Source organism: Rhinoderma darwinii, unplaced genomic scaffold (genome assembly GCF_050947455.1).
Source record: "Rhinoderma darwinii isolate aRhiDar2 unplaced genomic scaffold, aRhiDar2.hap1 Scaffold_35, whole genome shotgun sequence".
Lineage (NCBI taxonomy): Eukaryota > Metazoa > Chordata > Amphibia > Anura > Rhinodermatidae > Rhinoderma > Rhinoderma darwinii.
In genome coordinates, this window is record NW_027463454.1 from 56,991 (window position 1) to 201,169 (window position 144,179).

Genomic DNA, 144,179 nt, shown 5'->3' on the forward strand with positions numbered 1-144,179 from the left:
GGCAGCATTATGGAGCACGGTGGAGGCAGCATTATGGAGCACGGTGGAGGCGGCATTATGGAGCACGGGGGCGGCATTATGGAGCACGGTGGAGGCAGCATTATGGAGCACAGTTAAAGTGGCCACTTCTATATATGACCGTATAATATGACTGTATCCTGGGCCACGTCTATATATGACCGTATAATATGACTGTATCCTGGGCCACTTCTATATATGACCGTATAATATGACTGTATCCTGGACCACTTCTATATATGACCGTATAATATGACTGTATCCTGGGCCACTTCTATATATGACTGTATAATATGACTGTATCCTGGGCCACTTCTATATATGACCGTATAATATGACTGTATCCTGGGCCACTTCTATATATGACTGTATAATATGACTGTATCCTGGGCCACTTCTATATATGACCGTATAATATGACTGTATCCTGGGCCACTTCTATATATGACCGTATAATATGACTGTATCCTGGGCCACTTCTATATATGCCCGTATAATATGACTGTATCCTGGGCCACTTCTATATATGACGTTATAATATGACTGTATCCTGGGCCACTTCTATATATGACGTTATAATATGACTGTATCCTGGGCCACTTCTATATATGACCGTATAATATGACTGTATCCTGGACCACTTCTATATATGACTGTATAATATGACTGTATCCTGGACCACTTCTATATATGACTGTATAATATGACTGTATCCTGGACCACTTCTATATATGACCGTATATGACTGTATCCTAGACCACTTCTATATATGACGTTATAATATGACTGTATCCTGGGCCACTTCTATATATGACCGTATAATATGACTGTATCCTGGGCCACTTCTATATATGACGTTATAATATGACTGTATCCTGGGCCACTTCTATATATGACCGTATAATATGACTGTATCCTGGACCACTTCTATATATGACCGTATAATATGACTGTATCCTGGGCCACTTCTATATATGACCGTATAATATGACTGTATCCTGGGCCACTTCTATATATGACCGTATAATATGACTGTATCCTGGACCACTTCTATATATGACCGTATAATATGACTGTATCCTGGACCACTTCTATATATGACCGTATAATATGACTGTATCCTGGACCACTTCTATATATGACCGTATAATATGACTGTATCCTGGGCCACTTCTATATATGACCGTATAATATGACTGTATCCTGGACCACGTCTATATATGACCGTATAATATGACTGTATCCTGGACCACTCCTATATATGACCGTATAATATGACTGTATCCTGGACCACTTCTATATATGACCGTATAATATGACTGTATCCTGGGCCACTTCTATATATGACCGTATAATATGACTGTATCCTGGACCACGTCTATATATGACCGTATAATATGACTGTATCCTGGGCCACTTCTATATATGACCGTATAATATGACTGTATCCTGGGCCACTTCTATATATGACCGTATAATATGACTGTATCCTGGGCCACTTCTATATATGACCGTATAATATGACTGTATCCTGGACCACGTCTATATATGACCGTATAATATGACTGTATCCTGGACCACTTCTATATATGACCGTATAATATGACTGTATCCTGGGCCACTTCTATATATGACCGTATAATATGACTGTATCCTGGACCACGTCTATATATGACCGTATAATATGACCGTATCCTGGACCACTTCTATATATGACCGTATAATATGACTGTATGCTGGACCACTTCTATATATGACCGTATAATATGACCGTATCCTGGGCCACTCCTATATATGACCGTATAATATGACTGTATCCTGGACCACTTCTATATATGACCGTATAATATGACTGTATCCTGGACCACTTCTATATATGACCGTATAATATGACTGTATCCTGGACCACTTCTATATATGACCGTATAATATGACTGTAGCCTGGACCTCTTCTATATATGACCGTATAATATGACAGTATCCTGGGCCACTTCTATATATGACCGTATAATATGACTGTATCCTGGGCCACTTCTATATATGACCGTATAATATGACTGTATCCTGGACCACTTCTATATATGACCGTATAATAGGACTGTATCCTGGGCCACTTCTATATATGACTGTATAATATGACTGTATCCTGGACCACTTCTATATATGACCGTATAATATGACTGTATCCTGGGCCACTTCTATATATGACAGTATAATATGACTGTATCCTGGGCCACTTCTATATATGACCGTATAATATGACTGTATCCTGGGCCACTTCTATATATGACCGTATAATATGACTGTATCCTGGACCACGTCTATATATGACTGTATAATATGACTGTATCCTGGGCCACTTCTATATATGACCGTATAATATGACTGTATCCTGGACCACTTCTATATATGACTGTATAATATGACTGTATCCTGGACCACTTTTATATATGACCGTATAATATGACTGTAGCCTGGACCACTTCTATATATGACCGTATAATATGACTGTATCCTGGACCACTTCTATATATGACCGTATAATATGACTGTATCCTGGACCACTTCTATATATGACCGTATAATATGACTGTATCCTGGGCCACTTCTATATATGACCGTATAATATGACTGTATCCTGGGCCACTTCTATATATGACCGTATAATATGACTGTATCCTGGACCACTTCTATATATGACCGTATAATATGACTGTATCCTGGGCCACTTCTATATATGACCGTATAATATGACTGTATCCTGGACCACTTCTATATATGACCGTATAATATGACTGTATCCTGGGCCACTTCTATATATGACCGTATAATATGACTGTATCCTGGACCACATCTACATATGACTGTATAATATGACTGTATCCTGGACCACTTCTATATATGACCGTATAATATGACTGTATCCTGGGCCACTTCTATATATAACCGTATAATAGGACTGTATCCTGGACCACTTCTATATATGACCGTATAATATGACTGTATCCTGGGCCACTTCTATATATGACCGTATAATATGACTGTATCCTGGGCCACTTCTATATATGACCGTATAATATGACTGTATCCTGGGCCACTTCTATATATGACCGTATAATATGACTGTATCCTGGGCCACTTCTATATATAACCGTATAATATGACTGTATCCTGGACCACTTCTATATATGACCGTATAATATGACTGTATCCTGGACCACTTCTATATATGACCGTATAATATGACTGTATCCTGGGCCACTTCTATATATGACCGTATAATATGACTGTATCCTGGGCCACTTCTATATATGACCGTATAATATGACTGTATCCTGGACCACGTCTATATATGACCGTATAATATGACTGTATCCTGGACCACTCCTATATATGACCGTATAATATGACTGTATCCTGGACCACTTCTATATATGACCGTATAATAGGACTGTATCCTGGACCACTTCTATATATGACTGTATAATATGACTGTATCCTGGGCCACTTCTATATATGACCGTATAATATGACTGTATCCTGGACCACTTCTATATATGACCGTATAATATGACTGTATCCTGGACCACTTCTATATATGACCGTATAATATGACAGTATCCTGGGCCACTTCTATATATGACCGTATAATATGACTGTATCCTGGACCACGTCTATATATGACTGTATAATATGACTGTATCCTGGACCACTTGTATATATGACCGTATAATATGACTGTATCCTGGACCACTTCTATATATGACTGTATAATATGACCGTATCCTGGACCACGTCTATATATGACTGTATAATATGACTGTATCCTGGACCACGTCTATATATGACTGTATAATATGACTGTATCCTGGGCCACTTCTATATATGACTGTATAATATGACTGTAGCCTGGACCACTTCTACATATGACTGTATAATATGACTGTATCCTGGACCACGTCTATATATGACTGTATAATATGACTGTATCCTGGACCACTTGTATATATGACCGTATAATATGACTGTATCCTGGACCACGTCTATATATGACTGTATAATATGACCGTATCCTGGACCACTTCTATATATGACCGTATAATATGACTGTATCCTGGGCCACTTCTATATATGACCGTATAATAGGACTGTATCCTGGGCCACTTCTATATATGACCGTATAATATGACTGTATCCTGGACCACTTCTATATATGACCGTATAATAGGACTGTATCCTGGACCACTTCTATATATGACTGTATAATATGACTGTATCCTGGGCCACTTCTATATATGACCGTATAATATGACTGTATCCTGGACCACTTCTATATATGACCGTATAATAGGACTGTATCCTGGACCACTTCTATATATGACTGTATAATATGACTGTATCCTGGGCCACTTCTATATATGACCGTATAATATGACTGTATCCTGGACCACTTCTATATATGACCGTATAATAGGACTGTATGCTGGACCACTTCTATATATGACCGTATAATATGACTGTATCCTGGGCCACTTCTATATATGACCGTATAATAGGACTGTATCCTGGACCACTTCTATATATGACCGTATAATATGACTGTATCCTGGGCCACTTCTATATATGACCGTATAATATGACTGTATCCTGGACCACTTCTATATATGACCGTATAATATGACTGTATCCTGGGCCACTTCTATATATGACCGTATAATATGACTGTATCCTGTGCCACTTCTATATATGACCGTATAATATGACTGTATCCTGGGCCACTTCTATATATGACCGTATAATATGACTGTATCCTGGACCACTTCTATATATGACCGTATAATATGACTGTATCCTGGGCCACTTCTATATATGACCGTATAATAGGACTGTATCCTGGACCACTTCTATATATGACCGTATAATATGACTGTATCCTGGACCACTTCTATATATGACCGTATAATATGACTGTATCCTGGACCACTTCTTTATATGACCGTATAATATGACTGTATCCTGGACCACTTCTATATATGACCGTATAATATGACTGTATCCTGGACCACTTCTATATATGACCGTATAATATGACCGTATCCTGGGCCACTTCTATATATGACCGTATAATAGGACTGTATCCTGGACCACTTCTATATATGACTGTATAATATGACCGTATCCTGGGCCACTTCTATATATGACCGTATAATATGACTGTATCCTGGACCACTTCTATATATGACCGTATAATATGACAGTATCCTGGGCCACTTCTATATATGTCCGTATAATATGACTGTATGCTGGACCACTTCTATATATGACTGTATAATATGACTGTATCCTGGGCCACTTCTATATATGACCGTATAATATGACTGTATCCTGGGCCACTTCTATATATGACCGTATAATATGACCGTATCCTGGACCACTTCTATATATGACCGTATAATAGGACTGTATCCTGGGCCACTTCTATATATGACTGTATAATATGACCGTATCCTGGACCACTTCTATATATGACCGTATAATATGACTGTATCCTGGGCCACGTCTATATATGACTGTATAATATGACTGTATCCTGGGCCACTTCTATATATGACCGTATAATATGACTGTATCCTGGGCCACGTCTATATATGACCGTATAATATGACTGTATCCTGGACCACTTCTATATATGACCGTATATGATTGTATCCTGGGCCACTTCTATATATGACCGTATAATAGGACTGTATCCTGGGCCACTTCTATATATGACCGTATAATAGGACTGTATCCTGGGCCACTTCTATATATGACCGTATAATATGACTGTATCCTGGGCCACTTCTATATATGACCGTATAATATGACCGTATCCTGGACCACTTCTATATATGACCGTATAATAGGACTGTATCCTGGGCCACTTCTATATATGACTGTATAATATGACCGTATCCTGGACCACTTCTATATATGACCGTATAATATGACTGTATCCTGGGCCACGTCTATATATGACTGTATAATATGACTGTATCCTGGGCCACTTCTATATATGACCGTATAATATGACTGTATCCTGGGCCACTTCTATATATGACCGTATAATATGACTGTATCCTGGACCACTTCTATATATGACTGTATAATATGACTGTATCCTGGGCCACTTCTATATATGACCGTATAATATGACTGTATCCTGGGCCACTTCTATATATGACCGTATAATACGACTGTATCCTGGACCACTTCTATATATGACCGTATAATATGACTGTATCCTGGACCACTTCTATATATGACCGTATAATATGACTGTATCCTGGGCCACTTCTATATATGACCGTATAATATGACTGTAGCCTGGGCCACTTCTATATATGACCGTATAATATGACTGTATCCTGGACCACTTCTATATATGACCGTATAATATGACTGTATCCTGGACCACTTCTATATATGACCGTATAATATGACTGTATCCTGGGCCACTTCTATATATGACCGTATAATATGACTGTATCCTGGGCCACTTCTATATATGACCGTATAATATGACTGTATCCTGGGCCACTTCTATATATGACCGTATAATAGGACTGTATCCTGGACCACTTCTATATATGACCGTATAATATGACTGTATCCTGGACCACTTCTATATATGACTGTATAATATGACTGTAGCCTGGACCACGTCTACATATGACTGTATAATATGACTGTATCCTGGACCACAGCCATATATGACTGTATAATATGACTGTATCCTGGACCACTTCTATATATGACCGTATAATATGATTGTATCCTGGGCCACTTCTATATATGACCGTATAATATGACTGTATCCTGGACCACTTCTATATATGACCGTATAATATGACTGTATCCTGGACCACTTCTATATATGACTGTATAATAGGACTGTATCCTGGGCCACTTCTATATATGACTGTATAATATGACTGTATCCTGGACCACTTCTATATATGACCGTATAATATGACTGTATCCTGGGCCACTTCTATATATGACCGTATAATATGACTGTATCCTGGGCCACTTCTATATATGACCGTATAATATGACTGTATCCTGGGCCACTTCTATATATAACCGTATAATATGACTGTATCCTGGACCACTTCTATATATGACCGTATAATATGACTGTATCCTGGACCACTTCTATATATGACCGTATAATATGACTGTATCCTGGGCCACTTCTATATATGACCGTATAATATGACTGTATCCTGGGCCACTTCTATATATGACCGTATAATAGGACTGTATCCTGGACCACTTCTATATATGACTGTATAATATGACTGTATCCTGGGCCACTTCTATATATGACCGTATAATATGACTGTATCCTGGACCACTTCTATATATGACCGTATAATATGACTGTATCCTGGACCACTTCTATATATGACCGTATAATATGACAGTATCCTGGGCCACTTCTATATATGACCGTATAATATGACTGTATCCTGGACCACGTCTATATATGACTGTATAATATGACTGTATCCTGGACCACTTGTATATATGACCGTATAATATGACTGTATCCTGGACCACTTCTATATATGACTGTATAATATGACCGTATCCTGGACCACGTCTATATATGACTGTATAATATGACTGTATCCTGGACCACGTCTATATATGACTGTATAATATGACTGTATCCTGGGCCACTTCTATATATGACTGTATAATAGGACTGTATCCTGGGCCACTTCTATATATGACCGTATAATATGACTGTAGCCTGGACCACTTCTACATATGACTGTATAATATGACTGCATCCTGGACCACGTCTATATATGACTGTATAATATGACTGTATCCTGGACCACTTCTATATATGACCGTATAATATGACTGTATCCTGGGCCACTTCTATATATGACCGTATAATATGACTGTATCCTGGGCCACTTCTATATATGACCGTATAATAGGACTGTATCCTGGACCACTTCTATATATGACTGTATAATATGACTGTATCCTGGACCACTTCTATATATGACTGTATAATATGACTGTAGCCTGGACCACGTCTACATATGACTGTATAATATGACTGTATCCTGGACCACAGCCATATATGACTGTATAATATGACTGTATCCTGGACCACTTCTATATATGACCGTATAATATGATTGTATCCTGGGCCACTTCTATATATGACCGTATAATATGACTGTATCCTGGGCCACTTCTATATATGACCGTATAATATGACTGTATCCTGGGCCACTTCTATATATGACCGTATAATATGACTGTATCCTGGACCACTTCTATATATGACCGTATAATATGACTGTATCCTGGACCACTTCTATATATGACCGTATAATATGACAGTATCCTGGGCCACTTCTATATATGACCGTATAATATGACTGTATCCTGGACCACGTCTATATATGACCGTATAATATGACTGTATCCTGGACCACTTCTATATATGACCGTATAATATGACTGTATCCTGGACCACTTCTATATATGACTGTATAATATGACCGTATCCTGGACCACGTCTATATATGACCGTATAATATGACTGTATCCTGGACCACTTGTATATATGACCGTATAATATGACTGTATCCTGGACCACTTGTATATATGACCGTATAATATGACTGTATCCTGGACCACTTCTATATATGACTGTATAATATGACTGTATCCTGGACCACTTGTATATATGACCGTATAATATGACTGTATCCTGGACCACTTCTATATATGACTGTATAATATGACCGTATCCTGGACCACGTCTATATATGACTGTATAATATGACTGTATCCTGGACCACGTCTATATATGACTGTATAATATGACTGTATCCTGGGCCACTTCTATATATGACTGTATAATATGACTGTAGCCTGGACCACTTCTACATATGACTGTATAATATGACTGCATCCTGGACCACGTCTATATATGACTGTATAATATGACTGTATCCTGGACCACTTGTATATATGACCGTATAATATGACTGTATCCTGGACCACTTCTATATATGACTGTATAATATGACCGTATCCTGGACCACTTCTATATATGACCGTATAATATGACTGTATCCTGGGCCACTTCTATATATGACCGTATAATAGGACTGTATCCTGGACCACTTCTATATATGACCGTATAATATGACTGTATCCTGGGCCACTTCTATATATGACCGTATAATATGACTGTATCCTGGACCACTTCTATATATGACCGTATAATATGACTGTATCCTGGACCACTTCTATATATGACCGTATAATATGACTGTATCCTGGACCACTTCAATATATGACTGTATAATATGACTGTATCCTGGACCACTTCTATATATGACTGTATAATATGACTGTATCCTGGACCACTTCTATATATGACTGTATAATATGACTGTATCCTGGACCACTTCTATATATGACCGTATAATATGACTGTATCCTGGGCCACTTCTATATATGACCGTATAATATGACTGTATCCTGGGCCACTTCTATATATGACCGTATAATATGACTGTATCCTGGGCCACTTCTATATATGACCGTATAATATGACTGTATCCTGGGCCACTTCTATATATGACCGTATAATATGACTGTATCCTGGACCACTTCTATATATGACCGTATAATATGACTGTATCCTGGGCCACTTCTATATATGACCGTATAATATGACTGTATCCTGGACCACTTCAATATATGACTGTATAATATGACTGTATCCTGGACCACTTCTATATATGACTGTATAATATGACTGTATCCTGGACCACTTCTATATATGACCGTATAATATGACTGTATCCTGGGCCACTTCTATATATGACCGTATAATATGACTGTATCCTGGGCCACTTCTATATATGACCGTATAATATGACTGTATCCTGGACCACTTCTATATATGACCGTATAATATGACTGTATCCTGGGCCACTTCTATATATGCCCGTATAATAGGACTGTATCCTGGACCACTTCTATATATGACCGTATAATATGACTGTATCCTGGACCACTTCTATATATGACCGTATAATATGACTGTATCCTGGACCACTTCTATATATGACCGTATAATATGACTGTATCCTGGGCCACTTCTATATATGACCGTATAATATGACTGTATCCTGGGCCACTTCTATATATGACCGTATAATAGGACTGTATCCTGGACCACTTCTATATATGACTGTATAATATGACTGTATTCTGGGCCACTTCTATATATGACCGTATAATATGACTGTATCCTGGGCCACTTCTATATATGACCGTATAATATGACTGTATCCTGGACCTCTTCTATATATGACCGTATAATATGACTGTATCCTGGGCCACTTCTATATATGACCGTATAATATGACTGCATCCTGGACCACTTCTATATATGACCGTATAATATGACAGTATCCTGGACCACTTCTATATATGACCGTATATGATTGTATCCTGGGCCACTTCTATATATGACCGTATAATATGACTGTATCCTGGGCCACTTCTATATATGACCGTATAATATGACTGTATCCTGGACCACTTCTATATATGACCGTATAATATGACTGTATCCTGGACCACTTCTATATATGACCGTATATGATTGTATCCTGGGCCACTTCTATATATGACCGTATAATAGGACTGTATCCTGGGCCACTTCTATATATGACCGTATAATATGACTGTATCCTGGGCCACTTCTATATATGACCGTATAATATGACCGTATCCTGGACCACTTCTTTATATGACCGTATATGATTGTATCCTGGGCCACTTCTATATATGACCGTATAATAGGATTGTATCCTGGGCCACTTCTATATATGACCGTATAATATGACTGTATCCTGGGCCACTTCTATATATGACCGTATAATATGACTGTATCCTGGGCCACTTCTATATATGACCGTATAATATGACTGTATCCTGGACCACTTCTATATATGACCGTATAATATGACAGTATCCTGGACCACTTCTATATATGACCGTATATGATTGTATCCTGGGCCACTTCTATATATGACCGTATAATATGACTGTATCCTGGGCCACTTCTATATATGACCGTATAATATGACTGTATCCTGGACCACTTCTATATATGACCGTATATGATTGTATCCTGGGCCACTTCTATATATGACCGTATAATAGGACTGTATCCTGGGCCACTTCTATATATGACCGTATAATATGCCTGTATCCTGGGCCACTTCTATATATGACCGTATAATATGACCGTATCCTGGACCACTTCTATATATGACCGTATATGATTGTATCCTGGGCCACTTCTATATATGACCGTATAATAGGACTGTATCCTGGGCCACTTCTATATATGACCGTATAATATGACTGTATCCTGGGCCACTTCTATATATGACCGTATAATATGACCGTATCCTGGACCACTTCTATATATGACCGTATAATAGGACTGTATCCTGGGCCACTTCTATATATGACCGTATAATATGACCGTATCCTGGACCACTTCTATATATGACCGTATAATATGACTGTATCCTGGGCCACTTCTATATATGACCGTATAATATGACTGTATCCTGGACCACTTCTATATATGACTGTATAATATGACTGTATCCTGGGCCACTTCTATATATGACCGTATAATATGACTGTATCCTGGACCACTTCTATATATGACTGTATAATATGACTGTATCCTGGACCACTTCTATATATGACCGTATAATATGACTGTATCCTGGGCCACTTCTATATATGACCGTATAATATGACTGTATCCTGGGCCACTTCTATATATGACCGTATAATATGACTGTATCCTGGGCCACTTCTATATATGACCGTATAATATGACTGTATCCTGGACCACTTCTATATATGACTATATAATAGGACTGTATCCTGGACCACTTCTATATATGACTGTATAATATGACTGTATCCTGGGCCACTTCTATATATGACCGTATAATATGACTGTATCCTGGACCACTTCTATATATGACTGTATAATAGGACTGTATCCTGGACCACTTCTATATATGACCGTATAATATGACTGTATCCTGGACCACTTCTATATATGACTGTATAATATGACTGTATCCTGGGCCACTTCTATATATGACCGTATAATATGACTGTATCCTGGACCACTTCTATATATGACTGTATAATAGGACTGTATCCTGGACCACTTCTATATATGACCGTATAATAGGACTGTATCCTGGACCACTTCTATATATGACCGTATAATATGACAGTATCCTGGGCCACTTCTATATATGACCGTATAATATGACTGTATCCTGGACCACGTCTATATATGACCGTATAATATGACTGTATCCTGGACCACTTCTATATATGACCGTATAATATGACTGTATCCTGGACCACTTCTATATATGACTGTATAATATGACCGTATCCTGGACCACGTCTATATATGACCGTATAATATGACTGTATCCTGGACCACTTGTATATATGACCGTATAATATGACTGTATCCTGGACCACTTGTATATATGACCGTATAATATGACTGTATCCTGGACCACTTCTATATATGACTGTATAATATGACTGTATCCTGGACCACTTGTATATATGACCGTATAATATGACTGTATCCTGGACCACTTCTATATATGACTGTATAATATGACCGTATCCTGGACCACGTCTATATATGACTGTATAATATGACTGTATCCTGGACCACGTCTATATATGACTGTATAATATGACTGTATCCTGGGCCACTTCTATATATGACTGTATAATATGACTGTAGCCTGGACCACTTCTACATATGACTGTATAATATGACTGCATCCTGGACCACGTCTATATATGACTGTATAATATGACTGTATCCTGGACCACTTGTATATATGACCGTATAATATGACTGTATCCTGGACCACTTCTATATATGACTGTATAATATGACCGTATCCTGGACCACTTCTATATATGACCGTATAATATGACTGTATCCTGGGCCACTTCTATATATGACCGTATAATAGGACTGTATCCTGGACCACTTCTATATATGACCGTATAATATGACTGTATCCTGGGCCACTTCTATATATGACCGTATAATATGACTGTATCCTGGACCACTTCTATATATGACCGTACAATATGACTGTATCCTGGACCACTTCTATATATGACCGTATAATATGACTGTATCCTGGACCACTTCTATATATGACTGTATAATATGACTGTATCCTGGACCACTTCTATATATGACTGTATAATATGACTGTATCCTGGACCACTTCTATATATGACTGTATAATATGACTGTATCCTGGACCACTTCTATATATGACCGTATAATATGACTGTATCCTGGGCCACTTCTATATATGACCGTATAATATGACTGTATCCTGGGCCACTTCTATATATGACCGTATAATATGACTGTATCCTGGGCCACTTCTATATATGACCGTATAATATGACTGTATCCTGGAGCACTTCTATATATGACCGTATAATATGACTGTATCCTGGGCCACTTCTATATATGCCCGTATAATAGGACTGTATCCTGGACCACTTCTATATATGACCGTATAATATGACTGTATCCTGGACCACTTCTATATATGACCGTATAATATGACTGTATCCTGGACCACTTCTATATATGACCGTATAATATGACTGTATCCTGGGCCACTTCTATATATGACCGTATAATATGACTGTATCCTGGGCCACTTCTATATATGACCGTATAATAGGACTGTATCCTGGACCACTTCTATATATGACTGTATAATATGACTGTATTCTGGGCCACTTCTATATATGACCGTATAATATGACTGTATCCTGGGCCACTTCTATATATGACCGTATAATATGACTGTATCCTGGACCTCTTCTATATATGACCGTATAATATGACTGTATCCTGGGCCACTTCTATATATGACCGTATAATATGACTGTATCCTGGACCACTTCTATATATGACCGTATAATATGACAGTATCCTGGACCACTTCTATATATGACCGTATATGATTGTATCCTGGGCCACTTCTATATATGACCGTATAATATGACTGTATCCTGGGCCACTTCTATATATGACCGTATAATATGACTGTATCCTGGACCACTTCTATATATGACCGTATAATATGACTGTATCCTGGACCACTTCTATATATGACCGTATATGATTGTATCCTGGGCCACTTCTATATATGACCGTATAATAGGACTGTATCCTGGGCCACTTCTATATATGACCGTATAATATGACTGTATCCTGGGCCACTTCTATATATGACCGTATAATATGACCGTATCCTGGACCACTTCTTTATATGACCGTATATGATTGTATCCTGGGCCACTTCTATATATGACCGTATAATAGGACTGTATCCTGGGCCACTTCTATATATGACCGTATAATATGACTGTATCCTGGGCCACTTCTATATATGACCGTATAATATGACTGTATCCTGGGCCACTTCTATATATGACCGTATAATATGACTGTATCCTGGACCACTTCTATATATGACCGTATAATATGACAGTATCCTGGACCACTTCTATATATGACCGTATATGATTGTATCCTGGGCCACTTCTATATATGACCGTATAATATGACTGTATCCTGGGCCACTTCTATATATGACCGTATAATATGACTGTATCCTGGACCACTTCTATATATGACCGTATATGATTGTATCCTGGGCCACTTCTATATATGACCGTATAATAGGACTGTATCCTGGGCCACTTCTATATATGACCGTATAATATGACTGTATCCTGGGCCACTTCTATATATGACCGTATAATATGACCGTATCCTGGACCACTTCTATATATGACCGTATATGATTGTATCCTGGGCCACTTCTATATATGACCGTATAATAGGACTGTATCCTGGGCCACTTCTATATATGACCGTATAATATGACTGTATCCTGGGCCACTTCTATATATGACCGTATAATATGACCGTATCCTGGACCACTTCTATATATGACCGTATAATAGGACTGTATCCTGGGCCACTTCTATATATGACCGTATAATATGACCGTATCCTGGACCACTTCTATATATGACCGTATAATATGACTGTATCCTGGGCCACTTCTATATATGACCGTATAATATGACTGTATCCTGGACCACTTCTATATATGACTGTATAATATGACTGTATCCTGGGCCACTTCTATATATGACCGTATAATATGACTGTATCCTGGACCACTTCTATATATGACTGTATAATATGACTGTATCCTGGGCCACTTCTATATATGACCGTATAATATGACTGTATCCTGGGCCACTTCTATATATGACCGTATAATATGACTGTATCCTGGGCCACTTCTATATATGACCGTATAATATGACTGTATCCTGGACCACTTCTATATATGACTATATAATAGGACTGTATCCTGGACCACTTCTATATATGACTGTATAATATGACTGTATCCTGGGCCACTTCTATATATGACCGTATAATATGACTGTATCCTGGACCACTTCTATATATGACTGTATAATAGGACTGTATCCTGGACCACTTCTATATATGACCGTATAATATGACTGTATCCTGGACCACTTCTATATATGACTGTATAATATGACTGTATCCTGGGCCACTTCTATATATGACCGTATAATATGACTGTATCCTGGACCACTTCTATATATGACTGTATAATAGGACTGTATCCTGGACCACTTCTATATATGACCGTATAATAGGACTGTATCCTGGACCACTTCTATATATGACCGTATAATATGACTGTATCCTGGGCCACTTCTATATATGACCGTATAATATGACTGTATCCTGGACCACTTCTATATATGACTGTATAACAGGACTGTATCCTGGACCACTTCTATATATGACCGTATAATATGACTGTATCCTGGACCACTTCTATATATGACTGTATAACAGGACTGTATCCTGGGCCACTTCTATATATGACCGTATAATATGACTGTATCCTGGGCCACTTCTATATATGACCGTATAATATGACTGTATCCTGGACCACTTCTATATATGACTGTATAATAGGACTGTATCCTGGACCACTTCTATATATGACCGTATAATAGGACTGTATCCTGGACCACTTCTATATATGACCGTATAATATGACTGTATCCTGGGCCACTTCTATATATGACCGTATAATATGACTGTTTCCTGGACCACTTCTATATATGACCGTATAATATGACTGTATCCTGGGCCACTTCTATATATGACTGTATAATAGGACTGTATCCTGGATCACTTCTATATATGACCGTATAATATGACTGTATCCTGGGCCACTTCTATATATGACTGTATAATATGACAGTATCCTGGACCACTTCTATATATGACTGTATAATATGACTGTATCCTGGACCACTTCTATATATGACCGTATAATATGACTGTATCCTGGACCACTTCTATATATGACCGTATAATATGACTGTATCCTGGGCCACTTCTATATATGACCGTATAATATGACTGTATCCTGGACCACGTCTACATATGACTGTATAATATGACTGTATCCTGGACCACTTCTATATATGACCGTATAATATGACTGTATCCTGGACCACTTCTATATATGACCGTATAATATGACTGTATCCTGGGCCACTTCTATATATGACCGTATAATATGACTGTATCCTGGACCACTTCTATATATGACTGTATAATATGACTGTAACCTGGGCCACTTCTATATATGACCGTATAATATGACTGTATCCTGGACCACGTCTACATATGACTGTATAATATGACTGTATCCTGGACCACTTCTATATATGACCGTATAATATGACTGTATCCTGGACCACTTCTATATATGACCGTATAATATGACTGTATCCTGGGCCACTTCTATATATGACCGTATAATATGACTGTATCCTGGACCACGTCTATATATGACTGTATAATATGACTGTATCCTGGACCACTTCTATATATGACCGTATAATATGACTGTAGCCTGGGCCACTTCTATATATGACCGTATAATATGACCGTGTCCTGGACCACGTCTATATATGACCGTATAATATGACTGTATCCTGGGCCACTTCTATATATGACCGTATAATATGACCGTGTCCTGGACCACGTCTATATATGACCGTATAATATGACTGTATCCTGGGCCACTTCTATATATGACCGTATAATATGACCGTATCCTGGGCCACTTCTATATATGACCGTATAATATGACTGTATCCTGGACCACGTCTATATATGACCGTATAATATGACTGTAGCCTGGGCCACTTCTATATATGACCGTATAATATGACTGTAGCCTGGGCCACTTCTATATATGACCGTATAATATGACTGTATCCTGGACCACTTCTATATATGACTGTATAATATGACTGTATCCTGGACCACTTCTATATATGACCGTATAATATGACTGTATCCTGGACCACTTCTATATATGACTGTATAATATGACTGTATCCTGGACCACTTCTATATATGACCGTATAATATGACTGTAGCCTGGGCCACTTCTATATATGACCGTATAATATGACTGTATCCTGGACCACTTCTATATATGACCGTATAATATGACTGTAGCCTGGGCCACTTCTATATATGACCGTATAATATGACTGTAGTCTGGGCCACTTCTATATATGACCGTATAATATGACTGTATCCTGGACCACTTCTATATATGACCGTATAATATGACTTTATCCTGGGCCACTTCTATATATGACCGTATAATATGACTGTATCCTGGGCCACTTCTATATATGACCGTATAATAGGACTGTATCCTGGACCACTTCTATATATGACCGTATAATATGACTGTAGCCTGGGCCACTTCTATATATGACCGTATAATATGACTGTAGTCTGGGCCACTTCTATATATGACCGTATAATATGACTGTATCCTGGACCACTTCTATATATGACCGTATAATATGACTTTATCCTGGGCCACTTCTATATATGACCGTATAATATGACTGTATCCTGGGCCACTTCTATATATGACCGTATAATATGACTGTATCCTGGACCACTTCTATATATGACCGTATAATATGACTGTAGCCTGGGCCACTTCTATATATGACCGTATAATATGACTGTATCCTGGGCCACTTCTATATATGACCGTATAATATGACTTTATCCTGGGCCACTTCTATATATGACCGTATAATATGACTGTATCCTGGACCACTTCTATATATGACTGTATAATATGACTGTATCCTGGGCCACTTCTATATATGACCGTATAATATGACTGTATCCTGGGCCACTTCTATATATGACCGTATAATATGACTGTATCCTGGACCACGTCTATATATGACCGTATAATACGACTGTATCCTGGACCACGTCTATATATGACCGTATAATATGACTGTATCCTGGACCACGTCTATATATGACCGTATAATATGACTGTATCCTGGACCACGTCTATATATGACCGTATAATATGACTGTATCCTGGACCACTTCTATATATGACCGTATAATATGACTGTATCCTGGGCCACTTCTATATATGACCGTATAATATGACTGTATCCTGGGCCACTTCTATATATGACCGTATAATATGACTGTATCCTGGACCACTTCTATATATGACCGTATAATATGACTGTATCCTGGACCACGTCTATATATGACTGTATAATATGATTATTAGTCACAGATTTGGTGTCCGCTGTGAACATTTTATCATGAATGAGACGGTGATGCAGCAACATTTGAGGGGATTATCTCTCCTCTTCGGACTGTAGATTTTGTATGGATGAAAACTCCTAGAATAGTTAGGATTAATTAACTATTTAATGAGCACAGGAGCCTGTGCGGTGTTTTATACGGATGAAGGGTGAGAATGTGAAGCCGGTGTCTGGTCTGTCCCGGGAGCGGCGGGGGGTCACACGTTACATTCGCTTCACATGTTGTAGGGTCTTAGATTTCGATGACGAGTCTCTTACACTCCGCTGGATCCAACTTTGGTAAAATACTCATTTTAGGTGGAGAACTTCTTTCCCGTCAGTTGTCTGTAGATTGAATGCGGTTCCTGGGCAGAGGTTGTGGGGCGCTTCTCTTGGAGGGATCTGTATCTCCTCCCTCTGATTTCACATTAGGACCCGGGGCTAGCTGGGGAGGAATAGGTGGGGGCATGGTTGGTACTTTAAGGCTGCCCCCAACATTCCTCCTAGGTCGGGAGCTCTGGAGTTCATCGGAGGTGTCATTAGTTGTGGATCCTCGAGGTTGCACAGGTGGAGGGACACTGGGACGCTGGGGTGCTGGTCGCTTCACTGAAAAAGAAGAAAGAAAACCAAAATGGATTTGGTCATCTAATAGAAAAACGTGACTTAGAAGTAAATGTGGATACGCAGTGCGAGAGTTCCAGATACGGAGCACAAGGTCCCCACATAATGAGGAGGAGAACAGGGAATATCCTCTCTTACCTTTCCGAGCTGTGGTGGGGCTGAATTCTGGATGATTGGATGTATTACTGCCCCCCTCAATAACAGACGATCCCTTCACAGGAACCAACTTGATAGAAGGTTCTGGAGAAACACTAAGGACTTCAGCATCTCTGGAATGAAGAACAGTGTGAATAGCGGGCACAAGAGCCTGCACCATCAGTATGGCAGAGGGGGAGGGGTGGACCATGCCCAGGTATACAGCTCTGTGCCTATCCAGGACTGGTAAGGCAGGTTATGTCCTCTGACGCCTTGGTATCTATGGGTTGGTCCTCTGAAAAGCTCCTGCCCAATTCTAGCTGGATGAGATGAGAGCAGTAGTGGTCCTGCGAGGACTGTTCTATCACAGAGACACATGTAGGGCGGCTGATGCCGTGTCATCTAATATTTTAATATTTACAGATACATGGGGGGGGGGGGGGTCATTTTGTAATGAATCTATAAATCTGGTCAGTCGTGAGTTACTGTTCAGGGTCATATTTGGACCCAAGCAGTGCAGACAATTGGGAAGATGTTGAAGCTTAACACATCTACGGTCTCACCTGTCTGATATGGCCGGAGGTGAGGAGTTTGCTGCAGAAACATTTTCAGTTCTTGGAGCTGCTGGTGCCGTCACAGAGTCTTCTGGAACCCCAAAATCTTCATCTACAAAATAAAAAGGAAACGTGATGAATGACAACAGAAAGACTTCTCCACTCCTATAAATCCCGCGCCAGTGTCTGCATTCAGAAGGAAATTTAGGAGATGCTGATATTCTCGGTGGAGTATTTTTGGTTCTGCTTGTACCCTACCCCGGAAGAAACGGTGCAATGTGGCGTCTGATCCATTGTTTCTCCAAAGATCCTCCTGTCTAGATCACAAGCCGCCCACAGACATTAGATACAGGCTCATGACAACATCCGATGCAATGCCTATGGGGCTGCGGGAGCATTGCCTGTGATCCGACGTCAGAGAAAATCAGATGGGTCAGGTTGGATTTCTCGTGACTCATTCTGCGGTCCGGCAGCGGCTGTTATGTGCGCGCTAATGGGGAAAGGAACATCTTAATAGTGAAGCTAGCCATGCACATTAGGTAAAGGTCAGCCAAACTCGCGATTATGGTCGACGATCCGATGTGTAAGGGACCTCCTTACCGAACCGATTGCGGATATCAGGGAAAAGAAGGATCGGTCTGGTTAGATTCCACGATGTCCCGTCCTTTGTTTCCTCGAGAGATAAGAGGGGTCTGGCAGTAACTTTCTCCGAGCGTGAATGTTTAGGGGGGACTCGACTTGAGCAATTGACTGACGGCTATTCTGTCTGTGCCCAGATGGGGAGATTTTGTATGCTTCTTAGGCTATATTCACATGAACGTGTGTCGAATCGGCTGTGAAAAACTGATCCCTCATAGACTTGAGCCTATTGAGGGACCCGTGAAAACTGTTTAAAATAGGACATGTTCTATTCTTCATGGGCCGTTCACACAGTCCGTTAAAACAGCAGCCGTATGATTAGTCCCATAGAAGAACATCATTTTTACTCAGCCGTGTGACGGACGTTAAAAACACCGCTGATTTTCCACGTTTGTGTGAATAAGTCCTAACAGAAAGATGTCTGGTTTTAGCTCTGGATTTCGGAGCCCTGATATAACCACCATTGAGGGGCCTGGAATACTTTAAAGGGGTTAAGCAACTTAATAAAAAATGTGGCCAAGGAGGAGGGATACAATAAAAACAATAAAAAGCCATTACTCACCCACAGATCCCCTGACATTGCAGCGTAGACAGTCTCTCCCCGCCGCGGTTTATTAATATGGTTGACGCATTGACGTTCCCGTGTACCCAGGTGATCACTGCAGCCAATTCCTGGCCTCAGCCGTCCTGTAATGTATACCAACGGACGCCAGCGGCTGGGAGGACTGGAAGAGCTCTGCTGGAGCCCCGGGAGGTCTGTCCAGTGAGTAATGCCGCTTTCCTTGTTTAATGGCACCCCCCTTCCTATGGCCACTACTTTATATTAAGTCGGAAAACCCCTTTAAGCTGGCCTTACACATTAGATAAGGCTCAGGATCTGCCAACCCTAATATGTAAGCTGGGAACCCAAGACGGATCAGGCAAGTTACATTACATATCTGGCGGCTGCTTCTCTTCCTTTCCCTAGGGCAGTAAACACACACGCTTGGCCAAGTCACGAAAGACAGCGGATGAGCAACTGCGCTATTTTATGTATGCGACCAGTTATAGACTCAAAGTATTAAATCCACTTTACCCCCAGGAAAAACTTCTGCAGCGCAACTTATCAATCCTTCAACCACATTCACTACCAGGATGGGGGAAGCAGAAGCCATGTCGACTATGGACGGATCCCTGGAAAGAAGGAAGAGGCAGATGAGGAAAATAGGGGTAGTTATAGGATTTCCAGGCAGATCCAGTTATTGTTCTTACCCCTCACTGCGAGCCCATAGTAGGTTTGGACCGAGCACAATGGCTATGTTACTCGGTGTCATCTTATTCACTTCATGCTGTTCAGCCAACCTTGCCAGAAACTTGATTAAATATCTGAAACGAAGATAATGTAATAAAGTCATCTTCAGAGGATCGCCGAGAATAACATCACTGACGAGAGGAGTCCACAGGGTGAATGGTAGGGAATGGGGTGCGTAGCTCACAGGTCCTGGCCTGCTAAAGGACGATATGGTTATCAACTGTGTGAACATGGCGCCCCCACTCCAAAGACTCCCAAATCCCAGGGATAATGAGACCCGAGCACTGCAAACCCACCAATTTTATCGGGGTCGGACAACTATAAAACGTTTATGGAATATTAAACTATTAAATATTTTTTGGGTTTTTTTTATTTCAAAAAAGATACTCACAAATTTATTGTGGTATAAACCATGAACATCATGTAAAGAAATAACACTTTTAATGCCAACAAACCCCCCATGCCAACGAACCCACGCACACACAACGATGGGGATTACTCCGCCCTGCGGGTGATGGGACAGATGGAGTTTTGACATGTGATAGACTATATGAAGTAGCCCCTAAGCTTCACATCTTTGTGAATATATTTTATTTGCAGAATGTCTAAGGATTGGGAAGGACTAAGGGAAAACAGATGTACATTCTGAATCCTAAAGCTTCCCTTACAGCAGCACAATGAATCTCCTAGGGAAGGACCTAATGCACAGATCTTAGGACAGACCTTCCAAAGGAAGTCTTCTCCCAGGGTCTCTCACCAAGTCTGTAGTGAGTAACACAGGTCTCCGGTGTAGACAATGAGGCAGAACTACAAATCTGTCCTACAGAAACCAAGGAGCGTTCAACCGCAGAGGTAAAACCAGCTGTCAGAAATGATGGAGGATCCAGCTCTTATTGAGGGTCGATTCTCTGATCCAGCTCAAATTGAGGGTCGATTCCCTGATCCAGCTCTTATTGACGGTCGATTCCCTGATCCAGCTCTTATTGAGGGTCGATTCCCTGATCCAGCTCTTATTGAGGGTCGATTCCCTGATCCAGCTCAAATTGAGGGTCGATTCCCTGATCCAGCTCTTATTGAGGGTCGATTCTCTGATCCAGCTCAAATTGAGGGTCGATTCCCTGATCCAGCTCTTATTGAAGGTCGATTCTCTGATCCAGCTCTTATTGAGGGTCGATTCCCTGGTCCAGCTCTTATTGAGGGTCGATTCCCTGATCCAGCTCTTATTGAAGGTCGATTCTCTGATCCAGCTCTTATTGAGGGTCGATTCCCTGATCCAGCTCTTATTGAGGGTTGATTCCCTGGTCCAGCTCTTATTGAGGGTCGATTCCCTGATCCAGCTCTTATTGAGGGTCGATTCTCTGATTCAGCTCTTATTGAGGGTCGATTCCCTGATCCAGCTCTTATTGAGGGTCGATTCCCTGATCCAGCTCTTATTGAGGGTCGATTCTCTGATCCAGCTCTTATTGAGGGTCGATTCCCTGATCCAGCTCTTATTGAGGGTCGATTCCCTGATCCAGCTCTTATTGAGGGTCGATTCCCTGATCCAGCTCTTATTGAGGGTCGATTCTCTGATCCAGCTCTTATTGAGGGTTGATTCCCTGATCCAGCTCTTATTGAGGGTCGATTCCCTGATCCAGCTCTTATTGAGGGTCGATTCTCTGATCCAGCTATTATTGAAGGTTGATTCCCTGGTCCAGCTCTTATTGAGCGTCGATTCCCTGATCCAGCTATTATTGAAGGTCGATTCTCTGATCCAGTTCTTATTGAGGGTCGATTCTCTGATCCAGCTCTTATTGAGCGTCGATTCCCTGGTCCAGCTCTTATTGAGGGTTGATTCCCTGATCCAGCTCTTATTGAAGGTCAATTCTCTGATCCAGCTCTTATTGAGGGTCGATTCCCTGGTCAAGCTCTTATTGAGGATCGATTACCTGATCCAGCTCTTATTGTGGGTTGATTCTCTGATCCAGCTCTTATTGAGGGTCGATTCCCTGGTCCAGCTCTTATTGAGGGTCGATTCTCTGATCCAGCTCTTATTGAGGGTCGATTCCCTGGTCAAGCTCTTATTGAGGATCGATTACCTGATCCAGCTCTTATTGAGGATCGATTCTCTGATCCAGCTCTTATTGTGGGTTGATTCTCTGATCCAGCGAGAGATGGATGCCTTGGAAGCTTTGCAGCCCTTCTTAGGACCTAAAATACAGATATGATTTTCTTACTTTATGAATGAGACTGTAATGTCCAGGTATTCACAGAGACAGTGGGCCAAGTCCAAGGAGTCCCAGTAGACATCTTCTTGTGCCGAGTTGTCCTCTGACAGTACTGGAAGTGAGACTACTTGATTGATGTTAGTAAATATGGGAATCTCAGGTGTAAAAGACGTCAGGAACCTTAACACTTTATCAGGTAAGAAAGCTACATATGTAACTGAAGAACCAAAGGCCTGGAGATCACTCACCATCTGTAGACGTAATTACGAATGGGAAGGTTACCGGTCAAGAGAGAAGGGCGAAAGTACAATCCTCCAGAGGCTCAAAGGGGGGTGCACTTAACTTCCTGAGGGGAGAGGTAGATCCCAGACTGAGCTGTAAAACTCAGTGCCTAACCATAGAGACCGCCTTAGAAAATCCTCTAATGAGAGGGTCCTGTGAATATCAGAAACCGACAGAGACATAATGCCGCAACCTGGACCCTGAGGGTTGATGGACTGAGATCGTTTTCAAACCCCCACTGGAGTAATTCTAGCACAGTAGCAGCAGGAGAGGTGGTGGGTAGACTTCGGGCTGTACACAAACTTACAAAGATGGATCTAATTCTAGCATAGATCCTGTTGGCAGCAGTTCCTCTGGTGTGGCTGAGTGTAGGTCCTCAAACCATGGGCCCTCAACCACCATGCTATCAGCTTCATGCTGTGGAGGGTGAGGCATTTTTTGGCTGTCCCGTGACACCAGGTCGTGTCTGAAAGAGAGTTCCTAAACGGACCCTGATTCATGCCACCATCTGATAGAACTACGCTCTATTAGAGCTACGACGATGAGAGAGGCCTGAACCTGCTAGGCCTTGGACGGCACTCTCTGAATCCTCTCTACTGGAGGGAATATGTGCGCCAGAGGAAAGTCTCATGCAACTGCCATGGCATTTAATGCCACAGGGTGGTCCTCCTTGTAGAGAGAACATAAGATCTGAAGATCCACGATCGGTACTCCCCACTTCATTGATCGGAAACATTTCTGAATGAAGGGATCATTCCCCTGGAACGTTTAAGGCTCTTAAAGGGGTATTCCCAACTCGCAATCATATTTAAGATGTTAGATAATGTCAATATCTGTCTTTTAGTAAATACATTCATTTTTCAAATCTGTACATAGTCGAATGGGAGAGAGGACAGCTCCTGTCCAGTCCTCTAGGACAATTGTTCCACTGGGACAGGAATTACCACTGTAGAGTTCTGATGTGAAAATTAGACCAATGGATCCCTTCTATGGCAGCACTCATCAACACAAGAATAGAGACCTCAGAGATGCTCTCCTGGACGAGTGGAGGAAGGGAATCCCCTGCAGGATCCTCTGTATCCAAGGAAGAGGGTGAGATATGATAGAATTCTCAGAATCGAATATAAAGCCCAGAAATGGCATGAATGTTGAGGGGACTATCAAGGACTTTTTCCCAATTTATAATCCAGCCGAGATCTTTCAAATGGGTCAGAGAAGTGAATTGTCCAGATAAGGAACTATAGATCCTCCTTATCTCCGGACCGCCAGCACTGATGTCAAGATCTTCGTAAACAAGGGGCTTATTAGATTCCAAAAGGAAGGGCAGCAAATTGGTAGTATTTCACCACCTCATGGATAAATACGGTAATCCTCAGGTACATTTGGTGACTAGCAGACATCGGAACATGAAAGTAAGCATCCTTGTGGTGTAAAGAGACCACCACCTCCTACGTGAAGTAGTGAAAGGACGGAAAGAACGGATTCCATCCAGAGCGCTTCTTTGCTAGAAAGTGGTTTAGGTACCTTATATCGAGGACCATACACCAGTCTCCAGATGGTTTTGGAACAAAAAACACCTTTGAATAGACCCCCAATCCTCTCTTTGGGGATGGGGAGATGGGGGGCAACTTCTATGAGAACATTTTTCTGAGCTGAATGATGGAGGACTCTAGGACAGACTGATTGGCTGTGGATAACTTTGCAATTACTATGTAGTGGGCTAAAGGAAGATGCAGAAACAGAATAGAGTAACCGTCTTTTATTATTTTTAACACCCACACATCCAATATATTTCTTTCCCAAGCTAGGAAAAAAATTAAGCAGACGTCTTCCCACTGGAACACTTCAGAAGTCTGGTTTCTTACCCCTATCGGAGCTGCAAGATCTTTTGGTTCCCTTTTGGGGCTACTGTCCAAAGTCACCTCTAGCTAACGATATATGTTTTTTCCCCCTGTTCGTCTGTGTCGCCCCCCTCTAAACCGCCTCTTGTACCAATAGATGATGTGACCTAAAATATTCCAAACTAAGCCGAAGATCAGTGTCTGGAAGTCCTGCTGACTGCGAAACCTGACAGAAGCCCACCTCTAGATAGCCGTGAGTGTACACCTACACCCTCATCATTAACTACTCACCCTCCCTACAGAACCATGGTTACATTTATTACACTTAATGTAAAAGGCCTCAAACCAAATGTGAAACGTCGTCTAGTCCTTAGAGAACTGAAATCCCTTAGAGCAGATGTTGCTTTCTTATAAGAGACGCTCCAGACTCCACGGGCTCCTTACGTTTCGCACAAGGGACATCTCCTGTTGTGTCCGCTGTCTCCCGGGTCATAGAAGGGCAGGGGTTGCCATCTTAATATCCCGCACGTGCCCTCTCCAGTTTTATGCTTCACAACAGGACCCACACGGCAGATATATATTTATATCGTTCCCTCTAATGTTTACTCTCCTAACATCCCAAATTGCCTTTCTAGGCAAGGTCCTCTCCAAAATATGTAACCTCGCTCGAGAAACATGGCTAATAGGAGATTTTAATACCCCGTTCTCAAGGTCAATGGACAGGGTCTCTCTCTCACACAGCGCCCACCCCCCCCCCCATCCTCACTGGACTCTCTACTCGCTTTAAGCAATTAATTAGAGAGCGTCACCTTTATGACCTGTGGCGAGTCGACCATCCGGGCCAAAAATCCCACAACTTTTCACACACTCACAGCACCCATACTCGTCTGGATTAGATCCCTGCCCTCCGCCTCCTCCGCTCAGCAACCATCGACCCTATATCCTGGTCAGACCACGCTCCCGTTTCAGTACACTTAACAGTCTGTGGGCCCCCACAACAAGAGCATGTCACTGGCGACTGAACGAATCATTAGTTAAAACCCCCACCCTCAGGGATGAACTACGCACACACTTACGGGACTTCTACGAACATAATGAAGGCTCGGTCTCATCTATCTCCACCCTATGGGAAGCCCATAAGGCAGTACTGAGGGGACATTGCATGGCTATGGGCTCCAGGTTAAAATAAGAATCTAAGGCAAAACGTGACGCGCTTCTTCAAAAAATATTCAAACTAGCAAAGGCGATGGGGACAACACGGCTGTTTCGACCCTGCACAGACTAATTGAGGCCCGAGCTCAGCTCAAAGATATAGCCATGAAGGGGGTTGAAAAATCACTCCTCTACACCAAACAACGTTATTACAAAAGGGAAACAAAGCCCCCACCTTCTAGCACGACTTTTGAGGAATCAAAAAACTGACCGTACTCCGCAGGCTGTGAGGGACAGTACGGGTCTCCTCCAACACCACCCGGATACTATCGCCACACTTTTTCAGCATTACTAGAGAGCTCTATACAACTTGCTCTCCACACTACCTATAGATCCAGGCTGTCGCCAGGAAACTTTGAAAGCCCATCTATCCTCCTGCAATCTTCCAAAACTCACTTCTGAGTAACTCTCCTCTTTGAAATCCCCCGATCTCGCCGGAGGAGCTTTTGGAAATCTTGAAGAACCTACCGGGTGGTAAAGCTCCCGGGCCGGATGGCTTCACATATATTTATTATAAGACCTTTGATGAGATCCCGGTTCAATAGATGATCTCTTTGTTTAACACCTTCCTACAGGGCACCCCCATCCTTCGAACCTTCTTACACTCACACATCAGCTTAATCCCCAAACCGGGGAAAGACCACGCAGACTGCGCTAATTATAGACCCATCTATCTCCTGAACGCCGACCTAAAAATCTTCACCCGCCTCCTAGCTAATAGACTCAATGTTTGGCTTCCCTCTTTGATCCATAAGGACCAAGTGGGCTTTATCCCCCTTAGACAGGGAGGAGATAACACAAGAAGGACCCTCGACCTCATTGATGCTCTGAACAAGCAGGAAGAATTAGCGGTACTCCTCAGCCTTGATGCTGAGAAGGCGTTTGATCGCCTAGGGTGGCCATTTCTGTTTGAAACCATGAGCGCCTATGAAATCTCAGGTCCTTTTCTGGCGGCTCTGCATGGTCTTTCCTCTACTCCGACAGCAGCTATTAAACTCTCACACTACACCTCCCCTCCGTTCCCTATATGGAATGGCACGCGACAAGGGTGCCCACTGTCACCACTCTCTATTGAGCCACTAGCGGCCCAGACACGCCAATCCCTAGACATTAGGGGAGTTTCGATACGTGATAGAGAGTGTTAAGGTCTCACTATTTGCAGATGACGTCCTACTCACTATTACAAACCTTCACTAACATCCTCCACACATATGGGAGACTATCGGGCTATAAAACAAATGTAGCCAAGACGGAAGCGCTCCCTATTAACGTCCCACCATATACCCTCCAACTAATCAAACAAAACTACAAATATAATTGGAAAGACGTATCCATGAACTACCTAGGGGTCCAACTCACTTACTCACTTACTCATACACCTCAGCTTACAGAGCCAACTTTCCCCCTCTTTTCGCTGAGTTACATAGACATATGGTCAGGTGGAACTCTCTCCTGATGTCCTTTTTTGTACGCATCGCGCCAATCAAAACGACCCTGCTTTCCAAATTGCTATATTTTTTAGAAACGCTGCCAGTGGTGATGCCCATAAGGGAATGGAGAGCAATGCAGTCATCCATGCTGAGATTCATAAGGTACTCCGGTAGACACAGAATCCCTAAATCTGTTCTATTATCTAGTAAATCTGCTGGAGGTCCATCTGCTCCCGACATTGTGAAATATTATTAGGCGGCTCATCTCCGTCACATCCCATTTTGGGCGTACCTTAGGGCATACAATAGTGGGCTGAAATTGAGAAACTATAGATGGCTCCGATTCATCCCAACAGCTTGCTATGGGATGACCCCCTTGTCTTGCCCTCATCTACCCTTCTGGGTCCCATGCAATTTCAGAGAGCAGTCTGGAAGGTGTGAAAGAAACACTTTTATGTGGCATCAGAACACCCCCCCCCCCTTAACTTCCATGTTATACACCCCCACTATACCAGGGGGAACCACCTCACAAATGGCCCGACTTTGGACTGGGCAGATGTTTTTCACCTGGCCGATATGGTTAATCTCAAAATTCTTATGTTCCGGTACCACACCCCTGCCCTTTTACATAGTTTCAACCCGAACATGCCATCTGTATGTTGGCGATGCCGGAGTCAGGTGGGTAACCTGTCCCATATTTTTTTGGTAATGTCCCCTTGTGAAACAATTCTGGTTGGAGGTTAAAGATCTGACAAATGCAGTAATACAACAGGATATTCCCTTAGATCCCCTACATTATCTGCTAAATATCCTCCTCGGTAAATAGGGAAACATCTAGCTCGCCTATTTCAACACTTCCCCACGGCAGCTAAAAGCCTGGAAGTGGAAACAAACCCTACCCCCCAGCAACACAGATTTGTTGACTAGAATTAGAGAAATTTGTACTATGGAATATGTGACTGCTTCATTATCAAACTCCTTGGACCAATTTAAATTAATTTGGGACCCATGGGACATATATTGGCTCCCTTGATAGACGGTTCTGCCCTCGATCAGCCTTTGGACCCTCCCTCCTCTCCTACTGTCCTTCCCCCTGGTCTTGTCTAGTCCGGTCTCCCGGAAGGGACACAATTCTATACCGTTTTTTAGGCACTTTTATACACATGTAGTATGTGTATTTTTGTATCATTGATATAACTTGATTTTACGATCTGATGCTTTTGTAATTCTGAACAGTTTGTACAATCTGATCAGATGACTTATTGTTCGGAATGTATTTTGAAAACCTGTCAATAAAAGCAGTTGAAACCAAAGTCACCTCTAAACTGGCAAAGAGGCCTTCTGAATGAGGAGCCCCTACAAGAAGCCCCGTGGCCTCCCTCTGCTAGTTTGTGGTAGAGACTTATCCTCTTACGAGACACGTCCTCCATTCGCTCATCTAGCTCTGGTCCTAGCAGGCTTATACTCGAGGTTACACAGGCTATTTTTAAAGCAAGATCAGCTTGCCAGGGCTTGATCCAGATGGCTCCTCTGCCAGCCATTGAAAGTGCCATACATCTAGCCATCAGCTGGGACTGAGTTACAGACAAATCAGGGAGGGTCCACCGCCAGATTGACTAACTTGAAAGATGTTAGAACATCATCTTTAGAGCATCCCAAGTCTATATCTTCTTGTACACTCTGGAGTCACTTGCAAAATGCGCTGACAGTGTCATACTGGCCAATACAAAGCTTCGCTTGAGCAGCGGCTGCCTGGTGACCTTGCCTGGGGTCACAATCTACTCTTATTTCCATATGTTCCTTTAAGTTAGAACCATCTTCAGATGGAACAATGGTTCTCTTGGACATCTAGGCTATAGCCACATCCACCGTGGAGGTTGGGAGCCATTCTCGTTCCTGCTCCTGTTCAAGAAGGAACATCAATATAAACCGTCTATTTATGAGACAAAACTGGTACAATGCCCTTTTCTCCGAGGACATCAATGCTGAGAGGGAGCTGTCCACTTTGAAAGCCCTAGACTCCTAGAGGTGGATGCAATATTCTCTTCCCCGGCGGTCTCCTGGTCCTCTGACCGGATTGCCCGAATGAGTTTAGGCACTTTGTCAATATTCAAAAGAGCCGTCTTATGAGCATCTTCATCCTTCAGAAAAGAGGTGTCAACCTCACCAATGAGCCTCAGGACCAATATTTGGTATCAAACTGGCCGAAGCTCCCCTTGTATAGCGATGACTTCTGAAGAGAAGATCTATATTTATCCCTTATTAGAATAATAGCTGAACGCACAAAGTCCTTGACCCAAATTACTACGTCCCTTGTAGCAGAAGGCACAATGGTGACAATAGGGTGCTCATATCCACCAGGTAAAGAAGGAGTTTTGCATTCCCCAAAGAGAGGAAATCATCCTCCAAGAGATGTCATCTGATCTCCGGAGTCCGAACGAGATGAATAAATTACTCAGAAAGTATATAGCAGTAAAAGTGAGAGCCGAAAACTCCATAGAGATTGCTTACAATTGTACTACAGTAAATGAACCACCAGATGTAGAGAGCAGCGTAAATCAGAAAAAGGAGGAAAATACATGCAAACTCTTCCCAAAGGGGAGGAGAAAGGACTGAAGGAGACCCCTTAATGCAGGAAGTGGCGCCAAAGGGGAGAACCGCCCAAGAAACGCCTAGAGGAAGATCCCTGGAAACCATACTACAGTAATGGTCAAGTTTATTACTTTCTTTAGTTTTTTCCTTTTTTTCCCCACACAGACAAAAAGTTTAGTCCATGTACACATTCTAAAAAACCACAAAATTGGCAGCTAAAAACGGCAAAAAGTGACGCATTTGAAAAAGGAAATGAACACCGAGAAGGAAAACTGCTCGAAGACAAAATAGAATGAACGGAGCTCCGGAATAGCAGCCCCTGAATAAAATGTTCCATAAAGAAGGCGCAACAAAAGGAAACCGGAGAAAAAAGAAAAAGAACGGTTCTCTTAACACCGGAGTCTGTAATCCACCTGATCTACGCCATTGGGATAAAAACAAACAAACACAAGAGGTAGAGTTAAGGGGTTAATTTATACACAATCACTAATCAAAAATGACACCAGTCCCATCCGCCGGCACAAATCTCCGTCACTTCGCTGCTGTAAGGGACGTCAAACTACTCGGCAAGAGTGCGGGAGGCCAAAGTTTCCACAAGTTGTAGAATATTTGCCATTTGACATTTTTGGAATAAAACCTTATTCATACAGTGACATTTTTTCCATTCATTTATTGTGGGGGGGGGGGGGGGGGCTTTGACATTCAGTGTCGTGCAAAACAAAGAATCTTCTGCATAGATAAAGAATAGGTAGGAGTTCAAAAATCTCAGAGGTTCACGACAAACATGAAGTGCAGCAAGTATTGTGGCCACATTCACGGATGTGACGCTTTCTGTAGGACATCTGTAGCTTGCGCCCCCTATGATCTACGCACATAGCTTGGGGTCAGCTCGCTCCTGGGTGTCATTGGTGTTGTCACTGGAGCTTTATTAGGACCTCCTGTTAAGGATCTGCCAGGCACAGCGTCTGTATCTACGCCCATAGGTAATCAGTCTGCACCTGCTTCTATGTCTGTGAGACTGACTCCATCTTCCACCACTCAGGATGGCAGGCTTAGGAGTGGGAGAGCCTATCACAGCCTGGCCAGACGGAGCTAGCTCCCGCCCTCTGTCTATTTATACCTGCCTTTCCTGTTCCTCCTTGCTTGTGATTCTTCTCGTGTGGTTTCCTGGCCCTGCTGCAGCTTCTGTACTATTGTCCTTGCTTCATATGACCCCGGCTTACTGACTACTCTCCTGCTCTGCGTTTGGTACCTCGTACACTCCTGGTTTGACTCGGCTCGTTCACTTCTCTTGTTGCTCACAGTGTTGCCGTGGGCAACTGCCCCATTTCCCTTGCTTCTGTGTACCCTCGTCTGTTTGTCTGTCGGGCACTTATTGAGCGTAGGGACCGTCGCCCAGTTGTACCCCGTCGCCTAGGGCGGGTCGTTGCAAGTAGGCAGGGACTGAGTGGCGGGTAGATTAGGGCTCACTTGTCTGTTTCCTTACCCCGTCATTACACCTCCCCTGTAAGTTTTTTTTTTTTTTTTTACCAATTCATCTTTATTACTTTTTTACTTATTTTTTTCCCTTTAATCCATAGGAGTATAAAAAAAAAAAAGTTGACCAACAAGTACCGGCATCAGTTACATAGATCAACGCCAGTAATCCCCACACTACAAGCCTCACCCGCACATGGGAAACGAGTATAGTGATAGCATGTGAAAAATCATCATCATTTCTTTACCCTTATATTGCCTCCAATTCCGTCACCCAGATGTTCCGCTTCTTTGTCCTTATATTTGCAGGATCCTGTCCACGTTTCTCCCACTCTTCCTCAGTGGGGGGGGGGGGTTAGTACCGATCCACTTTTGTAATACAGAGTCGGGATGTATATAACAATCGATCGGGAGATGAGGTTCCTTTCCAGTGGGCCAGCCCCAGTCTCTCATATTCCACATTTCCCAGGATAAGCAGGACTGGATTTTTCTCCAGATTTGTAATATGCCGTTATTACTTCTCTCCCTTCCCCCGCAGATGGACAGGAGTAGCGTCGCGAGGATCACACGCCTGTTTAATGCTTGTGGAGTGCGATCCACGATGGTTCAGAAATGGAGAGATATTGGATCTGGAATACCCCGGAGATCTCTGCCCATCGCTTTACACATGGGACGACCATTCATCTGGACTCCTGAATTTGGTTCCGTTTTCCTCTTTTCTTTTGTAACCTTCTGTTTATCCCTGAAATTCCTCCCTTCTTAGTGTCTTTATCAGTAACTTGTACACCAACTAATCATTGGTATTACACCTATATGTATCCACGGTGCTTCGCACGGCGCGATCCATCTGGATCTACCCAAATATCTCTCGTCCCGGTGGATCAAATTCCCACTGTTGGGTTTCAAAACGTTTCATTTACCCACTAGAAAGAAGCGCTCTGCTCTCCATACCCCAAAATCTCCAGTCTACTATCCTATGGACGTGCTCGACATAAGATGATGCTACTTGTACCTTAGGTTGTTGTAGTTTTCAGCAGGAAGTTTCTGGAGAACCTCCCTGTAACTCTCCTGACGGGGTTCAGTCTCTTTGATGCTGGAAGACAATGCAGAGATGATGAAATGATGTTCTCCCAGCGGACGTCTCGCTCAGGACGGCTTGTGTTACGGTGTCCGGTACCTGGCGGCTGCCATCCAGTCATTGAAGAGTCCTGACGACATCAAGGGCTCCGGAAGCTCCCGGAGATAAGACTTTAATGCACCTACAAGGAGGTTTACAACAGAGGATTATGGGAGAGAATGCACCTCCAGACTCCAGATAGATAGAACTGGGTGGTAGAAGGTAGGACATGTGGCCAACAGAGGAATCGGGGACTGGCCACAATGTAGTCAGGTAATAAGCCCTTTGAAGTGGCAAGGAATTTTATTGCATGTTTGGGGCAATGCATCAGGGACAGCCACCCCCCACCCCCCCCCCCCCGATCACCTCACTGTCCAATCATAATAGAATTTGCATTACAGACTGGCGGGTGGCTTGGGAATCCAGACCTAGAGACTGAAAACATTGTGGGGGTCAGATCTAACGGAGTGCGTATCCACTGACGGAAGCGTCGACACATTGTAAGTGTCTTCTGTTGTTTATGTCATCTTATTGTACCTTTTTATACTTTTTTTAAGCACTGTACCTTTTCTATTGAAGCTTAAAACTGGAATAAGTTTGGCCCTGGTGTGTTAACCAGTGGTGTAGCTATGGGGGTTGCAGCATTTTTAAATGTGACCGGCCACTGAAGCCACGGGGGCCCATGTCCCCCCACACGACGTCTATACAGTTACTGTAGTAACTGGGGCCTATGGAGTAAACTACACTGGTCCCCGTTATTACTGCAGTAACAATATAACTTCCCCCCTCGTTCCTAATTCAGACCAGGGTGCAGTTCAGCGATGAGGAGGAGCTGATTCAGGAGTGCGGAGGGGAAGTAGAAGAATACTGATCAGGGGCAATAATAATACATTAGACCTTAGTAATGCCCCTGGCTGCTTGGACGGGTCACTTACAGGACCCATCGATACAGCTGGAAGCCGCAGGGCGTTGGCCATGAAGAGAGGTGGGGGGGGGGCAAAAAGGAGTTTTGCACTGGGACCCAAAGAGCCTTTAACTAGGCCCCTGGTGTTAACCCTCTGACTGCTGGAGAGCGATGTGAACGTTTCTGTTGGGTACCCATCAGCCCTGAAGCTCGGTAGGTGTGGACTTTGTTGGGGTGCGTTTTATGCTCAATTTGCAGCCTAACTAGGTGGTGAGTGGAGATAGATAAACCCCTGACCGTCGCACCCACGTCCCGCGCCGGAAAGGTTACGCTGAAAACACAAGAGAGGAAGAGGAATTTGCACAACTCTCTCTCTTTTTATAAGGTATAGTCTCCATTTGAAGTACAGGACTGAGACTAGAAACTTTCTAACTAAAACGATGTCAATTAAGAAACTATAGGAAAAATATGGAGCCACTCATCATTGGGACGAAGCTCTTTGTGTGCCCCATGCTACAAGAAAAGACCCAGCTCGTGAGGAGTAGGAATTTACTGACCTGCAACTGCATGAGGTTCAGACATGAATTCACCCAGATCACTGGCGCCGGAACCAAGACGAGCCTTGAGCTTCTTCAGGATGGACGCTCCTGCAGCCAATCGGAATAGACCCTGATGTACAAAAGTCACTTGTAAAACGGAGAACTTGCATCTGCTAATACCATTGAATCTAAACATCTCTATGTGGATGACGCTTTTAGAGAGAACCGAAGGGCAGCAATATCGGGGCAAACCGCAGCCAGAAGCTCTAGGTTAATTTGTACAAAATCTGGAAGATGTAATACTGACAACTTTTCTCAATCCAGTCGCTTCCCTATTGATTCTCCCTTTCTGCTGCATTTATCCATCGCCTCTTAGTCACCCTGCTCCTCCCCTATTTCCCCCTGCTCCTCCCCTCCTCCCGCATTCCCCCTGCTCTTCCCCCGTTCCCCCTGGTCCTCTCCTCCTCCCGCATTCACCCTGCTCCTCCATTCACCCTGCTCCTCCCCTCCTCCCGCATTCCCCCTTCTCCTCCCGCATTCCCCCTGCTCCTCCCCTCCTACCGCATTCCTCCTGCTCCTCCTATATTACCCCTGCTCCTCCTCCATTCCCCCTGCTGCTCCCCTATTCACCCTGCTCCTCCCATCCTCCTGCATACCTCCTGCTCCGCCTATATTCCCCCTGCTCCTCCCCCATTCCCCCTGCTCCTCCTATATTCCTCCTGCTCCTACCCTCCTCCCCCATTCCCCCTGCTCCGCCTATATTCCCCCTGCTCCTCCCCCATTCCCCCTGCTCCTCCTATATTCCTCCTGCTCCTACCCTCCTCCCCCATTCCCCCTGCTCCGCCTATATTCCCCCTGCTCCTCCCCCATTCACCCTGCTCCTCCTATATTTCTCCTGCTCCTCCCCTCCTCCCACATTCCCCCTGCTCTTCCCCTCCTCTCGCATTCCTCCTGCTCCTCCTATATTGCCCCTGCTCCTCCTATATTCCTCCTGCTCCTCCCCTCCTCCCGCATTCCCCCTGCTCCTCCTCCATTCACCCTGTCCCTCCCCTCCTACCGCATTTCTCCTGCTCCTCCTATATTCCACCTGCTCCTCCTCCATTCACCCTTCTCCTCCCCTATTCACCCTGCATTCCTCCTGCTCCGCCTATATTCCCCCTGCTCCTCCCCCATTCCCCCTGCTCCGCCTATATTCCTCCTGCTCCTCCCCTCCTCCCGCATTCCTCCTGCTCCGCCTATATTCCCCCTGCTGCTCCTATATTCCTCCTGCTCCTCCCCTCCTCCCGCATTCCTCCTGCTCCTCCTATATTCCCCCTGCTCCTCCTATATTCCTCCTGCTCCTCCTATATTCCCCCTGCTCCTCCTATATTCCTCCTGCTCCTCCTATATTCCTCCTGCTCCTCCCGCATTCCTCCTGCTCCTCCCGCATTCCTCCTGCTCCTCCTATATTCCCCCTGCTCCTCCTATATTCCTCCTGCTCCTCCCCTCCTCCCGCATTCCTCCTGCTCCTCCTATATTCCCCCTGCTCCTCCTATATTCCTCCTGCTCCTCCCCTCCTCCCGCATTCCTCCTGCTCCGCCTATATTCCCCCTGCTCCTCCTATATTCCTCCTCCTCCCGCTCCGCCTATATTCCTCCTGCTCCGCCTATATTCCTCCTGCTCCTCCCCTCCTCCCGCATTCCTCCTGCTCCGCCTATATTCCCCCTGCTCCTCCTATATTCCTCCTGCTCCTCCCGCTCCGCCTATATTCCTCCTGCTCCTCCCGCATTCCTCCTATATTCCCCCTGCTCCTCCTATATTCCTCCTGCTCCTCCCACATTTCCCCTTGCTCCTCCCCTCCACCTGCATCTCCTATATTCCTCCTGCTCCTCCCCTCCTCCCGCTCCGCCTATATTCCCCCTGCTGCTCCCCCATATATTCCCCCTGCTCCTCCTACATTCCCCCTGCTCCTCCCCTCCTATATTCCTCCTGCTCCTCCTCCTCCTCCACTCCTCCTACATTCCCCCTGCTCCTCCCCTCCTATATTCTCCCTGCTCCTCCTCCTGCTCCTCTACTCCTCCACTTCCTCCTATATTCCCCCTCCTCCTCTCCTCCTACTCCTCCTCCTCCTCCTCCTGCTCCTCCTATATTCCTCCTCCCCTCCTGCTCCTCTACTCCTCCTCCTCCTCCTATATTCCCCCTGCTCCTCTACTCCTCCTCCCCTCCTATATTCCTCCTCCCCTCCACTCCTCCTCCTCCTATATTCCCCCTCCTCCTCCCCTTCTCCTTCTCCCCTCCTCCTCCTCCTGCTTCTTACCTCCTCCTCCATTCCATACATGAGCAGTATTTTTACGCAGGAAGATATGGGCACAGCAATTTCACAGCCAAACCGAGAAAGGTGTGTTGCCAGAGGAACTCCATAGACATCTGCAGATATTTGCTTTATTGGCAATTGACCTGGAGGTAAACCATACAATAGACTCTGGTGAGGAGGGGCCACAGTATAAGGATCACATACAATAGACTCTGGTGAGGAGGGGCCACAGTATAAGGATCACATACAATAGACTCTGGTGAGGAGGGGCCACAGTATAAGGATCACATACAATAGACTCTGGTGAGGAGGGGCCACAGTATAAGGATCACATACAATAGACTCTGGTGAGGAGGGGCCACAGTATAAGGATCACATACAATAGACTCTGGTGAGGAGGGGCCACAGTATAAGGATCACATACAATAGACTCTGGTGAGGAGGGGCCACAGTATAAGGATCACATACAATAGACTCTGGTGAGGAGGGGCCACAGTATAAGGATCACATACAATGCAGCCTGGTGGTTGCTACATCAGAATATTTATTGCTCCGGTGGTTTCAACTTCTTAAAAAAAAAAAGCTCCACTCCTGGTGCATCACATGGTCACAGCCGCCCCCGTGCTTCAGATTGTGGACTCCACCGAATATTTCTTACCACAATGGCTGTAGTTAAAGGGGTTTTCCATTTTGATATAAATGAAGCTTCATCATTATGTAACGAACAGTTGGGAGACTTTATTACACGTTCTACGCCGGTTTTCTGGTGTAGAAAAGTTGCAAATGTGGCAAAAGTCACAATTTGCACACAAAAAAAATTGACTGGAGGCATTTGTGAAATCGCTTTTACATAACTAAAAGGTGGGGGAGGCAGGAGGGGCACGGGCCCATAAAGTGACGATTGGGATTCATAGTTGACATATTATTTACACTCGTAGCTGAATTAGATTTGACTTTCCGGAACGCGGACGGCAGGAGATTGGATTTATTTCGAGGTGCGCTCTTTAGAGTAACATTGGAGTCCACAACGACCGGCTTATTAAATGAACTCATGTGAATTTATATTTTTCACCATTTTCAGATTTCTACTTGCTGTCAGTGAATCTTGACCTAGTCCTGCTCACACAGCTGGTGGGTTAAAATTGTATCCAGCCTAGACAATGCTCGGAGAGCTAAACAGGATGGACTCCAAACGGATACATTTTGATTGTACTGATACATTGTAACAAACTATCAGGGCATGAAAGAGGTGTGCTGCTGTGATTGGATCAGAGGATTGTCTAGACTGGATACAATGGTTAACCTGTAGCAAACACCCAGATGTGAGAAGTGGAGTTTTCAGTCTTTGGATGCAAACATGAATTTTCACATTCCTTGACAACAAGCAGATGTCTTTTAAATAGAGGAATCGAAACATGAAACCTCTTTTTCATGAAAAGTTTTTTTTATTAAAACATGACAAACCCTATAGATATTTGGCCTCCTGGTGATCGTAACGACGCCGAGAATAAAGTTGCCATGTAAGGCTGCGTTCACATGTCGTTTTTGGCCCGGACATATACATTAAACATCGGCTGCCTCCATCGCCCATGAACTATAATGGCATCTGTTTATCGGATACGTCACGGACTCATGATCCTTTTTACTAAATAGAGTGAATAAAGGACCACCGGCGCGGCTACGGTGAACAATGTAAAGGCTGAGACCGGCATGAAAAGAAAGGATTTGATTGTAAATATCTGAGGCTACGCGTTTCAACACCAGACCGGCGTCTTCATCAGGCCGATACAGACTGTGCGCTTCACACACGCTTCTATACAAGGAGGTCCAGCATTGTACGCCCTTTCATGCCGGTCTCAGCCTTTACACTCTTCACATAGCAGCGCCGGAGGTCCTTTTTTCACTCTATTTAGTTACCGTTGACAACAAGCTCTTGTGCACGGACCTGGCAGCGGCTTCCTTACTTCTGTGACGCCCACCGGTGTCCACAATCCAAGGTGAGCACTTTTTTATCATCGAGTTGCTCCCGTATAACCTCGCTGTTATCTGCACTATGCGGCGCCGGGTCTCCTTTATTCTATTTTAGTTCATGATCCTTTTTAGGACTTCACCGTTAGCCGGACACCGTTATAGTCTGTGGGTGACGGCAGCCAATAACGGAGACGTCAGGAAAAGCTATGGAAGAACTCGTGTCCGTTTATTGGCCGCCTGGGACCGAATCCACACAGAGACTTTCATCGCCCACATCTTAAAAAAGCTGACGTTTAATGTCTTGTGAAGGCGGCGTCACCTGCTCCACTATTGCGGGCCCTTGTCTATTGTCATGTACGCCGGCCAGGGCGCTCTTTTAGCCTCAATGGAGCCCAATCAGCGCGTTGTGTGTAGATCAGGAGCTTTACCGACGCGCAAACAATAACGCAGTACTCGTACGGATACATACAAATAAAGTTATGGCTTTCGGAGCGCGAGGAATCAGAAACGACTCTCACCACTGTCCTTCAAGGTGTCTCGCAGCTCCCCAAGCGCCTCCGTCAGATGAGCCAGGGACTTCCTGTGATATTCCGCCTGCAGATCCAGGAGCTGGAGACAGAGGAAGAGAACTGACAAGAGATGTCCGCGCGCACGGCTCTGCTATACTCCGCACCTTCACACATAGTCTAACCCGAACCATCAGTCTTTCATATCTATTTACTGTGTGGTATTGCTTCCTGTTATCAGCCATTTCAGGTTGGCTGTAGTGCAGAAACCTCCCCTCCCCCATGACCACTACTTTATGTGATATCTCCAGTGCAGAGAACCAGACACCTTTCCATCCAAGTAAAGGTGGATCTTAGAGGGTGGACAAGAAGGGTGTAACGGACGTGGGCGCGGACCGCCGCCTCCCCCAAACCTGCCGATAGCCACAACCGCAGACCCCTCTCATCCTGCCGACGACTCCCTCCACGGAGACGCCAGCACATGCGGCCGTCCTGCCCTGCAGTGACCACTAGGGTGCACGCGAGCTCGTTCCCGGCTTTAAAGAGCCAGCGCGCGCACATGTAAAGAAATAACTAGTTCTCCACAGATCACCCTGGACTATAAGAAGGCCCCTGCCCTGTCACTCCTTGCCTGAGCGTGGTTTGTCTTCCTCTGTTAGTCTTGCTAATGGTCCCTTAGTCATATCCTGTTCCATGTGTTCCCGTGCCCTGCTACCTGTATCCCGTGCTGTATTTGTTCCTGGCCCTCTCTAGTGTTGGAGTCGAGTTGTGCCCTCTACCACGTCTGCTGTGTTACTCCACGTCTGCTGTGTTACTCCACGTCTGCTGTGTTACTCCACGTCTGCTGTGTTACTCCACCTCTGCTGTGTTACTCCACGTCTGCTGTTATCTGACACGTTTTGCATCACCTGCCGTCAAGATCCCACCTGAGCCTAAGCCGCTGCCACTGTCCTGACTATTACAGGTACCCTGGTGCTGGGACTTTATATTGACTTGGCACACTGTTCTTTGGCCAGCTGCTACTCTGCTACAGTGGGTTAGTCCACACACCCACAGATCGTGACAGTGGGTTAGGTTTAATATTTATGGATCCACTCCAGGTTTTGGCAATAAGGGTCAGGGGTAACCACCGTACGATCACCGTTCTGCACGGCACTTGACTGGCCCTTTATTTCTAGTTTTTCCTCGCACACCCCAGTTATTTACGCACGGTTTGTTTCCAGTATTTATACATTGTTCCTCGCACCCCATATTCTCCACTAGGAGTCCAAACAGAAATTGTAGTTCTCAGCCATTTCATTTTTCCACTACAGGTTATTAAATGGAAGTGATTTTGGAGGTGTGGCCTAATTATGGGGGTGTGGTTAACAAGAGCGTCCATGGAAACAGCGTGGGAGAAGATTAAATATGGAGACGAACAGGAACGTCACGTACCCGAATGAAGTAATTTTCATACTCGGACTCCTTGGAACTGAACTGATAAAGATCAGATAAATAATCATCCTGCACCAGAAAGAGAGAATTACGGTGAAGAGCAATAATACGCTGCCAACTAGTGGTCATAGATAACAAGTCATGTCACAGATAGACGGAGCAGAGGAACAGGGGGTGGGGCGGGGGGTGAACGGACGAGAAGCGAAACATACAGAAGCTCCTCAATGACTTTCTTGTCCTGATCTTATAATGACCTTGGTCTGGTCCAGTCGCCGCCTCAGATCCTCCTCTTCCTCCTTCAGACTCTCCAGCTTCGGGGCAGAAGAAACGCTGCCGATCCCCGGACTGGCCGACATGTTCTTCTGCGCTTGAATCAGCCTAAAATAATTGATCAAAACAAACCATTTCTGCAGCTTCTGAGTATATATATATCCTCCTCGCCCGCGACGTACGTAGAGCACAGAACACCCATCATACCGACCATTAACGTGAACGAGAACATCAGGAAAAGTTCTATATTATTCACAACATCAACACGGAGGAGACGGTCAGACCAAAGCCCAAATATCTGCAAACCCTAAACATTACAGTGTATATATATACCAGCCACACTCACCTATAGAAACACCGCACTCACCTGTATATATATATATACCAGCCACACTCACCTATAGAAACACCGCACTCACCTGTATATATATATATACCAGCCACACTCACCTGTATGTATATATATATATATATATATATATACACCAGCCACACTCACCTATAGAAACACCGCACTCACCTGTATATATATATATACCAGCCACACTCACCTATAGAAACACCGCACTCACCTGTATATATATATATACCAGCCACACTCACCTGTATGTATATATATATATATATATATATATACACCATCCACACTCACCTATAGAAACACAGCACTCACCTGTATGTATATATATATATATATATATATACACCAGCCACACTCACCTATAGAAACACTGCACTCACCTGTATATATATATACCATCCACACTCACCTATAGAAACACCGCACTCACCTGTACATATATATATATACACACCATCCACACTCACCTATAGAAACACCGCACTCACCTGTACATATATATATATATATACACACCATCCACACTCACCTATAGAAACACCGCACTCACCTGTATATAATACACAACCACCGCACACATCATCTCCACTCACCTATAGAAACACCGCACTCACCTGTATATATATATATATATATACCATCCACACTCACCTATAGAAACACCGCACTCACATGTATATAATACACAACCACACACACATCATCTCCACTCACCTGTATATAATACACAACCACCACACACATCATCTCCACTCACCTGTATATAATACACAACCACCACACACATCACCACCACTCACCTGTATATAATACACAACCACCGCACACACCATCACCACTCACCTGTATATAATACACAACCACCGCACACATCATCTCCACTCACCTGTATATAATACACAACCACCACACACATCATCACCACTCACCTGTATATAATACACAACCACCGCACACATCATCTCCACTCACCTGTATATAATACACAACCACCACACACATCATCTCCACTCACCTGTATATAATACACAACCACCACACACATCATCTCCACTCACCTGTATATAATACACAACCACCGCACACATCATCACCACTCACCTGTATATAATACACAACCACCGCACACATCATCTCCACTCACCTGTATATAATACACAACCACCGCACACATCATCTCCACTCACCTGTATATAATACACAACCACCGCACACATCATCACCACTCACCTGTATATAATACACAACCACCGCACACACCATCACCACTCACCTGTATATAATACACAACCACCACACACATCATCTCCACTCACCTGTATATAATACACAACCACCACACACATCATCTCCACTCACCTGTATATAATACACAACCACCACACACATCATCACCACTCACCTGTATATAATACACAACCACCGCACACATCATCACCACTCACCTGTATATAACACACAACCACCACACACATCATCTCCACTCACCTGTATATAATACAAAACCACCACACACATCATCACCACTCACCTGTATATAACACACAACCACCACACACATCATCACCACTCACCTGTATATAACACACAACCACCACACACATCATCACCACTCACCTGTATATAATACACAACCACCAGACACACATCATCTCCACTCACCTGTATATAATACACAACCACCGCACACATCATCACCACTCACCTGTATATAATACACAACCACCGCACACACCATCACCACTCACCTGTATATAATACACAACCACCGCACACATCATCACCACTCACCTGTATATAATACACAACCACCGCACACATCACCTCCACTCACCTGTATATAATACACAACCACCGCACACATCATCTCCACTCACCTGTATATAATACACAACCACCGCACACATCATCTCCACTCACCTGTATATAATACACAACCACCGCACACATCATCTCCACTCACCTGTATATAATACACAACCACCACACACATCATCTCCACTCACCTGTATATAATACACAACCACCGCACACATCATCTCCACTCACCTGTATATAATACACAACCACCACACACATCATCTCCACTCACCTGTATATAATACACAACCACCACACACATCATCTCCACTCACCTGTATATAATACACAACCACCACACACATCATCACCACTCACCTGTATATAATACACAACCACCACACACATCATCACCACTCACCTGTATATAATACACAACCACCACACACACACCATCACCACTCACCTGTATATAATACACAACCACCACACACATCATCACCACTCACCTGTATATAACACACAACCACCACACACATCATCTCCACTCACCTGTATATAATACACAACCACCGCACACATCATCACCACTCACCTGTATATAATACACAACCACCACACACATCATCACCACTCACCTGTATATAATACACAACCACCACACACACACCATCACCACTCACCTGTATATAATACACAACCACCACACACATCATCACCACTCACCTGTATATAACACACAACCACCACACACATCATCTCCACTCACCTGTATATAATACACAACCACCGCACACATCATCACCACTCACCTGTATATAATACACAACCACCGCACACATCATCACCACTCACCTGTATATAATACACAACCACCGCACACATCATCTCCACTCACCTGTATATAATACACAACCACCGCACACATCATCTCCACTCACCTGTATATAATACACAACCACCACACACATCATCACTCACCTGTATATAACACACAACCACCACACACACCATCACCACTCACCTGTATATAATACACAACCACCGCACACATCATCTCCACTCACCTGTATATAATACACAACCACCACACACATCATCACTCACCTGTATATAACACACAACCACCACACACACCATCACCACTCACCTGTATATAATACACAACCACCGCACACATCATCTCCACTCACCTGTATATAATACACAACCACCACACACATCATCACTCACCTGTATATAATACACAACCACCGCACACACCATCTCCACTCACCTGTATATAATACACAACCACCACACACATCATCTCCACTCACCTGTATATAATACACAACCACCGCACACATCTCCACTCACCTGTATATAATACACAACCACCACACACATCATCTCCACTCACCTGTATATAACACACAACCACCACACACATCATCACCACTCACCTGTATATAATACACAACCACCGCACACATCATCTCCACTCACCTATAGAAACACCGCACTCACCTGTATATATATATATATATATACCATCCACACTCACCTATAGAAACACCGCACTCACATGTATATAATACACAACCACACACACATCATCTCCACTCACCTGTATATAATACACAACCACCACACACACACATCATCTCCACTCACCTGTATATAATACACAACCACCACACACATCTCCACTCACCTATATATAATACACAACCACCACACACACCATCTCCACTCACCTGTATATAATACACAACCACCACACACATCATCACCACTCACCTGTATATAATACACAACCACCACACACATCATCACCACTCACCTGTATATAACACACAACCACCGCACACATCATCACCACTCACCTGTATATAATACACAACCACACACACATCATCTCCACTCACCTGTATATAATACACAACCACCGCACACACATCATCTCCACTCACCTGTATATAATACACAACCACCACACACACCATCTCCACTCACCTGTATATAACACACAACCACCACACACATCATCACCACTCACCTGTATATAATACACAACCACACACACATCATCTCCACTCACCTGTATATAATACACAACCACCGCACACATCATCACCACTCACCTGTATATAATACACAACCACCGCACACATTATCACCACTCACCTGTATATAATACACAACCACCACACACACCATCTCCACTCACCTGTATATAATACACAACCACACACACATCATCTCCACTCACCTGTATATAATACACAACCACCGCACACATTATCACCACTCACCTGTATATAATACACAACCACCACACACATCATCACCACTCACCTGTATATAATACCCAACCACCGCACACATCATCACCACTCACCTGTATATAATACACAACCACCACACACATCATCTCCACTCACCTGTATATAATACACAACCACCGCACACACCATCACCACTCACCTGTATATAATACACAACCACCACACACATCATCACCACTCACCTGTATATAACACACAACCACCACACACATCATCACCACTCACCTGTATATAATACACAACCACCACACAAACCATCACCACTCACCTGTATATAACACACAACCACCACACACATCATCTCCACTCACCTGTATATAATACACAACCACCGCACACATCATCACCACTCACCTGTATATAACACACAACCACCGCACACACCATCACCACTCACCTGTATATAATACACAACCACCGCACACATCATCTCCACTCACCTGTATATAATACACAACCACCGCACACATCATCACTACTCACCTGTATATAATACACAACCACCAGACACACATCATCTCCACTCACCTGTATATAATACACAACCACCACACACATCATCTCCACTCACCTGTATATAATACACAACCACCGCACACATCATCACCACTCACCTGTATATAATACACAACCACCACACACACCATCTCCACTCACCTGTATATAATACACAACCACCGCACACATCATCTCCACTCACCTGTATATAATACACAACCACCACACACATCATCTCCACTCACCTGTATATAATACACAACCACCACACACATCATCTCCACTCACCTGTATATAATACACAACCACCGCACACATCATCATCACTCACCTGTATATAATACACAACCACCACACACATCATCTCCACTCACCTGTATATAATACACAACCACCGCACACATCATCACCACTCACCTGTATATAATACACAACCACCACACACATCATCTCCACTCACCTGTATATAATACACAACCACCGCACACATCATCTCCACTCACCTGTATATAATACACAACCACCGCACACATCATCTCCACTCACCTGTATATAATACACAACCACCGCACACATCATCTCCACTCACCTGTATATAATACACAACCACCGCACACATCATCACTCACCTGTATATAACACACAACCACCGCACACATCATCTCCACTCACCTGTATATAATACACAACCACCGCACACATCATCTCCACTCACCTGTATATAATACACAACCACCGCACACATGATCACCACTCACCTGTATATAATACACAACCACCGCACACATCACCTCCACTCACCTGTATATAACACACAACCACCACACACATCATCACCACTCACCTGTATATAATACACAACCACACACACATCATCTCCACTCACCTATAGAAACACCGCACTCACCTGTATATATATATATATATACCATCCACACTCACCTATAGAAACACCGCACTCACATGTATATAATACACAACCACACACACATCATCTCCACTCACCTGTATATAATACACAACCACCGCACACACCATCACCACTCACCTGTATATAATACACAACCACCGCACACATCATCTCCACTCACCTGTATATAATACACAACCACCGCACACATCATCACCACTCACCTGTATATAATACACAACCACCACACACATCATCACCACTCACCTGTATATAATACACAACCACCGCACACATCATCTCCACTCACCTGTATATAATACACAACCACCGCACACATCATCACCACTCACCTGTATATAATACACAACCACCACACACATCATCACCACTCACCTGTATATAATACACAACCACCGCACACATCATCACCACTCACCTGTATATAATACACAACCACCGCACACATCATCACCACTCACCTGTATATAATACACAACCACCGCACACATCATCACCACTCACCTGTATATAATACACAACCACCACACACATCATCTCCACTCACCTGTATATAATACACAACCACCGCACACATCATCACCACTCACCTGTATATAATACACAACCACCACACACATCATCACCACTCACCTGTATATAATACACAACCACCGCACACATCATCACCACTCACCTGTATATAATACACAACCACCACACACACCATCTCCACTCACCTGTATATAATACACAACCACCGCACACATCATCTCCACTCACCTGTATATAATACACAACCACCACACACACCATCTCCACTCACCTGTATATAACACACAACCACCACACACATCATCACCACTCACCTGTATATAATACACAACCACACACACATCATCTCCACTCACCTGTATATAATACACAACCACCGCACACATCATCACCACTCACCTGTATATAATACACAACCACCACACACATCATCACCACTCACCTGTATATAATACACAACCACCGCACACATCATCTCCACTCACCTGTATATAATACACAACCACCGCACACACCATCACCACTCACCTGTATATAATACCCAACCACCGCACACATCATCACCACTCACCTGTATATAATACACAACCACCACACACATCATCACCACTCACCTGTATATAATACACAACCACCACACACACCATCTCCACTCACCTGTATATAATACACAACCACCACACACATCATCACCACTCACCTGTATATAATACACAACCACCGCACACATCATCACCACTCACCTGTATATAATACACAACCACCGCACACACCATCTCCACTCACCTGTATATAATACACAACCACCGCACACATCATCACCACTCACCTGTATATAATACACAACCACCGCACACATCATCACCACTCACCTGTATATAATACACAACCACCGCACACATCATCACCACTCACCTGTATATAATACACAACCACCGCACACATCATCTCCACTCACCTGTATATAATACACAACCACCACACACATCATCACCACTCACCTGTATATAATACACAACCACCGCACACACATCATCTCCACTCACCTGTATATAACACACAACCACCACACACATCATCACCACTCACCTGTATATAATACACAACCACCGCACACATCATCACCACTCACCTGTATATAATACACAACCACCGCACACATCATCACCACTCACCTGTATATAATACACAACCACCGCACACATCATCACCACTCACCTGTATATAATACACAACCACCGCACACATCATCTCCACTCACCTGTATATAATACACAACCACCGCACACATCATCACCACTCACCTGTATATAATACACAACCACCACACACACCATCACCACTCACCTGTATATAACACACAACCACCGCACACATCATCTCCACTCACCTGTATATAACACACAACCACCGCACACATCATCTCCACTCACCTGTATATAATACACAACCACCGCACACATCATCTCCACTCACCTGTATATAATACACAACCACCACACACCTCATCACCACTCACCTGTATATAATACACAACCACCACACACACCATCACCACTCACCTGTATATAATACACAACCACCGCACACATCATCACCACTCACCTGTATATAATACACAACCACCACACACATCATCTCCACTCACCTGTATATAATACACAACCACCACACACACCATCACCACTCACCTGTATATAATACACAACCACCACACACATCATCACCACTCACCTGTATATAATACACAACCACCACACACACCATCACCACTCACCTGTATATAACACACAACCACCGCACACATCATCACCACTCACCTGTATATAATACACAACCACCACACACATCATCTCCACTCACCTGTATATAATACACAACCACCGCACACATCATCACCACTCACCTGTATATAATACACAACCACCGCACACATCATCTCCACTCACCTGTATATAATACACAACCACCACACACATCACCACTCACCTGTATATAATACACAACCACCACACACATCATCTCCACTCACCTGTATATAATACACAACCACCACACACATCATCTCCACTCACCTGTATATAACACACAACCACCGCACACATCATCTCCACTCACCTGTATATAATACACAACCACCACACACATCATCACCACTCACCTGTATATAATACACAACCACCGCACACATCATCACCACTCACCTGTATATAATACACAACCACCGCACACATCATCTCCACTCACCTGTATATAATACACAACCACCGCACACATCATCACCACTCACCTGTATATAATACACAACCACCGCACACACCATCTCCACTCACCTGTATATAATACACAACCACCGCACACACCATCACCACTCACCTGTATATAATACACAACCACCACACACACATCATCTCCACTCACCTGTATATAATACACAACCACCGCACACATCATCTCCACTCACCTGTATATAATACACAACCACCAGACACACATCATCACCACTCACCTGTATATAATACACAACCACCGCACACATCATCACCACTCACCTGTATATAATACACAACCACCACACACATCATCTCCACTCACCTGTATATAATACACAACCACCACACACATCATCTCCACTCACCTGTATATAATACACAACCACCGCACACATCATCTCCACTCACCTGTATATAATACACAACCACCGCACACATCATCTCCACTCACCTGTATATAATACACAACCACCGCACACATCATCACCACTCACCTGTATATAATACACAACCACCGCACACATCATCTCCACTCACCTGTATATAATACACAACCACCGCACACATCATCACCACTCACCTGTATATAATACACAACCACCGCACACATCATCTCCACTCACCTGTATATAATACACAACCACCGCACACATCATCTCCACTCACCTGTATATAATACACAACCACCACACACATCATCACCACTCACCTGTATATAATACACAACCACCGCACACATCATCTCCACTCACCTGTATATAATACACAACCACCACACACATCATCTCCACTCACCTGTATATAATACACAACCACCACACACATCATCTCCACTCACCTGTATATAATACACAACCACCACACACATCATCTCCACTCACCTGTATATAATACACAACCACCACACACATCACCACCACTCACCTGTATATAATACACAACCACCACACACATCACCACCACTCACCTGTATATAATACACAACCACCACACACATCATCACCACTCACCTGTATATAATACACAACCACCGCACACATCATCTCCACTCACCTGTATATAATACACAACCACCACACACATCATCACCACTCACCTGTATATAATACACAACCACCGCACACACCATCACCACTCACCTGTATATAATACACAACCACCGCACACATCATCTCCACTCACCTGTATATAATACACAACCACCACACACATCATCTCCACTCACCTGTATATAATACACAACCACCACACACATCATCACCACTCACCTGTATATAATACACAACCACCGCACACACCATCACCACTCACCTGTATATAATACACAACCACCGCACACATCATCACCACTCACCTGTATATAATACACAACCACCACACACATCATCTCCACTCACCTGTATATAATACACAACCACCGCACACATCATCTCCACTCACCTGTATATAATACACAACCACCACACACATCATCTCCACTCACCTGTATATAATACACAACCACCACACACATCATCTCCACTCACCTGTATATAATACACAACCACCGCACACACCATCTCCACTCACCTGTATATAATACACAACCACCGCACACATCATCACCACTCACCTGTATATAATACACAACCACCACACACATCATCTCCACTCACCTGTATATAATACACAACCACCACACACATCATCTCCACTCACCTGTATATAATACACAACCACCGCACACATCATCACCACTCACCTGTATATAATACACAACCACCACACACATCATCACCACTCACCTGTATATAATACACAACCACCGCACACATCATCACCACTCACCTGTATATAACACACAACCACCGCACACATCATCTCCACTCACCTGTATATAATACACAACCACCGCACACATCATCTCCACTCACCTGTATATAATACACAACCACCGCACACATCATCACCACTCACCTGTATATAACACACAACCACCGCACACATCATCTCCACTCACCTGTATATAATACACAACCACCGCACACATCATCTCCACTCACCTGTATATAATACACAACCACCACACACCTCATCACCACTCACCTGTATATAATACACAACCACCACACACACCATCACCACTCACCTGTATATAATACACAACCACCGCACACATCATCACCACTCACCTGTATATAATACACAACCACCACACACATCATCACCACTCACCTGTATATAATACAGAACCACCGCACACATCATCTCCACTCACCTGTATATAATACACAACCACCGCACACATCACCACTCACCTGTATATAATACACAACCACCACACACACCATCACCACTCACCTGTATATAACACACAACCACCGCACACACATCATCACCACTCACCTGTATATAATACACAACCACCGCACACATCATCTCCACTCACCTGTATATAATACACAACCACCGCACACATCATCTCCACTCACCTGTATATAATACACAACCACCGCACACATCATCTCCACTCACCTGTATATAATACACAACCACCGCACACATCATCACCACTCACCTGTATATAATACACAACCACCGCACACATCATCTCCACTCACCTGTATATAATACACAACCACCGCACACATCATCACCACTCACCTGTATATAATACACAACCACCGCACACATCTCCACTCACCTGTATATAATACACAACCACCGCACACATCATCACCACTCACCTGTATATAATACACAACCACCACACACATCATCACCACTCACCTGTATATAATACACAACCACCACACACATCTCCACTCACCTGTATATAATACACAACCACCGCACACATCATCACCACTCACCTGTATATAATACACAACCACCACACACACCATCTCCACTCACCTGTATATAATACACAACCACCACACACATCATCACCACTCACCTGTATATAATACACAACCACCACACACATCATCTCCACTCACCTGTATATAATACACAACCACCGCACACATCATCTCCACTCACCTGTATATAATACACAACCACCGCACACATCATCACCACTCACCTGTATATAATACACAACCACCACACACATCATCTCCACTCACCTGTATATAATACACAACCACCGCACACATCATCTCCACTCACCTGTATATAATACACAACCACCGCACACATCATCTCCACTCACCTGTATATAATACACAACCACCGCACACACCATCTCCACTCACCTGTATATAATACACAACCACCGCACACATCATCTCCACTCACCTGTATATAATACACAACCACCGCACACATCATCACCACTCACCTGTATATAATACACAACCACCGCACACATCATCACCACTCACCTGTATATAATACACAACCACCGCACACATCATCACCACTCACCTGTATATAATACACAACCACCGCACACATCATCACCACTCACCTGTATATAATACACAACCACCGCACACATCATCTCCACTCACCTGTATATAATACACAACCACCGCACACATCTCCACTCACCTGTATATAATACACAACCACCACACACATCATCACCACTCACCTGTATATAATACACAACCACCGCACACATCATCACCACTCACCTGTATATAATACACAACCACCGCACACATCATCACCACTCACCTGTATATAATACACAACCACCGCACACATCATCACCACTCACCTGTATATAACACACAACCACCACACACATCTCCACTCACCTGTATATAATACACAACCACCGCACACATCATCACCACTCACCTGTATATAATACACAACCACCGCACACATCATCACCACTCACCTGTATATAATACACAACCACCGCACACATCATCTCCACTCACCTGTATATAATACACAACCACCGCACACATCATCACCACTCACCTGTATATAATACACAACCACCACACACATCTCCACTCACCTGTATATAATACACAACCACCACACACATCATCTCCACTCACCTGTATATAATACACAACCACCGCACACATCATCACCACTCACCTGTATATAATACACAACCACCGCACACATCATCTCCACTCACCTGTATATAATACACAACCACCGCACACACCATCACCACTCACCTGTATATAATACACAACCACCACACACATCTCCACTCACCTGTATATAATACACAACCACCGCACACATCATCTCCACTCACCTGTATATAATACACAACCACCACACACATCATCACCACTCACCTGTATATAATACACAACCACCACACACATCATCACCACTCACCTCTATATAATACACAACCACCGCACACATCATCACCACTCACCTGTATATAATACACAACCACCACACACATCATCTCCACTCACCTGTATATAATACACAACCACCGCACACATCATCTCCACTCACCTGTATATAATACACAACCACCACACACATCACCACTCACCTGTATATAATACACAACCACCGCACACATCATCACCACTCACCTGTATATAATACACAACCACCACACACATCATCTCCACTCACCTGTATATAATACACAACCACCACACACATCATCTCCACTCACCTGTATATAATACACAACCACCACACACATCATCTCCACTCACCTGTATATAATACACAACCACCGCACACATCATCACCACTCACCTGTATATAATACACAACCACCGCACACACCATCACCACTCACCTGTATATAATACACAACCACCACACACATCATCTCCACTCACCTGTATATAATACACAACCACCACACACATCATCACCACTCACCTGTATATAATACACAACCACCACACACATCATCACCACTCACCTGTATATAATACACAACCACCGCACACATCATCTCCACTCACCTGTATATAATACACAACCACCACACACATCACCACTCACCTGTATATAATACACAACCACCGCACACATCATCACCACTCACCTGTATATAATACACAACCACCACACACATCATCTCCACTCACCTGTATATAATACACAACCACCACACACATCATCTCCACTCACCTGTATATAATACACAACCACCACACACATCATCTCCACTCACCTGTATATAATACACAACCACCGCACACATCATCACCACTCACCTGTATATAATACACAACCACCACACACATCATCTCCACTCACCTGTATATAATACACAACCACCACACACATCATCTCCACTCACCTGTATATAATACACAACCACCGCACACATCACCACTCACCTGTATATAATACACAACCACCACACACACCATCACCACTCACCTGTATATAATACACAACCACCACACACATCATCTCCACTCACCTGTATATAATACACAACCACCACACACATCATCTCCACTCACCTGTATATAATACACAACCACCACACACATCATCACCACTCACCTCTATATAATACACAACCACCGCACACATCATCACCACTCACCTGTATATAATACACAACCACCACACACATCATCTCCACTCACCTGTATATAATACACAACCACCGCACACATCATCTCCACTCACCTGTATATAATACACAACCACCGCACACATCATCTCCACTCACCTGTATATAATACACAACCACCGCACACATCATCACCACTCACCTGTATATAATACACAACCACCGCACACATCATCTCCACTCACCTGTATATAATACACAACCACCGCACACATCATCTCCACTCACCTGTATATAATACACAACCACCACACACACCATCACCACTCACCTGTATATAATACACAACCACCACACACATCATCACCACTCACCTGTATATAACACACAACCACCACACACATCATCACCACTCACCTGTATATAATACACAACCACCACACACATCATCTCCACTCACCTGTATATAATACACAACCACCGCACACATCTCCACTCACCTGTATATAATACACAACCACCGCACACATCATCTCCACTCACCTGTATATAATACACAACCACCGCACACATCATCTCCACTCACCTGTATATAATACACAACCACCACACACATCATCTCCACTCACCTGTATATAATACACAACCACCGCACACACCATCACCACTCACCTCTATATAATACACAACCACCGCACACATCATCACCACTCACCTGTATATAACACACAACCACCGCACACACCATCACCACTCACCTGTATATAATACACAACCACCACACACATCATCTCCACTCACCTGTATATAATACACAACCACCGCACACACCATCACCACTCACCTGTATATAATACACAACCACCGCACACATCATCACCACTCACCTGTATATAATACATAACCACCGCACACATCATCTCCACTCACCTGTATATAATACACAACCACCACACACATCATCTCCACTCACCTGTATATAATACACAACAACCGCACACATCATCTCCACTCACCTGTATATAATACACAACCACCGCACACACCATCACCACTCACCTGTATATAATACACAACCACCGCACACATCATCTCCACTCACCTGTATATAATACACAACCACCACACACATCATCTCCACTCACCTGTATATAACACACAACCACCGCACACATCATCTCCACTCACCTGTATATAATACACAACCACCGCACACACCATCACCACTCACCTGTATATAATACACAACCACCGCACACACCATCACCACTCACCTGTATATAATACACAACCACCGCACACACCATCACCACTCACCTCTATATAATACACAACCACCGCACACATCATCTCCACTCACCTGTATATAATACACAACCACCGCACACACCATCACCACTCACCTGTATATAATACACAACCACCACACACATCATCTCCACTCACCTGTATATAATACATAACCACCGCACACATCATCTCCACTCACCTGTATATAATACACAACAACCGCACACATCATCTCCACTCACCTGTATATAATACACAACCACCGCACACACCATCACCATCTCACCTGTATATAATACACAACCACCGCACACATCATCTCCACTCACCTGTATATAATACACAACCACCACACACATCATCTCCACTCACCTGTATATAACACACAACCACCGCACACATCATCTCCACTCACCTGTATATAATACACAACCACCGCACACATCTCCACTCACCTGTATATAATACACAACCACCGCACACATCATCACCACTCACCTGTATATAATACACAACCACCACACACATCATCTCCACTCACCTGTATATAATACACAACCACCGCACACACCATCACCACTCACCTCTATATAATACACAACCACCGCACACATCATCACCACTCACCTGTATATAACACACAACCACCGCACACATCATCTCCACTCACCTGTATATAACACACAACCACCGCACACATCATCACCACTCACCTGTATATAATACACAACCACCGCACACATCATCTCCACTCACCTGTATATAATACACAACCACCACACACATCTCCACTCACCTGTATATAATACACAACCACCACACACACCATCTCCACTCACCTGTATATAATACACAACCACCGCACACATCATCTCCACTCACCTGTATATAATACACAACCACCGCACACATCATCACCACTCACCTGTATATAATACACAACCACCGCACACATCATCTCCACTCACCTGTATATAATACACAACCACCGCACACATCATCACCACTCACCTGTATATAATACACAACCACCACACACATCATCTCCACTCACCTGTATATAATACACAACCACCACACACACCATCACCACTCACCTGTATATAATACACAACCACCACACACATCATCACCACTCACCTGTATATAATACACAACCACCACACACACCATCACCACTCACCTGTATATAATACACAACCACCACACACATCATCACCACTCACCTGTATATAACACACAACCACCACACACATCATCACCACTCACCTGTATATAATACACAACCACCACACACATCATCACCACTCACCTGTATATAATACACAACCACCACACACATCATCACCACTCACCTGTATATAATACACAACCACCGCACACATCATCTCCACTCACCTGTATATAATACACAACCACCGCACACATCATCTCCACTCACCTGTATATAATACACAACCACCGCACACATCATCTCCACTCACCTGTATATAACACACAACCACCACACACATCATCTCCACTCACCTGTATATAATACACAACCACCGCACACATCATCTCCACTCACCTATATATAATACACAACCACCGCACACATCATCACCACTCACCTGTATATAATACACAACCACCGCACACACCATCACCACTCACCTGTATATAATACACAACCACCACACACATCATCACCACTCACCTGTATATAATACACAACCACCACACACATCATCACCACTCACCTGTATATAATACACAACCACCGCACACATCATCACCACTCACCTGTATATAACACACAACCACCACACACATCATCACCACTCACCTGTATATAATACACAACCACCGCACACATCATCACCACTCACCTGTATATAACACACAACCACCACACACATCATCACCACTCACCTGTATATAATACACAACCACCGCACACACCATCACCACTCACCTGTATATAATACACAACCACCGCACACATCATCTCCACTCACCTGTATATAATACACAACCACCACACACATCATCTCCACTCACATGTATATAATACACAACCACCACACACATCATCACCACTCACCTGTATATAATACACAACCACCACACACATCATCACTACTCACCTGTATATAATACACAACCACCGCACACACCATCTCCACTCACCTGTATATAATACACAACCACCGCACACATCATCTCCACTCACCTGTATATAACACACAACCACCACACACATCATCACCACTCACCTGTATATAATACACAACCACCGCACACACCATCACCACTCACCTGTATATAATACACAACAACCGCACACATCATCTCCACTCACCTGTATATAATACACAACCACCGCACACACCATCACCACTCACCTGTATATAATACACAACCACCGCACACATCATCACCACTCACCTGTATATAATACACAACCACCGCACACATCATCACCACTCACCTGTATATAATACACAACCACCGCACACACCATCACCACTCACCTGTATATAATACACAACAACCACCGCACACACCATCACCACTCACCTGTATATAATACACAACCACCGCACACATCATCTCCACTCACCTGTATATAATACACAACCACCGCACACATCATCTCCACTCACCTGTATATAATACACAACCACCGCACACATCATCTCCACTCACCTGTATATAATACACAACCACCACACACATCATCTCCACTCACCTGTATATAATACACAACCACCACACACATCACCACTCACCTGTATATAATACACAACCACCACACACATCATCTCCACTCACCTGTATATAATACACAACCACCGCACACATCATCTCCACTCACCTGTATATAATACACAACCACCGCACACATCACCACCACTCACCTGTATATAATACACAACCACCACACACACATCACCACTCACCTGTATATAATACACAACCACCGCACACATCATCTCCACTCACCTGTATATAATACACAACCACCGCACACATCACCACCACTCACCTGTATATAATACACAACCACCGCACACACCATCACCACTCACCTGTATATAATACACAACCACCGCACACATCATCTCCACTCACCTGTATATAATACACAACCACCACACACATCATCTCCACTCACCTGTATATAATACACAACCACCACACACATCATCACCACTCACCTGTATATAATACACAACCACCGCACACACCATCTCCACTCACCTGTATATAATACACAACCACCGCACACACCATCTCCACTCACCTGTATATAATACACAACCACCGCACACATCATCACCACTCACCTGTATATAATACACAACCACCACACACATCATCTCCACTCACCTGTATATAATACACAACCACCACACACATCATCACCACTCACCTGTATATAATACACAACCACCGCACACACCATCTCCACTCACCTGTATATAATACACAACCACCGCACACACCATCTCCACTCACCTGTATATAATACACAACCACCGCACACATCATCACCACTCACCTGTATATAATACACAACCACCGCACACATCATCTCCACTCACCTGTATATAATACACAACCACCACACACATCATCTCCACTCACCTGTATATAATACATAACCACCGCACACATCATCTCCACTCACCTGTATATAATACACAACCACCGCACACATCATCTCCACTCACCTGTATATAATACACAACCACCGCACACATCATCACCACTCACCTGTATATAATACACAACCACCGCACACATCATCTCCACTCACCTGTATATAATACACAACCACCACACACATCATCTCCACTCACCTGTATATAATACACAACCACCACACACACCATCTCCACTCACCTGTATATAATACACAACCACCGCACACATCATCTCCACTCACCTGTATATAATACACAACCACCACACACATCATCACCACTCACCTGTATATAATACACAACCACCGCACACACCATCACCACTCACCTGTATATAATACACAACCACCGCACACATCATCTCCACTCACCTGTATATAATACACAACCACCACACACATCATCTCCACTCACCTGTATATAATACACAACCACCACACACATCATCACCACTCACCTGTATATAATACACAACCACCGCACACACCATCTCCACTCACCTGTATATAATACACAACCACCGCACACATCATCTCCACTCACCTGTATATAATACACAACCACCACACACATCATCACCACTCACCTGTATATAATACACAACCACCGCACACATCTCCACTCACCTGTATATAACACACAACCACCACACACATCATCACCACTCACCTGTATATAATACACAACCACCGCACACATCATCTCCACTCACCTATAGAAACACCGCACTCACCTGTATATATATATATATATATACCATCCACACTCACCTATAGAAACACCGCACTCACATGTATATAATACACAACCACACACACATCATCTCCACTCACCTGTATATAATACACAACCACCACACACACACATCATCTCCACTCACCTGTATATAATACACAACCACCGCACACATCATCTCCACTCACCTGTATATAATACACAACCACCGCACACACCATCACCACTCACCTGTATATAATACACAACCACCACACACATCATCACCACTCACCTGTATATAATACACAACCACCGCACACATCATCACCACTCACCTGTATATAATACACAACCACCGCACACATCATCACCACTCACCTGTATATAATACACAACCACCACACACATCATCACCACTCACCTTTATATAATACACAACCACCACACACATCATCTCCACTCACCTGTATATAATACACAACCACCGCACACATCATCTCCACTCACCTGTATATAATACACAACCACCGCACACACCATCACCACTCACCTGTATATAATACACAACCACCGCACACATCATCACCACTCACCTGTATATAATACACAACCACCACACACACCATCACCACTCACCTGTATATAATACACAACCACCGCACACATCATCACCACTCACCTGTATATAATACACAACCACCACACACACCATCTCCACTCACCTGTATATAATACACAACCACCGCACACATCTCCACTCACCTGTATATAATACACAACCACCGCACACATCATCACCACTCACCTGTATATAATACACAACCACCGCACACATCATCTCCACTCACCTGTATATAATACACAACAACCGCACACATCATCTCCACTCACCTGTATATAATACACAACCACCGCACACATCATCTCCACTCACCTGTATATAATACACAACCACCACACACATCATCTCCACTCACCTGTATATAATACACAACCACCGCACACATCACCACTCACCTGTATATAATACACAACCACCGCACACATCATCATCACTCACCTGTATATAACACACAACCACCACACACATCATCACCACTCACCTGTATATAACACACAACCACCACACACACCATCTCCACTCACCTGTATATAATACACAACCACCACACACATCATCACCACTCACCTGTATATAACACACAACCACCGCACACATCATCACCACTCACCTGTATATAACACACAACCACCGCACACATCATCACCACTCACCTGTATATAATACACAACCACACACACATCATCTCCACTCACCTGTATATAACACACAACCACCGCACACACCATCACCACTCACCTGTATATAATACACAACCACCACACACACCATCTCCACTCACCTGTATATAATACACAACCACCACACACACCATCTCCACTCACCTATATATAATACACAACCACCGCACACATCATCACCACTCACCTGTATATAACACACAACCACCGCACACATCATCTCCACTCACCTGTATATAACACACAACCACCGCACACATCATCACCACTCACCTGTATATAATACACAACCACCGCACACATCATCACCACTCACCTGTATATAATACACAACCACCACACACATCACCTCCACTCACCTGTATATAATACACAACCACCGCACACATCACTACTCACCTGTATATAATACACAACCACCGCACACATCACCACTCACCTGTATATAATACACAACCACCGCACACATCATCACCACTCACCAGTATATAATACACAACCACCACACACATCATCTCCACTCACCTGTATATAATACACAACCACCACACACATCATCTCCACTCACCTGTATATAATACACAACCACCAGACACACATCATCACCACTCACCTGTATATAATACACAACCACCGCACACATCATCTCCACTCACCTGTATATAATACACAACCACCAGACACACATCATCACCACTCACCTGTATATAATACACAACCACCGCACACATCATCACCACTCACCTGTATATAATACACAACCACCGCACACATCATCTCCACTCACCTGTATATAATACACAACCACCGCACACACCATCACCACTCACCTGTATATAATACACAACCACCGCACACATCATCTCCACTCACCTGTATATAATACACAACCACCGCACACATCATCTCCACTCACCTGTATATAATACACAACCACCGCACACATCATCACCACTCACCTGTATATAATACACAACCACCGCACACATCATCTCCACTCACCTGTATATAATACACAACCACCGCACACATCATCACCACTCACCTGTATATAATACACAACCACCACACACATCATCTCCACTCACCTGTATATAATACACAACCACCACACACACCATCTCCACTCACCTGTATATAATACACAACCACCGCACACATCATCTCCACTCACCTGTATATAATACACAACCACCGCACACATCATCTCCACTCACCTGTATATAATACACAACCACCACACACATCATCTCCACTCACATGTATATAATACACAACCACCACACACATCATCACCACTCACCTGTATATAATACACAACCACCACACACATCATCACTACTCACCTGTATATAATACACAACCACCGCACACACCATCTCCACTCACCTGTATATAATACACAACCACCGCACACATCATCACCACTCACCTGTATATAATACACAACCACCGCACACACCATCACCACTCACCTGTATATAATACACAACAACCGCACACATCATCTCCACTCACCTGTATATAATACACAACCACCGCACACACCATCACCACTCACCTGTATATAATACACAACCACCGCACACATCATCACCACTCACCTGTATATAATACACAACCACCGCACACATCATCACCACTCACCTGTATATAATACACAACCACCGCACACACCATCACCACTCACCTGTATATAATACACAACAACCACCGCACACACCATCACCACTCACCTGTATATAATACACAACCACCGCACACATCATCTCCACTCACCTGTATATAATACACAACCACCGCACACATCATCTCCACTCACCTGTATATAATACACAACCACCGCACACATCATCTCCACTCACCTGTATATAATACACAACCACCACACACATCATCTCCACTCACCTGTATATAATACACAACCACCACACACATCACCACTCACCTGTATATAATACACAACCACCACACACACACACACACACACACCCATCATCTCCACTCACCTTGTCCTCGCACTGTTCCAGTCGGTCAGCAGTTTTTGGAGCTGTCTCCTATGTTTTAGAATTGTGGGTAATTCGTCCTGAGGAGGAGAGATGAAGTTTTATACGTCAGCATTAGAAGACCAGAGCTGACGGGGGGTGGGGGGGGGTGCAGGTTACAGCGTAATGTATGGGGCTGAAGTTGTCTTATTGTGAAGTTTAGCATTTACTGTAATGCAGGTAAGGGGATATTAATATGGGAGTTGCGGGGGGGGGGGGGGGGACGTTCCCATCGTATGCATCAGAATGAATAGAAATAATAATTTTATCGTATAAAGCAATAACGGTGAATTGACCACTAAATCCTCGTCATCCTCATCTGAGGACAACATGGGACAGGAATGAGTATAGAAATGAATTAGAGACTGATCCTGCACTAGAAGTGCAGTTAGGGCAGAGACCGCAGAGTTGGTGTCACGATCTGTGGGAATGAGGACCCACTGGGCCGTACCGATGTAGCGGGATAGAAGCCGGCCAAACAGTGCACCAGGTCAATGTCTATATAGTCCAAGCACAAGGGACCTGTAGCAGTTCAGACAGTAGTAACGGCCAGGCTCAGGGGGGACCTTGGGAGCAGACACCAGGCGTGACCGGGGGCACAACACGACTCCAACTTTCTAAAGCACAGGAACAAGGTAGCACGGGATACAAGATACAGGTACAGGAACATTGAGAACAGGATAACACTAAGGGACCCTTTGCAAGACTAATACGAGTAAACACAACAACGCTCAGGCAATGAGTGAAAGGGCAGAGCCCCTTTTATAGTCCAGGGTGATCATGGGCAAATTAGAGATACTTTTCATGTGCACGCACTGGCCCTTTAAGGCCGGGCACGAGCGTGAGCGCCCACCCTACGGGACCCAGTGAAGCAAGGCGGAGATGCCTAGGAAGGAGAGGCCAGCCAGCACTCAGAGTCATGGCCACGGCCGTCGAGGGCTGAGTAGGACCGACGGTCCGCGGCCATGGCCGTTACAGTATCCCACCCCTTATGCCCACTCTTCTTAGGACCAGAGTGAGAGAGAAATTTACTAATGAGGGTAGGGGCATTAAGGTTCTGTTCTGGCTCCCAGGACCCCTCCTCAGGACCAAACCCTCTCCAGTCCACCAAATAGAAAGTTCTTCCTCCTACCCTCTTGCAGTCCAGGATCTCCTTAACCTCAAACATGTCAAATAAACCGCTGGGAGCCACTGCGGGACCAGGAGTCTTACTATACGGTTCAGGACCACTGGTTTCAGGAGGGACACATGAAAGGAGTTGGGGATTCTGAGGGTAGGAGGCAGCCGCAGCCTATAGGAGACAGTGTTAATCTGTTGCAGAATCTCAGAAGGTCCGAGGAACCTGGGAGCAAACTTGTATGAGGACACCTTCAAGCGAATGTTCCGAGAGGACAGCCAGACTTTAGTCCCCGGAAGATACTGAGGCGGCTCTCTTCTCCTAGTGCCTTTCGCTTCATGCGATCTACTGCCAGCAAAATAGAGGACCGGGTCTGTTGCCAGATTTGCAGGAAGTCCCCATATGCAGAGTGAGCAGCGGGTACCTGAGATGAAGTCGACACAGGAAGAGGGACTCTGGGATGTTGACTGTACACGATGTGAAACGGAGTGGAAGTGGTGGACTCGCTTGTGTGGTTGTTGTATGAAAAAACTCGGCCCATGGAAGAAGCTGTAGCCAGTTATCGTGCTGTGAAGAGATGAAGTGGCGGAGATAATTTTCCATGATCTGGTTGATCCTCTCAACTTGCCCATTGGACTGGGGGTGATAGGCTGAGGAAAAGTCCAAACTCACCTCCAGGAGTTTACAGAGGGCTCTCCAGAACTTAGAGGTAAACTGAACACCCCGATCTGACACGATGTGAAGAGACAAGCCATGCAAGCGAAAGATGTGCTGAATGAAGAGACTCGCCAGACGAGGAGCAGAAGGTAGGCCGGGCAGCGGGATAAAATGTGCCATCTTAGAGAACCGGTCCACCACCACCCAGACAGTCCTGCTGAGAGAGGAAGGTCTGTGACAAAGTCCATCGCAATGTTCTGCCAGGGGGCATTGGGCACAGTCAGAGGTTGGAGCAGGCCGGCCGGCTTAGTGAGCAACTTTGTTTGCAGTGCACACAGTGCAGGACGAGACTAAGTCCACAGTGCCCCGCCAGTTTGGAGCTGTGTCCCCAGTGAAGGATTCTCCTCCTGTCTGCCAACCGTACAAAAGTCCTCCCCGGGGGACTTTTTGGATGAAGTTTGATGCGGACCCAGAGTCCAGATAGGCAGAGACCCGGTGCACTATGGTCACGGGAATGGACAGTTTTGAAGATAATTTTTTATTCAGCCTAGGGCTGTCTCTCCAACCATTCCTAGGCATTGGAGTTTTTTACCCCTCTGAGGGCACAAACGCACAACATGGCCTCCGAGGCTGCAATACAGACCAAGTCCCGAAGTACGTCTGCGGTGTTTCTCCTGGGCAGACAGTTTGAGCTGGTCCACCTGCATAGGCTCCTCTGGTGGAACAACTGGTGAGGGAAACAGAGATTGCTGGAAGGTAGGAGCCAGCTTAGGGAATCTTCTCTCCCGACAAACCTCTTGGGTTCGCTCCTGGATCCTCATGTCAATCTGGGTGGCTAGAAGAATGAGGTCATCCAGGGTAGGTGGCAGGTCACGAGCGGCAAGCTCGTCCTTAATTTTAAACGACAGTCCCTGCCAGAATGTAGCAGCCAAGGCCTCGTTGTTCCAGGACAGCTCTGCCGCCAGGGTACGTAACTGAATGGCGTAATCGCCCATGGAGGTGTCCCCCTGGCAAAGGATCAGAAGAGAAACAGCTGCTGAGGTGTCTTGTCCAGGTTCCTCAAATACCGTGCGACAAGTCTGTAACTAATACTGGAAGTCACGGGTCTCCGGTCCCGGACGTTCCCAGATGGGAATCGCCCATGGTAGGGCCTTGCCAGTAAGGAGTGAGACTATAAATGTGATCCTTGTGCCATCAGAAGAAAATGCTCTGGCATATAGACTGAAGTGGATCTGGAACTGGTGCAGAAATCCCCTGCAGGTCCTCGCGTCTCCGTCGTAGCGAGCAGGTAGTGGCAGCGAGAATCGGGAGTCAACACAGGTACTGACAGGAGGAACAACCGTAGCGGGATAGCAGCTGGCCAAACAGTGTACCAAGTCAATGTCTATATAGTCCAAGCACAAGGGACCTGTAGCAGTTCAGACAGTAGTAACGGCCAGGCTCAGATGGGACCTTCGCAGCAGACACCAGGCGCGGTGTAACACAGCAGGTGTGACTGGGGGCGCAACACGACTCCAACTTTCTAAGGCACAGGAACAAGGTAGCACGGGATACAGGTACAGGAACATTGGGAACAGGATAACACTAAGGGACCCTTTGCAAGACTAACACAAGTAAACACAACAACGCTCAGGCAATGAGAGAAAGGGCAGAGCCCCTTTTATAGTCCAGGGTTATCATGGGCTAATTAGAGATACTTTTCATAAGCGCACTGGCCCTTTGAGGCCGGGCGCGAGCACCCTATGGGACCCAGTGAAGCAAGGCGGAAGTGAGTGCTGGGGTCTCCTAGGAAGGAGATGCCAGCCAGCATTCACAGTGCTGCGGCTGTCGAGGGGTGAGTAGGAACGATGGGCCGCGACCCTGGCCATTATAGTTGGGTAGGGATTTGGATAAGATTGTTAGGGAGCGGAGTTTACTTTAATGGGTCACTGCAGCAAAATCCCTAGATAAGGCCCGGACAGCTTACTAGGCATCATCGGCCCTCAGCATTATAGGGCCCCACTATTGCAACTTAACATTCCAACGGTCATCAAGGGAAAAGACGGGCAGAAAAATAATGGCCCAGAATTTCACTATTGGTAGCCTCATGTTACCGCAGCTGTAACCTCTGCCCATGGAGAGGGAACCCCGTAACCCCCCATGTCTGTCACTGAAGCAACTTTCCATAGGGGACATTATTAGTCTTATCCTGACTGTTGTAGACTACACCACCCATTAGCCTGAAGCAGCGGCATTATCTAGCATCTCTGTTATTAAGGGGCTGAAGTTCTAGTCACGATTTCCATAAGACTCGGCTTTCCTTGTAAGATCCTGTCTGACCAGGGCACCCAATTGGTGTCAGACATGGTCCACATGAAACTCCACCGCTGTGGAGCAAGTCTCTTTAGGGGACCAGTAAGACGTCAAGCAAAAGGAGAACAGGAAGTCTGTGATGTGTCATCGAGCTCTGGTCCCATTAGCAAAGCATCTTGCCGGAGCCGGGGAACATGCGGCAGCCACCTCATCCAGTCCCTCATTCAGCGCACCCACGGGCATCACCTGTAGATACCTGTAACCACAGATAGCAATAGCAGACAGGATACAGGCCGACAACAGATAGCAACAGCAGACAGGATACAGGCTGACAACAGATAGCAACAGCAGACAGGATACAGGCTGACAACAGATAGCAATAGCAGACAGGATACAGGCTGACAACAGATAGCAACAGCAGACAGGATACAGGCCGACAACAGATAGCAACAGCAGACAGGATACAGGCGGACAACACATAGCAATAGCAGACAGGATACAGGCCGACAACAGATAGCAATAGCAGACAGGATACAGGCCGACAACAGATAGCAACAGCAGACAGGATACTGGCTGACAACAGATAGCAACAGCAGACAGGATACAGGCGGACAACACATAGCAATAGCAGACAGGATACAGGCCGACAACACATAGCAATAGCAGACAGGATACAGGCCGACAACAGATAGCAATAGCAGACAGGATACAGGCCGACAACAGATAGCAACAGCAGACAGGATACAGGCTGACAACAGATAGCAACAGCAGACAGGATACAGGCTGACAACAGATCGCAATAGCAGACAGGATACAGGCTGACAACAGATAGCAACAGCAGACAGGATACAGGCCGACAACAGATAGCAACAGCAGACAGGATACAGGCGGACAACACATAGCAATAGCAGACAGGATACAGGCCGACAACAGATAGCAATAGCAGACAGGATACAGGCCGACAACAGATAGCAATAGCAGACAGGATACAGGCCGACAACAGATAGCAACAGCAGACAGGATACTGGCTGACAACACATAGCAATAGCAGACAGGATACAGGCGGACAACACATAGCAATAGCAGACAGGATACAGGCCGACAACACATAGCAACAGCAGACAGGATACATGCTGACAACACATAGCAACAGCAGACAGGATACAGGCCGACAACACATAGCAATAGCAGACAGGATACAGGCTGAAAACACATAGCAACAGCAGACAGGATACAGGCCGACAACAGATAGCAACAGCAGACAGGATACAGGCCGACAACAGATAGCAACAGCAGACAGGATACAGGCCGACAACAGATAGCAACAGCAGACAGGATACAGGCTGACAACAGATAGCAATAGCAGACAGGATACAGGCTGAAAACACATAGCAACAGCAGACAGGATACAGGCCGACAACAGATAGCAACAGCAGACAGGATACAGGCCGACAACAGATAGCAACAGCAGACAGGATACAGGCTGGCAACAGATAGAAACAGTAGATAGTAGCGTCACTCCACAGAACACGTCACATAGAGAAGCGTCACTCCACAGAACACGTCACATAGAGAAGCGTCACTCCACAGAACACGTCATATAGAGAAGCGTCACTCCACAGAACACGTCATATAGAGAAGCGTCACTCCACAGAACACGTCACATAGAGAAGCGTCACTCCACAGAACACGTCACATAGAGAAGAATCACTCCACAGAACACGTCACATAGAGAAGCGTCACTCCACAGAACACGTCACATAGGGAGCGTCACTCCACAGAACACGTCACATAGAGAAGCGTCACTCCACAGAACACGTCACATAGAGAAGCGTCACTCCACAGAACACGTCACATAGAGAAGCGTCACTCCACAGAACACGTCACATAGAGAAGCGTCACTCCACAGAACACGTCGTATAGAGAAGCGTCACTCCACAGAACACGTCACATAGAGAAGCGTCACTCCACAGAACACGTCACATAGAGAAGCGTCACTCCACAGAACACGTCACATAGAGAAGGGTCACTCCACAGAACACATCATATAGAGAAGCGTCACTCCACAGAACACGTCACATAGAGAAGCGTCACTCCACAGAACACGTCACATAGAGAAGCGTCACTCCACAGAACACGTCACATAGAGAAGCGTCACTCCACAGAACACGTCATATAGAGAAGCGTCACTCCACAGAACACGTCATATAGAGAAGCGTCACTCCACAGAACACCTCATATAGAGAAGCGTCACTCCACAGAACACGTCACATAGAGAAGCGTCACTCCACAGAACACGTCACATAGAGAAGCGTCACTCCACAGAACACGTCACATAGAGAAGCGTCACTCCACAGAACACGTCATATAGAGAAGCGTCACTCCACAGAACACGTCATATAGAGAAGCGTCACTCCACAGAACACGTCATATAGAGAAGCGTCACTCCACAGAACACGTCATATAGAGAAGCGTCACTCCGCAGAACACGTCACATAGAGAAGCGTCACTTCACAGAACACGTCACATAGAGAAGCGTCACTCCACAGAACACGTCACTCCACAGAACACGTCATATAGAGAAGCGTCACTCCACAGAACACGTCACATAGAGAAGCGTCACTCCACAGAACACGTCACATAGAGAAGCGTCACTCCACAGAACACGTCACATAGAGAAGCGTCACTCCACAGAACACGTCAGATAGAGAAGCGTCACTCCAGAGAACACGTCACCTAGAGAAGCGTCACTCCACAGAACACGTCACATAGAGAAGCGTCACTCCACAGAACACGTCATATAGAGAAGCGTCACTCCACAGAACACGTCACATAGAGAAGCGTCACTCCGCAGAACACGTCACCTAGAGAAGAATCACTCCACAGAACACGTCACATAGAGAAGCGTCACTCCACAGAACACGTCACCTAGAGAAGAATCACTCCACAGAACACGTCACATAGAGAAGCGTCACTCCACAGAACACGTCACATAGAGAAGCGTCACTCCACAGAACACGTCACATAGAGAAGCGTCACTCCACAGAACACGTCACATAGAGAAGCGTCACTCCACAGAACACGTCACATAGAGAAGCGTCACTCCACAGAACACGTCATATAGAGAAGCGTCACTCCACAGAACACGTCACATAGAGAAGCGTCACTCCACAGAACACGTCACATAGAGAAGCGTCACTCCACAGAACACGTCACATAGAGAAGCGTCACTCCACAGAACACGTCATATAGAGAAGCGTCACTCCACAGAACACGTCACATAGAGAAGCGTCACTCCACAGAACACGTCACATAGAGAAGCGTCACTCCACAGAACACGTCACATAGAGAAGCGTCACTCCACAGAACACGTCATATAGAGAAGCGTCACTCCACAGAACACGTCACATAGAGAAGCGTCACTCCACAGAACACGTCACATAGAGAAGCGTCACTCCACAGAACACGTCATATAGAGAAGCGTCACTCCACAGAACACGTCACATAGAGAAGCGTCACTCCACAGAACACGTCACATAGAGAAGCGTCACTCCACAGAACACGTCACATAGAGAAGCGTCACTCCACAGAACACGTCACATAGAGAAGCGTCACTCCACAGAGCACGTCACTCCACAGAACACGTCATATAGAGAAGCGTCACTCCACAGCGCTCCAGTATCCAGTGGTGGGGGCTTTCCACCCCTCGATCCGCCTGACCCCATGTCTCTGTTTCACCAATTAGGGACAAGCAGATATGTCTGGTGGTCTAACCATCTCCCGATCCCTGCTAGGAGTTGTACACGGAGATGACAATCTACTATTTGGCCACCGCTGGTGTCGGTTCTTTAGTCACTCTGTACTGATCTTGAATTTCATCAATCCTTGCACTAGTTACATCCAGAGCTGTAGTCAAAATTCTTCCCTTAACATCCTGCCTTTATATAGGACTTGTTCACACAGAGAAGATTTGTTGCAGAAATTTCTGAAAATGAGAATCGGTTCCATTCTTGTGACTTGCGTCGTTTCTGCCGCTGGTGAATCATTTTTTACAAACGCCTTTCAAACAAATGGAACAGACAAAGACATTTCTGCCGCGTGTAAACGTCCCTTTCCCGCGGGTTACGAGCGTTGCGGTCAGTTACGCGGCGTCACGTCCAGTTATTAGCGCCGTTATCTCGCAGTAATGGGGATGTGATCACGGACACGGAGTTTGTATGTTCTCTCCGTGATCTCGTGGCTCCTCCAGTTTCTTCCCACGCTCCTTTATATGAAATAGCCCAATGTCCCATGTAAAGATATTAGAGTGTGAGCTACTAGGAACAGGGACAAGTGATGACAACCTCTGTACAATGCTGTGGAATATGTTGGCGCTATATAAGTAGCAGAAATAAATCCAGAATTCCTGTACAATTCCGCGGGTGACCTTTGTAAGTTTGCAGTTTCTATCCAGCCTGTGAACTTGGGGTTACCTGTGCAGAATTGAGGGGGCTTCAAAGAGTTCATTATTAATGATGGAATTTATAGAAATATTTTGTGTCGTGGACGTAAAATGACATCAGCCCGTGATAAGCAGCTCATGGGGAGATAAGCGGCGGCGGTGTCTATGATCTGCTTTACTGTTAGCAAGAAATTAAAACACATGAACATTTTGGACAGACCAGAAAGGAAACTCTTGACATAAGGGGGATCTTCGTGGTCACCTGGGGGAGAATAAGGGGCTGGCGAGGGTCTCATTACCTCACTTAGCTTGTTCAGCGGCTGCAGGACGTCTCGTTCCATGGTCATTTCATACTCAGCCAGCGCCTGGGCCAACGAGCCCTCCACACAGCAGCCCATCTCCAGTGTCCTCCTGAGGAGCAGCACAAGAGGGGTCACATAACAACAGCCCCCCACAAGCCCGGAGCCGACCCCTGTCTGACCTGCTCTCACCTCAGACTCGACTCGCTCTCAATTTCCTTCATACAATCGGCCATGGCTAAAGACAGAGACATCAAGGCCAGTTTCTTCTGCAAAGACAAAGCTCCATCAGTCACAGAAACCATTAGTCGTTCCATGTCCAGCAGGCCCCGCCCCAGAGGAACCCCCCCATCTTCTGAGCTCACCAGCCTCTTCTCCATGTCCGCGCTTGCTGGACCTTGCATACAATTTGATAGACGTTTTCCAACAAGATGAGCCACTCGCTTCATAATCTCAACCTGTTGATCTGCCTGGGGGGAGATGTGTGAAAGAAATGGTGATAGAGGGAGAGGAGGCCCCGACACCCATAGTCCAAAACCACCCACAATGCACTGCACATCTTGACACAGGCACCAAATACTCTTTATATTGTACACAATACTCTTCACAGTATATTTAATGCTCTATAGAGCTATACATGACTGCACTGTATAGAACACCCATCATCCTGTATAGAACACCCATCATCCTGTATAGAACACCCATCATCCTGTATAGAACACCCATCATCCTGTATAGAACACCCATCATTCTGTATAGAACACCCATCATCCTGTATAGAACACCCATCATTCTGTATAGAACTATATATAAACAAAAAGAACAAGGATCTCTGGACTAAAGAGCTCAGTATATGTGAATATATATATATATATATATACGGTGCCAACCAGACATGGAAATGTAAGGAAAAGAAAAACAAAACCTGGTAAAAAAGGCACTCAGCTCAGTAAAGTCACAATTTAATTATCAAAAGTTTATTAATATATATGTAAAATTATGCAATCTTGCACAAAAACCTACAAACAGACATCACAAACCCGGCCGGGTAATGAATGGCAAAGAAATCAGATTTAAGAAAAATTCTCATTTAGCATGGCCATATAACAAATAGTATCAAGTAGGAAGTTACTTCAATACAGGCCACACAAGTGGATGAATCAGATACAATGTAGTGAGTGGAGGCAACGTACTAACCAAGGTCATAACATCCATGGATATAAGCGATCCTGCTGATCAGATAGCAGTATACAGATGGGCTTACTAGCAAGGATATACATGCAGTGAACCCATAGAGCACATGAATAGATGCAAGAGTATATACTTATCAGTAGGTAGTATATGTGGAAGTCCATAGGGTTCTCTACAGATGAAAACGAACAGGTCACTCCATGTGAAGATAAAACTCTGGTGTCTCCTCAAAGCTCCAGTGTAAAGTAACTGCAGGCAGCAGATAGAGATCTGTCCACTCCGTGCCGTTCCTCCGGAACCTCCCAGCACAGGGAAAGATAATCATGCAGCAGGTGTGTCGACACTCCAACATGCGAGAGTCCACAGGACCGAATCCCCTCCTGGGACAAGCAAAAGCAGGGAGTGGCAAGTCAGAGCCGTATCCTCCACAGCAGGGCAAGTGCTAGCAATGCGTTTCCCAGCTTTGACAGCTTGTATTGCCAGTAAGGTTCACACTTAGATGAAATATCCTTGTATCCAGCTCAAAGGAGTCTTAACTCCAAATAGGAGGGCAGGAGTGCGCAGCTTCCCCGCTTTCCGTCCATTCATCATGTGCTACGTCCAAGTCTCATGCATAGTATCCATGTGGGTTAGTTACCTCCAAGTTGCCATTCACCGGTATGTGACGTCACAGAATTACCAACGCGTTTCGTCACAGACGTGACTTCCTCAAGGCGTGTATTACAACATCAGAGCCAACCCTCTATATCAAGGGATTGTTAACCAATAGTATTTGTCGAGTAGTAATACACCTATTAACCCTAGTGCTCCCAAATGGGACCAGGGTACTTAGTGTCAACAGTATATCATTATCAATAATACAATACAATGTATGTCTATAAAGTTGTCTCCATTGACTGTCCCCATCAAAAATAAAAACAACAAAATATGATTAAATAAAAAATTAAAAAGAACAATAATAAAATAAAAAGAAAAAAATGTAAACAATTAAAAAAAATAATAATAATATAAATAAATAAATAAATATAAAAATTAAAATAAATAATAATAAAAGTAAAAATAATAAAAATAAATATAAATGTAAAAATAAATAATTAATAAAATGAAAAATAAGGCATATGCACCAGAGATCACTGCTGTAAAGTTAGAGAGCCAATAGTCAGGAATAACGAGCACATATCCCCCCCTAGAGATATGGAAGCCAGTCGGGGTGTCATCCCCAAATGCTATCCAATCAAAAGGGAGGAACATTTCGGTGTGGCCCGGGTCCCAAGAACCGGGCCACACACTGAAAACCAATTATGTGGTCCGGGTCTCGGGACCCCGGCCGCATCAAAGGAACATCTGTAGCTTGAGTTCATTGTTCAAGCCATGAGGGGCCAGTGATTTAAGATTGTAAATCCACATACTCTCCTTTTGCAGTAAGGAGCGATCTCGATTCCCCCCCTACTGTTTTTCGGTAATTGGTATATGGCCATAAAATTGAGGCCATCTGCAGATTGTTGATGGTATTCCTTAAAGTGCATTGCTAATGGGCTCTTTTCTTTCCCATTTTTTATGTCCCTTATATGCTCAGAAATCCGGACCTGGACCTCTCTTATAGTCTTCCCCACATAAAACTTATTGCAGGGACAAAAGATCAAGTAAACCACCATAGATGACCGACAGTTTAGGAAGTTTCTGACATTAAATTTACGATGATTTGATGAATCAAAGAATACATCACTCTTCCTTACAAATCTACATTGTGAACAGGTCCCACATTTAAACATCCCTTTCAGGTTATGTGTGGGCCATTTAGTGTCTACATCTCTTCTAAATTCTGATCTTACAAGAAGGTCATGAAGATTCGGAGCTCTCCTAGATATCATACTAGGATGATCACCTATCATTTCCCTAATTTCCTCACATAACGTGAGATGTGGCCAGTTTTTCTCTAAGATCTCCCTTATTTCCTCCCAGTGTAGTCCAAATCTGGAGATAAACCTCACCTGTGTCCTGGATGGTTGAGATGATGTATTATTTTTCTTAATTTTCCTATATTCCGTTGGATGTAAGAGAGCTTCCCGACTGGTATGTAAAGCTCTGTTATATCCACGTTTAATACATTTCGTTGAATAGCCGCGCTGTTTAAAGCGTGTCTTTAACTCCTGAGCTTCCTGCTTAAAGGTACTTGGATCGGAACAATTTCTGCGTAATCGCAGGAATTGTCCCACTGGTATGCCACGTATAAGGGATTTGGGGTGATGACTTTGTGCCAGTAATAGAGTATTCCCAGCCGTCGATTTTCTAAATGTACTGGTTACTAGCTTATTTTCTTCCTTCTTGATCAGGAGATCCAAAAAGCTTATCTCTCGATCGCTTGCTGTATATGTCAGATGTATATTATAGTTATTAATATTTAGTGAATCAACAAATGTTTTAAGTTCATCATGTGTGCCGGTCCGGACGACCAGAACATCATCCATATAACGAAGCCAGAGAGAGACGTATTTCTTAAAAAGATCACAAGGATAGACAGTCACCATTTCCCAAAATCCCAAATGAAGGCAAGCGTAAGAAGGGGCACATGATGAGCCCATTGCCGTACCAGTTACCTGTAAATAGTATTTACTGTCAAAACTAAAACAATTATGAGTTAAGACGAATTCAAGCATGTCAATGATGAACTCATTCTGATGAGAGAGTTCAGATCTATATTGGTCAAGATAGTATTCAACGGCTTTTAAACCCACAGAGTGTGGAATTGAGGTGTAGAGATTCCACATCTAAGCCTACCAGCATGCTGTTAGGTGGAATAGTTATATTATGTAATTTGGTCAACACATCACCAGTGTCTAGGACAAAAGATGGAAGTAACTTGACAAAATTCTTCAGTTTTTGGTCGACAAATTTCCCTAGTTTATCAGTAGGTCCATCTATACCAGAAATTATTGGGCGTCCCGAGGGTGACTGTCTATCCTTGTGAACCTTAGGCAAAATGTAAATCGTCGGCATTTTGGGTTCCCTGACTTTTAAATACAAAAACTCATTTTTTGTTATTAAACCTTCTTCAAGAGCAAATTGTAACTTTCTGTTCAGTTTCTGAGTAATCTCAGATAGAGGGTTATCTTTCATTCGTCTATAGCTGGGTGAACTCAGTTGTCTTAGTATCTCACCAGTGTAGTATTCCTCATCCAAGAGCACCACATTACCACCTTTGTCGCTAGGCTTAATTATTATCCCTTTCATATCACAAAGTTCGTCAAGGGCCACACGTTCTCTTTTTGAGAGGTTGTGTTCAGTTGGTTTGGACCAGTCAATAGTACTTAGGTCCCGATCAATCCCTTCCATAAATGCTCTCACATAGTGATTAGAGGAAACTGGTGGCATAGTAAGACAAGTTGGTTTCAAATTAGTACATTTTGGAATGATAATCTCATTAATATTACGATCCAATGATTCGATCTTTAGTTCTTCCAACGCACCTAGTGCTATTTCTTCCTCTGAAGTGAGGTTATTTTCAAAGTCTTCAACCAGACCTTGCAGGGTCTCATCTGAAGGGGGGCCTGCTCCACGACTATGGTAGAGGCGTAAGAGGATTTTTCGCACAAAGAAATGAATATCCTTGTATACTTCAAACTCATTGCCGCCCGTAGACGGTACAAATGACAGGCCGCGATTCAGAAGAGACATGTGCTTGTGTTAGGGGGAAATCAGTTAGATTAATAACAGTATTTTCAAAGCCCAGAGTTTCGTTTATATTGGTCTCTGACGGCTTCTCCCACGTGTGACTCTTCCCTCGTCTGGTTTTTCTTTTTCTAAAAAACCAACATGATTTACATTACTAGATTTTAGTGTAGTTTGGTTCTTTAGTGGGGGAATATTTCTACCACTCTCCTCCCTATCACTCGAGGTGTACTCACTAGTGTCATAATCATATGAAGGTGCCCTGATCTGAACTCTCTCATCAGAATGAGTTCATCATTGACATGCTTGAATTTGTCTTAACTCATAATTGTTTTAGTTTTGACAGTAAATACTATTTACAGGTAACTGGTACGGCAATGGGCTCATCATGTGCCCCTTCTTACGCTTGCCTTCATTTGGGATTTTGGGAAATGGTGACTGTCTATCCTTGTGATCTTTTTAAGAAATACGTCTCTCTCTGGCTTCGTTATATGGATGATGTTCTGGTCGTCTGGACCGGCACACATGATGAACTTAAAACATTTGTTGATTCACTAAATATTAATAACTATAATATACATCTGACATATACAGCAAGCGATCGAGAGATAAGCTTTTTGGATCTCCTGATCAAGAAGGAAGAAAATAAGCTAGTAACCAGTACATTTAGAAAATCGACGGCTGGGAATACTCTATTAATGGCACAAAGTCATCACCCCAAATCCCTTATACGTGGCATACCAGTGGGACAATTCCTGCGATTACGCAGAAATTGTTCCGATCTAAGTACCTTTAAGCAGGAAGCTCAGGAGTTAAAGACACGCTTTAAACAGCGCGGCTATTCAACGAAATGTATTAAACGTGGATATAACAGAGCTTTACATACCAGTCGGGAAGCTCTCTTACATCCAACGGAATATAGGAAAATTAAGAAAAATAATACATCATCTCAACCATCCAGGACACAGGTGAGGTTTATCTCCAGATTTGGACTACACTGGGAGGAAATAAGGGAGATCTTAGAGAAAAACTGGCCACATCTCACGTTATGTGAGGAAATTAGGGAAATGATAGGTGATCATCCTAGTATGATATCTAGGAGAGCTCCGAATCTTCATGACCTTCTTGTAAGATCAGAATTTAGAAGAGATGTAGACACTAAATGGCCCACACATAACCTGAAAGGGATGTTTCAATGTGGGACCTGTTCACAATGTAGATTTGTAAGGAAGAGTGATGTATTCTTTGATTCATCAAATCATCGTAAATTTAATGTCAGAAACTTCCTAAACAGTCGGTCATCTATGGTGGTTTACTTGATCTTTTGTCCCTGCAATAAGTTTTATGTGGGGAAGACTATAAGAGAGGTCCAGGTCCGGATTTCTGAGCATATAAGGGACATAAAAAATGGGAAAGAAAAGAGCCCATTAGCAATGCACTTTAAGGAATACCATCAACAATCTGTAGATGGCCTCAACTTTATGGCCATATACCAATTACCGAAAAACAATAGGGGGGGGAATCGAGATCGCTCCTTACTGCAAAAGGAGAGTATGTGGATTTACAATCTTAAATCACTGGCCCCTCATGGCTTGAACAATGAACTCAAGCTACAGATGTTCCTTTGATGCGGCCGGGGTCCCGAGACCCGGACCACATAATTGGTTTTCAGTGTGTGGCCCGGTTCTTGGGACCCGGGCCACATCGAAATGTTCCTCCCTTTTGATTGGATAGCATTTGGGGATGACACCCCGACTGGCTTCCATATCTCTAGGGGGGGATATGTGCTCATTATTCCTGACTATTGGCTCTCTAACTTTACAGCAGTGATCTCTGGTGCATGTGCCTTATTTTTCATTTTATTAATTATTTATTTTTACATTTATATTTATTTTTATTATTTTTACTTTTATTATTATTTATTTTAATTTTTATATTTATTTATTTATATTATTATTTTTTTTTTTAAATTGTTCACATTTTTTTCTTTTTATTTTATTATTGTTCTTTTTAATTTTTGATTTAATCATATTTTGTTGTTTTTATTTTTGATGGGGACAGTCAATGGAGACAACTTTATAGACATACATTGTATTGTATTATTGATAATGATATACTGTTGACACTAAGTACCCTGGTCCCATTTGGGAGCACTAGGGTTAATAGGTGTATTACTACTCGACAAATACTATTGGTTAACAATCCCTTGATATAGAGGGTTGGCTCTGATGTTGTAATACACGCCTTGAGGAAGTCACGTCTGTGACGAAACGCGTTGGTAATTCTGTGACGTCACATACCGGTGAATGGCAACTTGGAGGTAACTAACCCACATGGATACTATGCATGAGACTTGGACGTAGCACATGATGAATGGACGGAAAGCGGGGAAGCTGCGCACTCCTGCCCTCCTATTTGGAGTTAAGACTCCTTTGAGCTGGATACAAGGATATTTCATCTAAGTGTGAACCTTACTGGCAATACAAGCTGTCAAAGCTGGGAAACGCATTGCTAGCACTTGCCCTGCTGTGGAGGATACGGCTCTGACTTGCCACTTCCTGCTTTTGCTTGTCCCAGGAGGGGATTCGGTCCTGTGGACTCTCGCATGTTGGAGTGTCGACACACCTGCTGCATGATTATCTTTCCCTGTGCTGGGAGGTTCCGGAGGAACGGCACGGAGTGGACTGATCTCTATCTGCCGCCTGCAGTTACTTTACACTGGAGCTTTGAGGAGACACCAGAGCTTTATCTTCTCATGGAGTGACCTGGTCGTTTTCATCTGTAGAGAACCCTATGGACTTCCACATATACTACCTACTGATAAGTATATACTCTTGCATCTATTCATGTGCTCTATGGGTTCACTGCATGTATATCCTTGCTAGTAAGCCCATCTGTATACTGCTATCTGCTCAGCAGGATCGCTTATATCCATGGATGTTATGACCTTGGTTAGTACGTTGCCTCCACTCACTACATTGTATCTGATTCATCCACTTGTGTGGCCTGTATTGAAGTAACTTCCTACTTGATACTATTTGTTATATGGCCATGCTAAATGAGAATTTTTCTTAAATCTGATTTCTTTGCCATTCATTACCCGGCCGGGTTTGTGATTTCTGTTTGTAGGTTTTTGTGCAAGATTGCATCATTTTAAATATATATTAATAAACTTTTGATAATTAAATTGCGACTTTACTGAGCCGAGTGCCTTTTTTACCAGGTTTTGTTTTTCTTTTCCTTACATTCTGTATAGAACACCCATCATTCTGTATAGAACACCCATCATTCTGTATAGAACACCCATCATTCTGTATAGAACACCCATCATTATGTATAGAACACCCATCAACCTGTATAGAACACCCATCATCCTGTATATAACACCCATCATCCTGTATATAACACCCATCATCCTGTTTATAACACCTATCATCCTGTATATAATGACTGAACTGTATATAACACCCATCATCCTGTATAGAACACCCATCATCCTGCGTACAACACCCATCATCCTGTGTAAAACACCCATCATCCTGTGTACAACACCCATCATCCTGTGTACAACACCCATCATCCTCTATATAACACCTATCATCCTGTATATAGCACACATCATCCTGTATATAACACCCATCATCCTGTATATAATGACTAAACTGTATATAACACCCATCATCCTGCGTATAACACCCATCATCCTGCGTATAACACCCATCATCCTGCGTATAACACCCATCATCCTGTGTATAACACCCATCATCCTGTATAGAACACCCATCATCCTGTATAGAACACCCATCATTCTGTGTATAACACCCATCATCCTGTGTGTAACACCCATCATTCTGTATATAACACCCATCATTCTGTATAGAACACCCATCATTCTTTGTATAACACCCATCATTCTGTATAGAACACCCATCATTCTGTATAGAACACCCATCATCCTGTATAGAACACCCATCATCCTGTATAGAACACCCATCATCCTGCGTATAACACCCATAATCCTGCGTATAACACCCATCATCCTGCGTAGAACACCCATCATCCTGTATAGAACACCCATCATCCTGTATAGAACACCCATCATCCTGTATATAACACCCATCATGTATATAATGACTGCACTGTATAGAACACCCATCATCCTTTATATAACACCCATCATCCTGTGTATAACACCCATCGTCCTGTGTATAACACCCATCGTCCTGTGTATAACACCCATCATCTTGTGTATAACACCCATCATCTTGTGTATAACACCCATCATCCTGTGTATAACACCCATCATCTTGTGTATAACACCCATCATCCTGTATATAACACCCATCATCCTGTGTATAACACCCATCATCCTGTATATAACACCCATCATCTTGTGTATAACACCCATCATCCTGTGTATAACACCCATCATTCTGTATATAACACCCATCATTCTGTATATAACACCCATCATTCTGTGTATAACACCCATCATCCTGTGTATAACACCCATCATCCTGTGTATAACACCCATCATCCTGTGTATAACACCCATCATCCTTTATATAACACCCATCGTCCTGTGTATAACACCGCAGTATCTCAGGTGTGAGTGATGGTAATCGGGATGTTACTTACAGGCAGTAAATCCTCAGTCAGAAGGTCGGTGACATCTTGTGATCTGAAACAATTAAATTTTGGTTAAAACAAAAAAGAAAAAGCAGAATATGAAGACTTTGTATAAGGAGCGTTGAAGGAGGCCAGAAACACGGAGAGGGGTGGTGACATCTATCTGGATGAGGAGTGATCAGGGCAGGAGATGACTGATCGCCAACACATGCACATTTACGGATTACCAGAAAACGGCATCTTCATATCAGCCAATCAGATAGTGTAAATGCTGCCACCGATCATTCCGCAGTCTGACCTAAACGCTGCCGCCGGTCAGTCAACAGTCTAATGTAAACGCTGCCGCCGGTCAGTCAACAGTCTAATGTAAACGCTGCCGCCGGTCAGTCAACAGTCTAATGTAAACGCTGCCGCCGGTCAGTCAACAGTCTAATGTAAACGCTGCCGCCGGTCAGTCAACAGTCTAGTGTAAACGCTGCCGCCGGTCAGTTAACAGTCTAGTGTAAACGCTGCCGCCGGTCAGTCAACAGTCTAGTGTAAACGCTGCCGCCGGTCAGTTAACAGTCTAGTGTAAACGCTGCCGCCGGTCAGTCAACAGTCTAATGTAAACGCTGCCGCCGGTCAGTCAACAGTCTAATGTAGACGCTGCCGCCGGTCAGTCAACAGTCTAATGTAAACGCTGCCGCCGGTCAGTCAACAGTCTAGTGTAAACGCTGCCGCCGGTCAGTCAACAGTCTAATGTAAACGCTGCCGCCGGTCAGTTAACAGTCTAGTGTAAATGCTGCCGTTGGTCAGTCCGCAGTCTAATATATACGTAATAATGAAAAATGCTGTAAAGTAAGAATGTTTTAAAAAATAGAAGTGTTAATAGTTTTTCCTTTATTAATTGACAAATACAGATGTCGTCGTCTTTACCTTGACTTTTAACGCATTAAATAAACAGCGGCTAGATCCCTTATCTTGACTTTTTCAATGACATTTCAATAGCTATTGTTGTGTGATATCACGTTGCAGCAAGTTATCAGAGTCAAGTTAAAGATGGCTACATTCGTACAAGTGAACGAACAGAAGAGAATCAAATATTTGGTGTGACCGCCCTTTGCCTTCAAAACAGCATCAATTCTTCTAGGTACTTGCACGAAGTCATGAATTTTGCAGGATATAGTCAGGTGTATGATTAACCAATTATACCAAACAGGTGATGATTATCATTTTCATATGTAGGTTGAAACACAGTCATTAACTGTAACAGAAACAGCTGTGTAGGAGGCTTAAAACTGGGTGAGGAACAGCCAAACTCTGCTACAAAGGTGAGGTTGTGGAGAACAGTTTCATGTTACAGGTCCACCATGGCAGGACTGACAACAGCAACAAGACACAAGGTAGTTATACTGCATAAGCAACGTCTCTCCCAGGCAAAGATTTCAAAGCAGACGGGGGATTCAAGATGTGCTGTTCAAGCTCTGAAGAAGCTCAAAGAACGGGCAACATTGAGGACAGTAGACGCAGTGGTTGGCCAAGTAAGCTTAGTGCAGGAGATTAAAGACACTCAGGTGCAGCCATCTACTGTTCTGAGAGGTCTGGCCAGAAGTGGTCTTCGAAGAATTGCAGCCAAAAAGCCAAACCTTTGACGTGGAAAGACGGCCAAGCGACACATCTATCCAAGAAAACATAGGTAGTGGGGTGCAGAAAAATGGCAGCAGGTGCTCTGGACTGACGAGTCAGAATTTGATATGATTTGGCCCCCACAGAGCCCTGATTTCAACATCGAGTCTGTCTAGAATTACATGAAGAGACAGAAGGACTTGAGGAAGCGACATCCAGAAAAAATCTGCGCTCAGTTCTCCAAGATGTGGAACACCCTCCCTGCTGAGTTCCTTCAAAAACTGTGCAAGTACCTGGAAGAAGTGATGCTGTTTTAAAGGCAAAGGGTGGTCACACCAAATATTTGATTTCTCTTCTGCTTATTTACTTTGTAGTTTGTTAATTGATAAAAAAAACAAACTATTAACACTTCTATTTTGGAAAACATTCTCACTTTACAGCATTTTTCCACAACTGCCTAAATGTGTGTGTGTGTGTGTGTGTGTGTGTGTGTGTGTGTATATGTATGTGTATAGGTACACACACACACACACACACACACACACACACACACACACACACACACACACACACATAAAATGCATACATATACACTCCTCAACATGGAAATTGCAGCACCAAGAAGAACAAGCCGTAAGGTCATGTAAATCGAGGAAGTCGCCGGTGTCGCTGAGATCTGCAAATGATGACATTTTCCAGCTCCCGCTCCAATCTGTGGAATGTGGAAGATAAAAGTCAGACTGAGAGTAAAGTTTTTTAGCCACATGAAACTTCAAACTTCAAAAATCGGATCAAAAATGATGCGGGAGGATTGTGCGATGCCTCCTGTTCGTCAACATTCCAGTTATCACCACTTGTCGCAAACTGAGAGGACAGAACCCTTGACCTGAGAGACCGTGGACTGCTCAACGTTGCGTGTCCCGGAGGTTGAGTGGACAACCACGTATGGGAATGACAGTAGGAGGTGCGCGGAGGTGAACCCCTGCACGGACGGATCGTATGATTGGAAGAATGGCGCATAGTGATGCATTCTGTACTGCAAGTGAAACTGGACGTCACATCCCAAGCCTAAGGCGGCAACCGTTGTCCACACAAACCATCAGTAGAATTTTTACACCACATTGGGCTACGAGCCAGACGTCCAGCTACAGGTGTTCCATTGACCACATGCCACCGAGGCCATCAAGGTGCACAGCGAGACGGCAATGGAGGCTGGAATAGAGGTCTATCCTCTTCAGTGATGAGTCCCGTCTTTGTCTCGGATGCAATGATAGCCGGAGATTGGTCTGGAGATCATGTGGGCGACGCCATGAAGAGGCCTTCACAAGGCAACATCACACCAGTCCTACTCCTAGGATTATGGGTAGTATAATGTACGATAACCGAACCCCTCTATTCTTCATGTCAGGTACGCGAACAGCTCGGCGTTACATTGATCTGGTTGTGGAAGTGTCCCAGAAGCCGTTATTCAACAGGAAAACGCCAGGACGCATGTTACTCGTGTTACTGTGATCAGCCTGCGTGGTCTAAACGTGCTACCATGGCTTGCAGCGTCCCCGGACTTCTCTCCCACGTCATTGGTCGGCAATTGTAGAGGGAGCGGACAGCAGCCAATCCTGATGATTTGTGAGCCCAAGTGCATTCAGCGTGGCAGAACATTGGTCAGACAACCAGTAATAACCTCACAGGGCCTGGAAGGGCGGGGGGCGCTGCACGTGGCGCTCACACTCCACACTGAGGAAATCAAGAGCTTTGGAATATTTGGTTTCTATTTTTTATCATTAACATATCATTAGCATATCATTAGCATATCTATCCATCCTGTGATCTTCACAATTCCAAAACGTTTCCTTCTCGGTGTTGTCATTTCATTGTTGAGGAGTGGATGTGTATATTGTATATAGACCTATTTTTTTTTTCCAGGGGTCACTATCTGTATATACACAAAACCGGGAGCAGCATCCTCCATACACTGCATATATGTATATACGTCTCTCCCGCTCTAGGGGTCACTACCTGTATACACACAGGACCGGGGGCAGTATCCTCCATACACTGCATATATGTATATACGTCTCTCCCGCTCTAGGGGTCACTACCTGTATACACACAGGACCGGGGGCAGTATCCTCCATACACTGCATATATGTATATACGTCTCTCCCGCTCTAGGGGTCACTAAATGTATACACGCAGGACCGGGGGCAGTATTCTCCATACACTGCATATATGTATATACGTCTCTCCCGCTCTAGGGGTCACTACCTGTATACACACAGGACCGGGGGCAGTATTCTCCATACACTGCATATATGTATATACGTCTCTCCCGCTCTAGGGGTCACTAATTGTATACACACAGGACCGGGGGCAGTATTCTCCATACACTGTGTATATATTATATATAGGACTTACCGTCTCCAGGGGTCACTATCTGTATATACACAGGACCGGGGGCAGTATTCTCCATACACTGTGTATATATTATATATAGGACTTACCGTCTCCAGGGGTCACTATCTGTATATACATTGGACCGGGGGCAGTATCCTCCATACACTGTGTATATATTATATATAGGGCTTACCCCCTCTAGGGGGTCACTATCTGTATATACACTGGACCGGGGGCTGTATCCTCCATACACTGTGTATATATTATATATAGGGCTTACCCCCTCTAGGGGTCACTATCTGTATATACACAGGACCGGGGGCAGTATCCTCCATACACTGTGTATATATTATATATAGGGCTTACCCCCTCTAGGGGTAACTATCTGTATATACACTGGACCGGGGGCTGTATCCTCCATACACTGTGTATATATTATATATAGGGCTTTCCCCCTCTAGGGGTCACTATCTGTATATACATTGGACCGGGGGCAGTATCCTCTATACACTGTGTATATATTATATATAGGGCTTACCCCCTCTAGGGGGTCACTATCTGTATATACACTGGACCGGGGGCTGTATCCTCCATACACTGTGTATATATTGTATATAGGGCTTACCCCCTCTAGGGGTCACTATCTGTATATACACTGGACCGGGGGCAGTATCCTCCATACACTGTGTATATATTATATATAGGGCTTACCCCCTCTAGGGGTCACTATCTGTATATACACTGGACCGGGGACTGTATCCTCCATACACTGTGTATATATTATATATAGGGCTTTCCCCCTCTAGGGGTCACTATCTGTATATACACTGGACCGGGGACTGTATCCTCCATACACTGTGTATATATTATATATAGGGCTTACCCCCTCTAGGGGTCACTATCTGTATATACACTGGAGCGGGGGGCAGTATCCTCCATACACTGTGTATATATTATATATAGGGCTTACGCCCTCTAGGGGTCACTATCTGTATGTACACAGGACCGGGGGCTGTATCCTCCATACACTGTGTATATGTAACGTCCGTGGTCACTGACAACAAAATCCTTCCATCCAGTCGACGCCCTTCTCTCCAGAGATGTCTGCACATATGGCCGTCCTGTTCCACACTGACCACCAGGGTGCGCTTGCGAGCTCAGTCCAGACTCAAGAAGCCAGAGTGCACGCAGGTGGGAGACTGAGCTGATTGCTCCCATAGCACCCTGGGCTATAAGAAGGGCCCAGCCCCTTCCTCCCATGCCTGAGCGTTGTCGCTCGTATCCTAGTTTGTCTTTGCAAATGGTCCCCTAGTGTCTTCCAGTTCCCTGTTCCTGTAACCTGATCTAGTGCCGTGTTGAGCTGTAGTCGTGCTGCGCTGTATACCACGCCTGACATCTATCTGCTGCCTAGTCCCAGCCGAGCCTGGCTTGCTACTGTCCGAGCTGCCACAGGTACCCTATACGAACTATAGACTCTGACCTGCGCCCTGTTGGCCAGCTGCCATACCCCCCCCATAAGTGTGGTCACTTTCTGTACATACACCGGATTGGGGCAGTATCCCCCATGCACTGTGTATAGATGTATATAGGACCCCCCCCCCCCTCTAGGGGTCACTATCTGTACATACACATGATCGGGGCAGTCTCCTCCATACACTGTGTATAGATGTATATAGGACTCTCCTGCTCTATGTCACTATCTGTACATAAACAGGATCAGGGGCAGTATCCTCCATACACTGTGTATAGATGTATATAGGACCCCCCCCCCTCTAGGGGTCACTATCTGTACATACACATGATCGGGGCAGTTTCCTCCATACACTGTGTATAGATGTATATAGGACTCTCCTGCTCTGTCACTATCTGTACATACACAGGCACAGGATCGGGCAGTATCCTCCATACACTGTGTATAGATGTATATAGGACCCCCCCCCTCTAGGGGTCACTATCTGTACATACACAGGATCAGGGGCAGTATCCTCCATACACTGTATATATTGTATATAGGACTCTCTTGCTCTGTCACTATCTCTGTACATACACATGATCGGGGCAGTATCCTCCATACACTGTGTATAGCTGTATATATTGTATATAGGACTCTCTTGCTCTGTCACTATCTGTATATACCTAGGATCGGGGCAGTATCCGCCATACACTGTGTATAGATGTATATAGGACTCTCCTGCTCTGTCACTATCTGTACATACACAGGATCGGGGCAGTATCCTCCATACACTGTGTATAGATGTATATATTGTATATAGGACTCTCCTGCTCTGTCACTATCTGTACTTACACAGGATCGGGGCAGTATCCTCCATACACTGTATATAGATGTATATATTGTATATAGGACTCTCTTGCTCTGTCACTATCTGTACATACACAGGATCGGGGCAGTATCCGCCATACACTGTGTATAGATGTATATAGGACTCTCCTGCTCTGTCACTATATGTACATACACAGGATCGGGGGCAGTATCCTCCATACACTGTATATAGATGTATATCTTGTATATAGGACGCTCCTCGGGGCAGTATCCTCCATACACTGTATATATGACTCTCCTGCTCTATGTCACTGTCTGTACATACACAGGATCGGGGGCAGTATCCTCCATACACTGTATATAGATGTATATCTTGTATATAGGACTCTCCTCGGGGCAGTATCCTCCATACACTGTATATATTGTATATAGGACTCTCCTGCTCTATGTCACTGTCTGTACATACACAGGATCGGGGGCAGTATCCTCCATGCACTGTATATATTGTATATAGGACTCTCCTCGGGGCAGTATCCTCCATGCACTGTGTATATTGTATATAGGACTCTCCTCGGGGCAGTATCCTCCATGCACTGTGTATAGATGTACAGTGAAGGAAATAAGTATTTGATCCCTTGCTGATTTTGTAAGTTTGCCCACTGTCAAAGTCATGAACAGTCTAGAATTTTTAGGCTAGGTTAATTTTACCAGTGAGAGATAGATTATATATAAAAAAAAAACAGAAAATCACATTGTCAAAATTATATATATTTATTTGCATTGTGCACAGAGAAATAAGTATGTGACCCCCTACCAACCATTAGGAGTTCAGCCTCCTCCAGACCAGTTACTGCTCCAAATCACCTTGGTGCCTGCATTATAGACAGCTCTTACATGGTCACCTGTATAAGAGACTCCTGTCCACAGACTCAATGATCAGTCTGACTCTAACCTCTACAACATGGGCAAGACCAAAGAGCTTTCTAAGGATGTCAGGGACAAGATCATAGACCTGCACAAGGCTGGAATGGGCTACAAAACCATAAGTAAGACGCTGGGTGAGAAGGAGACAACTGTTGGTGCAATAGTAAGAAAATGGAAGACATACAAAATGACTGTCAATCCACATCGATCTGGGGCTCCATGCAAAATCTCACCTCGTGGGGTATCCTTTATCCTGAGGAAGGTGAGAGCTCAGCCGAAAACTACACGGGGGGAACTTGTTAATGATCTCAAGGCAGCTGGGACCACAGTCACCAAGAAAACCATTGGTAACACATTACAATCCTGCAGTGCCCGCAAGGTCCCCATGCTCAAGAAGGCACATGTACAGGCCCGTCTGAAGTTTGCAAATGAACATCTGGATGATTCTGAGAGTGATTGGGAGAAGGTGCTGTGGTCAGATGAGACTAAAATTGAGCTCTTTGGCATTAACTCAACTCGCCGTGTTTGGAGGAGGAGAAATGCTGCCTATGACCCAAAGAACACCGTCCCCACTGTCAAGCATGGAGGTGGAAACATGATGTTTTGGGGGTGTTTCTCTGCTAAGGGCACAGGACTACTTCACCGCATCAATGGGAGAATGGATGGAGCCATGTACCGTCAAATCCTGAGTGACAACCTCCTTCCCTCCACCAGGACATTAAAAATGGCTCGTGGCTGGGTCTTCCAGCACGACAATGACCCAAAACATACAGCCAAGGCAACAAAGCAGTGGCTAAAAAAGAAGCACATTAAGGTCATGGAGTGGCCTAGCCAGTCTCCAGACCTTAATCCCATCGAAAACTTATGGAGGGAGCTGAAGATCCGAGTTGCCAAGCGACAGCCTCGAAATCTTAATGATTTACAGATGATCTGCAAAGAGGAGTGGGCCAAAATTCCATCTAACATGTGTGCAAACCTCATCATCAACTGCAAAAAACGTTTGACTGCTGTGCTTGCCAACAAGGGTTTTGCCACCAAGTATTAAGTCTTGTTTGCCAAAGGGATCAAATACTTATTTCTCTGTGCACAATGCAAATAAATATATACAGTGAAGGAAATAAGTATTTGATCCCTTGCTGATTTTGTAAGTTTGCCCACTGTCAAAGACATGAACAGTCTAGAATTTTTAGGCTAGGTTAATTTTACCAGTGAGAGATAGATTATATATAAAAAAAATAAATAAATCACATAGTCAAAATTATATATATTTATTTGCATTGTGCACAGAGAAATAAGTATTTGATCCCCTACCAACCATTAAGAGTTCAGCCTCCTCCAGACCAGTTACACGATCCAAATCAACTTGGTGCCTGCATTAAAGACAGCTGTCTTACATGGTCACCTGTATAAAAGACTCCTGTCCACAGACTCAATTAATCAGTCTGACTCGAACCTCTACAACATGGGCAATACCAAAGAGCTTTCTAAGGATGTCAGGGACAAGATCATAGACCTGCACAAGGCTGGAATGGGCTACAAAACCATAAGTAAGACGCTGGGTGAGAAGGAGACAACTGTTGGTGCAATAGTAAGAACATGGAAGACATACAAAATGACTGTCAATCCACATCGATCTGGGGCTCCATGCAAAATCTCATCTCGTGGGGTATCCTTGATCCTGAGGAAGGTGAGAGCTCAGCCCAAAACTACACGGGGGGAACTTGTTAATGATCTCAAGGCAGCTGGGACCACAGTCACCAAGAAAACCATTGGTAACACATTACGCCGTAATGGATTAAAATCCTGCAGTGCCCGCAAGGTCCCCCTGCTCAAGAAGGCACATGTACAGGCCCGTCTGAAGTTTGAAAATGAACATCTGGATGATTCTGAGAGTGATTGGGAGAAGGTGCTGTGGTCAGATGAGACTAAAATTGAGCTCTTTGGCATTAACTCAACTCGCCGTGTTCGGAGGAAGAGAAATGCTGCCTATGACCCAAAGAACACCGTCCCCACTGTCAAGCATGGAGGTGGAAACATTATGTTTTGGGGGTGTTTCTCTGCTAAGGGCACAGGACTACTTCCCTGCATCAATGGGAGAATCGATGGAGCCATGTACCGTCAAATCCTGAGTGACAACCTCCTTCCCTCCACCAGGACATTAAAAATGGCTCGTGGCTGGGTCTTCCAGCACGACAATGACCCGAAACATACAGCCAAGGCAACAAAGGAGTGGCTCAAAAAGAAGCACATTAAGGTCATGGAGTGGCCTAGCCAGTCTCCAGACCTTAATCCCATCGAAAACTTATGGAGGGAGCTAAAGATCCGAGTTGCCAAGCGACAGCCTCGAAATCTTAATGATTTACAGATAATCTGCAAAGAGGAGTGGGCCAAAATTCCATCTAACATGTGTGCAAACCTCATCATCAACTACAAAAAACGTCTGACTGCTGTGCTTGCCAACAAGGATTTTGCCACCAAGTATTAAGTCTTGTTTGCCAAAGGGATCAAATACTTATTTCTCTGTGCACAATGCAAATAAATATATATAATTTTGACAATGTGATTTTCTTTTTTTTTTTTTATATAATCTATCTCTCACTGGTAAAATTAACCTAGCTTAAAAATTCTAGACCGTTCATGTCTTTGACAGTGGGCAAACTTACAAAATCAGCAAGGGATCAAATACTTATTTCCTTCACTGTATAATTTTGACAATGTGATTTTCTTTTTTTTTTTTTATATAATCTATCTCTCACTGGTAAAATTAACCTAGCTTAAAAATTCTAGACCGTTCATGTCTTTGACAGTGGGCAAACTTACAAAATCAGCAAGGGATCAAATATTTATTTCCTTCACTGTATATAGGACTCTCCTGCTCTATGTCACTATCTGTACATACACAGGATCGGGGCAGTATCCTCCATACACTGTATATATTGTATATAGGACTCTCCTCGGGGCAGTATCCTCCATACACTGTGTATAGATGTGTATATTGTATATAGGACCCTCCTGCTCTGTCACTGTCTGTACATACACAGGATCGGGGGCAGTATCCTCCATGCACTGTGTATAGATGTATATAGGACTCTCCTCCATACACTGTATATATTGTATATAGGACTCTCCTGCTCTATGTCACTATCTGTTCAGGGCCAAGAGTTTGACATTATATGACACATTGAATATTTGAAATCTCTCCTGACGTCATCCAGAGGTTCAGTGTAATATCTACGTCACTCCGCTTCCTTCTGAGATCACTGATGTCTCCGGGGGCTCAGCCGTCACCTGCAGCTTCCTCCGGGGTCGTGTGATGTGGCCCCGAGTGTAGGGCCCCTTGCTCCGGGAACATATCAGGATTATGTGCTCCAGGCTGCCGCACATGGAGGGGCCGGGGGGCTTTACGTACCTGCCGGGGCCGTGGGTCGCCAGCTGCTGCCGCATACGGTTGAGCTGTCTCTGGATCATAGTGCAGATGTCCCGACCTTGTGCGGGTCTCCTCGGTATCGGGCACAGGGTGAGGCCGATGTCTCCTCCTCCGGAAGGGCTGCGCTGTCTCTTCTCCGGAGTTCAGTCTCGAAGTTTATAGTTCAATTCTCAGAGCGACTCCCAGGTGTTCAGCTCTGTGTGCGGCAGCGACGGCCAGCGCCCCCCGGGAGAGCGAGCACCGCGCCGGGTCCCGAGAAATACAGCAGCCCCTGTACCTGTATACAATATATACATCTATATACAGCCGCTCCACTGCCCCCCCACTATATACCTGTATACAATATATACATCTATATACAGCCGCTCCACTGCCCCCCTCTATATACCTGTATACAATATATACATCTATATACAGCCGCTCCACTGCCCCCACACTATATACCTGTATACAGTATATACATCTATATACAGCCGCTCCACTGCCCCCCCACTATATACAGCAGCCCCTGTACCTGTATACAATATATACATCTATATACAGCCGCTCCACTGCCCCCCCACTATATACCTGTATACAATATATACATCTATATACAGCCGCTCCACTGCCCCCCCTCTATATACCTGTATACAATATATACATCTATATACAGCCGCTCCACTGCCCCCACACTATATACCTGTATACAGTATATACATCTATATACAGCCGCTCCACTGCCCCCCCACTATATACAGCAGCCCCTGTACCTGTATACAATATATACATCTATATACAGCCGCTCCACTGCCCCCCCACTATATACCTGTATACAATATATACATCTATATACAGCCGCTCCACTGCCCCCCCTCTATATACCTGTATACAATATATACATCTATATACAGCCGCTCCACTGCCCCCACACTATATACCTGTATACAGTATATACATCTATATACAGCCGCTCCACTGCCCCTCCCACTATATACAGCAGCCCCTGTACCTGTATACAATATATACATCTATATACAGCCGCTCCACTGCCCCCCCCTCTATATACCTGTATACAATATATACATCTATATACAGCCGCTCCACTGCCCCCACACTATATACCTGTATACAGTATATACATCTATATACAGCCGCTCCACTGCCCCCCCCCACTATATACAGCAGCCCCTGTACCTGTATACAATATATACATCTATATACAGCCGCTCCACTGCCCCCCCACTATATACCGGTATACAATATATACATCTATATACAGCCGCTCCACTGCCACCACACTATATACAGCAGCCCCTGTACCTGTATACAATACATACATCTATATACAGCCGCTCCACTGCCCCCACACTATATACTTGTATACAATATATACATCTATATACAGCCGCTCCACTGCCACCACACTATATACAGCAGCCCCTGTACCTGTATACAATACATACATCTATATACAGCCGCTCCACTGCCACCCACACTATATACAGCCGCCCCTGTACCTGCTCCACTGCCACCACACTATATACAGCAGCCCCTGTACCTGTATACAATATATACATCTATATACAGCCGCTCCACTGCCCCCCCCCACTATATACAGCAGCCCCTGTACCTGTATACAATATATACATCTATATACAGCCGCTCCACTGCCCCCCCACTATATACCGGTATACAATATATACATCTATATACAGCCGCTCCACTGCCACCACACTATATACAGCAGCCCCTGTACCTGTATACAATACATACATCTATATACAGCCGCTCCACTGCCCCCACACTATATACCTGTATAGAATATATACATCTATATACAGCCGCTCCACTGCCACCACACTATATACAGCAGCCCCTGTACCTGTATACAATACATACATCTATATACAGCCGCTCCACTGCCCCCCCACTATATACCTGTATACAATATATACATCTATATACAGCCGCTCCACTGCCCCCACACTATATACCTGTATACAATATATACATCTATATACAGCCGCTCCACTGCCCCCACACTATATACAGCAGCCCCTGTACCAGTATACAATATATACATCTATATACAGACGCTACACTGCCCCCACACTATATACCTGTATACAATATATACATCTATATACAGCCGCTCCACTGCCCCCACACTATATACCTGTATACAATATATACATCTATATACAGCCGCTCCACTGCCCCCACACTATATACAGCAGCCCCTGTACCAGTATACAATATATACATCTATATACAGCCGCTCCACTGCCCCCACACTATATACAGCAGCCCCTGTACCTATATACAATACATACATCTATATACAGACGCTACACTGCCCCCACACTATATACCTGTATACAATATATACATCTATATACAGCCGCTCCACTGCCCCCACACTATATACCTGTATGCAATATATACATCTATATACAGCCGCTCCACTGCCCCCACACTATATACAGCAGCCCCTGTACCTGTATACAATATATACATCTATATACAGCCGATCCACTGCCCCCACACTATATACAGCAGCCCCTGTACCTGTATACAATATATACAGCCGCTCCACTGCCACCCACACTATATACAGCCGCTCCACTGCCACCCACACTATATACAGACGCGCCACTGCCCCCACACTATATACAGTAGCCCCTGTACCGGTATACAATATATACAGCCGCTCCACTGCCACCCACACTATATACCTGTATACAATATATACATCTATATACAGAGGCTCCACTGCCCCCAACTATATACAGCCGCTCCACTGCCCCCACACTATATACAGCCGCCCCTGTACCTGCTCCACTGCCACCACACTATATACAGCAGCCCCTGTACCTGTATACAATACATACAGCTATATACAGCCGCTCCACTGCCCCCACACTATATACAGCGGCCCCTGTATACAATACATACATCTATATACAGCCGCTCCACTGCACCCACACTATATACAGCAGCCCCTGTACCTGTATACAATACATACATCTATATACAGCCGCTCCACTGCCCCCACACTATATACAGCAGCCCCTGTACCTGTATACAATACATACATCTATATACAGCCGCTCCACTGCCCCCACACTATATACAGCGGCCCCTGTATACAATACATACATCTATATACAGCCGCTCCACTGCACCCACACTATATACAGCAGCCCCTGTACCTGTATACAATACATACATCTATATACAGCCGCTCCACTGCCCCCACACTATATACAGCAGCCCCTGTACCTGTATACAATACATACATCTATATACAGCCGCTCCACTGCCCCCACACTATATACAGCAGCCCCTGTACCTGTATACAATACATACATCTATATACAGCCGCTCCACTGCCCCCACACTATATACAGCAGCCCCTGTACCTGTATACAATACATACATCTATATACAGCCGCTCCACTGCCCCCACACTATATACAGCAGCCCCTGTACCTGTATACAATACATTCATCTATATACAGCCGCTCCACTGTCCCCACACTATATACAGCAGCCCCTGTACCCGTATACAATATATACATCTATATACAGCCGCTCCACTGCCCCCACACTATATACAATATATACATCTATATACAGCCGCTCCATTGCCCCCACACTATATACAGCAGCCCCTGTACACAATATATACATCTATATACAGCCGCTCCACTGCCCCCACACTATATACAGCAGCCCCTGTACCTGTATACAATATATACATCTATATACAGCCGCTCCACTGCCCCCACACTATATACCTGTATACAATATATACATCTATATACAGCCGCTCCACTGCCACCACACTATATACAGCCGCTCCATTGCCCCCACACTATATACAGCAGCCCCTGTACCTGTATACAATATATACAGCCGCTCCACTGCCCCCACACTATATACCTGTATACAATATATACAGCCGCTCCACTGCCCCCACACTATATACCTGTATACAATATATACATCTATATACAGCCGCTCCACTGCCCCCACACTATATACAGCGGCCCCTGTACCTGCTCTACTGCCACCATACTATATACAGCAACCCCTGTACCTGTATACAATATATACATCTATATACAGCCGCTCCACTGCCACCACACTATATACAGCAACCCCTGTACCTGTATACAATATATACATCTATATACAGCCGCTCCACTGCCAAACTATATACAGCAATCCCTGTACCTGTATACAATATATACATCTATATACAGCCGCTCCACTGCTACCACACTATATGCCTGTATACAATACATACATCTATATACAGCCGCTCCACTGCCCCCACACTATATACAGCAGCCCCTGTACCTATATACATCTATATACAGCCGCTCCACTGCCACCACACTATATACAGCAGCCCCTGTACCTGTATACAATATATACATCTATATACAGCCGCTCCACTGCCCCCACACTATATACAGCAGCCCCTGTACCTGTATACAATACATACATCTATATAGAGCCGCTCCACTGCCCCCACACTATATACAGCAGCCCCTGTACCTGTATACAATATATACAGCCGCTCCACTGCCCCCACACTATATACCTGTATACAATACAAACATCTATATACAGCCGCTCCACTGCCCCCGCACTATATACAGCAGCCCCTGTACCTATATACATCTATATACAGCCGCTCCACTGCCACCACACTATATACAGCAGCCCCTGTACCTGTATACAATATATACATCTATATACAGCCGCTCCACTGCCCCCGCACTATATACAGCAGCCCCTGTACCTGTATACAATATATACATCTATATACAGACGCTCCACTGCCACCACACTATATACAGCAGCCCCTGTACCTGTATACAATATATACATCTATATACAGCCGCTCCACTGCCCCCGCACTATATACAGCAGCCCCTGTACCTGTATACAATACATACATCTATATACAGCCGCTCCACTGCCCCCACACTATATTCAGCAGCCCCTGTACCTATATACATCTATATACAGCCGCTCCACTGCCACCACACTATATACAGCAGCCCCTGTACCTGTATACAATATATACATCTATATACAGCCGCTCCACTGCCCCCACACTATATACAGCAGCCCCTGTACCTGTATACAATACATACATCTATATAGAGCCGCTCCACTGCCCCCACACTATATACAGCCGCTCCATTGCCCCCACACTATATACAGCAGCCCCGTACCTGTATACAATATATACAGCCGCTCCACTGCCCCCACACTATATACCTGTATACAATACAAACATCTATATACAGCCGCTCCACTGCCCCCGCACTATATACAGCAGCCCCTGTACCTATATACATCTATATACAGCCGCTCCACTGCCCCCGCACTATATACAGCAGCCCCTGTACCTATATACATCTATATACAGCCGCTCCACTGCCACCACACTATATACAGCAGCCCCTGTACCTGTATACAATATATACATCTATATACAGCCGCTCCACTGCCCCCGCACTATATACAGCAGCCCCTGTACCTGTATACAATATATACATCTATATACAGACGCTCCACTGCCACCCACACTATATACAGCCGCCCCTGTACCTGCTCCACTGCCACCACACTATATACAGCAGCCCCTGTACCTGTATACAATATATACATCTATATACAGCCGCTCCACTGCCCCCGCACTATATACAGCAGCCCCTGTACCTGTATACAATACATACATCTATATACAGCCGCTCCACTGCCACACTATATACAGCCGCTCCATTGCCCCCACACTATATACAGCAGCCCCTGTACCTGTATACAATATATACAGCCGCTCCACTGCCCCCACACTATATACCTGTATACAATATATACATCTATATACAGCCGCTCCACTGCCCCCACACTATATACCTGTATACAATATATACATCTATATACAGCCGCTCCACTGCCACCACACTATATACAGCAGCCCCTGTACCTGTATACAATATATACATCTATATACAGCCGCTCCACTGCCCCCGCACTATATACAGCAGCCCCTGTACCTGTATACAATACATACATCTATATACAGCCGCTCCATTGCCCCCACACTATATACAGTAGCCCCTGTACCTGTATACAATATATACATCTATATACAGCCGCTCCACTGCCCCCACACTATATACCTGTATACAATACAAACATCTATATACAGCCGCTCCACTGCCCCCGCACTATATACAGCAGCCCCTGTACCTGTACACAATATATACATCTATATACAGCCGCTCCACTGCCACCACACTATATACAGCAGCCCCTGTACCTATATACATCTATATACAGCCGCTCCACTGCCACCACACTATATACAGCAGCCCCTGTACCTGTATACAATATATACATCTATATACAGCCGCTCCACTGCCCCCACACTATATACAGCAGCCCCTGTACCTGTATACAATACATACATCTATATACAGCCGCTCCACTGCCCCCACACTATATACAGCAGCCCCTGTACCTGTATACAATACATACATCTATATACAGCCACTCCACTGCCCCCAAACTATATACAGCAGCCCCTGTACCTGTATACAATATATACAGCCGCTCCACTGCCACCACACTATATACAGCAGCCCCTGTACCTGTATACAATATATACATCTATATACAGCCGCTCCACTGCGCCCACACTATATACAGCAGCCCCTGTACCTCTATACAATATATACATCTATATACAGACGCTCCACTGCCACCACACTATATACAGCAGCCCCTGTACCCGTATACAATATATACATCTATATACAGCCGCTCCACTGCCACCCACACTATATACAGCAGCCCCTGTACCTGTATACAATATATACATCTATATACAGACGCTCCACTGCCCCCACACTATATGCCTGTATACATTATATACATCTATATACAGGCGCTCCACTGCCCCCCACTATATACAGCAGCCCCTGTACCTGTATACAATATATACATCTATATACAGACGCTCCACTGCCCCCACACTATATACAGCAACCCCTGTACCTGTATACAATATATACATCTATATACAGCCGCTCCACTGCCCCCACACTATATACAGCAGCCCCTGTACCCGTATACAATATATACATCTATATACAGCCGCTCCACTGCCCCCACACTATATACAGGGGCCCCTGTACCCGTATACAATACATACATCTATATACAGCTGCTCCACTGCCCCCACACTATATACAGCAGCCCCTGTACCCGTATACAATATATACATCTATATACAGCCGCTCCACTGCCCCCACACTATATACAGGGGCCCCTGTACCCGTATACAATATATACATCTATATACAGCCGCTCCACTGCCCCCACACTATATACAGCAGCCCCTGTACCTGTATACAATATATACATCTATATACAGCTGCTCCACTGCCCCCACACTATATACAGCAGCCCCTGTACCCGTATACAATATATACATCTATATACAGCCGCTCCACTGCCCCCACACTATATACAGGGGCCCCTGTACCCGTATACAATATATACATCTATATACAGCTGCTCCACTGCCCCCACACTATATACAGCAGCCCCTGTACCCGTATACAATATATACATCTATATACAGCTGCTCCACTGCCCCCACACTATATACAGCAGCCCCTGTACCCGTATACAATATATACATCTATATACAGCCGCTCCACTGCCCCCACACTATATACAGGGGCCCCTGTACCCGTATACAATATATACATCTATATACAGCCGCTCCACTGCCCCCACACTATATACAGGGGCCCCTGTACCCGTATACAATATATACATCTATATACAGCTGCTCCACTGCCCCCACACTATATACAGCAGCCCCTGTACCCGTATACAATATATACATCTATATACAGCTGCTCCACTGCCCCCACACTATATACAGCAGCCCCTGTACCCGTATACAATATATACATCTATATACAGCCGCTCCACTGCCCCCACACTATATACAGGGGCCCCTGTACCCGTATACAATATATACATCTATATACAGCCGCTCCACTGCCACACACTATATACAGCAGCCCCTGTACCTGTATACAATATACAGCCGCTCCACTGCCCCCCACACTATATACAGCAGCCCCTGTACCCGTATACAATATATACATCTATATACAGCCGCTCCACTGCCACCCACACTATATACAGCAACCCCTGTACCTGTATACAATATATACATCTATATACAGCCGCTCCACTGCCCCCACACTATATACAGCAGCCCTTGTACCTGTATACAATATATACATTTATATACAGCCGCTCCACTGCCCCCACACTATATACAGCAACCCTTGTACCTGTATACAATATATACATCTATATACAGCCGCTCCACTGCCCCCACACTATATACAGCAGCCCCTGTACCTGTATACAATATATACATCTATATACAGCCGCTCCACTGCCCCCACACTATATACAGCCGCCCCTGTACCTGTATACAATATATACAGCCGCTCCACTGCCCCCACACTATATACAGCCGCCCCTGTACCTGTATACAATATATACATTTATATACAGCCGCTCCACTGCCCCCACACTATATACAGCAGCCCTTGTACCTGTATACAATATATACATCTATATACAGCCGCTCCACTGCCCCCACACTATATACCTGTATACAATATATACATCTATATACAGCCGCTCCACTGCCCCCACACTATATACAATATATACATCTATATACAGCCGCTCCACTGCCCCCACACTATATACAGCAGCCCCTGTACCTGTATACAATATATACATCTATATACAGCCGCTCCACTGCCCCCACACTATATACCTGTATACAATATATACATCTATATACAGCCGCTCCACTGCCCCCACACTATATACAGCAACCCTTGTACCTGTATAGAATATATACATCTATATACAGCCGCTCCACTGCCCCCACACTATATACAGCAGCCTCTGTACCCGTATACAATATATACATCTATATACAGCCGCTCCACTGCCCCCACACTATATACCTGTATACAATATATACATCTATATACAGCCGCTCCACTGCCCCCACACTATATACAGCAACCCTTGTACCTGTATAGAATATATACATCTATATACAGACGCTCCACTGCCACCACACTATATACCTGTATACAATATATACATCTATATACAGCCGCTCCACTGCCCCCACACTATATATACAGCAGCCCTTGTACCCGTATACAATATATACATCTATATACAGCCACTCCACTGCCCCCACACTATATTGTATACAGGTACAGGGGCTGCTGTATATAGTGTGGGGGCAGTGGAGCGGCTGTATATAGATGTATATATTGTATACAGGTACAGGGGCTGCTGTATATAGTGTGGGGGCAGTGGAGCGGCTGTATATAGATGTATATATTGTATACAGGTACAGGGGCTGCTGTATATAGTGTGGGGGCAGTGGAGCGGCTGTATATAGATGTATATATTGTATACAGGTACTGCTGTATATAGACAGCCGCTCCACTGCCCCCACACTATATACAGCAACCCCTGTACCTGTATACAATATATACATCTATATACAGCCGCTCCACTGCCACCACACTATATACAGCAACCAGTGGCGTAACTACCGCCGTAGCAGCCGTAGCTATGGGGCCCGCGGCATGAGGGGGCCCGTGTCACCCGCCGGCACGGCCCCCACCATGGTCGGAGGCTCCGCTAGCAGCCGCTATGGCTGTGACAGCGGGACGCCACTAAACACTACGGCAGAGCAGGGAGGTATCTCCCCGCTCTGCCATTAAACATAAGACATGTATCCCCCCCCTCTCCACAGTATCTCCACAGGACAGGGGATACATGTGTGATCGCTGGCAGCGATAGGGAGAATGGGGGACTGAAAGTCCCCTGAAGTTCTCCATCACAAACCTCGGACTTCCGGGGTCTGTGTCGGCAGCTCCGTAGAAATGAATGGAGCGCCGGTCCCGCTTGTGCGCATGTGTGACCAGCGCGCCTTTCATTTCTACAGAGCTGCGCAGACGCCGGAAGTCAGAGGTTTGTCATGGAGAACTTCGGGGGACTTTCAGTCCTCCATTCTCGCTATCAATGCCAGCGATCACACATGTATCCCCTGTCCTGTGGATAGGGGATGCATGTTATTTGTAGCACACACTGTAGGTCACATTTTTTTGAGGGGGAGGGGCGCTGTATGGCGTTCCCTGCAGGGGGGGCGCTGTATGGCGTTCCCTGCAGGGGGGGGGGGCGCTGTATGGCATTCCCTGCAAGGGGGGGCGCTGTATGGCGTTCCCTGCAAGGGGGGGGCGCTGTATGGCGTTCCCTGCAAGGGCGGGCGCTGTATGGCGTTCCCTGCAAGGGGGGGGCTGTATGGCGTTCTCTGCAGGGGGGGGCGCTGTATGGCGTTCCCTGCAAGGGGGGGGGGGCGCTGTATGGCGTTCCCTGCAAGGGGGGGCGCTGTATGGCGTTCCCTGCAAGGGGGGGGGCTGTATGGCGTTCTCTGCAGGGGGGGGCGCTGTATGGCGTTCTCTGCAGGGGGGGGCTGTATGGCGTTCTCTGCAGAGGGGGCTGTATGGCGTTCTCTACAGGGGGGGACTGTGTGACGTTATCTACAGAGGGGGACAGCCCCCCTGCAGAGAACGCCACACAGCCCCCCTGTAGAGAACGTCATACAGCGCCCCCCCCCCTGCAGGGAACGCCACACAGTCCCCCTCTGTAGATAACGCCACACAGTCCCCCTCTGTAGATAACGCCACACAGTCCCCCCCTGTAGATAACGCCACACAGTCCCCCTCTGTAGATAACGCCACACAGTCCCCCCTGTAGATAACGCCACACAGTCCCCCCCTGTAGATAACGCCACAGTCCCCCCTGTAGATAACGCCACACAGTCCCCCCTGTAGATAACGCCACACAGTCCCCCCCTGTAGATAACGCCACACAGTCCCCCCCTGTAGATAACGCCACACAGTCCCCCCCTGTAGATAACGCCACACAGTCCCCCTCTGTAGATAACGCCACACAGTCCCCCTCTCTACAGGGCGGACTGTGTGGCGTTATCTACAGGGGGGGGGGGGGCTGTAAAAAAAGGCACTATCTACAAGGGGGGGGGGGTTGTGTGACACCCAGGGGAGGGGTGGCCCCAGTCAAAAGTTTGCTATGGGGCCCAGTCTTTCCTAGTTACGCCCCTGACAGCAGCCCCTGTACCTGTATACAATATATACATCTATATACAGCCGCTCCACTGCCCCCACACTATATACGGCGGCCCCTGCACCTGCTCTACCGTCACCACACTATATACGGCGGCCCCTGCACCTGCTCTACCGTTACCACATTATATACGGCGGCCCCTCTACCTGCACTACCGTCACCACACTATATACGGCGGCCCCTGTACCTGCTCTACCGTCACATTATATACGGCGGCCCCTGTACCTGCTCTACCGTCACCACACTATATACGGCGGCCCCTGTACCTACTCTACCGTCACATTATATACGGCGGCCCCTGTACCTGCTCTACCGTCACCACACTATATACGGCGGCCCCTGTACCTGCTCTACCGTCACATTATATACAGCGGCCCCTGTACCTGCTCTACCGTCACCACACTATATACGGCGGCCCCTGCACCTGCTCTACCGTCACCACACTATATACGGCGGCCCCTGTACCTGCACTACTGTCACCACACTATATACGGCGGCCCCTGCTCTACCGTCACATTATATACAGCGGCCCCTGCTCTACCGTCACCACACTATATATGGCGGCCCCTGCTCTACCGTCACCACATTATATACAGCGGTCCCTGTACCTGCGCTACCGTCACCACACTATATACGGCGGCCCCTGTACCTGCTCTACCGTCACCACATTATATACAGCGGTCCCTGTACCTGCGCTACCGTCACCACACTATATACGGCGGCCCCTGCTCTACCGTCACCACACTATATACGGCGGCCCCTGTACCTGCTCTACCGTCACATTATATACGGCGGCCCCTGTACCTGCTCTACCGTCACCACACTATATACGGCTGCCCCTGTACCTGCACTACCGTCACCACACTATATACGGCGGCCCCTGTACCTGCACTACCGTCACCACACTATATACGGCGGCCCCTGTACCTGCTCTACCGTCACCACACTATATACGGCGGCCCCTGCTCTACTGTCACATTATATACAGCGGCCCCTGCTCTACCGTCACCACACTATATACGGCGGCCCCTGTACCTGCTCTACCGTCACCACACTATATACGGCGGCCCCTGCACTTGCTCTACCGTCACCACACTATATACGGCGGCTCCTGTACCTGTACTACCGTCACCACACTATATACGGCGGCCCCTGCACCACCGTCACCACACTATATACGGCGGCCCCTGCACCACCGTCACCACACTATATACGGCGGCCCCTGTACCTGCTCTACCGTCACCACATTATATACAGCGGCCCCTGCACCTGCTCTACCGTCACCACATTATATACGGCGGCCCCTGCACCTGCTCTACCGTCACAACTATATACGGCAGCCCCTGTACCTGCACTACTGTCACATTATATACGGCGGCCCCTGCACCTGCTCTACCGTCACCACACTATATACGGCGGCCCCTGTACCTGCTCTACCGTCACCACACTATATACAGCAGCCCCTGTACCTGCTCTACCGTCACCACACTATATACGGCGGCCCCTGTACCTGCTCTACCGTCACATTATATACAGCGGCCCCTGCACCACACTATATACGGCGGCCCCTGCACCTGCTCTACCGTCACCACATTATATACGGCGGCCCCTGCACCTGCTCTACCGTCACCACACTATATACGGCGGCCCCTGTACCTGCTCTACCGTCACCACATTATATACGGCGGCCCCTGTACCTACACTACCGTCACCACAACTATATACGGCGGCCCCTGTACCTGCACTACTGTCACCACATTATATACGGCGGCCCCTGCACCTGCTCTACCGTCACCACACTATATACGGCGGCCCCAGTACCTGCTCTACCGTCACCACACTATATACGGCGGCCCCTGCTCTACCGTCACCACACTATATACGGCGGCCCCTGCTCTACCGTCACCACACTATATACAGCGGCCCCTGTACCTGCTCTACCGTCACCACACTATATACAGCAGCCCCTGTACCTGCACTACTGTCACATTATATACGGCGGCCCCTGTACCTGCTCTACCGTCACCACATTATATACGGCGGCCCCTGCTCTACCGTCACCACACTATATACAGCAGCCCCTGTACCTGCACTACTGTCACCACATTATATACGGCGGCCCCTGCTCTACCGTCACCACACTATATACGGCGGCCCCTGTACCTGCTCTACCGTCACCACATTATATACAGCGGCCCCTGCACCTGCTGTACCGTCACACTATATACGGCGGCCCCTGCACCTGCTCTACCGTCCCCACACTATATACAGCGGCCCCTGTACCTGCACTACTGTCACCACATTATATACGGCGGCCCCTGCACCTGCTCTACCGTCACCACACTATATACGGCGGCCCCTGTACCTGCTCTACCGTCACCACATTATATACAGCGGCCCCTGCACCTGCTCTACCGTCACCACACTATATACAGCGGCCCCTGTACCTGCACTACTGTCACCACACTATATACAGCGGCCCCTGTACCTGCACTACTGTCACCACATTATATACGGCGGCCCCTGCTCTACCGTCACCACACTATATACGGCGGCCCCTGTACCTGCACTACTGTCACCACACTATATACGGCGGCCCCTGTACCTGCTCTACCGTCACCACACTATATACAGCGGCCCCTGTACCTGCACTACTGTCACATTATATACGGCGGCCCCTGTACCTGCTCTACCGTCACCACATTATATACGGCGGCCCCTGCTCTACCGTCACCACACTATATACAGCAGCCCCTGTACCTGCACTACTGTCACCACATTATATACGGCGGCCCCTGCACCTGCTCTACCGTCACCACACTATATACGGCGGCCCCTGTACCTGCTCTACCGTCACATTATATACAGCGGCCCCTGCACCTGCTGTACCGTCACACTATATACGGCGGCCCCTGCACCTGCTCTACCGTCCCCACACTATATACAGCGGCCCCTGTACCTGCACTACTGTCACCACATTATATACGGCGGCCCCTGCACCTGCTCTACCGTCACCACACTATATACAGCGGCCCCTGTACCTGCACTACTGTCACCACATTATATACGGCGGCCCCTGCACCTGCTCTACCGTCACCACACTATATACGGCGGCCCCTGTACCTGCTCTACCGTCACCACATTATATACAGCGGCCCCTGCACCTGCTCTACCGTCACCACACTATATACAGCGGCCCCTGTACCTGCACTACTGTCACCACACTATATACAGCGGCCCCTGCACCTGCTCTACCGTCACCACACTATATACAGCGGCCCCTGTACCTGCACTACTGTCACCACACTATATACGGCGGCCCCTGTACCTGCTCTACCGTCACCACATTATATACGGCGGCCCCTGTACCTGCACTACTGTCACCACACTATATACAGCGGCCCCTGTACCTGCACTACTGTCACCACATTATATACGGCGGCCCCTGCTCTACCATCACCACACTATATACGGCGGCCCCTGTACCTGCTCTACCGTCACCACACTATATACAGCGGCCCCTGTACCTGCTCTACCGTCACCACACTATATACGGCGGCCCCTGTACCTGCTCTACCGTCACCACACTATGTACAGCGGCCCCTGTACCTGCACTACTGTCACCACATTATATACGGCGGCCCCTGCACCTGCTCTACTGTCACATTATAAAAAAAATATTAAAAAGAGGTGAATAGTAAAAAATAAAATAAAACCATTTTTTCCCATAAAAAGTGGATTTATTTAGGCAAAGTGTAAAAATAAAAATATACATATTTGGTATCGCCACTTCCGTAAAAGTCCGAACTACCACAATATGGCGTTATTTAACCTGCTCAGTGAACGACGTAAAAATATAAAACCTGCAAATTGCTGTTTTTCGGTCACATTAGCTCTCCAAAAAAAAAAGGAATATAAAGTGATCAAGAAGTCGCATGTACCCCAAAATGGGATCGGGGAAAACTACAGCTCGTAAAAATGAAGTTCTGGCTCTCAGAATTTGGCGACACAAAAGATTTTTTTTTTTTAGGAAATAGTTTGATTTTTTTTAAGTGGTAAAACATAAAACAAAACATATAAATTTGGTTTCGCCGTCATCGTATCAACCTGTAGAATAAGGTGAATGTCGTTTTTACAGCCTGATGGCCTAATCGCTGTTTTTTGCCCATTTCACCCCACAAATAATTATTTTTCAGATTCCCAGTACATTATGCGGTGCAATAAATGATGCCATGAAAAACTACAACTTGTCCCGCAGAAAACAAGCCCTCATACGGCTAAGTCGACGAAGAAATCGAAAAGTTATGACTTTTGGAAGGTGGGGAGGAAAAAACTAAAATGAAAAAACTCAAATTGGCCTGGTCTTTAAGGGGTTAAAGAATCCTAAAGAATGTGGGTCCTGTCAACTCGTGCTGCTTCTCAATTGCAGCATCAAAATTCTGGTCAATGATTTCCCATATTATCCATCCTGGCCAGTTGGGCTTTCTGTCAGGTAAGGCGACGGATATCAACGTCCGCAGATTATTTACTAGTTTATCATCCGCTCACACAAATTCCGGGGATCTCATTAGATTTGGAAAAAGTCTTTGATTCCATGGAATGGCCATGTCTCTGGTCTGTGTTGTGTAGATTTGGCTTTGGCCCTAAGTTTATTCAATGGACACGGCTTCTGTATTCCCAACGCATTGCCAGTGTCCGCACCAATTGTCCCCTCTCCCCTGAGAACCATTAGCTATTTCCATACGTCACTCTCCTGGTGTAAAAGGTTTCCGACTCCTGTACCTCAAGGACACTGGACCCTCCTTGCAAGTGGTACTGACTTTACTTAACTTATTTACCACCTACTCCGGCTCCGTGTCAACTAGTCCAAGGCCCTGGTTTGAACGTTCGATAGTGCTGCCAAGGCTTCGGGAGTTCCCCATCCTTTACGATGGGCAGATAGAATTACATACCTAGTAGTGGTCATTCGTAGTGATGTGCATAGTTTTGTACCTGATACTTTATCTCCTTTGCTGAAAAGCCTCAAAACTGATTTTGAAATTTTGAAACCCTTTTGTCTTCCAGCGACAGGTCGCATTAACCTTTTTAAAATAAAATCTTTTGTGTTTCATATGTTGCCTCTCCCATCGTAGTCCAGTTTGGATAGGGATATTAAATCCTTTATTTGGGCGGGGGCCTCCTCGGCGTGCGCTCAGTACTTTACAACTGTTGAGAAAAGCGGTTTAGCCCTCCCGAATCTCTACCTGTATTTTCTAGCAGGCCAGCTGGTATTTGTTTGGTGGTGGTTTACCCACACAAACCCTTCTACAGTTCTTGAAGCTGTGCTCCTGGGCTCTTATAAGGCCCTAGTCAACTCTTTATAGATTTGCTCCCCCACCAGGACATTTCCTCTCCACTCCAAACTACTCTGAAGGTATGGCAGAGGTCCTTGAGGTTATTCCGCAATGTGGAGGGGACTTGTTCGTCTGCTACAGTTGTGGTACAATCCACTACTGCCACATATACATGTTTCCTGACCCTGGTGGGTGGATTTGGACTTCTGGAGATGTTGTTGTGGAGAACAAGGTGGCCGCCTTTACACAGATTAACTCTAAAACACCAGGTTCCTCCCGACATGAGATTTGGGTACTTTCAACTGAGACATGCCCTCTGGTCGCAATTTGCCAATTATAATGTGACACTATGTAGCTCCCCTTTGGAGGATTGGGCAATGCGGGACACATTGGTCAAACCCCTGTCTCTATTTTATAAGCAGCTATTAAGTGTTTCCACTACCAAACTTAATACAGTCCCAAACCATCCCCTCTATCTGCCGACGAGCATGATGAGCTATTAGCCTCCTTGACTGGCCCCCTCATATCAGCCAGCGACTGTCTTATTCAGGTGACCTTTTTTCATCAAATCCATTAAACTCCTGTTAAATCGCTTAGAAGGGGGGGGGGGGGGGGGGGAGAGATCCGTCTCTAGAACTTGCCCTCGTTGCTTTGAAGCAGATGGCTCCTCTTTACATATGTTTTGGGGCTGTCCAGTCATCATTGGCTTCTGGACAGACGTTGTGGAATATACTGAACTTAAGATAGGCCTCCCGACAGTACTGGACCCCAAAGTTTGTTTACTGCTCTTGGGTTGAGGAACTTATACACTCCATAGCTGCCGGGTCACTTATGATGCTGCTTTTACTTTATGCTAAAAAGATTATTCTCACGCACTAGAAGAATCCCAAAGTTCTTACGCGATAAGCGCGGATCTCTATGGTTAACTCTAATATCCACCTTTTTAAAGTTACTTATAAGACCAGAGGATGCTGGACAAATTCTCCAAGATATGGCATTCCTGGATAGCCAACACACTAATCTTTATCCCTCAGTGGTCTTCTCTTCTAATTCAGAAATGGCTCATGTGACTGGGTCCCTCTCTGTGTCGTTTGGTCTGCTCGGGCCTCCGTCTGGGTGTTTGTTATGGACTGCGCTCGGCTCTTGATTCCATTCATCCGCTTCTTTGAAAAGACGCATGTCCGTTCTGTTTTACGTCACATCATGACTATGTCCTGCCCATTGTTTTTCCTGATTTCTGCCGTTCGGTACCTCTGCAACACCTCTCGTACATCACAATTGTGTATTTTGTGTACCTTTGCTTTTTGGAGGTCTTAATAAAATTTAGCTTTTAAGAAAAAAAAGTTGCATGAGTGACTGAAGTTCAATTTTACTTACAGAAGATATTCCTTTCCATGAGTCCTAAGGCCGCGCACACAAGAGGGCTAACAAACGTTGCAATCCTCGTAGGACAGAAGAAAAATACACATTAACCATTAATTAACGGGGTGGTAGCTCCATAAAACCCCTAGAGACAATGACCAAACGTGTGAGTATGCAGCAAAGAGTTTAATTTCTCAGTAGATTAAAACTGATCTTCTGACATCTAGAAGGTGTAATTTTCTCAGCGTTTTTCCTTTAGGGTTAGAATAAAAAATGGGTACCACAATTTCCTGGCTAAGATTTTCACTGGAAGGAACTTTAGGCAAGAGCTCAGAGCCCGTACGAAGAACAGGAGTGTCTTGATTTACGCTCCACGGGGATAACCACTTTAGATAGACAGTTCCATTTAGGACCGCTATATGGTCACGATATCATGTCTATTTCCCCCTCCCCCCTCTAATGCATAACTAGGATACTATCCTGCCTTTCGTAGAAAGTACACAGAGCACAATTGCAAGTCCACTAAAAGGTACCGGATAAATAGCCTCAATGAATCTCCTGGTGTGTATATGCCGCTGAAATGACGTTCTCTCCGAGATACTTAGTTATCCGACCTAATGCACAAGAGACACCACTCTCCCAACACCCATCACATGCACATCTTTTTATCTGGTTTTAATTCACTTTTTGACCACCGCATTATAAATGTAGTTCACATTGAACGGTTTTCACACGCTAACGCTTTTGCTTTCCGTTCAGCCACCTCTCTGGAATTTTAAAAGGGATCCACACCGATTCATATGTTTAAGTCCGTTTTAATTCCGGATTCTTTGATCGTTTATACCAAACATTTGATAACTGCTAACACCACTAAGGATAATGTTCCAAACTAATATATATATTTTTTGTGCTTTTATATATAAAATGTTTGTTTTATGTTCATCCTTGAATGTATGAACTCTGACCCAGAGCCTCTTTGTGGATCCACAACGGCCCATATAGCTGCTGTCAAGGCAGTTTTACCATCATTGTGGTAATTTCTCCAGCCTGATGAAGAGACCGGTCCGGTCTTGAAACGCGTAGCATTCAATGTATTTTACTTGACAAAAAAACGCAATAACAGTATAAAGGATTAACTCTTTAACAGTCCAGGATTTCTTTGAAACCTATCGGCTCCGGATAGAAGGACCTTGTCGGAGCTCCTCTACTTTTCCTTCTGTGAGGATCAGCGCCGGTCATTGGGAATCTCTTTTTCGTATCGTATACCTACAAATTGATTTACTCTCAGGTAGGTTTCTTTGGTCAACTATAGCCTGAATCTCTCCCATTCGTTTAGCTGCAGAGAGCTCCACCAGAAATCACCTTTTCCAAGATAGAAACCTTAAAGACGTCATAAAAAGTTTGAATTGAGACTGGACCAAAGCTACTAATACTGAGGTGAGATCCCAAGATCTGGCACAGACTACTTTAATAGGAGGACTTACATTTCTGATGGCCTTGTAAAATTTTCTTACTAAAGGTTGATTTGAAAATTTTCCTTCATATAGGGAATTGGTAGTGGAAAAATGGACTTGAAGGGTGTTGATTCTAAAGCCTTTAGAGAAAACCTCTTAATAAAATTTGAGGATATCTGGAAGAGAATGTGAAAGAACACGTGAACCTCCGAGCACCAGAAACTGAAGCGCTTGGCTATGCGGTCGTGGAGGGGTTCTCTGGGCATGAGACGTTTTTCCATATGGAAGACCTATGGAAGCTTTTATGGCCCCTTCTAGGTCAGCAGATCCGGACGAAGAGGGATTTCTCAGAAGTCAGTCCGCTTCTACATTCACAGACCCTCTGTGATACTTGAAAGTTTGGATGTATGCAAAGAGGGAAAACCTTTTTTTTTTTCTTAAGCCACGCCTCTAATCCTACCCATGCTCAGCCCACACAGTATCATGCTCCCATAGTGCCTCCCATACCAAATACAGTGGATATAAAAAGTCTACACACCCCTGTTAAATTCAGCAGGATGGTTGGAAGGTATGCCTCTGATGTAAACTGCTCTTGTGTCCAGGAGAAACTTTTCTGGCCAAATCATGATCTGCTGATGTTCATTCATAGGTTGTGGGGACCTGGTTCCACCATCCTTGTTTAAGTAAAAAACGGAGGCTCGGTTGAACTAGCACTTTTCTCCCTTGCAGGAGATGATGGAAATGGCATAGAACTTGGCAGATTCAGGGCAGAGGGGCACAGCTGGAGGGCACCAGGTAATATTACTCCATATACACAATCCTATTTAAAATGTGGCCCCGGGACTGGTGGGTCGCTTTAACTCTCTGCGAATGGATAAGAACAGGGATTACTTCTTGGACCATCTCTGCTGAACCCACTGATTGTCTACGTGGGCTCCTCAACCTGCTCCAGAAGCATTTGAAGTTAGGCTGATCTGTGACACACTGGCCAAAGACCTGCCTGAGCTGATCTTCTCCTTTTGTAGCCATTACATGAGATCCCATTTGGTGGAAAGGGATATGTACAAGCGACTGTCCAGGTCACGGGGATTTCTGTTCCATTGCTAGAGGACCTCATTTTGAAGTGGTCTCATATGGGCCCTGGACCATGAAACTGCGTTTAATGAGTAAGTCATCAGACCCAGTACTCTCATTGTCGTCAGTAAATGACAAGCGAATAGGGACTTCACTTCCAAACTTATCTATTGGGATCTTTCCGTTGACCATGACAGAGTCATGGATGACGAGTCGATAAACCCCAGAAATCTGCGAACTTGAGGGAACCAGGTGTGATTTTTGCCAATTGATGATGAAACCGTGGTGGCTCAGAACACTGATGGCAAGATTGATATGTTGGACTAACATCTCTTTGTGCAGAGCCTTCAGGAGCCAGTCACCTGTGGTGCTGAGGAGAGACTGAACGAAAAGTCAAGTGATCGATAGTGGACTGCAATATTCCTCCGTAGCACCGCCACTCTGAGCAACTTTCGATGAGAACGCAGAACAGGTATGTGACGATAAGTGTACTTGAGGTCGATTTGTAGCTGGAAAGCCGTCTTTTTGGAGAATTGAGACCCCCGACCTTATTGTCTCAATTTTTAATGTTTTTCTGACCATGAACCTGTTCAGGAATGTGAGATCAATGACAAGGTGCCAATGACCATCTTTTGTCGGGGCAGCGAAAACAAGTAAACGCCGGACCTTTGTTGACAAGGAGCTCTTTCTAGTCACCCTTGGTTATAAATTAGTCTATAAGTTTTAGAATCCAAGGTGTTTCTATATTGACAAAGAACACGTTCGGAGAAGTTTGAGATCGCTCCAGGGAGTAACCCCTCATGAAAGACTGAACCCAGAAGTCTAATGTAAGAGAACTGAGGTAATCTTCGGGGGAACAGGCATCACAAACGGACTTCTTTGGTGCCATCAGAGGGGAAAAAAACGTCTTCCTGTACGAGGTTGAAGTAGATTCCATTCTGGGTTTAAAATGTCGCTTCTTGTCCTACGGACTAAAGTTTCTATTTTTTACAGATGCTCAGTATTGCTTCCAAAAAGGCCTAAACTTGAGCTTCTTGGGGGCTTGAGAGAACGTCACCGCTTTAGTCTCACTCCAAACTCCAGCTGGGGTCCAAACAGACTTCCTACTTGGAAAGGTAAAGTTAAAAAATGGGACGTCTCCTGACCATTCTTTAACCCTTTCCCGCCCCTATGACAAAACTGTACGTCATGGCGGGGGGGGGGGGGGGTTGAGGTAGGCAGGTGTCAGCTGTGTATCACAGTTGAAACGCTGCTGGAACGGCCAGGAACAGCAATCGCGCTGTTCCTGTTCATTAAAGTAGTTTAATGCCACGGTCAATAAGGGACCGCGGAATTTAAACCATTAGAAGGGGATGGCCCCTCCGACAGCCTATCACCCCCCCTGTGACACGATCGAGGGGCGCAGACGGTGGTGATGGCGGCCCGGGACCCTAATGAAGGCCCCCAGGTCCTGCCTCTGGCAGGGCTTAGCAGAAGCCTGTAAAAATGACAATATACTGTAATACATTTGTATTTTCGTGTATTGTACCAGCAATCTAACGATCACTGGTTCAAGTCCCCCAATCTTTCAAGAGTGTAAAATAAAATAAAAAGAATTAAAAAGTTAAAACTAAAACCCTTTTTCCATTTCTCCCCACGGACAATGTAAAAAATAAACAAAATTGGTATCGCCATGTCCGTAAAAGTCTGAACTATTACAATATATCATTATTTAACCCACACGGTGAACGGCGTAAAAAAATAATTTCAAAACACCAGAAGTTTTTTTGGTCACCTTAGCGCTAATAAAAATTGATCAAAAATTTGTATGTACCAATAAAAACTACAGCTTGTCCCACAAAAAATAATCCCACACACAAAAAAATAAAAAAAAGGCTCTTGGAAGGCGGGGAGTGAAAAACTAAAACATGTCTGGGTCTTTAAAGGGTTAAGCCAAAAGGCCCTTTTAGCTGAAGAAGAAAATGTCAGAACTTTAGAAGAGAAAAGTCCGCAATGAACTCCGCTGCCGACTTCATCTCTGGAGCGTCTCCTCCATGAAGGTCTCTGGAAGGGCGGCTCAGGCTTTGTCCAAATCTGCACTAGGGCTCCGTCCCGTCGGACATAAGTGGAAACCAGAGGTTGCCGTTTGCATCATTATTGATTTCAATGGTGACAGATCCGGTGCGAATGGAGACAAACGGAAACTGATCAACGGAAGCGTTACCATTGAAATCACTGGTAATGGAGACGGAAGCTTTCTGTTTATGGGTTCCTGCAACGGAAAGGCCTGACGGAGCCCGAACACTGATGTGAACAGGCCCAAAATAATAAAGTGCTTCCCTTTTTGGAAGGTCGTTTTTAATCTCATCAACTTCAGTTTTTCCCACTGCTTTAGTCATGATGGCCGCCTTATCTGTGTGAGGGAGATTATAATCAGCAGGTGGCCCTGAATGTGCAGAGGTCTCACCCTCAAAGTATCTGCTGAGGAAGGGGATCAACATCTGGAAACTTCACACGTTTGGCGCCTTTATTAGAAGATTTGACTTCTTGAACAGCTTCTATTAATCCAAAAACCTCTTGAGCTGCTGCCAGGACCCCGAGCGTTCAGCGGGAGGCACCGCCATGACGCACATCAGAAGATGATGACACAGCAGACACAGCTTATTCTGATCTACGATTGGATATCTGCAGAAAAGAAGAAAACACGCCACATATCAGAGCGGCGGCCTGGAGCAAAAACTTACCTGGCGCCAATATAAAGAGCGGCTACCTGGCAGAATTCAGGGAAAACTCACTGCCGCTAATACACCTAAATCCACTGACGAAGTCCCGTACGGGAGACCCCTGCCTAATGTCCAGATCTTCAGGAGCCCCAAAAAGGAGTAGGGGGAAGGGCAGAGCTGAAACGCTCTGAGGATGCCAGAGGGACAGGAGCAAAAAACTTCTTGACGCGAATAGAGAAGAAAATAAAACCTGTTTGGTCGGTGTCTCTGGGGACGTTTTATGGAGAAGCGTTTCAGTGTTAATTCATGTTTATTTTTCTTCTGTCCTAGGGTGTTAACCCTTCTGTGTGCGCCGCCGAGGACAAAATGGGAACATTCTTCTCTATCATCAACGCTGCATTGTGGTTTTAAGTTTTAGATGATCAGGTGGAATCCGGGGCGAGGGTCCCTTCGAGGCGCGCACCGGCAATATTTGGGATTTGGTGCTGCTGGACACTGCACATGATTGACCCTCCTCTGTATTCCGATGTGCAGCTCCTCGGCTAGAAAATAAATATTAAGAATTATAACCCCCCAAAGACCGATCAAGCCTGAAAAAACAACTCCGCAGCCTCTGGACTAGTGATTACCATCAGGTCTGGGGGACGCCCCTCTCCGGCACAATGTGTTCCCCTGACATCGGTTTGCATTTTTTTTCCCCACTATTCCATTTCCTGTGAGTCTAGAGAATTATTTTTCTGGGCCAATAAATATGTGACAAATATCTGTAAATATCAGTCTCCGGTCACAGACCGGCAGCTCTCGGTGACTCCACAATGGCAGATACAGATGGAGAGGGACAGCGCGGTCCATGCTTTTAATAAACATTCGTTTGAATAGATCTGGTCACCAAATAGTTAACACTGCAAAGCCGCACTGGAATGGCTTCCTTTATTACATTCAGCAATGAAGACATCGTGCTAGATCTGATATAAAGCGCTTATTCCTCCTCACACTGAAGACCACTCCACCTGTAGACCGGTGATGGTGAACAGGGAGGGACAAAGTGGAGGGATTACCCAGCAGCGGCCTCCATATGCTGCAGAATAAGTCCCTGCAATGATTGTCTGGGAAACAAGTGATAATAATGTTTATTGTTAAGGACTTTAAAATCTGTAAAAGAGAGGGGAACCGCAGCCCGAGACCCCAGTGACGTCCCTATCGTACGGATACCGCCCCTGCCTGAGAGCAGCACAGAGGAATGCTGTTAATGTGTCTCCATCATATACAGAGATTGTTCCAGTAAAAATGCAGGGATAAAGCCGGTGTAGGCAGGGTCTAGTAGCGAGGCCTGGCCCACACCGTAATGCACCGGATGTCTGTCTGCTTCTGCATGGGATACCGGCCTTTACACGACTGGGCTAATTCTGCAGAAGACACGAAGAATAAAACTTCAGCAGTTACTACGCAGCATCAGGCGGCCTGGCCGGGCTGTCACTTGTTTGTTGGGGTGTGGATCTGGCCCGGTTGGGGTACACCATACTGCAGGTCAGTGAGCACAGATATTACTCCCTGCAGCAGTTACTACACCGGAGGCCCGGCTGCTGCAAATGTATCGTGAATTTGGAGCCTGAACCACATCAATCTTAGAAGGGAACTGAGCAGCTTGTGACTGAGTGGAAGAGGGGAAGTGGTCAGCACGACGTAGCAGAGCCCAGAAGCCACAAGTGTCATTTCACAAGACCACAGCGAGCAGGGAGTCTGAACACCGGATGCTGCGGAAACGTGTGGGTGAAAGCAAAATCCACCTGCATCTACATAGTAAAAATAAGTGACCCCACTCAGTGTTATGGGACCCTCACAGCAGCAGGTCACTCCAGATAGGGGGCAGGGTCCAGGCGATCTTCCCATCTATGTTAGTAGAATTTCCCATATGAAACTTTTGGCTGCAGTTCTTTTCCTTCCAGGTTTCGTGTCCTGGGCTCCATCCTCCGTGTCCTGGGCTCCATCCTCCGTGTCCTGGGCTACATGCAGCTCTGCACAGACCAGAGTCGTCACTCCACATGGTGGAGAAGCGTCATTAGAAAATAAAGCAGCGACTGAAGTATCATTTTTCTGGAAGGCAGGGACTGGATAGCGGTATCTTAGGGTCACAGTTTATGGCAAGGATGTTTAGCTACATAGGACTAGAATAATACATTGACCCAGCAGTAGTCAGTGGTGGCGCTCGCACTCAGGAGAAGAAAACAAGAAGCTGAACAAGTGAATCTGAGGATTCCACAAAATCATAGAAATTAAAGTATATTAAACGGAGACAACATGACAGAGGGAGGATGAAAACCTGGCGACAGCGGAGACTTACCCCATTACAAGAACCGTTCCAGCACAGATAGAGGCAAAAGAGAAATGGCAGGAAAGTAAAGACGGAGATGACACCCGGGGGTCTGTGTAACAGCAGGAAGGGGACACTAAGGAGCAGCCAAACAAGTCAGTAAGATTGATGGGTAGTGCAGTTCATGTCGGGTGTCTGGCCGTCAGCAAGTGCCAGCACAATATTTTCCCCTTCATTTGCTTCCGGAGTTCACCTACAGATTCCCCCACTTCTCCGCAGGAGGAAAATCTTCTACATCTCCCATTTCATCAAAGCTCTGCTCTCCTTGGGTGTAGGTCAGTCTGTATCGTAAGCGAACCTTTTCCTGTGTGTGAAAAAGGCAAAATTCAAAGTGTCATGTCCTACAACAAGTGACATACATAACGAGGTGGGGGGGGGGGGGGGGCTTACAGGGGTGACATCGCCAGGCGGACAATGACCGGACTGTACCTAGGGATCGGTAATTGTGGTTTGTCCTCTACCTTTTAGCAGAGCAGTGGCAGCATTGTACCTGTGTGGGATTGGCCAGCAGCAGCACCTGAGTAATAGCAGATGGAGGCAGGATTGGGTTGAATGCCGGAAGTTCAGTGCCAGACGCCGGCTGCAACTTTACCCTCATGGTCTATAAGAGAGAAGAATTGTTAGAGATGACAAGGTTTGCAGGTGTGACCAGAATAATTTAAGAGACCCCGACCCTAATCTAACCTTAGGTACAGCAGCCTGAAAACTAATTCCGGTGACAGGGAGTGGAGCTGTACTCAGCATGGAGATCACAACCACCAGGATATCCATTCTCCCTGCAGGAGCACCCTGAGCAAAGTGGAAGAGCACACGGAAACTACGCTGGTCATACACAGAGATGGGGAGGATGTTACCTGGGAAAGAGGCAAGAAGAGCGCAATGAGAGTGGTTAAAGGCGAAAACACAGTGACAGCAGAAAACAATGAATGCCAATAAGTAACAAAGTTAAACAGGCTGTCACCAGATTATAAGTGTCCTGTCTCCTACATAATGTGATCGGCGCTGTAATGTAGATAACAGTGGTCCTAGTAATAAAGAGGCTGTCACCAGATTATAAGTGTCCAGTCTCCTACATAATGTGATCAGCGCTGTAATGTACATAACAGTGGTCCTAGTAATAAAGAGGCTGTCACCAGATTATAAGTGCCCTGTCTCCTACATAATGTGATCAGTGCTGTAATGTAGAGAACAGTGGTCCTAGTAATAAAGAGGCTGTCACCACATTATAAGTGCCCTGTCTCCTACATAATGTGATCAGCGCTGTAATGTAGATAACAGTGGTCCTAGTAATAAAGAGGCTGTCACCAGATTATAAGTGTCCTGTCTCCTACATAGTCTGATCGGCGCTGTAATGTAGATAACAGTGGTCCTAGTAATAAAGGGGCTGTCACCAGATTATAAATGTCCTGTCTCCTACATAATGTGATCAGTGCTGTAATGTAGAGAAGAGTGGTCCTAGTAATAAAGAGGCTGTCACCAGATTATAAGTGTCCTGTCTCCTACATAATCTGATCGGCGCTATAATGTAGAGAACAGTGGTCCTAGTAATAGAGAGGCTGTCACCAGATTATAAGTGTCCTATCTCCTACATAATGTGATCAGCGCTGTAATGTAGAGAACAGTGGTCCTAGCAATAAAGAGGCTGTCACCACATTATAAGTGGCCTGTCTCCTACATAATGTGATCAGCGCTGTAATGTAGAGAACAGTGGTCCTAGTAATAAAGAGGCTGTCACCAGATTATAAGTGTCCTGTCTCCTACATAATGTGATTACTGCTGTAATGTAGATAACAGTGGTCCTAGTAATAAAGAGGCTGTCACCACATTATAAGTGGCCTGTCTCCTACATAATCTGATCGGCGCTGTAATATAGAGAACAGTGGTCCTAGTAATAAAGAGGCTGTCACCACATTATAAGTGTCCTATCTTGTACATAATCTGATCGGCGCTGTAATGCAGATAACAGTGGTCCTAGTAATAAAGAGGCTGTCACCAGATTATAAGTGTCCTGTCTCCTACATAATGTGATCAGCGCTGTAATGTAGATAACAGTGGATTTTATTTTGAAAAACGAGCTAATTAGTTTCTTAACCCCTTCCCCCTGCTTGCATTCTGGGCCCTAATGTCCAAGCCATTTTTTACATTTTTCCATTGTCACATTCGAAGAGCTGTAACTTTTTTATTTTTGCGTCGGCATAGCTGTATAATGTCTTGTTTTTTGCGGAACGACTTGCAGTTTTTATTGGTACCATTTGAGAGTAGATGCGACTTTTTGATCACTTTTTATCACATTTTTTTAAAGTCAGGATTAACAGAAAACAGCAATTTTTCCATTGTTTTTTATTTTATTTTTTACGGCGTTCACAGTGCGGGTTAAATAATGTAACAGCTTTATAGTCGGGGTCGTTACGGACGCGGCGATACCAAATATGTGTAACTTTTTTGCTTTATTGTAGTTTTTTTTAATAGTAAAGCATTTTGTAAGGGGAAAAGCTGGGTTTTTCATTTTTTTTGTTTCACTTTTTTTTTTTTTATTAACTTTATTAAACTTTTTTACTAGTCCCACTAGGGGACTTCACTATCCTCCGATCGCTATTATAATACACTGCAATACTTTTGTATCGCAGTGTATTACTGCCTGTCCGTTTAAAACGGACAGGCATCTGCTAGGTCATGCCTGCGGCATGATCTAGCAGGCATTCGCTCCAGGCAGACCTGGGGGTCTTTATTAGACCCCCGGCTGCCATAGAAGACACAGACACTCGGCGATTTTATCGCCGGGTGTCAGTGAGATGAGAGGGAGCTCCCTCCCTCTCTCCAAAACCACTCAGATGCGGTGCTCGCTATTGCGCACCGCATCTGAAGGGTTAAACGGGTGAGATCGATACTAATATCGATCTCACCCGGCAGAGCAGGGACGCCCCCAGCCCTCAGCTGCCTCTGGCAGCTGAGAGCAGGGAGATTTCACGGCTCCCTGCTCTGTTTACTTTATTCTACAGCAGCGACGTAGAATAGCGGCGCTCTAGAATAAAGCCCACTAATGACCGCCGTAAAAAGACGTATCGGCGGTCATTAAGGGGTTAATGACTAACTGGGAGTGTTTTTACTTTTTACCAACTGGGCATTGTAAACAGAAGTGTATGACAGTGACCAATCAGTGTCATACACTTCTCATTGTTCCAGCCCATTGTTACAGTGTAATTGTGCGGTGAAAGAAGCTGGGATGGAAGAATGAGAAGTGTATGACGGTGATTGGTCACTGATTGGTCGGCGTCATACACTTCTCTTTACAACGACAATTGGTAAAAAGTAAAAACACGCCCAGTTGTCTATCAAGTAACGAATTAGCATAAATCTAAAATTGTTCATAACTTTGTCAAAAATGATAATTTTTCAAAATAAAAACCATTGTTGTTCTCTACATTACAGCGCCGATCACATTATGTAGGTGACAGGGCACTTATTATCTGGTGACAGCCTCTTTATTACTAGGACCACTGTTCTCTACATTACAGCGCCGATCACATTATGTAGGAGACAGGACACTTATTATCTGGTGACAGCCTCTTTATTACTAGGACCACTGTTCTCTACATTACAGCGCCGATCAGATTATGTAGGAGATAGGGCACTTATAATCTGGTGACAGCCTCCTTATTACTAGGACCACTGTTCTCTACATTACAGCACCGATCAGATTATGTAGGAGATAGGGCACTTATTATCTGGTGACAGCCTCTTTATTACTAGGACCACTGTTATCTACATTAGAGCGCTGATCACATTATGTAGGAGACAGGACACTTATAATCTGGTGACAGCCTCTTTAAAGGAGTCGTCTCACCACAGACAACACCGATAACATAAAATCTGCAGTGATCCACTGGATCGGCAACTGACATCCTTAGCAAACAGCGGATTATGCTAGGAGGAGTCGTGGCTGCTACAGAGGAAAGGTGGCATTACACGGCCGCCATCCAGGTGAACGGCCTGTCAACAACATTGACAGCCCCGAGTTCACTAGATTGGAAAGCTTCTACGAATCAGCAATGCTCACTCTGGCTCATAGTGGACGGTCCCGGGCAAAAGACCCCCCTCTATGATGTCCATATACCCTATAGGACATAAACCTAGGGGTTGTACTATCAGGATAAATAAGTGCTGATGCCACTCCCGGCCACCTCTTACTGATCCGTACTCGGTTTGATAGACTCCAGAGGCACTGTGACAGCGGCGAGGGAGATTTCCGTCTTCACAGGGGACAGTTGCCCTGGAGCAATAAATGGTACATCTGCCAGTACTGGTGGCTGTGGAAGCAGGGCTGTGGACACAGGACCTTTACTCTGCAGATCTCGTAGAGTAGGCTTGTGCTGGCTTTTTTCCCTGAAATGAAACAAATCGGACACGCAATAGAATAAGGGACTCACCGACTATTCATCCCTTTTACATTGCAGAGATACAATGAGGAAGGCAGAAACAAGACGCAGGAGTCTATACAATTTATCAAACCAAAGCAGAGCAACCTTCCCAATATAGTGGAGTCAGCGGTTACATGAAGGTGTATACTGGTTATACGGAAGTGCGTACTGGTTATACGGAGGTGCGTACTGGTTATACGGAGGTGCGTACTGGTTATACGGAGGTGCGTACTGGTTATACGGAGGTGCGTACTGGTTATACGGAGGTGCGTGCTGGTTATACGGAGGTCTGTGCTGGTTATACGGAGGTCTGTGAAGCTAAATCAAAGACCGGTTTTTGGTAAAGAACCCTTCTACATAATGTAATAAAATAAATTCCTTCCTTTACATGGGCCAGTAATTGTCCGTCGCAGCGTTCTTACGACCGCTCTTTCACGATTATTGGCCTGTGTAAACAGGGCTGCAATTAGCCGATAAATGGGTCAACGCTCATTTGGCGGCTGATCACATAGTTTATGTGGCCTATAAAATCATCGCCTGGTGTAAACAGGGAATGTGCTGCCGTCAATGATGCAAAGTGATGGGGACTGAACAATCAGACAGCTCGTCCTCATACAGAAAGTATCAGCCCGTGTAAAAGCGCCTGTTAACGACTTGTTATATCGTGGAGCGGCGCTCGTTATGGGCACATATCCGCCGTTGTAAACCAGACTCCCCAGAAACTGATGAGTAATAGAATACGTGACGTATATTTATATACTTCTCACGTGTCTCCATGGTTACAGAAAACAAGCAAATTGCGTAGTCTGATCCTGCAGTCACTTACAGGGGCTTTATCTTGCTGCAGAGGCGTTAACACAGCTAATAACGCACGTTATCGGCTGAATATGGTCCAAGAAAAGTAAATGTGAACAAGATCCTAGGATCAGATGGGCTGCACCCGAGACCTCACCGTGCAGACTTATATCAGTACCTTTGATGAAAACAGTTAGAGATTGGATAATGACATATCACCAATGGACTGGCACAAAGCAAACGTGGGGCCTATATTGAAAAAGGGATCTAGGTCAGTAAATAATATTCTGAATGGCCCCCAATTATAGGTGGCGATCCCAAGGCCAGTCCTGGGACCATTATGGTTCAACTCATTCATAAATTATATAGAGGATGGAGTAATAACACTGGTTCTGTCTGCAGGACACCAGAGCGAGATATGAAAGAAAATGCAGTCCATGGAAAATGCGTGTAAATGACGGAACCTGTCGCCAGCATTTCACCTATTGAGCTTTACTTATCCCTCACCGGCCGCTGCTATCAAAAGTTCATTGCCGTCATCCCCGCTCCTAAACGCCTCCTCCGACTGTAAATAACTCTCTGCAAACATTTTGCACCTTTTATCGCAATAATCCGGTGTCCGTTTGTGCGCACACCCCAGAGGAGGACATCAGTGCACAAGTGCAGGATTTTGTGTGCTGGGGGAAGGCGAGGAGCGGTCAATCAAAAGTAAGGAGGCGGGGTCAACTCAGAAAGACTTGAGGAATGAAGATATGACTCTTTTATGCTCATTAGCATACGGTGCGGGAACACTAAAAAACGGAACATTAAAGCTACAGAGCAACTAAGAAGACAATTATAGGTTATATAGAAAGGATTTTTCACCCACTGCCACCAGGTATTGCTGGTTTAATAGGTGAAATGCTGGTGACAGGTTCCCTTTAAGGGGTTTTACACTGGGCGATTATCGGGCAGATAATTAGTTCATATAACACGCGTTGACGATAATTGCCCCATGTAAACAGGTCAGCGATCATCAGATGAACGAGCAAACGCTGGAGATAAATGAGGAAACACTAGATCATCTGCCGGTTCAATAGTTTTAAAAAAGTAAAATATTATCGTTGTCAGCAGCGCATCTCCCTGTATAAAAGAGGAGCCGCGCTACCGACATGACAACAATGTACGGGGACGAGGGATCGGAGTAACGAGCGCTCCTCCCCATCCATAGCTCCGTGTGACAGGAGCAAACCAGCGCCGATCAACTAGGTCTTGCTGAGTGTCAGCTGGTGTAAAAGGGCCTTTAGACACTTCGCACAGCTACTTGGCAAATTAAATTCAATGTGGCGGACTGTAAAGTTCTGCATCTGAGGAATAATGAACTTATAGGAAAGTCATTAGTGGAGAAGGATCTGGATGTACTTGTAGATGAAATACATGCACAATGTCAGTGAGCTGCGTCTAAGGCCAGCAGATTAGTGTTGTGTATAGTGGTTCATCATTTGCTGAACAAGACATTAGGGCGGCCTCATCTATAATAGGCAACTCATAAAAAGGAAGTTCTGGAGTTGGAAAATGTTGAAAAAAAAAATTTACAAAAATTGATTCGGGACAAGCTGTAAAAAAAATAGTTGATCATTTCAGGAAAGACTTTGATGATTTGGTGAAATAAAACAACATAAAAGCCTGTGCACATTTCTCCTTATTAGTCAGATTTACTCGTGTATTTTTTTGCCTTCTTCTAGATGAAGTAAATGCCCCCGGTGCCTTCCCCTTATCCACAGCCTCTCCTCTGGCGTAACGTGATGTACGGAGCTGTGAGTGGGTCTATTGGGAACCTCGGCTGAAGTGTGGCCCCCAGTCCTGCCTGCTGCTCTATTACTGGTCGGTGACTTGGGATAAACTCACCATTGCAGGTGCAGAGCGCTGGGTGGCAGGGACTGCTGCAGCAGGGTCTTCCCAAGCAGGTCTAGGTCCTGTAAAGCTTTGGTAGACTGCGGTGCCCTCTGTGCAGCGGGTGACGCCTTCTCAGTACACGCGGCTTCACTCTCCGCTTCTGAAGACTGTAAAAGATCCAAATGGTTATTTGTGAACAATAATAATAATAATGGTCTTGTGTAGTTATTATAGGAGAGTGACCGAGCAGGACAACCCTAACCCTAACCCTGCCACATTCTAGGATCGGCTTCTTATTTCCACCCAGACCAGGGAAAGACCCAGTGAACCCGGATTCAGAGGAGATACAAACTGGAGGATTCCCCGAGCAGCTGAACTCATCCGGATAATCCCACAGAAAACCAGTCCCGTTATTCCAGCAGATTCACATGTCTCCTGTGCCGTCATCACAAGGCAGCGGCTCATTACCTGAAAGCTATTCCACGAGGAGGACTCCGCAGGATGTGCAGGGGGGACGGGGTCATTCAATCCTAGGATGAAATATTGCAGAAAGGTGAGTGACAGGCGGTAACAGTTTCTAAACATTTCTGCCAAGGTGGTCCTAACCCTGACAAAAAATCTCTCCAGTTAATCCTTGGAGATGACATGTAGCTCCACTCGTCACCCTCTCCATAGACTCAGGGCGGCACCCACACCTCTTATTGCTCTGCCTGCAAACAAAAACGCTTAGAAATCGCAGCGCCATAGGAATGAATGGAGTCCGGAAAATCTCCGTCCAGTGAATCGCTAAAGAGATCTTTTTTGAATTGCTGCTTATGGAGGACCTGACACCCCTGCGGACACGTCCATCTAACACCAATTCTGGAGAATCTTTTCTTGCTCTGTGCCATTCCTCGGTTTTTCCTCCACTAAATGTATAAATTGACAAACGGCCGTCGTTATCATTCCCCTCGTCAGCGGGATGTCCCTACACAATGTCACATCAGAACCCTAATCGTAATGCCCAGTTGTAAATTTCATCCGTAATATCTGTTTAATTTCTCCATAAAGTAATATGGAAACCATTTCTTCAGGTTTTAACCGGTTCCCGACGGCCGGCTGTATATATACGTCCTGCGGTCGGGGTCCTTAAAACCTGCGCCATAGACTTTTTATGGCATGGGTTTTAGCTTGGTGCCCAAGTGATCAGGCAGCTGAATGTCGGGTCCCCAGAACTCAGTGACTCCCGGGGACCCGGAGGAGACCAAAGAAGCAGCTTTCACGGAGCACTGAGTATATGAAGAGAGGCAGCGGTACATGATCACACGATCGCCAGGTGCTGTTAGTGGGAGGCTGCTGCTGGGTCCTACTAGACTGACAATAGTCACTATAAGAGGGCTGATTTCCCCTGTAACTGGGGCTGCTGCTGGGTCCTACTAGACTGACAATAGTCACTATAAGAGGGCTGATTTCCCCTGTAACTGGGGCTGCTGCTGGGTCTTACTAGACTGACAATAGTCACTACAGGAGGGTATATTTCCCCTGTAACTGGGGCTGCTGCTGGGTCCTACTAGACTGACAATAGTCACTATAAGAGGGCTGATTTCCCCTATAACTGGGGCTGCTGCTGGGTTTTACTAGACTGACAATAGTCACTATAAGAGGGCTGATTTCCCCTGTAACTGGGGCTGCTGCTGGGTCTTACTAGACTGACAATAGTCACTATAAGAGGGCTGATTTCCCCTGTAACTGGGGCTGCTGCTGGGTCCTACTAGACTGACAATAGTCACTATAAGAGGGCTGATTTCCCCTATAACTGGGGCTGCTGCTGGGTTTTACTAGACTGACAATAGTCACTATAAGAGGGCTGATTTCCCCTGTAACTGGGGCTGCTGCTGGGCTTTACTAGACTGACAATAGTCACTATAAGAGGGCTGATTTCCCCTGTAACTGGGGCTGCTGCTGGGCTTTACTAGACTGACAATAGTCACTATAAGAGGGCTGATTTCCCCTGTAACTGGGGCTGCTGCTGGGCTTTACTAGACTGACAATAGTCACTATAAGAGGGCTGATTTCCCCTGTAACTGGGGCTGCTGCTGGGTCCTACTAGACTGACAATAGTCACTATAAGAGGGCTGATTTCCCCTGTAACTGGGGCTGCTAACCCTTAAGGTGCGTGATAGGGCAATCTAGAAAAAGCCTAAACCTAATGCACCGGATAGGGCAATCTAGAAAAAGCCTAAACCTAATGCACCGGATAGGGCAATCTAGAAAAAGCCTAAACCTAATGCACCGGATAGGGCAATCTAGAAAAAGCCTAAACCTTAAGGTGCGTGATAGGGCAATCTAGAAAAAGCCTAAACCTTAAGGTGCGTGATAGGGCAATCTAGAAAAAGCCTAAACCTTAAGGTGCGTGATAGAGCAATATAGAAAAAGCCTAAACCTTAAGGTGCGTGATAGGGCAATCTAGAAAAAGCCGAAACCTTAAGGTGCGTGATAGGGCAATCTAGAAAAAGCCTAAACCTAATGCACTGGATAGGGCAATCTAGAAAAAGCCTAAACCTAATGCACCGGATAGGGCAATCTAGAAAAAGCCTAAACCTAATGCACCGGATAGGGCAATCTAGAAAAAGCCTAAACCTTAAGGTGCGTGATAGGGCAATCTAGAAAAAGCCTATTTAATTTTTCACACACAGTTCTTTTTTTATTACCACTTTTTTACTGTACCGGGGGCTGCCATGTTTTATTTCATCTGTGTATGTGTCTCTTAACGACACATTCACAGATGGAATACAGCAGCACAGGGCATAGGACACAATTAACGGGAGCCGTTCATTGCCTCTGCCATCTGACTCTGTACTGTACAGCCGCAGTTCAGAGTCACACAGCAGAGAAGCTGGTTTGTAGGGAGATAGCAGGCGCCATTATGAAGACCGGCTGCACTGCAGGTAAGGTGTGCGTGTCTGTCTGTCCCTATCTCTCAGACCCCCGCTCTCGTGACCCACCCCTCGTGGCACCCCTCCCCCTGTCTAAATACGTTTGTTTGGTTTATTGGCACATTGCTGTGTGCACATATTTATATTACAGGATATATTGGCATGCAATGTGTGTGTCATACACTATAGCTAGTAACTATTTTGCTTCATTTACTGTTTTATATTTACATCTGTTTTTATGGCAATCTTTCCTCGATGCTCTGAAAGTATCAGTGTCATTTTACTTTACAACTGTAGCACTGTATGTATATTTAGCAAAAGTCGATTTTTGGGCTACGTGTGAGCTGTCTGTGTGCCTGTGTGTAGCAGAGCAGAGCGCGTGTGCCTGTGTGTAGCAGAGCAAAAAAAAATTGTCAAATACACGCCATGTGAACCTGTCAACTGAAAAGTCATTCACTTCACTTTCATCATTCTAAGGCCTCATGCACACGACCGTAAAAACTCCCGTTATTACGGGTCGTAATTACGACCCGTAATAACGGGCTCATAGACTTCTATTGGCGACGGGTGCCTTCCCGTTTTCTTACGGGAAGGTGCCCGTGCCGTTGAAAAAGATAGAACATGTCCTATTTCAGGCCGTGATAACGGCACGGACAGCCCATAGAAGTCTATGGAGCTCCCGTAATGACGGGTGGCTACATGTGTGCACCCGTCATTACGGCAGCGTTGCTAAGCGACGTCAGTAAATAGTCACTGTCCAGGGAGCTGAAAGAGTTAACTGATCGGCAGTAACTCAGCATCCTGGACAGTGACTACCGATCAGAATAAAGAGCAACCTGTAAAAAATAAAAATAAAAGACGTTCATACTTACCGAGAACTTCCTGCTTCCTCCAGTCCGGTCTCCCGGCCGTTACCTTGGTGACGCGTCCCTCTCGACATCCGGCCCGACGTCCTGGCCGTCCCTGGATGACGTTTCAGCCCATGTGACCGCTGCAGCCAATCACAGGTCAATCACAGGCTGCAGCGGTCACATGGACTGCCGCGTCATCCAGGGATGTCGGGCTGGATGTGAAGAGAGGGACGCGTCACCAAGACAACGGCCGGGTAAGTATGAATTTCTTTAACTTTTATTACAGAAAGGGCTGTCCCTTCTCTCTATCCTGCACTGATAGAGAGAAGGGGCTGCCGATTAGTGCAGTGCTATTTTGCCGCCAAAAACGTGCCCGTAAATACTGGTGCAAAACGGGTCGAATACGTGTGACACCGGACCCGTATTTACGCCAGTATTTACGGGTGGGAAAAAATACGGTCGTGTGCATGAGGCCTAAGGGTATGTTCACACGCAGTGTTTTCAGCCGTTTTTTGGGCCGTATACGTCCCGAAAAACGGCTGAAAAATCGGAAGTGGAACACCTACAAACATCTGACCATTGGTTTCAATGGGAAATACGGCGTTCTGTTCCGACGGGGTGTTTTTTATGCGGCCGATTTCCAAAAACGGCACGTAAAAAGACGCCCGCCATAAAGAAGTGCATGCCACTTCTTGGGACGTTTTTGGAGCCATTTTTCATTGACTCTATAGAAAAACAGCTCCAAAAACGGTCGTAAAAAACGCAGCCAAAAACGCAACTTTGATTAAAAAATGGCTGAAAATCAGGAGCTGTTTTCCCTTTGTTTAGTAAGCGTGTGAACATACCCTTAGCCTTTTGGTGTGTCCTATAACTTCTGCCAGCTGCCATTTGTACAATCACTCCCAAAATGACAGCCGGATGCTGCTTAGCTATTTGAAGACACCCTTTCCTGGCTTGTAGGAGGGGGGGTGAGATTCCCTCCCACATTTACAGCAGCTGTGAGTCAGGTTGCTTTGCCTTATTCACCTTGCTGTAATTCTGGGAAGTGCACCCTCTGGTGGCCAACATAGGAAAACATGTCAAATTATTATTTCATTTTTAATACTTTCCACCATGTGGAAGAAAAAAAAAAATACAGCAAAAAACATAAAAAATACAATAGAAATAAATAACTTACTTAAAAAAAAAAAAAAGGTTTCATTTGCGACACATTCCCTTTAATGTGCGTGATAGGGCAATCTAGAAAAAGCCTAAAGCAGGCCATACACTTTAGATCGTTTGGCTGACAGCTATTCCTCCCCACCCCCTATATACATGACGATCAGTAGCTTATTTCCTTACAAACAACGTTTAAATCCAACAGCGAGACCCTTATCTCCCCTGACATCCGCCGCCGCACTCATTAGATTATCTGCGGGTTCAGCTAATTGTGTATGGCCACGTTTACAATAATGAACAAAATGCTCCGGAGCTGGTAGAGATCAGGTAAGAACAGAGGAGTGAATCGTGTCATGTGCTGGGTGTAAACTCCGCTTTTATTGAAGGAAAATGGGTACAATTGTATCTTAACGGGGACCCACTGTATACATAAAGCAGAACACACGACTGGTAAAGATTCAGACGGCGTGGCACATTCTAAAGTCCTTATTACTGAACTTCGATCATTGCCGTGGGTGGTTGGGGTTCCAGGTACCACCGCCTTCTGAAGCCATTGAAAGTCCTGCAACTTTCATCCAGGTGATTAGTGTGAAGAGGCCGGGCATGATATCACATACCCACCCACCCATTCCACTCCGCTGACGTCCGGTAACCGGTGCCAGCAGAGTTTATAGAAAACATATTACACCATCTATTTCCCTTATGATAAATGGGCAGAAGTTGTAATCTAAAGTCATTGTGTCTCCAAAACTACTGGTACGATGAACATTCACCTCAAATTTTAGGGCTCAAACCCTGGCGGTTTTTAATTGGGAACCTAATCAATTTTCCATTGCTTATATATTGGTAACATATTCCACAGCGCTGTACAGAGGATGTCACCATTCACACCAGTCCTTGTCATCCATTATTCCTATCTCAGTTATACACAACTCTAAATTTCATAGAAAGTTAATTAGCCTATCAGAATGTTTTTGGGGTGTGGAAGGAACTCGGCAGAAACCCTTGGGAACACGGGGAGAACATACAAACTCCATGCAGATGTCGTCTTCAGTCAGATGTGAACCCACAGACCCAACACGAATGACTGAGACTAGAGGCATTGTTTGTTTTTTTCTGCAGTCCATTTCTATTGGCTTCTTACCTAAGGACATGAGCTCATCATCAAGAAGAGATGTGGATGAGAACAGCTGGCTCAGGTTAGTGGACTGAGATGGTACAGGGGGGTACGATGACGTCATGTCTAATCCGGAGAGATCCAGCAGAGCAGAACTGCTGGCTGAGGAAACATCAAAATGAAGATTAAACCAAGAACCTAAAAACCAGAGGAAAGCTTAGACGGGCCAGATGTCCGGACGCACCTGGCACGCTGCCAGACGCCGACTCCCCATTGACTTCTTCTCCGATCACCAGCTGTCGGTAAGTGTTGATGACTTGTGTTAAACTATCGTTGGCCTGCAGGATTTCAGCTGGAAAATGGAACATGACAGATAGATACGGGGACTTGCTTCAGTCCTCATTAAGACTGATCTATTCAGCAGATCCACTCGCAGACCACAAAAAGGTCTCAAAAACAAAACCGATTGGAAGAATCCCAAGTGAAACCCATTAATAACATTTGATATGTTCCCCTCAAAGTCAAAAAAAGAGTTTCTGGTTCAGAAAAGTTGGTTTGCTAAGACTAGATGTTTCCTTCCCTTACCTAAAGCCTCATCATTGTCTTCTGTGTCACTGGCCAAGCGGAAAAGCGTGGGCCTCATCTTCTCACAGCTCTGATACAACTCCTGCACCCAAGAAATACAATTCATTGAGACAACAATCCTTCTGTAATTGGTTGAGCCACGTCCAGCAACAACGCACTGACCTTCATCAAGTCCTCACTGCCTTCAGAAGACTTTCCTGTCCTAAACGCACTCAACATGTCACTCAGGAGCTTCACATTGTTATTCACCTCTTCTATTGCATTGACCCTTTTGGAAATTTTCTCCATGCGCTTTTGGTCCTGATGATGAAACAAGAGATCAAAGAGATGAGAAGTTAAATACAGTGGCAGTCGTGATAGAGAAACATGGACACAAGTCTCTTACCTCCTGCACCATTTCTTTAATAAGTTTATTTGCAGCTCGTAAGTCTTCCGGATGCGTGCTCTTTAGCAGACGGGCTAACATCTGGACACAAAGAAAAATACAAGTGAAAAAAAGGAAGCGCTAAATGTAGACAGAAAATGGCGGCTCCTCCCGTACCCCACCGGAGCTCATCACATACGACCTAAAAGAAGAATGGAAATTAGGTGGGAAGTGCCCCCAATGAACAAAGAGCAAAGGATTCCCCTTTTTTTTTTGCTTCTGGTACTTGGAAAATGCCTAAAGAAGGAGAGAAAATTCAGAATTAAAAAAGCTCTCTTCTTGCAGTGAGGTCGTTAGGTAGTTGGGCGCCTGGGTCACCTCACTTGTGTTGTCAAAATACTATTGAAAACATTTCAGAAAACAAGATCCGCAAGACCCGCACCCTGTACAAAGTGCTGAAACTGACAATTTGTTCTGGAAACTGCATCAAGAGCCCTGGGATCCCAAGCCCTGGCCACGTAAGCTGGAACCTTGCGGTTGGGATAGGATGCAAAGAGGTCCACATCAGGAGTGCCTTATTTCTGGAAGAAAATCCACAAATGGAGCAACTGTTCTGCAAGATCCAGACAGACAGATCTGGGACGTGATTTCCGCCCAGCATAGGATCAGTGAGGACTCCCACATTGACGTCTAGATCTTGGAGCCACCTTGATGGTGGTGAAATGGCGGTCTGGACCCTAACCAGGCAATCCTCAAAAAGTGGAGTCCAATTGGAGAGAACCCTCAATTTCAGAAGGTTGATCTCTAGAAGAGCCTCTTCTTCTGTCCACGTGCCCTGAACTGTGTGAATGCCAAACACCTCCCCCCAAATGGAGAGACTAGCATCCGATGAAATGATAAGCCAATGTAGGGGCAGGAAGGACCGGACCTGATAGATGGCTGCGGTGGCTTTCCACCAGAGCAATTCCTGACAAACATGTAGGGGAAGGTGGAATTACTTGTACAGGAAATCCTGAGATTTGTCCCAGCATGCGAGTCTCCTCTGGAGAGGAGATATTAGGCCTAGGGAACGACCTCAAAGGCCGACTGTATCTTCCCAGCATCCACTTGGAGTGTTCTGGCAAGAGCCACACCGGCTTGAATGGCACTGAAATGGTCCACTGGGGGAGTGCACTGGCTTTCTGGGTCTTGAAAATCATTTCCCAGGAACCCTATGCCCTGGGCTTGAGCCAGCGACTACTTTGTTCTGTTGAACCAGGGCTATCCTGAGACGGCGTAGTGTTGGTCCCCAAGAAGGACAAAACCACGAGGTTCTGTGTAGACTACCGGCGGCTGAACGAGGTAACCGTTACGGATGCCTATCCGATGCCCCGGATTGATGAGCTGCTCGATAGGCTGGGAGGGGCACGCTTCGTGTCCACTCTGGATCTCAGCAAGGGCTACTGGCAGATTCCTCTGACCAAGGATGCCCAAGAGCGCTCGGCGTTCATCACTACGTTCGGCCTGTTTGAATTTACGTGCATGCCATTCGGGATGAAGAACGCCCCCGCGACCTTCCAGAGGGTGGTCGACCGGATCCTCGTGGGGTGTCAGGAGTTTGCCCAGGCCTACCTGGACGATATCGCTATCTTTAGCGAGACTTGGGAGGAACACTTGGGGCACGTGGCGCAGATCCTGGAGCGCATCCGGTACGCTGGCCTCACCATCCGCCCCGACAAGTGCCAGATGGGGATGGCAGAAGTCGCCTACCTGGGGCACCGAGTGGGCAGCGGACAGATCCGCCCCGAGCCGGCCAAGGTGGAGGCCATTCTCCAATGGCCCCGGCCGGCCAACCAGAAGCAGGTTAGGGCCTTTCTGGGAGTCACAGGGTACTACCGAAAATTCATCCCGCAGTATAGTACCCTGGCCAAGCCCTTGACCGACTTGACGTCCAAAAGGTTCAGTCGACTGATGCCCTGGTCCCCTGAATGTGAGGCGGCCTTCGGGAGCCTTAAGACTGCCCTCTCCACCTCCCCTGTCCTGGCTGCCCCTGACTTCCACCGGCGGTTCATAGTCCAAACCGATGCCTCAGACGTCGGGCTGGGAGCGGTACTGAGCCAAGTGGACCAGGCGGGCCACGAACACCCGGTCGCGTACCTCTCCCGGAAGTTGCTGGACCGAGAGAGGGCATACGCAACCATTGAGAAGGAGTGCCTGGCTGTCGTGTGGGCTCTAAAGAAGCTCCAGCCCTACGTTTATGGGAGGGAGTTCACCATAGTCACAGACCACAGTCCTCTCAGTTGGTTGAACCGAACCGCCGGGGACAATGGGCGTTTACTACGGTGGAGCCTGGCCTTACAATCCTATAACTTTACCATCTCTCATAAAAAGGGCCGGGACCACGGGAATGCTGATGGACTCTCTCGGCAGAAGGACACTGATGGGCGGAGACTGACAGCACCGGGCCCAGATCTCATCACTGACCCGACAGAGGGTCAGCAGGACTGATTCTGGATCTAAGCTGGGGGAGGTCTGTGGCGGAACGGGTGACGGTTACAGGCATTGTACCCAGATAAAGGTTAAGCCTGCCGCAAACCGTCGCACTCCCGCCATCCGGGTGCCATAGCTTAGATGGCGCCCGGTGCTAGATGGGGATATGTCCCCTCAAACTGCATTACGTTATGTTTGATAACCAGTTGTTTTATATTGTATTGTATTCAGTGCTGCTTCAATGTCCTCCCCTCTAGGGTTAATCTTACACTGCAGGAGAATGAGTCACAGGCAGAGAGCGGGAACTTGTTTAATGTAAATAAGAAAAAGGAGGGGGCCTGTTTCCTGAGGGAGGGGTGCTGTGAGAGAACTGAGTTAGTTGCTGCCCAGGAGAGGATGAGATAGCAGTGTGAGCTGCAGGCAGGGGCTGTCTACCTCAGAGATGGTACCTGACCTAGGGACAGTAACAGAGGACAAGTGCTGGAGTCCCATCTAACTAAGGAGGATCTGGAGACACCCCAAAGGATGAAAGGTACAGTGGAGAGACCCCATAGTGAGGTAGCCTGTCCCATCCAGCCCAGAGGGGAAAAGCAGCGGTGCATTGGTTCTGTGTGTGTCTGTCCCTGTTAATAAACGCGCCGCTGTGGCTTGTCCCCTGTTAATCTGTGTCGCCTGAATCTATCGCCCACATTCTCTTGGCATAAACCGACCCCCACTGACCCGGTTTCGCCACAAGCGCCCATTTGGTGAATCCTCCTGAAACGATAAACGTCTATCTATCTGCAGACCACTAAGCGAACGTCAGGAAGATGCCATTCATTACAGAGGAGTTCCTCAATCTCACTGTGGTTGGGAAAAGCCAGAGGCTCGTGCCAGCAGAACGAAACTTCTCTCTAACAGGGGTTAGGGGAGGTGTCCTTAATGAATGCGTTATCCTCAGCAGCTCTGGGTTAGTAAACTAGCCTGGCACAGAGGGAATTTCTTTATTACAGCAATTGCAGGAATGGTGCCTCAACACAGCCACAGGGGCCAGTTGTCTGTGTCCCCCCACCCCCGAGGAAGACATATTAACAGAGAAAAGGAGAGAGGGACTCGACAAGTGTCAGTTGAAATGGAGTCCCAACTGTGGATCACAAGAAAAAATTGGCCCCCTAGAAAAGACAACCCACAGGGCTAGCCTAATGGACCCCTGGGGAGCAGGTCTGACAGGCCCTTAGGATGGTGCTGAACAAGCGATGACACAGAATGAAGAAAGAACTGACTGGAAGACCACCCGGAGTAAGGCCACACTGACAATCCACTGAATAAGGCCAGGGCCCATTCCCCCCCCTCGCAGCCAGCACAGACAACAAGACAAAAAGTCTTCCCACAACCTGACATCACCCAGCACCTTCTAGCTAAAGATTGAAAGGTTTTATTGGATGGGAGTGCTGGATCATTGTAATACAGCTATTGGCTGAAGCTGCACCTCGCAGACTTCCTGCTCTGCCCGCACATATAGTACATATATAATCCAGGCAAGTCTGAGAGCTCTCCGCTCCACTATGGCGGCTCCCTCCTGTGCTCGGACCAGAGCTCTCCGCTCCACTATAGCGGCTTCCTCCTGTGCTCGGACCAGAGCTCTCCGCTCCACTATAGCGGCTTCCTCCTGTGCTCGGACCAGAGCTCTCCGCTCCACTATAGCGGCTTCCACCTGTGCTCGGACCAGAGCTGTCCGCTCCACTATAGCGGCGCCCTCCTGTGCTCGGACCAGAGCTCTCCGCTCCACTATAGCGGCACCGCCCTGTGCTCGGACCAGAGCTGTCCGCTCCACTATAGCGGCGCCCTCCTGTGCTCGGACCAGAGCTCTCCGCTCCACTACGGCGGCTTCCTCCTGTGCTCGGACCAGAGCTCTCCGCTCCACTATAGCGGCTTCCTTCTGTGCTCGGAACAGAGCTCTCCGCTCCACTATAGCGGCTTCCTCCTGTGCTCGGACCAGAGCTCTCCGCTCCACTATAGCGGCTTCCTCCTGTGCTCGGACCAGAGCTCTCCGCTCCACTATGGCGGCTTCCTCCTGGGCTCGGACCAGAGCTCTCCGCTCCACTATGGCGGCTTCCTCCTGTGCTCGGACCAGAGCTCTCCGCTCCACTATGGCGGCTTCCTCCTGTGCTCGGACCAGAGCTCTCCGCTCCACTATAGCGGCTTCCTCCTGTGCTCGGACCAGAGCTCTCCACTCCACTATAGCGGCTTCCTCCTGTGCTTGGACCAGAGCTCTCCACTCCACTATAGCGGCGCCCTCCTGTGCTTGGACCAGAGCTGTCCGCTCCACTATGGCAGCTCCCTCCTGTGCTTGGACCAGAGCTCTCCACTCCACTATAGCGGCGCCCTCCTGTGCTCGGACCAGAGCTCTCCGCTCCACTATAGCGGCGCCCTCCTGTGCTTGGACCAGAGCTCTCCGCTCCACTATAGCGGCGCCCTCCTGTGCTTGGACCAGAGCTGTCCGCTCCACTATAGCGGCGCCCTCCTGTGCTTGGACCAGAGCTCTCCACTCCACTATAGCGGCGCCCTCCTGTGCTTGGACCAGAGCTGTCCGCTCCACTATGGCGGCTCCCTCCTGTGCTTGGACCAGAGCTCTCCACTCCACTATAGCGGCGCCCTCCTGTGCTCGGACCAGAGCTCTCCGCTCCACTATAGCGGCGCCCTCCTGTGCTTGGACCAGAGCTGTCCGCTCCACTATGGCGGCTCCCTCCTGTGCTTGGACCAGAGCTGTCCGCTCCACTATGGTGGCTCCCTCCTGTGCTCGGACCAGAGCTCTCCGCTCCACTATAGCGGCGCCCTCCTGTGCTCGGACCAGAGCTCTCCGCTCCACTATAGCGGCGCCCTCCTGTGCTTGGACCAGAGCTCTCCGCTCCACTATAGCGGCGCCCTCCTGTGCTTGGACCAGAGCTGTCCGCTCCACTATAGCGGCGCCCTCCTGTGCTTGGACCAGAGCTGTCCGCTCCACTATGGCGGCTCCCTCCTGTGCTTGGACCAGAGCTCTCACTATTAACAGTGTTATGTGCAGAGGGCTATTGATTATAGGTATAGAGCTACACGTAGCATTGACAGGAGCACCAGTACATTATAATTATTGTAGCGGGGACAGGTTCTCTGTAAAGGAAGACTATACAGGAAACGAAAAGTAAAATAAGCTACCTTGGATTTCTCATCATCATCAAATATAGCATTTTTTGGCCGGGGTGGGGGAGGGTGCATCATGGCTTCTGCTGGTAGTTTTGGGTCTTCCTTTACAATCCCTATAAAAGTGGTGGAATTGAAAGAAAGTAATGATGTCATTATATTCCCTCTAAATGATCACTATTAACCCTTCACTCCAGGCAACCAGGAAACCCACCTTGTTTCTTCAACATCTGGTAGGCCTCGGCTATTTTCACTTCACTGGGAAGTCCAAGACTCCAGCTGTACAAAAGCTCCAAAATCTTTAACTTCACTTTCTCGGGAGAGCGGGTGCCGAGGTACTAAACAATGAAGTGAGAGGAAATCCGATCAAATATTTTCCAACGGTTTAACCCAGTTATACAGCAACGCCCATGCATGACCGTGAAGACCTCTATAATGGAAGAAGGTGAATAACTCTGGGCCACGAGTCACATCCACGCCCCCTACATTGCAGCGAGTCACATCCACACCCCCTACATTGCTGCGAGTCACATCCACACCCCCTACATTGCTGCGAGTCACATCCACACCCCCTACATTGCTGCGAGTCACATCCACACCCCCTACATTGCTGCGAGTCACATCCACGCCCCCTACATTGCTGCGAGTCACATCCACGCCCCCTACATTGCTGCGAGTCACATCCACGCCCCCTACATTGCTGCGAGTCACATCCACACCCCCTACATTGCTGCGAGTCACATCCACGCCCCCTACATTGCTGCGAGTCACATCCACGCCCCCTACATTGCTGCGAGTCACATCCACGCCCCCTACATTGCTGCGAGTCACATCCACACCCCCTACATTGCTGCGAGTCACATCCACACCCCCTACATTGCTGCGAGTCACATCCACACCCCCTACATTGCTGCGAGTCACATCCACACCCCCTACATTGCTGCGAGTCACATCCACACCCCCTACATTGCTGCGAGTCACATCCACGCCCCCTACATTGCTGCGAGTCACATCCATGCCCCCTACATTGCTGCGAGTCACATCCACACCCCCTACATTGCCACGAGTCACATCCACACCCCCTACATTGCTGCGAGTCACATCCACGCCCCCTACATTGCTGCGAGTCACATCCACACCCCCTACATTGCTGCGAGTCACATCCACGCCCCCTACATTGCTGCGAGTCACATCCACGCCCCCTACATTGCTGCGAGTCACATCCACGCCCCCTACATTGCTGCGAGTCACATCCACGCCCCCTACATTGCTGCGAGTCACATCCACGCCCCCTACATTGCTGCGAGTCACATCCACGCCCCCTACATTGCTGCGAGTCACATCCACGCCCTCTACATTGCTGCGAGTCACATCCACTCCCCCTACATTGCTGCGAGTCACATCCACGCCCCCTACATTGCTGCGAGTCACATCCACGCCTCCTACATTGCTGCGAGTCATACACGCCCCCTACATTGCTGCGAGTAAATGCTCTATTGGGCTGAATGAAATCAGGGAAAAGATGGGAACCAATTTTTCTTATAGAAATTGGTTCTATCTGAATAAAACATGTGTGTGTACATGGCCGACTCAGACTGACCATCCAGATATAGTGTGTGAGCCCAGACATACAAATCACTAGCCACCAGAGATTTTAAGAAAAACGGTTAAAGAAAAGCAGCATTTCTGTATCCACTGTGGGCAGCGCAATGTGTGACTGTGGGAAGAACAAGTGCAAGTCCCTACAATGGTGGATTATCCTGTACTAGCCGCCATGTATTGTACCCGGTGTCTAAACTGACGGACCGCGCTGCACGGAGCTCCATGGAGAAAACGATAGATTAGAATAGATGCTCCAGGCTACGATATATATATATAATTAGAACTGCCTTGATCTTCCCTACTGTGGAACACTACACAGCGCACGTGCCGTAGAACGAGCGGATTCCCCCGAGAAGCGCTGCACCACCACTTTCTATAGAAATGAAATAGCCTATTGGGGACTCTCTCATTCACAGTACAGAGGGACATGGGAAACCTAAATGTCAGTCTAACCCTTTCCGTCGCTCCTGCCCCAGCACTTACCTTCGGAGAAACGACTTTTATCAGCTCATTAAGGAATCGGAATTTGCCTACTTCATTGTGAAACCTTTTGCCACAGTTCTTCATGCACGCTTCTAGTACCTGAAACACATAAGGTATTATGTCCGCGCTGCACGTGCCTTCCATGTCTGCCTTCTCTTTCTAGTCTCGTTCTTTTGAGAAGAGCCATAACACTGGCTGGGAGAGGAATTTGTGCTGATACGCAGGAGTTCTTCCGTCAGTGCACCACTGCCGTCCCCTCCATACAAGCGCAACTGCACAGGGGTCTGACGAAGGGACGAGAGTTCAGGTCACCAAAGACATTCGTCCATTACTTCTGAAATGGCTGCAACGTCTTAGTTTTACCTACAGTTTTCTAACAAAAGGATTTGCATAATAGAAGGTGAGGGTCACTCGGAAGGTAATGGGGGTCTAATTTGGATAGAGAAGCCTCTAAGCACCAATCCTACACGATGAGCGTCTATAAAGGGATGAAGACGTCACCGCCACTATTCCTCTCACCGTTAGCGCTTGCATTGCTTCCCATTCCTGGGGCGACTGGATTTTGTGAGCCAAAAGACGCGTTGCCAGCTGAGGCCTGTGAAAGAAGAAAACTCAAATTATTTCACGTAACAAGCAAAGAAAATGAAGCTGAACCCTCCCCCAGCGATGACGTCCGGGCCGCTCCCCCTCCTGTGCAAAACACTAGAGCGCCACTTGTCAAAACCTTCACATGACCCCACATTTATGGCAACGATGGCCCATCTCCTCCACTACTGACCCCACAAGTCTGACACCAAGTCAGGGCCTGTTCACATCAGCGTTGGCTTTCCGTTCCGGGGTTCAGTCGACTGCTCTATTAATTCCGTCTGAAAAACGGAAACTTGCCGGAATGGTGACGAATGGAAACCAATAGCAATGTTTCCGTCACCATTGATACCAATAGTGACGGAAACGGAAGCTGTGGTTTCAGTTTGACTTTCCGTTGCGGGGTTCACCGGACAGAAACCTCAGACGGAACCCCGGAATGGAAAGTGAACGCTGATGTGAACCGGCACTTATTCACCAAAACTATTACAGCTTTAGGCCTCATGCACACGACCGTATTTTTTCCCACCCGTAAATACTGGCGTAAATACGGGTCCGGTGTCACACGTATTCCACCCGTTTTGCACCAGTATTTACGAACCCGTGCCTGTAAATATGGGTCCTTGGTCACCCGTATTCCACCCGTATTTACGGGCACGTTTTTGGCGGCAAAATAGCACTGCACTAATCGGCAGCCCCTTCTCTCTATCAGTGCAGGATAGAGAGAAGGGACAGCCTTTTCTGTAATAAAAGTTAAAGAAATTCCTACTTACCCGGCCGTTGTCTTGGTGACGCGTCCCTCTCTTCACATCCAGCCCGACATCCCTGGATGACGCGGCAGTCCATGTGACCGCTGCAGCCTGTGATTGACCTGTGATTGGCTGCAGCGGTCACATGGCCTGAAACGTCATCCAGGACGTCGGGCCGGATGTCGAGAGGGACGCGTCACCAAGGCAACGGGCGGGAGACCGGCCTGGAGGAAGCAGGAAGTTCTCGGTAAGTATGAACGTCTTTTATTTTTATTTTTTACAGGTTTATACTGATCGGTAGTCACTGTCCAGGGTGCTGAGTTACTGCCGATCAGTTAACTCTTTCAGCTCCCTGGACAGTGACTATTTACTGACGTCGCTTAGCAACGCTGCCGTAATGACGGGTGCACACATGTAGCCACCCGTCATTACGAGAGCTCCATAGACTTCTATGGACATGTTCTATCTTTTTCAACGGCACGGGCACCTTCCCGTAAGAAAACGGGAAGGCACCCGTCGCCAATAGAAGTCTATGAGCCCGTTATTACGGGTCGTAATTACGACCCGTAATAACGGGAGTTTTTACGGTCGTGTGCATGAGGCCTTAATTTACATTTTTTACTGCCGTACTTTGGACTTTTCTAGATTTTAAATTTCAGAGCTCCGTAACCACTTCCATATCAACGACTGAATGCGCTGCTAAAGACCCCCCCCCCGACATATCTGCTCCGCTACAGACCACCACCTGACATATCAGCTCCGCTACAGACCACCCTGACATATCTGCCCCGCTACAGACCACCCTGACATATCTGCCCCGCTACAGACCACCCCTGACATATCTGCCCCGCTACAGACCACCCTGACATATCTGCCCCGCTACAGACCACCCCTGACATATCTGCCCCGCTACAGACCACCCCCGACATATCAGCTCCGCTACAGACCACCCCCGACATATCAGCTCCGCTACAGACCACCCCCGACATATCAGCTCCGCTACAGACCACCACCTGACATATCTGCCCCGCTACAGACCACCCT

At 45.5% G+C, this 144,179-nt stretch overlaps 2 protein-coding genes across 7 annotated transcripts in view; both read right to left on the bottom strand.

The window, feature by feature from the left end:
- Positions 1–19,059: 19,059 nt before the first annotated feature.
- Positions 19,060–94,632, bottom strand: SH3BP1 (SH3 domain binding protein 1). Of its 4 annotated transcripts, none has more exons than XM_075848327.1 (18): positions 94,414–94,622; positions 83,810–83,852; positions 74,677–74,781; positions 74,504–74,580; positions 74,312–74,423; positions 65,470–65,546; positions 42,250–42,373; positions 41,996–42,064; positions 40,574–40,664; positions 38,088–38,227; positions 35,810–35,921; positions 34,409–34,490; positions 34,244–34,324; positions 22,152–22,265; positions 21,976–22,073; positions 20,271–20,373; positions 19,711–19,841; positions 19,060–19,557 (listed from the first exon to the last, which is right to left on the bottom strand). In XM_075848327.1, the coding sequence occupies exons 1-18, from the start codon at positions 94,470–94,472 to the stop codon at positions 19,289–19,291; spliced, it is 1,887 nt and encodes a 628-aa protein (XP_075704442.1). In that variant the 5' UTR covers positions 94,473–94,622; the 3' UTR covers positions 19,060–19,288. The 4 variants fall into 4 exon arrangements, 3 of the variants coding, with proteins under 3 accessions (XP_075704442.1, XP_075704444.1, XP_075704443.1); XR_012868508.1 differs by having other exon boundaries at positions 19,469–19,557; positions 19,711–19,812; positions 94,414–94,632; XM_075848329.1 differs by lacking the exons at positions 83,810–83,852; positions 94,414–94,622 and adding an exon at positions 75,636–76,164.
- A 25,271-nt stretch (positions 94,633–119,903) lies between these two features.
- Positions 119,904–144,179, bottom strand: part of GGA1 (golgi associated, gamma adaptin ear containing, ARF binding protein 1) — a 41,366-nt gene continuing 17,090 nt past the window's right edge. For 2 of the 3 annotated variants that reach the window (XM_075848321.1, XM_075848323.1), the window contains 15 exons: positions 142,321–142,396; positions 141,802–141,900; positions 139,931–140,054; positions 139,732–139,832; positions 134,110–134,190; positions 133,887–134,024; positions 133,725–133,806; positions 133,384–133,491; positions 133,167–133,301; positions 127,567–127,628; positions 127,111–127,265; positions 124,209–124,393; positions 120,695–120,864; positions 120,501–120,611; positions 119,904–120,314 (listed from right to left, as the gene is read on the bottom strand). In XM_075848321.1, the coding sequence (XP_075704436.1) occupies positions 120,204–120,314; positions 120,501–120,611; positions 120,695–120,864; positions 124,209–124,393; positions 127,111–127,265; positions 127,567–127,628; positions 133,167–133,301; positions 133,384–133,491; positions 133,725–133,806; positions 133,887–134,024; positions 134,110–134,190; positions 139,732–139,832; positions 139,931–140,054; positions 141,802–141,900; positions 142,321–142,396 (1,738 nt within the window). In that variant the 3' untranslated portion in view covers positions 119,904–120,203. The remainder of the gene's footprint in view (positions 120,315–120,500; positions 120,612–120,694; positions 120,865–124,208; positions 124,394–127,110; positions 127,266–127,566; positions 127,629–133,166; positions 133,302–133,383; positions 133,492–133,724; positions 133,807–133,886; positions 134,025–134,109; positions 134,191–139,731; positions 139,833–139,930; positions 140,055–141,801; positions 141,901–142,320; positions 142,397–144,179) is intronic. The other variant, XM_075848322.1, reaches the window with a different exon arrangement.

Bases quoted from the DNA above. Each gene is read 5' to 3' on its own strand.
- SH3BP1 (XM_075848327.1), bottom strand. From the start codon at position 94,472: ATGATCCAGAGACAGCTCAACCGTATGCGGCAGCAGCTGGCGACCCAC. The intron at 74,424-74,503 runs GTGAGAGCAGGT...GCTGCTCCTCAG, and splicing joins GAGAGCGAGTCGAGTCTGAG to GAGGACACTGGAGATGGGCT. The intron at 19,558-19,710 runs GTAAGAGAGGAT...CTTCTTTTTCAG, and splicing joins CCCCACCACAGCTCGGAAAG to TGAAGCGACCAGCACCCCAG.